This window comes from Haemaphysalis longicornis, unplaced genomic scaffold (assembly GCF_048455015.1).
Source record: "Haemaphysalis longicornis isolate Haplotype H1 unplaced genomic scaffold, Haemaphysalis longicornis Haplotype H1 scaffold_12, whole genome shotgun sequence".
NCBI lineage: Eukaryota > Metazoa > Arthropoda > Arachnida > Ixodida > Ixodidae > Haemaphysalis > Haemaphysalis longicornis.
Window position 1 is genome coordinate 49,783,299 of NW_027526225.1, and position 144,179 is coordinate 49,927,477.

At 47.2% G+C, this 144,179-nt stretch overlaps 1 long non-coding RNA gene across 1 annotated transcript; it reads right to left on the bottom strand.

Annotated features, from left to right (window-relative positions):
• Positions 1-11,529: 11,529 nt before the first annotated feature.
• LOC144161957 (uncharacterized) lies at positions 11,530-87,235 on the bottom strand. Its single transcript, XR_013320547.1, has 6 exons — positions 87,121-87,235; positions 79,021-79,166; positions 63,643-63,776; positions 50,767-50,879; positions 21,817-21,897; positions 11,530-11,711 (listed from the first exon to the last, which is right to left on the bottom strand). It is a non-coding gene; the product is annotated as an uncharacterized LOC144161957 (long non-coding RNA).
• Between the last annotated feature and the right edge of the window lie 56,944 nt (positions 87,236-144,179).

Sequence of the window (144,179 nt, forward strand, 5' to 3'; positions counted from 1 at the left end):
TTACGAGGGCTGGTATAAGCCGTTTTTTAACCTCCCTTTCACCAAATATTGGAAATATTGCAACGCTCTGCTGCTTTCTTTTTGTTCAGTTCCTTTGCAACAGGCAGCACTGTGTTTAGACTACTCCTCATTAGGTTTTATTACAGTTTTTCTTGCTCTCAATATCTCTGTGTGCGATTACGTTATTATATTTTCCAACTTCAAAATATTTGAGTGGCAAAAGCTACAATATGGCGCAAAATTAGGGAATAATGTTTTATGGTAACACGAGCGCATAAACATGGCAGCACCAAACGATCCACGTAAAGGCCACCAGTGCCGAAGCAGATGCAACGTTGAAGTGCATGCAGCTGGGAGAATACAACGAGGTGTGTTCGGTTGTATCAGTCGTGTCGTAAAAAGCCATGAAGACCCAGAGAATTCGGACGGGAGTTCTGCCACAGATCGTTACGCGGTAGGCGCTGTGCATGTGTTCGCATATTTTGAAATTCTATCGGAAGCAGATGTTTTTGGTTGTGACCGCATGTGTTCTTCCCGCTGTTATTCTGCTTAGCGATGCCGAATCTTTCTTGCAGAGAGCAGAATCAGCTAAACTCAATAACAACAAACATACGTTCAAACACTGCAAACAATTGGAGTTGATCACATAAATCTCTTGGTAAGACGTTTCTAAGGAAGTCAATAGCGCCTAGTTCGCTATATATACGCGCTATTTTGTACATGTTATTTTTGTTTTGGCATTCGTTATTTGGATTAGTGTGTTTTGTGCGGTATTTACGCCAAAAAAGGTTATGTCAGCTTTATGCAAAGAAGGTTATGTCAACGAGTAATACGTACGTAGCTCGTGGGGGACGTCCGCAGTGCCCACGTGTGCCCACGTTCTGTGGCTGTGCCATGTCGTCCCCCTCCAGTGTCGAGAGATTTGAAGGTCTTCAGGGGCTTGGTATGTCCGTTGATTATGGCGTTCACGCCAGGCAAAGGTTCCCGCTGGGCCTGCAGATGGCGGCACCGCCTCGTACAGCAGTCCAGCCAGCTCAGCTCGTTCGTATCCGGCAACCCGTCTAAACGCATTGACCATCGCGATCGCTGCACCGCCTTCCGCCGCTTCTCCGCGGTGTTCACGGAATGGGCACTACGTCGATAATAGAGGATCATACATTGTTCTGGTTCTTTTGGGTTCTTTTTTCCTTTCCGCGCCCTAAACAACGTGTTATGGTAGCTTCTCTGAGCAAATAGTACATTTAGGGCACTCTAAATAACCGGTTCATCTTACAGAGTCCTACAGAGCTATCCGAGGACGTAGTTACACGCAATTCTCTGCCGCTCTTACAGGAGTGGGCGATGGCAGCAGCATATCACCAACGTCACGTCACCTCCGAGTACATCAGACACAAGCCGATTCTATTGTCGCCTCGTTTAGACCTGGCCCTGGCACAGTGAAAGTTTAGTTTCGTTGTGCAGCGCGGACAACGAATATGGCTTTGTTTCGAAACTAGTATACGTCATAGAAATATATGCTTAGGGAATGATTGCCCAATACCGGACAATAACTTGTGCCTTTTACGGGAACATATTCCACGCGAAATTGGTAAATATATTCCAAGTCTGTGCGTGCTGAGTTATGTGCCTTCTCACGCTGTATAGTAAGAACCAGGGAAAGTTAATGAAACCACGAAAACATTAATGGTGCCCTAGTCCGAAAGAGACAGGATAGCTTGTACGAGAATACAAAAGCCTAGTGCAGCTTCGGAAATGCTAAAGACATTTATCTAAACGTAAAGCCAACAAAATTCGAAATGCAGTAGTATTTCCAAAGACATCGTTGTGTACAAACGTTGAGCGAAATCAAGGGATGAGCATTTTAGAAACCCAACACACCAGCGGTGTGTTCACTTTCATTTTGTTTTTCGACTTAAGCTACCAGCTGATCACTCGGCAAATGCATTTTTTTAATTATACAGGGTAGGCCCACACAGGAGATAAACGAAGTTTAAAGGCGGGTATGTGGTGAGGCCCTCTACTTCAGAGTGTAAATTCTACAGGCTCCCTGTGTCATACGACGATGTTTCGACGAGGCGTTTAGTCACGGACGCGAATCACTATATAAGCCCGTATCCGCGCTACTCCTGGAGGCAATATGTAGCAGATATATCCTGCTACATAACTGGGTCGTCTTGTCGCAGGCGCTCACCGCGCTAAAACCCCGTATAATTTTTTAAAGCGAAGCTTTTTCCCTCTACCCCCAATGTTTCTGTCGCGACAGTGGGTGCCCAAAGAAAACTTCAGTGAACAAAAAAAAAAGTTACTTGCACTGCCTGGAATTAAACCTGGAACGAAAACCGCAACGGAGCCAGAGCCCGCTGTCGAACCGATTGACTTCGAAACCATGCGGAGACGGGGGAGACAGACGGTACCCTCACCAAGCACATCGGTGGTTTACCCCATGCGGTATCGATGAATGCCACGTGATAGCATCATGCGACCTGTCGCGCCGCTGTGCGCTCAGCCCACGGCGCGTGTAGCGGCCCTGTGCGTGTCTACCGCATGCCCCAGGAGTCAGTAAAAATTAAATGCAGCTCACATTATTGCATACACTCAGTTCTCCGTCATTGAAGGGGACTCCCATCTCACTTCTTCCCTTACCCGCGTCTCGGGCTCAATAAAGTTATGCACTCACTCACTCATCGCCTCCGTCGGCTGTGGTAGTGACGGAGGAGAAAGAAAATCGTCTAACACCGGGTTTGAGGTTGCTTTCATTTTATAAAAAAAGGGTTAACACTCACACGCTGCAACCATACAACTCAACTAACCGCAATTCATAGGCCATGCATAGATATAACATTACCGAAAAATATCTTTTTTGAAGTAATAAAAGGTGTGGTTAGGTGAAGTTCTCTTGTCTGTGGTTTCACCTTTTGTAGAGACACGTGTGTGAATTGAAGTGACGTCACATGGGGTATCGTTGTGGCCGTCATCCGCAGGTTCGCTTTCCAACCACCTGCGCAGGGTGGATTGGCGCGCATTCCTTTTGTCGTGTGCTGATTCTAGAATATAATTTTGCAATATCATTCCTACTTCTTTCGTAGAATGTTCGGGATGTATACGCCACATTGGCTCGTCCAGGGAAGTGGTCAATATCTGAGGTATGATACTGACAAGCGTAACTTGCGTGCAGTCAGGGATGAGTACTCTGTAAGCGAACAAAACCGATTTACAGCGTAGTGACCATCTCAGGAAAAGCTTCTTTAGTTAGTAAATTTCACAGCAGTCGAATTACATCACCTCCGTGCATATGCCGGTTCCGCGACCCAAGCCTGGCGCTTATACAAACAAAATGTACCACACTAAGATCACGTCACACAAATTTACACCATCATAAAAACGTCTTTGTGCACTGAGTGAATGCTGCATATAAGTATGTATTTCGAACGAATACAAACGGTAAAATTCAGTCCTGAACTTGCCGTAAAAGCAGAGGCGACAGTGAAAGAGGGTCAGGGCCGCCCGGGGCTGCTTGAAAAACGGGCCGCAAGGGGGATTTCAGTGGCGCCCCTAGAGGCAGCGCACGAGGCATATGCACCCATCGATAAACGACCAGAAATCCGTGGGATGGCTTTAAATGCGTACAAAGCGCAGCGAGTGGCGTGGTGAGCAGCCGCGGGCACTGCGGGGGAAGGCCGCCAGCGTGCCGTAGCCAACATGTTCCACTGAAATAGGCAAACTAATATTGCCGTACACGATCGTGAGGGCCCGTACTCCTTCGGCCGTACTCCCCCGCCGCCGGCCTTTCACTTTCAGAGGCTTACCGCGGGCCTAGAAGTGCTCCTGAGGCGATGCAACGGCCATCAAGTGCGCGACTTCGGCTCGTACTCCAGGGCACAGCGCACTGAAGCACGATCATACATGCACCGATAAACTACCGGGCATCTTTGGGTAAGCTGCCAGTACGCACTGCGGGGAGTGGCGTTGTCAGGTACTCCCACTTTTGCCGGCGCCGACCTTCTGATCTGCTGATTCAGCAGATTTCACAGGCGTAGAACCGGCTTTATTTTTTCAGTCAAGATGTTGCCTAGTTTGTGTTCCTTTGAAACACTAGATAACCCGTCTGCGACAACTGACATAAATATGCCCGCTTCATAAGGTTCATTCGCTGCTCAAAGGCCAACGAGCCCTATCGCAGAAAATGTTATCCAGGAGATTCTGTGCATTTGATTGGTAAAAACGTTCGATGAGGTAGAGCGACCGCAATGAATTTAGCGTAAGAGACGGAGTCGTGTGAGGGTACGTGTGTATTTTCACTACAAAATATGTCCATCCAAATGTGATGTGGTGCAACCGGTTTATTTCAGCATCAGGGTTTGAAAGTTGAATATTTCTTTGCCCGGTGTAGAAGATATTTTGTGTCAATATACTTGTTAAATGAAAACTTGATGCAGGTTGTATCTGGCTGACAAGAAAATATTTATGCAATTTAATGGCAGTGATGACTGAGGCCGTCTCGATTATTTCCCTTGTCATCTGGTTGGCGGGACGAGCGATGACGGCACAACTGTCAAAGAGGGGCGTACAACGGCAATCGCGGCAATGAATGCTCAAGCGGCCTTTGACAACCTTATGGGCATTGTAGTCATGCTCAGGCAGCCTGTCGTTAAAAAAAACAATTACAGCGTGGCTGCAGGACGAGAGGAAAGATACCAAAAGCCTTCCTTCAGATTCACAAGTGAATGCTGCGGTCGCGTTTTACCACAAACTGCCAACTACGCTTGGGTAATCATGCACTCATCCCCATAACGGTGACTATGGTTTATCGCAAAAAGCTTTTCGTGAGGGAACATGGCTTGCGTTTTGCGTTTAAACTTTGACGAGATGAACTTGAATTTAACCAGCACGCAATGTGGTCTTTTGGTCGCAACGTCGTTGACTTTGACCCTCGCCCATTTTATTTCGTCCCACGAAAGCCTCGCGTTCCACCATCGCCGTTGTTGTACGGAAGGCTGGATAATTGTTCGGTTTATTTTTCACGTACTTCAACCCCTTTCCAAATGCTAACTGCTTCCAGCACGTCGGAAGTGGGTCTGCGCCGGATGACTCTGGCTGATACACTCATTTGAGGGAACTAGTGAGCGGTTTTAGTTTTTTCACAAGGCGTTACATGATTTCTTAGATGCTCTGCAAAAATGTGTAATTATTAAAACACAGGCTGACGTTAAAACTCTGCCGCATTTTTAAACTATCGGTGCCAGCCTTTATTTCACGCAGGTGGTAAAATGAGGATAGAAGGAGAGAAGAGTTTTAGCTGGGGCTGTCGGGCGGTTGAATTACTTTGGCTCTTGATAATGTAACCACTACAAACGCGGGAGTTCCGCTTCGGCTCTTGGGCTCCCGCACGGTCACAGACAAAAACAGATGGATCAGAGCTCACGGTTACACAAACTGTAAACTGCAGCTACGTTTCCACGGCAACACGGTAATCGAACTCGCACGTTATTGCTTTTCTCTTCAAAGCACTGGTATCGAGGTATCCCACCCATTAAGGCTGCTGTGGAAACCGTAGTCATCGAAACGAGTAACGATAATTTAAAGTGGCAGAAATGAATCGATTAGGTCTACTCAGATCTGGCGGAGCCAGACGGAGAGCGCAGCAGAAAGCGCTGATGTCAATGCAGCCCGTATACCCAACCTTTGGAGCATGCAACAAGTTTGCGAAGCCGTTATAGAATTTAAGAAAAAATATTATTAATACTAATAGTGATTAAAATAATGCTAATACTAATATTACTAATTAATTCGCACTCAGATCGGGCGGAGGCAAACGTAGATCACTCCGAAAGCGCTCATGTTAATGTAACCTATACCCAAACTTAGAATCGCCCGACAAGTTTACGTAGCCGTTAGTGCATCTTAGAACCCAACACATCTGTCTAGACTTCGTTTTACCACACATATCCGCTCAAAACAGAACCTAAAAATTCAAACAGACGAAGCAAACACGGCAAAAACAACGAAATGCGGTGTAGTTCAATGCACCGGCTCATTCCACTAACGAGGGGAGCACCGAGTGGTGGCGCCACCCGTTCAACTGCCCGGTCCCTGTGGTTTCATCTCCCTCACTACCTCCTCGTCACACTTTCGTTATGCGTCGCCGCTGAGGAGCTCCCTCCCTCTCACCCTCCAACCAGGCGCCGATACTCCGTTCGTGGCTCATCCAAAAAACGTAGCTTTTGCGCGGGAGGTTCAAGCAGAATTTGGAACAATATGCTCGGCGGCCGCGGCAACGCACTGCTAGATAACTGCGGAGTAGCGCACACCATTTTGTACCCGCTGATCAAGCGATCAGTTCCTGAGGGGCCACAGATATGCACAGTGACCGAGAAGACTGAACTTCGCGCGGCGCACAAATATCGCATTAGCGAGTATAGTAACAGTATGTGCTTTTTTTTGCCAGAGAGGCCACAACACTGCTGCGAATATTGAAAGTAGCTTTGATTTGATTTTGTGACTGGTGAGATAAGACAATTTGTCACGCGGCTGAAAGACTACACTGCATATATTACTGATCGATTGAAGATTCAGTTTGATCAGATTCATGTTTTAAGTAACAGCTTTTTGTCCTGTGCAAACATTCCACGTAATAAAATAATTACGACTGTTTTTTATTAGGTAACAGTAATCCTACCCTGGGCGTGCCAGTCGATATTCACTTGAAAGCGCCTTTAAGTGTTATACAATTGATATCGTGGCTAATGTGAAGCGACGGATCCCCAAGGAAATCATTTTCTCCCGTTACAGGAGCAGCAAAACTCCGATGACAGTAATGTGGCAGTAGCAAGGTAAAAGAGAAAAAGAACAAAATCATTTATTGTGGGGCTTAACGCACAGACTATTCACAGCGGGTGAGGCGCGAAGTAGTGGAGGTCTCCGGGTTAATTTTGACTACCTGGGCATCTTTAATGTCCTTCAAAATATCGTACAAACGGGCGTTTTCGCTTTCCACCTCCATCAGAAAAGCGAGAAAAGAAGCAGGGCTAGTGGGACGATAAACAACGATTAGCTTCGAAAGACGGCACGTGTGTTCTGCCGGGCTGGCTCATTCGTATTCATCGATTGTGATGCTTAGCGCGCCGACGCTACACAGGGGATGAGGCGCGCAATAGTGGAGGGTTCCGGCTTAATTTTGACCACCTGGTGATGTTCAACCTGTGCCTAAATCTCAAAAGCGGGGGCGTTTTTGCTCTTAGCCTCCCACAGAAAAGCGGCCGTCGCGGCTGGGAATTGCACCCGCGTCGATGGGCTCAGCAACACAACGTCAGCGCTCCTAGCTCTGCACCACTCCAGAAACTCTTTTTGTGTGCAATGAATTGTCTAACCGTTACAATACCAGCAGTGACCCGAAGCCTCAACCCCGAGCCGTTGGTCGCCTGATGTGTGCCACATCTATTCGTGTTTCGAGCAGATTGTCACTTCCGACATCACGAAGCAATGTCTGACGCTCACTGGCCTCTTAGCCCTCGGGCCTGGCTAGGGCCTAAGATAAGGGGGTGGCAGGCGGTCCAGCGGCTAACATAGAATTACGTCCTGACCAGGGGCGGGCCTACGGCCCGCTATGAAACTGTTCGTAGGGGTCGGGTGGGAAGCGCGACTCTAAAAGCGCCGGGCCCAAATTGATAATACTAACTTGTTCAGTCCTCTAAACGGAGGTATATTTTGCGCTCAGAAAATAAATACCACACGGAGCGCATGATATTCCAGTTCTGGTCTTAAACGCAATTATAAAGGATGCTCTAGGGTAGCGGCCTAGTTTATTTTTAATATTCTAGTTTATTTTTAATTTAATGATAGGTTTGCCCTATCATTGCGAATAACCTATTATTTTTATTGCACCCGCATCTCAATTTCTACAATGGCCTAGTTTCTGCAGAGTGCTTCCTGCAACACTTTTCTCACGAGATCCCCGTCATGCTGGGACACGGCTTTCCTGTTTTAAGAATTTTATTCACATACGAGCACCATGCCATTCTTTACGGACACAGTGCCACACTGTAGTCAGGCTTTGCAAACATTCATGAACGCTCGTTTTTCCACAATAGTTCCACTTTACCATATGTTTCAAGAGGCCATTTTCTCTCAGTATCCAACTAATCACTTGGCCAGGAAATAAAACAAACAGCCTGCTGCCTAGTCGCAGAAAAAGCTATTTTGAAATTTTGTTTAACAGTTATTGAGTAATCAGCTCTGGAATAATCTGGAAGCACCTAACGTCTTTGCTCAGTGGGCAAACCACCCAAAATTAGCGCTAGTTTACCAAATGGGACCATGAAAAATAGTACAAAACGGCAAAACAGTACCCAGGACGAACTTTCTAACCATGGCATTACCGCCCTAGTTAGCGAACCCGACAGGATCCACAATCGTGCCGTAAGGTTTAAATTATCTGATTATCGCCGAGCCGCTCGCGTTACAAACATGACATCGATTCTTGCCATTCCACTGCTCGCTGCTCGCCGTAAAGTATCGCGCCTGGTACGTTTCCACAAAATTTATCATAACAACTCCCTTCTTCGTCCACTTCTGATAACAGCACCATCTTATGTTTCAAATCGTACTGACAACGCCTAGAAAGTTGCCGTACGTCGCAGCCGGATCTCAACCTATTTTCACTTATTCTTGCCTAACACGTGTCAGGAACGGAATCACCTCCCACAATCACTTGCATCGAATGCCGACCTTTGCAGTTTTAAAAGAGCGCTTGATAATCTATTTTGCATTGACAGTGTAACAGGCTGATTTTTGTTACTTGCTTTTTATTGAGTTATGATACTTTGAAGAGTTGTATTTTGGTGTTAGTTGCCTCTTGTTTGAAAATGTTGCTGTGCCTTATTCATGTGTTTTTGTATCTTGTACACTGTTCGTCAGTGCCCGCTAACCTCTGCAATGCTGTAAAGCCCTGATGGTACAATAAATGAAATGAAATGAGAAAAAAATATTGAATATTTTGTTTCCAGTACAAGAAGTCATCATGACCCCACCTGTACACGCATCCTTAATTTTAGGCCTAGGTTACGAAAAAGTGCCTTTTTATACCCATCCACAGCCGTAGAAATTTGAGAAACAACGCTGTCCTTAAAAATAGTAACATTTGCGACATTGAGGGCTTACAAAATAAACCAATTAAAATGTCATTAATAATATAGTTGATGTTCTTGAGTACATAATAAATTAAACGTTCTCACAAAGAATTTCCCAAAATAAACTAGTCAGCAAAAGTATCCCTAATTTTTAATGACGGTGACGGTAACAGTATGTCAAACTATAGGTTATATTTATAGTACCGGTATTTTCGGAACGTATTGAAAATACGATACACAAACGAATAAAAGCTTTAATGGCCACTCAAACCGTTATGACACCTTGCCAGTTCAGGGTCGCAAAAAATCGTTCCAATGACACGCATTATTGCTTCAAAAGGAACTCATTTTGGACTCCTTCGAGCAGGAATCTTACATGCTGGGAATCTTTGTAGACCATTCGAAAGCTTTCGATAGAATAAATTATAAACCCTCGCCATAAACTTACCACACTATGGTTTTCGTGGATGATTTCTTCGGCTCTTAGACAGCTATCTGAATTGCAGCAAGCAGCAAGTAATAATAGATAATTCCAAGTCCAAGCTTCCCTCAATATGTGGTGGTATAACACGAACTATCCTTAGACGGCTGTTATTTAATGTCTATATAAATGATGTTGCTTATGTTGACAAGAGTTGTCGATTTGTAATGTACGCTGATGATATGAGTGTATAGTTTTCTGAGAACACAATACTGAGATTTGAAACACAAGCAAATTATGTACTACATTGATTGAATTGATGGAGTTCAGCAAATTCTCTAGCATAAATGCATCTAGAACAAACGCAGTCCTGTTTTGTCCAAGAAATAAAAAAAGTTGACTTATCTTAATCTCTAACCCTCGGTACCAGCAACATCGAAGTATTGTCAACGGTAAAAACTCGAGGTGGAAGTTTTAATAAATTCATGTCATGTGACTAGCATGTTGAAAGTCTGTGCTGCAGGCTTGCCCTATTGTTGGTTCATTGTCCCGTTTGCGTAGTGTCCTACCGCAAAATAAAAAAAAATGATTGATAAGTCGCTTTTTGTGCCCAAATACGCTACTGATTTTTGTATGGGGCACCACGACAGCGACCACTACAAACAAAATTCATATTCTTGAAAGAAAGGCCGTTAGAGATCTTGTAAAGCCGCTTATGACACACACACTGAGCCAGTTTTTCAGAACTTTAACTACTTCTGGTGCAGAAACTTTAGACTTTTTTGTTACTTGGACGTGACAATATTAGCGTTAAAAAGAATGAGTCACATCTGAGAGAGGTTGCTGGTTTGACTGCTCCGGTAAGCGCTCATGATACGAGCTGTAAGGAGACTTGGAAAACAGCCAATACACGAACCGACCACGGAAAGCAAATGCTTAAATTCAACTTACCTGTTTTGCTAAACTCTTTCCTTGCTTAACCATGCGTCTTATTTCCTATTTCTATGCATATTTTGTTACATTGGCTTCCTTTGGCTTCTGTGTGTGACATTATGATCTCGATGTGTTATTTTGCTTCTCTATGTTGGTTTACCTAAATTTGGGACACGTCGGCAGTCCCTAAACCTATTTAACAATTTTATTCCACATCATTGCTATGGCTGCATACGGGCCAGAGGCCTGTTCTCAAGGCCGAAAAAAGCTGTTTGCCTTTGCTCTCGACATAGCCCTTGCTATGTGGAAAATAAATTGACTCTGACTCTGACTCCGACGTACACGAGCCCTCCTTCCCGTGTTTGAGAGAGCCGGTGCTAGCAGCGCACGTTATGTCGTAGAGAGGGCGGTGAGATCTCGGCGAACGGCGTCCGCTGACAGCTTCAAGTCTGCCTGGCTCCGCTAGAACATCTTGTTGTGTATATTGTGTGTATTGCAACTGCTGCGGCTGAGACACCGCCGGTGTGGCGCCCGTGTAGCGTATACACTCCGGCTTGTCGTAATATGTTCTAAGAAGGCAGGCTCTGCCGTCAAGCAGAGAGAGAACTCCGCCGCACTACAGAAACTTTAGCGCATGCGCACATGGTAGCGGCGCGCTGAATCGTAGCACCGTTTGGAAATAGAGCGCACTGCGCCGTGACGACTATCTAAACACAACGCTTCTCCATTAACATTTGCGCCAGTCGTATTTGTCCTGCCACCGCGTCACATGTATTGGTGGGACTTGCAAAATTTATTGTCATCCTGTACCCCACCTTCACCTATCTCTGTCTCGAAGGATAACTGTACTTTTGATTATTCAGGTACTAACTCTACAAATCGACATTGTTAAGTTTAGTTCACCGATTGTGATTGTGAACATCGTAAAGTTTTGTTCACCGAACAGGTTTTCACGCTGTTTATACAACGCTGCGATTAACATTATGCATCAAACGAATGGGCCGACGATGCTACTTGAATAAGTATTTATTATTTCTGATGTACCACACGCGGATTGTGCTCGGGAACCAAAAAGTTGGAAAGTTTGACCTGTGGCAGCACTGTAAATAGACATTTAAAATAAGGGCCCTCAGAGCAAAACTTAGTAAACAATTCTTCGCATTCTTTCCAGTCTTCTTCAATTACCGACGATCCCCTTTTCTTGACGCGAAGTTCGCAAGATATTGGTCTGCCTAGAAAAGAATTGAAAACACGCCGTCAGCGATGTAATGCGTGTTGTGATTCCTGGTAAAAAGCAAATTGAGCGTCGTTTTAGGCAGCCGATTGTAGATAATGTCGGGAACTAGCTACGGTGTCTTGTTACGTCTGAAGTATTCTTGGTTTACCAAGCCGTAGCCGTAGTAAAAGTTGATATGGTTAACCGCATTAGCAAAAACGTTTGCACAGTTTTTTTTGTTCAGCAAGGTGAAAGAAACACTGGAGTCAATTATTCGGGGATGTTTATATATTAAATCGTACAGTAATGACAGGAGAAATACCTTGCAATTAAAATAAAAAACCTTCAGCGGCTCCACGGACACTTTGGCGTACAGGAATCTCAGCGAGCCGGTGGGGCTGCACGCAGGGTCATAGAAATACAAAGTGGTTCATGCTTCTTTCATAGGAATTGGTAAAACACGAATGCAAATTGTGCCTTCACAGGGGCAGTTGAATAGTTATTGTGCATGGACATGGACTTGCACATCGCTATTAGACGCATCAACCAGCAGCAACCGGCTTCGCGAACTCGGCGTCCGTAGCGCGAACTCGGCGTCTGTGCTCCTCACGTGAGGGACGAAGGCACGCGAACTGGCTGGGAGGACAGCCCGCGAGAGACCGCGCCACGAACGCAATCGCATTGAAGCCGGTTTGATAGCGCTGGTGACCCAGGTTAGATTCAGACCACGAGAAGAGTTTTTTCCGCGGTTCGTCTCTTTATCCTTCTTGTGGCGGCGGCCTTTTAATTGTTTTTGTTGTTCCCAGTATTGGGGTGATGTTATCACTTTTATCATTTTTTGTATTTATTTCGAACCTGCCAAACCCATCTGTGCTTTGCCTTCCCGTTTCTTAAGTAGTCGGCCTGGAAGGCGAGATGCAATGGCTTTTGCAGACTATGGGCGCCAGAATTGCTTTTAGGTTTATTTTTTATTCGCCTAAAAATGAACCCATTCGGCTCTAATACAAGTAAAATTTCCTATGTGGCCTTTTTTCCCTTTTAGGTGTTGCCCACTGCGCGCCAACACAAACTTTTTTTAATTTCTAAATGGACACAGATGTTCTCTTCCGCTGCTAAACCAGTACCCCTCGGGTACCGGGTGCGCCGTGTTTAGCGTGGCGGTTTCGCGGCGTAAAGGTCCTGGGACTCCCTATCCACATTTTGTCTTGGTGCGTGCATTCCCGGCACCGGCTCGTGGGCTCCCTGCCTCCTTGCCACGTTCCCTCACACTTCTTCGACTAATATGTTTACTCTCTCCACTTCGCCATGAGTTCCTGGTAACGCTCTACGGCTGAACTAAAAGGCGAAACAGCTCCTATGGTAAAATTGTGCAGAAAGGGCATGTATTATTTCTGAAAATGCAGCATGAAGAAATATCCCCTTAGCAAGATTTCTACAGATACGAGAGATTTGTATGCGTAGTAAATGATTCATCACGATAAACTATGGTTCGCTTCCTCACCATTATCGCTTGAGTGCGTGGGGTCGTGATTGTGTTTAGAACAGGGGGCTCCAAAAAGCATGCATTGTTAGGTCTGTAACAATCTGTCGACAGGGGTCATGATACTATTAGTCGTGCTTTTAGTTGCTTTTATTGGTAACTATCTCGGAAGTCGAATTGATGGAAGGCTATTTTTGTAATATATTGTTACGTGACAAAGACGTCACAATTTAATAAAGTTTGTTTCAGGCGAAACTGGCACAGATTCCACACGTAAAAAATCAGATGCATCACTACCATTTCCTTTGTGAATGGTTCTGATATAATGTTCGCGATGTTGCCGTAGATGCAGTAGCTTGTGCAAGTGTCTTGGAGGGGGCTAGTTTTTAGAAAAACCTTTCTCACAATACAGAGTAAGTGCTATAAACTGTGGTTATTCCTTTCAATTCATTCGTATGCGTCATACGTTTTCGATATTGTACTTCCGCAGCCGTAAAGCAAGATCAAGAAGACGAGAGGGCACCTGTGGCAGCTATTGTGAAGAAATTTGTATGCGGACTGCGACTCTCAGCTTTTTTCATGGAATGTCAGCAGAAAGATTTTGCATGAACTGCTATGGCGAACTAAATATATAAAAACGATTTTGTCTTCCCTTTTACTTTTCCAACACCATATGCTATTGACAGGGCAAAGGTTAACTGCCTGCAGAAGGGTATGCATGACAGCTGCGAAGCTTTCACTGTCCTGGTAGAATGACCTAAATCTGGCCAAAAGTCGTTGCCGAATGTAACTCCAATGCATTTGGTCTGTGCCCTTGGGTGGTAAGCCATACGTGTTTAGCCTGAATAGAATTACCTGAGTCTGGCGAAATGTCCTTTGCGAATGATCAATCAAACTTCATTGGCAAATGGTAGCCCATACCTGTTTCGAAAATTGTCGGGAAAATGTTTTAAACAGCCTAAGCGCAAAGCATGTCTTAGAGAGATTGGCCTTTGAATGATAGCCGCGCCTTAGCCTTACACGCCCAAGGAACATTGTGGACATAGGCCAAACATCTGTCCGGAGATTGCGCGGGCAAAAAGGACTGGCCAAAGTTTCTTGTGCAAAGATTGGCCTCACATGATCATGTTGCCTGGGTGGCCCCCTTCTGCCTAGACTTGAAGATGGAGTTCTAGGAGCGCTGCGCTGCGCTGCAACCAGCCCAAATGACCGCTCTTGTGCCTCTCGAGCTTCCATGGCGGTTTTTTCTTTGCTACGGCACGTTAAGCTGCCCGCTCATCCCGTTCCCTCTGGCGTTCCTGATGGATCTATTGTCTCCGGTCAGAGCCGCTCAGTACAAGCGGCCACCGAAGCGGGAGGAGCTTATCAATACTCATTGCGCCCCGTCACGCACTTTCAATGTTAGCCCCGCTAAGATGTTGTTGTATGGGTCTGATTCGAACGATTCCCAACACGCGGCTGCCGTTTAAGCGGGGCGGGCGTGGGATGAAGGAAAGAAACAAAGACAGCCGACGCCAACGCTCAAGGGGGTTTGTTGCCAAAACCCCTCTAGCGTTCCCGTCTTCTTTGCCGTCGACGGGTCCAGAATTGTTTAAGCTGCCGGAGTCCTTCGACTTCGCCGCTACGGTGGACAATGGTCGGTCCAGGATGGAGGGCAAGTCCGGGTGGCTCCGCCGCCGCACAGGATGATGTCTACGCTCAAAGCAGCCGGCCGCAGCCGCAAAGCGCCGCAGGAGAAGTGCCTCTCGCAGAGGCCGACCGGCCACGGACAGTTCCGCGCCTGAAGTCTACCCTCGCCGCAGCGGGCTCGCCTCCGAAGTGACTCTCGCGCTGCCCGCTGCCAAGAGCGTCGAAGCGGGGAAGCGGTAAGCCGCAGCCCAAGAATGCGGAGGTAAGTTGGTGACGCGACCTCCGCTCCCACCGAAAGGGGTGTTCTCCCCAATGGGTGTTCTCTAGCCGGCCTCCTGGGTTCCGTGTCTACTTCGGCGGCTGGGTCTCCCGAACGGCTTAATCATTGCCCCACAGGTCAATGTCCCGGTTGGGGATGGGAAGGGGGTGGCAGCAAAAGGCGGTACCTTCGCTAGCATGTGTAGCTGGGCGGTTCAGCTGGTCCGTCTTTGCTGTTCATGGCCGTTGCGATGGCCACTGGCGTGAATCCCTGCGCCGTCCGTGCGCGGAGGGCTCAACTTTCCTGATGGGTTAGAAATACCCATTCGAGTTTTCTTTGCTTGGGTGGGTTACTCGGAAAAGCTGCCTTAGCGTAAAGCAAGCAGGGTTCCTACAACTCACTCGCAGTGACACCAGCTGAGGCGCCACCCGTAATACTAGCGGCTGTTGCGACGTTGCCATCCCACCGCTGGCACCCCGTCGTTGCGCTTGGGGAGGCGTACCCGTGCCGAGCCTCGTCGTCTCCGTCAGGGGAGTGGTAGCGTGGGGAAGTGAGCGGCTAGCAAATGTTGAGGGGACGACGATAAAAACTCAAGGCAAACTTAACTGGTTTACTGCATGGCGAGAGATGAGCCGAAGCACGACAAGAACAATACTTTCCCAGGCGTGGTTACAGTGCAGGACTCGAGCAGACTGACATCATTGATTCGCTGCTCCGAACTCGAAAGCACTTCGGCGCCTGGGGGTTCTACTTATACCGAAATCGCTAATGGTCAAACAAGAATTCACCCTGGTGTCTGCACACGGCGCGACATGGTACAGACACACATAACGGTCTTTCTAAAGTGTGTGACGAGGCGGTAGCAGAGGAGCACGCAATGTTTGGGGGAGAGCTGGAGGGGGGGAGGTTCTCCACAGCAGCGTCCGCTCCCTTCGGCCGCCGCCGAAGTTTGAATCACACAGACCGATAGGCCTGCTATCTGGCCGCTAACAGTCCCGTTGCCGCGTGTTGGGATCCGTTCGCTGTCGCTGCTAGCTTGAGTCACCTAGAGTTCCTGTATATAGCTACCCTAGGGGAGCAGAGTTGCGCGTCCATCCGTCATCTTGAGTTCCAGGTCGTCCGGGAAAGCCACCCTTCTCGCATGAAAAAGCTGCCGCTGGGCCAGCGGCAGCGGCGAGGAGTAGTGGCGAGGAGCGGCCGGGCAAAAACTGGCGCACGATATTGGACCGCTTATCAGATAAGCGGCCGCCGCCGCCGCCGCCGCTTCCACAACCGCGGATGCCCAGTTGAGTAGAACTGGCTGTGCGCAGCACTGAAAGCGGGCTTTCTGTCGAAATGGAACCCGCGGCATGTGGCAATCAGACGCGCAACTCTTGCGCTAAGCGATATACAGGAACTCTAGAGTCACCGACAGAGAGGCGCCCACGCGGTGGCCGCAGGACGTGGTGGTTCTGCCATAAAGCACAAATGCAGTGCACGAAGCCTGCAGCACAGCAGCGCGCTGATTCGCACCCTGATTTACAGGCGCGCACACGCGCACACGCTCTCAAACACTTTCGGTCGCAGCATTACCAGCTGCACTACACCCAGCGCGCGGCGCAATATGAGCGGCTTACGGGCACGCGGATGTAAACACAGTCTTAGAGTCACGCTCACCCACAGACAGATCCCCGATCGCAGCATACAGTCTGCCGTGAAGCCAGCGCCCACCAAGTTACAAGCGGCGTTCGGACGGCTTTTCAGTGATGGTCGCCTGCGGTCCCTCTCCTACGCGGACTGGCGATCGCATCACGGCAGAACTAGCCCCTGCTAGTTATTGATGTGAAGTTCTTACTGCCTGAATGCATTCGTGAACGGAAACCTCTCCACCCTTTCGACATCAAGATGCACGCACTCAATAGCATGGTGACGATAACGTCTCCCATCGCACCACGCGAAGTCTTCCTCGCTCTTTGTCAGACGTCAGATCGGCCATGGCTGCGCATTGAAATCGAAGCACTCTAGTGACGGTCTTATAGTGCGCGTTTGCATAGTCGCAACTAGGGAGCCTATAGGGACCGGGCAGCTGGACGGGTGGCGCCACCACTCGGCGCTCCCCTCGTCAGTGGAATGAGCCGGTGCATTGGACTACACAGCCTCCCGTTGTTTTTGTCGTGTTTGCTTCGGTGCTTTGTATGTTTTGGTGGCGTTTTGAGCAGACATGTGAGATGAAACGAAGTCTAAACAGATATGTTGGGTTCTTAGATGCAGTAATGACTACGTAAACTTGTCGGGCGCGTCTAAAGTTGGGTATCGGCTGCAATGGCATGAGCGCTTTTTGCAGCGATCTGCGCTTGGCTCCACCCGTTCTGAGTACGTATAAAACTACTATTATTATTATTATTTTCTTCTTAAATGCACTCACGGCTACGCAAACTTATTGGATGCTTGTAAGGTTGGGAAAGGGCTACATTGACACGAGCGCTTTTTGCAGCGCTCTGCGCCTGGCTCCGCGCGATCTGAGTAGGAATAAAACTATTAAAGGAGCACTGATACGAAAATTTCATGTTCCACTTTTATTGTTTTTATCGATGCTTAATGGTCTGGCGAACCCGAAACAGCCCTTCAAATACTTCAGCGCGCGATAGTTACTTACATTGAACGGCCTGAAAATCGTTTGTTTCAAATTCCCGCGCTTTCATCCCGAACGGCGCATATGACAGACTCCCGGACAGACGTCACCGCTTTGTGCGGACGTCACCGGCGCCTGCTTGAGAGGGTGTTGCGCCCGCTCGCCGTTCGTGGGGTCGCGCGCGTGAAGGGACGTCACGAGTTTTTGACGAGCGCTGTCGCGTCACTTCTTTTCCGCTCTTCAATTGACGTCACGCTGATGTCCATTTGCTGAGTGACGCTCCGCGCGCTGCTCCGTGGGCGCGATAAATGAGATCCAATTGAACTACGTTCTTCGCGTCGCAGGCCGCTCATATTTCAGCAAGGGTATTATGTTGAGTGAAGGAAGCGAACTGTGCAATAATATTAACGCCGAAAATTGGTGTCAGTGCTCCTTTAACAATATTAGAATTCATTTCTACCACTTTAAATGATCTTCACTGGTTTCAATGACTACGGTTTCCACGCCAGCCTTAGCGCTGGTAAACCTTGATACGTTTGCTTTAAATAGAAAGGCACCTGCATACGAGATGGATTACCGTGTAGCCGTAGAAATGTTGCGGTAGTTTACACTTTCTGTAACCGTGAGCTTTGTACCTTCGGTTTTGGTGAGCGACACGTGAGCTTTGGAAGCCTGAAAGCCGAAGTGGAAATATCCCACGTTTGTGGTGGTCATTTTATCTAGAGCCAAAGTTATTCAACTCAACAGCCCGAGCTACAAACCATCCCTCCTCCCCTCCCTGTTTTACCACCTGCGTAGAATAAAGGCTGGCACCGATAGTTAAAAAATGTGGCAGTGTTCACGTAGCCGGTGGTTTTTAATGCTTAAGTATTCTTTACAGATTACCTAAAAAAATCGTGTAATGCCTGGTGAAGAACCAAAAACGCTCGATTAGTTGCCTCAAATATGGGTGCATGAGCCCGAGTCGTCCACCACAGACACATTTCCGACACGCTGGAAAAAGTTTGGATTTGGAGAGGGGGCATGGAAGTTCAAAATTAAACAGCAAAATAATCTAGCCCTCCGTCTAATGATTATGATGGTTGAACACAAAGCTTTCTTCGTGCGAAATCGAATGGGAAATGGTCAAAGTCAAAGACGCTGCGATCAAAAGACCAAAGTGCGTGCTGGTCAAATTCGATGCTTAACTTGTCAAAATTTAAATCCAGAAGGCAACCAAGGAAACCCATACGATAGAGCTTTGCGATAAACCACCATCGCCGTTAGAAGGAGGTGTGCATGATTTTTCAAGCGTAGGTGGCAGCTTGTAAACCGACCGCAGCAATCATGCAGTTGTCAAGCTGAGTACAGGGTTCGGGCACCCTCCTGTCTTGCGTCCTTCAGCCACGCAGGAATTGGTTTTTGAAAAACCATTTACCAACTAGCCAGCAACAATTGCAATTCTTGTAAAGCAATGCTTCTCCACGACAAGCAATAACGTTCTACTATCATGCGGTATTTATTCTATCAACGATTCCCGATGACTGTAGTAAGAGCCTTTCTGTGAAATTAAACACGTTTCAGCCGTAGGTAACGAAGATACGGAATCGTCGTCCGTCACAATTTGTTTTGAGGTAAATTTTCGAAGACACCCTCCAACTTTGTCTTTCGCTTGTGCACGACGTCGGCGCCGTTTCGTCATCAACTGCCAAAGGCCAGCGCCGCAGCATTCCTAGATCGATTGCACACACCGGCTTTGTGGCCGCATTTAGCGGCAATATACTCCTCGATTCGCGAAACTACATGCAGGCATGAAAAAATTGCATGAAGCAACGAACTTTCACTTCCAGCTTTACTTTCAGCTTGGCGCATTGAGCGTCGTCTGCTATTTGTAAATACTGAGTATGGGCGTAAATAACACACATGGCATGCCTCGTAAACGTCACATCCACACTTAAGATTTACCGATCTGAAAAATGCACGTGGGGTTACGTTCGCTTTGCAAGCCGCACAGCAGAAAAACGACAGAAAGCCATGCACAACTACGCTGCGTTGACCGCCACCGGCATTCCACTGACGAGCGGTTCGCCACGGGCGGCGCTGTTCGCTGAAACGACGGTGGTGCCATACAACGGCCGCCCGGTCCCTATATGCGCCGCGCCTTCGACGACGAAGGCGCGGCGCATGTAGGCTCTCTAGTCGCAACTGCTGCAGCCTCGTAGACAGAGTTCGCCGGACTGTGCGGTGCTTGGGGTACAATTAATCCGTGCTGCGGGCGCGTGTGCGTGGGTACGGTTTGGCTAGGAAGCTGGCAGGCCGCCAGGTTGAAAATAGGCCTACGCGCCTCAATCCTCCTCCGGTTGTTCTATTCATTGGCGCTGCTTCCCAAATTGCCCTTATTTGCGTCAACTGCGCTTGCAGTCAAGAGCCCAGATTAGTGGCGCCAAAATGTGGTGTGGATCTGACTCGGACGATCCTCCACACACGGCTGCCGCCGGCGTGGGATGCGGACAAGAAAAAAAAGGCAACGGACGGCAACCTGCAAGGGTGAATATCCCCGTGCCGAATCTCCCCGAGCGCTCCTGTCTTATTCGTCGTCGACGGGCCCCGCGTTGCCTTAATGGTCGGAGTCGTTCGACTACAGCACTACCGGTGGACGATGGTTGGTCCCGGAGTGGCTGGCCGTCGCCCCGCCCAACTCCGCATCAGAAGTGCCTTTTGCCGAAGCCTACCAGCAGCGCCAGTGCCACTCCCTAAGTCTCTCATCGGCGCAGCCAGCGGCCGCCGAAGCAAATTTTGAGCTCCCCATTTCCAAGAGCGTAAACGCGGTGGCGCCACCTCGCAGGGCGCCAGCGCACCCTGTTTAGTTGCCATCCTATTGTCCAAGGGTGCTGCCGCTCCGTCGTAAAAGAGCCGCGCGAGTTTAGGAGCGCTTATCTCGCACCGAGTCGGTATCGCGTGTTAGCACAATTCCCGCAACGTTAAAATCAACGCAGCAACATTCCTCCAGCCTAAGTAATTTCTGAAAGCACAATTGATTTGTTTTCCTCTCGTACGGATGAAATTTCCCAAATATAGCAGTGAGACGCACGCCGTGGTACAAGTGTGCTACCAAGACGTGAAGACTCTTGGTTCCGGAGTATTATCTGATAGTAAAATAATCAGTCTGATGGCCGGTTGAACAGTGGGACAGTTTTTGTACCACCTGCCGACATTGTTAAAGCCAACATTGCCAAGGTCCTTACAGGTATTATTTATAGTGCTCTTAAGTGCTTTTAGATATCTCGGTTATTTTTCACCCATTGGAGCGCCGAGCATCTTTAGGGTGTGGAATAATTAAGTTATGCATTCACACGTACTTGCAGTGGCCATATCTTCGGCCAAAATTCACGTCGCGAAGTTCCAGCCCGTCGACTGCAAATGGAATATAAAATTCAGGATGTAGGCGCACTCATAAAACCGATTGTGATAGGCATGCGCATAGGAAACAGATCTGGTATTCGTTTAGCTACATTCCCCCTTTCATGTATTTAAACTTTACTACGAGTTGTAGGTTATTCCCGTATATCATGGTCAAAGAACCGCTTCTTTGTTCAGGTAACCATGATACTGGAAGTAGCACAATTTTTTGCTTTCTTTTTGAAATGCAAGCGTGATTGTTTGGGTTATTTTAACATCAGGCCGTCAGAACGTTTTTAAAGATTGGGAGTCATTGAGGCTTTAAAATCAGCATGAATTGGCCAATACATCCATCCACCATGAATCAAAACTGGCGATAACTCCCCTCGAATTTCAATAGATGTGTTTATTTATTCATTGTTATTTATGCATTTCTCTAGATTATCTATTTACCAATCTATTTATTTGCGTATCAGGGGTAGCCAAATGCATTGTCTGTGAAACACTGGGGCCCAATAGAGTGCACCGAGGCTGGTTTATGGTCCATTTATAAAAGAAACGCAAGCACGAACTCTTTTGCAAGGATTTACGAGTATATACGCAGCAAAGCTCCGGCAATACAACATTTTGTACGCAGTGAAAAGCCAAACCATGGCCAGCACTCTGAGAATACGTAATGTTTATCATAAATATAAAGTATACGTTTCTTTTTTTGTTTACGGAATTTTTTAAAAATATATTACAGGTAAAAAAATTAAACATACCTTCTCGCCTTTCGATGTTAAATATGCCGCACTTTTTCTTATGATTCACCGTTACCAAGCTGTCAGTCTCTAGATAATCCCCTAAATAATAGAAAGAAAAGTCAGTAAATATGGTATGCAACGCTATTTACGAACCCCCAGTATATCGTGCTATGTATTCATTTGCCAAGAAAACGGAACGCCGCATGGAACAATTCAACAGTTCAGTTGTCTTAAGTTAAGCCTGTCATACTTGTTTTGAAGTCCTCAGGAAAAGACTTGTCACTGGTCGGCATTTAATCGAAAGAATATTCCGAGTGATGAGGCGTGAGGTTCAAATTAAAATGAGGCTAATAAAGGTATACGAAGAAAAACGGCTTTATGTTCCTTGGGGATAAAGTGTTAACAGATATTACAGTGCTGGAGGACACATATTTGTTTTATATACTCCCGTATTTTTTAAACTTTGACTGAACACAAAGAATGCCTAAACGTGATACAGTATGACCCATGGAAACATTGTTCATTGCATGATTAGCCACATTCTCAAAATGGGAGTTCCCTGTAACAATAATTTAGTGTCTACAAGGGACGTGAAATAGACGGGCAATGCAACGATATTCTGTGCCGTTAAATAGTAACAGAATATTTATTTTCTTTCCTGGCTCAGATACTGGAGCAAAGTCTCATATCAGGAAGGGGCGACTTATAGTTTGCGAAGTTGCCGATGAAAGACTATTTCTCCTCCCACGGGCCGCCTTGAGTAATGTTGGTGACGGCATTGGCGATGCCGCTGACCCCAAGCCCCCGCGCGCATGCTGTAATCAATCGTGGTAATAAGTTTTAAGGTGAAGGGCAGAAGCCTTTACAGGTGGCCGTCGGAGCCGCGGTCAAGCTCCAGGAGATGGGCTGCCTGTTTGTTTCCCAGGCAGCGAGCTCCGGCACCTCTACAGCTCCAAGGGAAAGCTCGAGGAGAAAGAACACTGTCCCCTGCTTTAATTACGTGCCATATGGTATTTGTTAAATAACCCCCAAACTTTAATGGTTCCCGCCAAAAGAGCGCCCCAAAGTTACTTTCCCCCCTTGCCTGTAATATCACTCCCAAAGCCGGACAATATCTCGCCCTTTATGAGTATAGAATCCCAATAAATCTACGATAATCACAGCCCAGTATGTGTTTGTGATTATCAAGTTTCTCAAAAGCCTTAGCGGCAAGTCATATAAAGCTAAAACTCAAAATTGGAGATGTCATGAGGGAAGTCAACAGCAAACGGCACTCCAGTAACTTATTCGCACAAACGCGCATGGTGAATGTGGACATCGAGATCACTCTCTTTTGCAGCCTTAGCAGATGCCAGGGTGCGATTTCTGATCTGGATTTCATAAATGAGGCCCGAAGCCGATCTGCTTGAGGGCCCAGGGAAAAGGGCGTGCCGACGCTGATTACCATACTTCAAAACGACGAAGAAATACTCACCACAAACTTAATGCTGACGTTTTTCCGCTTCCTGAGTAAGTCAACACAGGCTTCATTAGATGTCCGGTCCCACCCAACATTCTGAATTACGTCTGCTGCTTCAGGTGTAAGCGGTTTGGACACGGCACAAACTCTTGCCGCGGCAGACTGACGTGCGCGAAATGTTCGGCACTAGACCACCCTACCGAAAATTCGCAGATCACAAGCTTCCCGTGCGCAAAGGGCCAGGGACCGCACAAGGCCTATTCCGAGAGTTCCGAAAAGGTCAACCAAGAAAAACAAATAATTACCATAAAAGTCATCGAGAACATCAACTTCCAAGAGGTGCGGGTGCGGTTCGTTTTTTCACCCTGGAGAGATACGACAACATAGCTTTCCCCGCGGCAGAGCGGCGTCTTGTTCCGCAAGCGAACCAGGTCAGTAAAAGTGATCTGGTCCCGTCTCCGTCCTCCGCTGGGTTCCCTCCAAACGTGTTACCACAATCACTGCCGAGTCCGGAGCGGTTGTGGTGGCAACCACCTATGTTAAGAGCAATGCCCCTCCTACCTTGCGCACTCCGCGGCCGCCAAAATCTCCGAGAGCTGCGAGGAGACGGACACGGGGTACCCCGCACCAGCTCCCATCCTCCCCCACCAGCTTCCCTGCCCGTGGCGCTCCCAACGCCCTCGGCGGTGAGGGATGATTCGTAGGGCACTAGAAAGGGCGGTAAGTCCAAGGGACCCGGTCCGCCCCCCCCCTCCGCCTCCCCACCTCCCCCCCCCCAGACAAATCTGGAGATAAGGACGTCGGACGTTTCCTGTATGCGTCGCAGGGGAAGGAATGGTTCATTCAATACAAACTCCAGGGCAGCCAAAAAACCCTTCCCAGGATTACAGCCGCGAAAGACCTCACATAAACAATCGCGCTCCAGTTGCTCTTAACACTACATAATAGGAAGAGATAATATTGCTCTCGGCCTTATTAAATATTTTGACGATGTGTACGAGGTACTGCATTCTAATCAGCCAAACATTTCGTCTCTACAAGACACTTACCTTAATAGTAAAGCGGCAAGCTTTCTTTATATCTCTATAGTATTCTAAAAGTTCAGATATGGCTACACACTCTTCCGGCTGTGTGGCCCTCATCTCTGAAAATCCCTAGCATGCCACCCTATCAATTTGAACACTGTCGTTGAGGGTGTAGCGATTCGCACAATATCATTCCTTAGGTTAATAACAGTATGCCGCCTTTACATTTCTCCTTATTTTCAGCGTACAATCTGAATGAACTGCCCGGACAGTACATCTCAAGAGGTGAACTGAACGCGCACAGTTTTTTTGGGGGCTCTTTCCGCAGGAATGCGTGAGGTCGCGTAATCGAGCAGGGGCTTACATATTCGGGAGCATGCCTATGCAACAAAAGCAGCCCACCTACCATACCATATGGCACAACACATACGCACATCATGACTTCAACAATGCCCGTTCTGTTCTCTTCCAATCTCTTAAGGAGCACGTGGGCACTAACTCTTATGGTACTGACCACTTCCAAACAAAAGTAACATACATAGGTAAATGCCCTAATAGTTCACCTTCCCATAGCAAGCCTAACGAAGCAAGAGCAAACTGTACAATATTCACAGAAACATGTAAACTACACAACACATCCATAACACAGCTACATGTGGACGAAGCAACTATACTCATTATGGCGCAAATCCTCGACCCCGTCGAAAAATTCATTCCCGAGTCCTCCGATGCCGTGCGCAATACAAGGAGGCCCAGTGCAAGGTGAACTGCATGAGAGCACGAGAGGCCTAGAACAGGTCCCAGAACACGAACCCACGTCTGAAAACCTCCGGTCTTTCAAACGAGCAAACACTTTTGGGAAGCGTCTGCAGCGTAAGACGAATAAGGTGAGTTGGCGTGGCTTGCTTTCTCATATTCGTAAGCTCACACACAGGCACACACAAGGTATGCACAAGAATACCTAATCTCAAAGGACAACAGATAGGCAGCCTGTGACCAGCCAGCACTACGCGGGACACATTCGACGACCAAACTAACGCTCGAACAACACTTCATACACGTGTCCAGTTCTGTACACTACACACTTTCGTAAAACTCAAAACATCTACAGAACAGAAGCCCTTACGTGTCAATTAGTCAAAATTTACACCTCATTTGTTAGGTACTGTCCTGAGGACATGTAAGCCTTCAGCTCCGCATAGACGCAACATTACATACAGAATGATATAACACCTACACGCAGACACCTTTCAATACTTCTGCAACAAAATGTGGCTTTCGGGGCGTCTTTCGAGTATGGGAGGGAAGCGATATCTTGGATGGGATCCCGCAGACGAATTATGTTTCTTTGATCCTGCCAGCATCATAGGAGTGGTGTGACCGGATCTTAATAATCTTTATTGCTTTTAGAAATTTCATTTAGGTTATTTTATGTGCAGAAGGAATGTACATTTTTTGTGAAGTTCTATGCCCAAAAACGTCGGTTCCCTTTGTGCCCGAAGGCTGGAAAGCCCCCAACATAATTCTGATTCACAAGAAATGAGATAACAAATTCCTATAAAAATGCAGACCCATCAGCCTACTCTCCAATGTATGAAACCTGCTTACAAGAGTAATGGTAACCGCATACGTGACAGCTTATCTTCCCAACAACAAAACGAGCAGGCTGGCGTTATGAAACCATACTAAGACGAGGTAGAAGTGGTTCAGCCACGGTCATTAAAAGAAATCCCCGTGATGAGTATTGGAACAAACATGCAGGACAAAGACGATTGGTGTGGTGCCTGCCAGAAGCTGAAACGGTCATCTGTTGAGTCTCTGCTTCTCCTTAATTGTAAATACTGTAAATGAAGCTGATTATAACTGCGTTTCTGTACAGAGCAGCACAATGGAGGGCTGCTCCGAAACGTCACCGCCTGCGGCGGAAGAGCCGTCACTGTGTTTTCTATTCGGGACCCGATAGAGTAGAGATGCACGGTTTCAGCTGAGCGACATGCGCAATGTCTGTCGGAGCGACGGAAGAGGAAGAATGAATGAGGTGATCTCGTACGTCACTTTGGTTACCTGGCGTAAGTAGGGAATACAGCAGATCTACCCAAGCATTGTAGAAAGACATATATGAGGAATGCACAGGCACGATAGCCCTCCACAAGCAAAGCGAAAAGTTTCCGATCCGAAAGGGAGTCAGAAAGGGAGGTACCACCTCGCCAAAACTACTGGCAGCATTTTCTGGGAGATATTTACTAAGCTTCACCAAGAAAACTTATGAATAATGACAGAGAGGGCATACCTGAGCTGTTTGATGTTTGCTTTAGACATTCTTGCTCAGTGATAGTGTAGAACACATGAAGACAATGCTTAAAAAAGAAAATATAATGAGAACCCACGGTCGTGGGGCTACAAATAAATGTGAATAAATCGAAAGTAATGGGGAAAAACCTGCTGACAGCGCCCCGTCCGGCATATGTAACGAAGCGCTAAAACAAGTAGAAGATTATAACTATCTCGGACGAATCCTCTGTGCTGCCTATAATCACCAGAAAGAAAATCCGGCGCAGAATAGTAATGGGTTGCGTTGCATTCGGAGAACAGTCCCATATAATGATAAGCAGGCTACCTTTATCTCTGAAAGTGACACGATACAACCAACGCGTCTTTGAGGTGATGACATATGGAGTGGAAACTTAGCCACTTACTAAACAACTCGAAAACTAAGGTCAGCTCAGCGGGCCCTGCAACGAATAATGATCGCAATTACACTTAGGGATAGAAACCTAGCTTCCTGGGTTAGTGAGAAAACCTATGTAGTGTGAAAAATTCCGACCGGGGAACCACAATGGTAAAAGAGTGGATACCGAGACATGGGACTAGAAGGGGAAGGTCAGTAACTCGATGGAGGGAAGAAAAAAGAAAATTCGGTGCTATAGGTAGGACTCGACCAGCACAGGGCATGACCGGTGAGTTGTAATTTGGAGAGGCCTTCGCCCTGCAGTCGACCTGAGTTGGTATTGATGATGATGGTGAGGGTGATACCGCATTTTGTTTCATGTCTGGTTCTACCCATATCCCCCACCATAAGTAGCACAGTAATTTTATTTCTTTATTTTCAAGGTACAAGCTACCTCCAATACGGTTTCCTGGGTTCATTTAAAACGCGTTCTTATCGGCCCAGCGAGCAAGATTTCTGGCATCACACTGGACTTGGCGCGCGCATATTGACATGTCAGATGGCTTAGATATAATTGGACGTCATCCAAGCAGATACAATGAGATACCGAGCCCCGCAACGCTTTAGCCAATGGGTTACATTTCACGAAAAATAACGTGCAGCGAAGACCCCCGCTCTTGGCTACTCTGTTGTCCGCCGGCACGTAAACACTTGAAAGAGGTGCACATACTCTTACACAATATTTTCGCCCGGTCCAGGGTATATTCCATGTCCTCTGAAAATTTGAAGGACATCACGTAGGACTTCACGGCGCCACAAGCCTTCTTGAGGTCAAGAAACACTGTTACGCAAGGTGTTTGATGGTGGATGGCCTCATTGCGGTACGATCCCAAGCCCACAAGTTAAGCGTTGCTGGATCACACCACCGTGAACCCAGCTCAAATGATCTACAGAATACCATTGTACTTTAAATATACACAAGTATCTTGTTAATCATTTTCTCAAACCGCTGGCAGAGGCAGCTTGTCAGGAAATGGGACGGCTACTTGATGGGGTAGGCGGGTGGTCTGCTCCAGGAAATAAACTCTGAGCGACATTTGGTTCTATAGGTTGGTGAGTGTTTCTACAATGTGTACCAGTATTTGCTGTATTGTGGCGCATGTAATCATGTCTTGGCATTGAGGCAAATGCGTACGAGTGCTCAGAACAGCTACCAGCTCATTTATCGCAAATGGGGAAGTGAGCGAGTCTAGTTTCACGCTGGCATTGCTTTTCGCAAGACATTTTACGTTGCATGAAAGCGTCTGCGTAGGTGCAGAAGTGGATACGTGTTGGATGTTCTGTTCAAGCATGTTAGTCTGATCTTCAAGTGTGTCCCGTTTTGTACTAGGCAAGCGTAGGCTCTGTGTCTGTGGTTTTATGTGTTTTCGTGTTTGTGTCACTATCTTGCCTGTGTCTGTATATAAATTTTTGGACAATCGCAAGCTATACCAACGTTTTAGTTTTGCCTCACGGCGCACAAGCTTACCCATAACTTTGTTCTTTTGAATGATATGAGCTCATCCGACGTAGAGTACCAAGGACGGATACAGCACGCCCTGTTCTGGATTTCTGGGAGCTGGGGAATGGACATTTGGGCAGCGTCAAGGATGTGCACCGTGACAAATTAGGCTGCCTCTTCCACCTATAGGTGTGTGATGCAGATGTACTGCCCTTTAGGTGTCTCCGTGAATGTATTCCCGTTTGCTCATGTTTCTTTGAACTTGATATGGGAAGGAGAACTGTTGGGGTTTTTACCTATGTATGCTAGTGTGGTGGAGAAGTGGCCACTAACAAATGGGTTTGTGCCTACGCCCTATTGAAGATATGGAAACAGAACGGCACAACCAAAACTGAAGTTAAGGGATGTGTAACTCTCGTGTCATATGCATAATATTAGGCTGTTGTTGAGTATGCATGCTCCCAAGGATGTTAGAACCTTATCGATAAGGCGAAATCAGGCACCCGGGCAGGAAGTTCCCCACAGAGAATTAAATCGCTATGAGAATTAAAGTTGATACAACTGATCTTCCAGTACCTCAAAATCAGATCTAGATGGCAGGAAATCAGGAGGGTTGTAAAGTGACCAAACCATTACTAACTTATTAAATAATATTGTACGGATTGCAGCAGCTTAAAGGAAGTATTTAAATTCGTGGTGTTACATCCTATGAATTTCCTGGCGACAATAGCCGCACCATCCAAGGAGAATTGGCAACCGTCTTTGTCCTTTCTAAATACATATAACTAATGAGGAAATTAGGTGTGTTTCCCGGGGACCCATTACACTTGGTTCAGTAACATATAATATCTGATATACATCATCAAGAATTTTGAGTGGGTCGCTAAATATTCAATGTAATAAGTATTCTGTATCTATTTTATGGTTTATTAGGTTAATGAAATATCTGTTCATGATGGTGTTTAGTGGCATTGACTCTTTCTTTTTTGGCCTTTCTTAAGGCTTGAACTATAGAACACGTTCCTTGCAGGGCGAAGCAGGCATGAACGGTCCGACCCTCACGTTCATGTCATCATCGGACGTCTTCAGAGTACGATGGTTCGGGCTCCTCGGACGGCACAGCCTTAAGGGTGCTCTGTGCTACAATCGTTACCACCGAAGGCGTAGGGAGCGCCACGGGAGCCACAGGTGGTGCGCTGAAGTTGCGATCCGCTGCGAGTCTCTCACTTCCATCTCCTCGGCGTCATCAGGTGTACTAGGCTGCCAGGGAACCAACAATAGGAGACGCATTGCCCGCGTTGGTGCTTGTTGGCAGAGCAACAGCTGCTCACTTGCCTTGTAGTGTGACCACAAGTTGGGCTGCCAGAGGCAACCCCGGGATAGTTGCATGGCGTTCACCTCCCTTGGGTAAGAGGAAAACCTGTTTCGGGCCTCTGGGAAGCTGGTGTTCTCTGCCACATTTTTATTTTTGATATACTTTTCTATTTCGAATTTCTCGCATGCCTATGAGTATGCAGGGTGGGCCCTCTGGCATCTGCTGCACGTGAAATTCTCTGTGTTGCCGTTTTCGGATGGGTGTTTGTGTTGCCAGCACTTCACACAGGCAAGTCGACCACGGCAGGAGTTAGTAGCATGCCCGAACTGTTGGGTATTGAAACAGCGCTGCGAGTTAGGTATGTATTACTGAACTGGCTATCAAATAAATCCTGCACTTATAAATTTGGGCGTGGACTGGTCAAAGGTTAAGATTAGACATTTTGTAGGGATTTCGTTGTTTTGTCTACGTATGGTCATGGGCCTTGCTTCGGTTAAGCCCGGACCGCGAAGTCTCTTTAGAAGGGCGACTTCAGCTGCGATCACTATCTGCGATCGGGCCTGACCTGGATGTAAGGATCAGTGATGTGGGTGTGGCTCACGAGTTTTTCAGTGTGCCGCTGGGTTGTGACTCCCACCAACATTCCTCAATTCTCCATACTTTTTTTGTTGACGTTGTAAGGCCAATCAGTAATGCTTCCCAGGAAATGTGAGACTACGAACAAGAACTATGAGACACAGGGTTATTTTTTTTTCAGTAGATTGAGTTATCGAGAAGTGGGGGTAGTTATCAGGCTTTAAGAAAGTGAATATAAAGTGGATGGAAAGGAGATATCGCTGCGGACCACGTTCAGGATCAGATCGTCTCTGGCGGCGGCGTGTTATGGTTTTACCGTTCGGCATGTAATAAAATCAGGAAACAGCGGTTCTTTATCTACTTCACCCTGATGGAAAATGAGGCCCAGGGGCTTTTTGCCTGGCAGACAGACATGAACGTCATCGTTTGGAACTTAACCAGGGCTCCGAAGGCTTCTACTCTCAAACTCAGCTTGTAGTCATGGTTGGTTGCAGCTTTTCTATGGCGGAGCTTGGTCGGCGGTGTCACCAGTACAGCTAGCTTAAAAACACAAGGTGTATTGTGCGGAGTTTTGAGGGATCAGCGGTGCTTGTGCGCGGGAGGACGTCATAGGTAGGTAAGCTTGGTTGCGCTTATGTGCCGCTCGAAAGGTCGTTCCGGGTGCCTCGTGTAGGAGGAGTAGTTTTTGGTATTTTTTGCCATCGCCAGCAGACCATGCTCAGCCGTTAACAGCTCTGCTGTTAAACCAATTTGACACCCAAGGACGATGCTGTGTGAAAAGAGCCCTGGACTCATTGCAGCAGATGCAGTTTCCTATATTTATTGATCCGAAGGCCCTCCCGGAATTGCGACTAGCAAAGACCAGCAACCGCCCAGGTGTCGTGTTTCCAAACGTTAAGCTGCACAGCGCCAGACATGATATGCGTGATGTCCCTGCGCCCGCTATTCTATTTGACTCCTGTTGAAAGGTGCCTGAAGTACGGGGTCTGTGGCCTCGAGGTAGAGTTTTGGGTGCTGGCGCTGGCGGCCTGTGTTCGAGCCCCAGCGGGGCTACCTTTCCATTTTTATTGTAATATTTTTTTTCTGATACACTCAGTGCTTTTTGGTTTTTAATAATAATGGTGATTGGTATGTTTTAGGTAACTTTAGGCTCGGGCAACAGCCTATGAGCACGTTAATTGAGTGGTCCGCATTCCGCAAAGACGCATGTCACGTGGGATGGCTGTACAGGGCAGCGTTCCGAAATACGCGCCCAGGGGTGTAAGCACGTTCCTTTGATGCGGCCAAAGCTCATTTGCCAGTCCAGTCTTCTAATGGTGATGATGACGCTGATAAAGCCGATGACGATGGTGTCGCTACACGGCTGCCCTCTAGCGCGTACCGTGTTTGAGTAAGAAATATTGTTACGTGGCGACGTGCTGTAGCGTGGCATAGGACACATGGTTTGGGTGGCTCTGTACAGGGCTGACGACACCGGTGTCTATACTATACTATACTATACTATACTAAAGGACGATTAATCTTGGTGACGGTGTTGGCGACACCGCGGACCCCGGGCCCCCATCATCATCATCATCATCATCATCATCATCATCACCAGCCTGTCTACGCCCACTGCAGGGCAAAGGCCTCTCCCATTATTCTCCAATTACCTCGGTCCTGTGCCAACTGTGACCAATTTATCCCCGCAAACTTCTTGATCTCATCTGCCCATCTAACTTTCTGCCGCCCCCTGCAGCGCTTGCCTTCTCTAGGGATCCACTCTGTTACCCTTAATGACCAGCGGCTATCTTGCCTTCGCATTACATGCCCTGCCCAAGTCCATTTCTTCTTCTTATTTTCTACTAATATGTCTTTAACACCAGTTTGCTCCCTGACCCACTCCGCTCTCTTCTTGTCCCTTAATGTTACACCTATCATTTTCCGCTCCATTGCCCGCTGAGTCGTTCTCAATTTAAGTTGAACCCTCTTAGTGAGCCTCCAAGTTTCTGCCCCGTAGGTGAGTACCGGTAAGATGCAGCTGTCATACACCTTCTTCTTCAACGACAATGGTAGGCTGCTATTCATTATCTGATAATGTCTGCCATATGCACCCCACCCCATTCTGATCCTTCTAATTATCTCTGCCTAATGGTTGGGATCTGGGGTCACAACTTGGCCTAAGTATATATATTCGCTTACCACTTCCACTGCCTCGCCATCTATCTCAAGCTGCTGTGCTGTCCCGAGGTTATTGATCATTACTTTAGTTTTCTGCATATTAATTTTCAGGCCCACGGTTCTACTCTGTTCGCCCAGTGCGGAAAGCATGCTTTGCAATTCGTCCCCCGAGTTACTTAGCAAGGCAACGTCATCAGCAAATCTGAGGTTACTGAGGTATTCTCCATTAACCCTTACTCCCACCTGTTCCCAATCCAACGTTCTGAATACTTCTTGTAAGCATGCTGTGAATAACATTGGAGAGATTGTGTCTCCTTGTCTGACACCCTTCCTTATAGGTATTTTACTGCTCTCCTTATGGAGGATGATGGTAGCTGTAGACCCATTATAGATATCCTCTAGTATTCTTACATAATGCTCATCTACCCCCTGGTTCCGTAATGCCTGAATGACTGCTAGGGTTTCGACCGAGTCAAATGCTTTCTCATAATCTATGAAGGCTATATATAGGGGCTGAGTATACTCAGCGCACTTCTCTATCACCTGATTGACCGGGCCCCCATACTCACGCTGTAACCGACCGTGGTAATGAGTTTTAAGGTGAAGGGTAGAAACCTCAGACGGTGGCCGTCGGAGCCCAGGTCAAGCTCCAGCGGATGGGCTCCCTGTCTGTTTACCAGGCAGGGAGCTCCGGGATCTCTCAAGCTATTAGGGTAAGGTTTGAGAATAAAGTACCCCCGTCCCCTACTTTTTTCCAATGCCACATGGATAAATCAAAACCCCCCCGTAAACCTGATCGGTCCCTGAAAAGGGACCGCACCGTACCCACCCCTTCCAACTTTCACTCTCCCGAAACCTGATAATTATCCCCGATTCCTGATCATCGAATCCCTTAAAAAAGACAAGCCTGTTGCTTCAATGTCCGTGTTTGTGATTTCGAAGTTCATACAAGGAATAATAGGACAAAACTACAAAGCCAAAAAGCAAAAAAACTGGAGAGCTGCTGGTAGAAGTCACCACCCACCAACAGGCCACCAATCTCCTGAGCCAGACCCGTATTGCCGATCTGGGCATCAAGGTAACGCCCCACCGCAGCCTCAATAGCTCGCAGGGCGTCATCTCTGAGGCAGATCTGGCAAACGAGACGGAAGCCGATCTTCTAGAAGGCCTGAGAAATCAGGGTGTGACGGCAGTCAGGCGGATATCTATAATACGAGATAATAAGGAAATACCTACCAGACACATCATCCCCCCATTCGACCGTTAAACACTTCCGGACCATGTCAATGCAGGATTCATCCGGTGCTCAGTCCGAGCGTACATTCCGAATCCGCGGCGCTGTTACAACTGCCAGCGGTTCGGGCGTGGTACCAACTCGTGTCGGGGCCAACTAAGATGCGCCAAGTGCGCGCAACAAGGTCATTCCGCTGATAATTGTCCCTCCAATCAATTGCTTTGCTTGAACTGCCAAGGACTGCACGGCGCGTATTCGCGAGCCTGCGAGACATTCAAACTGGAAAAGCAAACCATCAACATCAAAGTCACAGAAAACATCACTTTCCCGGAGGCGCGGAAGTGGTTCGCCTTTTTTCCCCTGGGGAGGTACGCCGACGCAGCTCGCCGGGGGGCGGAGCGGCGTCTGGCCTCGGGGGAGACCCAGTACCACGAGTCGGACCTCATCCCGCCGCCGCCCCCCCTCGGGTTGCCTCCGGCAGCCCAACCCGTCACCGCACCGCCTGCTCAGTCAGCAGTGGCTGTGGTGGCATCCACGTCCGTTGGGGATGCTGCTGCATCCACTGTTTCCTTCTCTCCACCGGCCCGAAGCACACGCGAGGGCACGGAGGAGATAGAGACGGAGGAATCCGCAGCAGTTCCCACCCCCGCCGCACCGCCTGTGCCACCCGGGGCGCTCCTGACGCCCTTGGCCGTAGCGGCCAAAACAAAGGGCATCGGAAAGGGTGCCAAGTCCGGGGTGCTCGGTACGCCGGGTACCCCTTCCAAATCTGATGACGAGATGGATGTAGGACCTTTCCTGTCTGCTTCGCAGCGGAACGAGCGGGTCCCTCCATCTAAACCTCCAGAGAAGGTAAAAAAACCCCTTCCAAGAGTGCAAGCCCCGAAAGACCCTACATAAACAGTCACACTCCAGCAGCTCTAACAAATCATAATGGGAAGAGAAAACATAGTTCCATGGAAATGCAGAAGCCTTCTGAATATTCTTGACGACGTGCATGAGATTCTGCATGCCAATCAGCCAAGTTTAATGTGTGTCCAGTAAACACATCTGAATTCCAAGCACACAAATTTCTTGAATAGTTACTTGGTATACAGAAAGGACAGGGACGGCTGCACACACTCTTCTGGCGTTGTGGCCATAATCGTCCGGAAATCCTTAGCATGCCACCCTGTAACTTTAAACACTATTCTTGAGGCTGTAGCAATACGCTTAATAATAATAATAATAGGTTGATAACGGTATGCTCAATATGCGTTCCTCCTGATGTTGCACTTTTGAGCTCTTACTTCGAGGCGCTGGTTGACCAGCCGCCCGAACCATACATTCTAACAGGCGACCTTAATGCTCACAATTCTCTTTGGGGCTCTTCGCGTACGGATGCCCGGGGTCGCCTGATAGAGAGGTTTCTTACATCCTCTGGAGCATGCCTTTTCAACAATAAACAGCCTACATAACATAACATAGGCCACAACACATACTCATGTCTTGACTTGGATATTGGCTCCGCAGTTCTCTTTCCTCTTCTCGAGTGTGGTGTGGGAACCGACCCGTATGGCAGTGACCACTTCCCCACCTCACTTACATATATAGGTAAAGGCCCAAGCAGTTCATCTTCCCATAATAGATTCAATGAAGCACGAGCTAACTGGAACACATTTACAGAGACATCGAAACTACACTACACAACTATGAGACACCCACACGTATATGAAGCCGCACAACTCCTCACGGCGCACATCCTCGACGCTGCCGAAAAGTCCATTCCCCACACCTCTGGTGCCCCGCGCAACCAGCGGAGGCCGTGGTGGAATGAGGACTGTAGGCGGGCGCGAGAGGCCCAGAACAAGGCGTGGGTATCCTCCGTTGGTACCCCACGTTGGGAAACCTCCTCTTGTTCAAACGGGCCAAGGCATTCGGAAAACGTGCGCGCCGTGAGGCAAAAAGAGATAGTTGGCGCTCATTCATAACATCTACAATCTCATACACAGACACACGCAAGGTATGGACACGTATAAGCAAACTCAAAGGACAACAGACACACAGCCTGCCCCTGGTTAGCACAACAGGGGACACACTTGAAGACCAGGCTAACACACTTGCACAACACTTCCAACACATGTCCAGCTCTGCACACTACACAAACAATTTCTTGAGACATAAAACCGCTTGTGAAAAGAAGTCCTTACATGATAATAACTGGTCAAAATCTGGTTACAATTCTGAATTTACACTCTATGAGCTGAGGGCTGCCCTGAGCGCATGTAAACCTTCAGCTCCAGGCGCAGATCGAATTACATACACCATGATACAACACCTACACCCAGATACTCTTGAAACACTCCTACACCTATACAACAACATATGGCTTTCGGGGCACATTCCAAAATCTTGGAGGGAGGCTATCGTAGTGGCGTTCCTGAAGGAGGGTAAGGACCCTTCTTTTCCCGCCAGTTATCGATCCATTGCCCTGACAAGCTACCTGTGCAAGCGCCTCGAGAAGATGATAAACAGAAGACTCGTGTACTTTCTTGAGTACAACGGCCTTCTCGAGGGCTGCCAGGCAGGCTTCAGGGCGGGGCGATCTACAAATGACAAACTTGTCGCCCTTGAATCATACATCAAGGACGCTTTCATTACAAACAGTTTTGCGCAACGGTGTTTTTTGACCTTGAGAAGGCCTATGACACCGCTTGGCGTTACGTGATCCTCAGCGACCTGAAGTCTTTCGGTGTTTCGGCCCATATGCTCAACACCCTAGCTAGTTATTTGTCTGAAAGAACGTTTCGCGTGAGAGTTGGTAATGCACTGTCAAGGATTCATCTGCAAGAAAATGGCGTGCCGCAAGGTGGAGTTCTAAGCTGTACTTTTTTTATAATTAAAATGAACTCTCTTGGTAAGGCATTGCCACCTACCATTTCTTACTCTATGTATGTAGACGAGGTGCAGAGTTCTTTTAAATCTTGTAATATGTCAATCTGTGAACGTCAGGTCCAGCTTGGTGTTAAAAAACTTGCCAGCTGTGCGGACAAGATTGGTTTTAAACTAAACCCATAAAAAAGTCCTTGTGTTGTGTTCTCCAGGAAGCGCGGGATCCATCCGGACCCAGATATTACTCTTAATGGCGTTTCAATTCCTGTTAAAAAGGAGCACAAGGTTTTAGGCATAATATTCGATAAGCAGCTAACGTTTGTTCCACACTTGAAACATCTTAAGCAAAAATGCCTAAAAACTATAAATATCCTCAAAGTTCTCTCCCATCAGTCGTATGGTGCAGACAAGCAGCTCCTTCTGCGTGTTTATAGCGCCCTAGTGGGATCCCGTTTGGACTACGGCAGTGTCGCATATGGGTGCGCAACAAAACCGGCACTCAGAATGCTGGACCCGGTGCTGCATTTAGGTCTACACCTCGCATGTGGTGGTTTTCGAACTAGCCCTGTCCAAAGTCTGTATGTAGAATGTAATAAATGGTCCCTAAATCACCAGAGGGTGTACCTGAACATTTTATATGCCTCAAAAATCATGTCTATGACAAATCATCCTTTTACTCCGACCATTAGTGATGCATCCTCACAGCAACTCTTTTTAAATCGTCCATCAGTCTCCATGCCCTTTCCTCTAAGAGTGTGAGAAGAAGCTTCTGAGCTAGGAGTCTCGTTTTCTAGCATCCACAAGACACCTATCATTGATTCCATTGCCCCATAAAATTTCTGCCCTGTGTCATACGACCTGTCTTTTATGCAATTTAGTAAGAACAGGTCACCAAGGATTGCGATTTTGCAGCATTTCTTGTTTGTGCAGCATAAGTACCGAGTGAAGAGTTTTGCAGTGGTGCGTCCAAGAATGGAACTGCTATGGCTTGTGCTGCGCATGGGCCAAACTTTCACGCCAGCAAAACAATGAACCTTTGTAGCAGTATATTCACACCGGAAGCATACGGTATTTTATTGGTAATAAATCTCAGAGTCCAACATCAAATCTTAAACTCCATCATGTACATGGACTCTCTTGCATCAGGAAAGCATTCCAAAAACTTTGTCATCAATCATGTTTTAAAGGCTATCATGTCTGCATATTCATCAAACCTTCAAATAACTTTCTGTTGGGTTCCAGGGCACTGTCAAATTGCCGGGAACGAAACCGCAGATCGAATGGCCGCTGCAGCTACACTTTTGAATACAATGGACATAGCAACAGTGCCATACACAGACATGAAGCCGCACATCAGACACCAACTTCGCAACAGATGGCAAACACACTGGAGTGAACAAACAGAAAACAAGTTACACATTATAAAACCACGCTTGGGACCATACACTACTGACACACGCAACAGATACACAGAAGTTGCCCTTGCTAGGTTACGGATAGGGCACACAAATGCCACACACTGGTATCTCCTCACGGGGTCTTCAAGGCCCCAGTGTGGCAGGTGGCGAGAGGCCCTATCAGTAGTTCACATACTCTTTCAATGCAAAACAGTTTACACAAGACGACGCAAACAATTCCCGCAGCTATACAGACTACACGTCCCACTGCACCCAGCGTTTTTCCTGTCTGACGATCCTATGTTTTCTATCAAGTGCGTTTTTAAATATCTAGAAGAAGTTAAATTTTTAGACCTCATTTCATACCACATGTGATCACTCCCTGGCCCTGTACACCAGCCCTGCTCATTGTTGTTTTGTGATATTACTTTTGTTTTTGCTGAGTTATCTTAGTGTTTACGGTTTCACCTCTCATATATGACTATCATTGTGGCGCTCTTTGCCCCAGTTGGCCTTGCGCCATAAACATCCAATCATCATCATCACTAAACGACGATTATGAAAGGTGCTCAAAAGATGGCGAAGTGCGGCAGCTTTGCCTACGGGAAGGTCGGAGGAGATCATTTTGGCCGAAATCTCGACATCAGGAATTGAAGTGGTTTGGGTATCAGAAATTTATGGCGGGTCCGCACACAAAGCTAATATTTGGTGGTCACCTATCAGCCGCAGTGTAGCCAGAGAAATACCCTTCGGTAGAACTTCAGCGGATGTTCCAAAGTTGAGGATTGGTAGGTGAATGTTGCTGTCCACAACTGTCACAAAAGTATATCGTACGCCACTTCGCGCAACAGGAACACTTCCAGAACAGGCTAAAGCACGTAGTCGGCATCAGAAAACGGAGGGCTCGCCGACAGGTGAGTGGAGATTGCGGCTTGTGGCCGTAAACATACCTTATGCGTGGAAACAATAAGGCATAACGGTTCTGGATGCATCTAAAAGGGTTCTTCAGGGCTCGAATTGGGAGAAGACAAGTGAAGACGGAGGACGCATGTGGATCAATCGTTAAGAGCCGAACGCTCCCACAGGAAATCTTGGCCTCAGGCCGTGAGGCATCATCGGGTTGTGAGGTCATCGCTCCAATACAGCAAACAGAACGACAGTTTTGTTGTCAGCTATACGAATACGTGGAGCACACATTCCTGCGATGGCAAACGTCCCTCCATCAGTGATCTGTGCGACACTGGGCATCGCCGGAGTGAGAACTTTAAGAAGGCGGCGGCGTAGGTCTGAGCCCATAACCCAAGTATGGGCCCCGGTGTCAATGAGAGCACTTACTGGAACACGATCGACGTGAACGTCTAGTAAATTTCGTCCGTTGGGAAAAGTTTGTGGGTTATTTGGTGGCCGGTTCATAGATGAAGCATCACCTCCGGTAGGTGCACATCTTAGTTTCCCGGAGAGGAGCGGTCATACGAGGTCGGGGACAGGATGCGGCGAAGCTGCGCCGAACGGGACTGGCAGCCTTGCGGTGACGGCGACCCGTAGTTTCAGCGTGCTCGGGTGTCGTCGTCTCGGGAGGGTGGCTGAGAACGGGGAGAAAAACGAGCCGGGCCTTCTTTTGGGTTGTTATAGGTAGTAAATCATGGTCGGGGAGGCACGACTCTGGCAGCATCGCGCCACGTGGCCAACCCGACGACATTGGAAGCATACGGGTCGATGGTCACGCGTTCTCTATACTTCAAGGTTTGTGTTCGGGTAGTTGAAAATAGAATGGCGGGCTCGCCCATCACTGGTAGGCGGAATGGGGCTAGATGGGAAGTTTGGTTTGTTAACGGTGCAGACGGATCGAGCGCCCACCTTGGCAAGTTATAGGTGGCCTGCCGTTTTCGGCAACGCATTGGGGAAGAACAGCTGGGGCCACGGCGTCGAGCTCTCTACGTACTATTCTCGTCAAACCTTCGGGTGGAGCCGAGGTCACGCAAGATGACATTGGAGGTGAAATAGCTTGTTATGAAATGTCTTCGCAAGATGATGTGGCGGCAGTATTTGGGAGCCGGATGAACTGCGATGCAATTCGGCGGGTCATCGCCTGCTCGAACGGGCGGCACTCGGCGATGATAGCCTCGACGGTAGCACATTCTTTGCAGATGAGCAGGTGGAAAGCGTCGTCAGCTATCCCTTTGAGTACATGTCACACCTTGTCAGACACAGTCATATGTGCGCTAGCTTTTTGCAAAGGAATAGGACGCCCTGAATGAAGTTCGAATTAAAGGTAAGACACTAAGCATTCTTGGTCATTCCGGTGAGAGATCTCTAGGGCATATAGCCCTCACGTGGTCTTGCCTGGGAGGGGCGCAGCAATCGCAGGCGGCAATCAACGGACTGCAGTGCGGCAGCTGATAGGGGCGCGCAGAGGCAAGAGTGATTTGCGCGAATGCTAAAATGCGCTTTCCAGTGTGCAAGGTGAGCCAGAGACCCTGGTGAAAACGCCTTGCGGCAGTTAGGAGGCTCCGTCAGGCTCCGTCAGGCTTCTGCTTTTGCACGGAGTGGCCTCAAGTGTACTGCGTAAGCGAAGCAGTCGACCCCGCTTTTGTATAAGGGTAGCCGATTGAAATGCCTTGGACCATCGTGGTGGCTTCAAGTGACGCTTCTGATGACGTTTGAAGGCTGGAGATGCGGCGCTCAGAAGCTAACCAGATCTTTTGAGCCGCTTTTTTAAAGTAAGGAGTGATCTGCGGCTCAGTAATAGTGAGCGGCAGCTCTTTGGGCGAGAAGGAGCTGCTGCTCGCCCCGTCAGTGATTCGTGTCGAATCAGGTCACACCGAGTGAGCCACATCAGAACCACTGAGTGACGTAGCCCCCTGAGCCAACTAAGCCGATGAACCGGCTAACCTAATGAGCCGGGTCTTTGGTGCGAGTTTCGCGCCACCTATTATAAGTGCGAAAAAGCATCTGCGTGCCCACAGCGCTTTCCCGCGGTCGTGTTTTTTGAGCATACAGTCCGTGTTAGGAATGAGACGGATCTTTTGAGCCGCTCTTTGACTGGCGGTTCTTTGGGACAGCCGCTCTTAGCGGAGCCGGATATTCTCAGCCGCAGTTTAAAAGGGGGGGGGGGGGTCTCGGACTTCGGCGGTTCTTTCGAAGAGCTACTCCAGGTGGCTGTGCATACATGTCCGCACGTTCCGGTACAGCCAGTGGAGTTGTATCGGCGGACTCAGCCGGGTCCTTTGCGGTCGTTTCGCCTCATATTATAGTTGTGAAAAAGCAGAACCAAAGTGTTGTTCATGAACCACAATCTACACGCCATGCAGTAAAATTGCATTCTCCTACCGTGTTTCCCTGAATACTTTTTGTCGCGTCACTGCTCAACAGTAAAAGCGTGTTTGTAAGCTAAAGACACATGAACACTTTTGTAATGACGATGAAGCGAATTCTTCTCGGTACGAATAAACCGGACGCTTTAACAAAATAAAGGCCTCCATAAAAACAAATGGTTCCCGTACTTCAATTAGGTATAACTTAAGTTATGCCAGTTACATGTTCCAGAATTAAATTAACCGCTGAGCCGTTCAAAGAAACCGGTTTACTTCGGCGAAGAAAGCCGTTCTGAGTTGCTCAATTAAGTGAGCCGTTTTTCCCAGCCTGCGAGTCATGTAGAAGGGTGCTGAATGCCCGGCGAACTCCAACGAATCATTGTTGATGGCGGCGGGTGGAAAGGCACCTCCGCGTAGCTTGTGACGTCCGCACTGTCGTGGAAAAGTCGGGTTAATGTTCAGCGACGACTTCGGCAGCATGTATACAGCATTGGTATGGTTGCTTGTAGCTGCGAGCAGAGTTACCTTATATAGGAGCTGCTAAACTCTCCATAAAACCCATGCACCAAAAAACGGCCCGAGAATTGGTCCACTTCTTTGGATTCCATACAGCGGCGCACTCTGTTGGTGACAAATTAAGCTATACATCGTGATTTGCCACTAGACGACCTCTGCGGAAAATGGTGTTTCGGTGCTGACGGAAATTTGTGGCCCCGAAGGAATGCAATCGTTCAACCATGCATGTGTTTTACGAGCATTCGAAGCAAAAGCATCGAAAAAAATGCGACTGTGTGTCATTGAGACGCGTCGTCGCTTGTGCATTGTCGTCTGCGACGCGTAATGTGCGGCCTTCCGGCGGAAAAATGGCTTAATATTTTCCTTCGATGGCTTTACGCAAGCTTGAAAGGAACATTTAGAGCCATTTGATCAGCTACTATATTATCTTTTGCAAGCAGTGTGCTGTAGCCCGAACGACAACTGCAAATTTAGTACTTTCTCGGATAACTCAAAGGACACCAAGGTATTTGTGCTTCAGGCCGTATCGCGGGTCTACGATTTGTAAGGGTTTCTCGCAGTATGTAGTACAAAGAACACTGCTGTTTCAGGAGTTCTGGGTTATGAAGGTGGAGTTGGACGAGGAGCTTCCGGTCGATGTTGCAGATAAGTGGTGTGACTGGAGAAACAAATTGATACACATGCCAAAGATACAAGTTTCCCGAAACATCAAGCCCGGAGTTGCGGAACCACGTGACAAACAGCTACACATTTTTGTCGATGCGAGCCTGAACGCTTCCAGAGCTTGTGGGTACCTGCGGGTAAAAATGCAAGTGGCAAAGTGACTAGCGCTTTAATAGTACCCAAGTGAAGCATAGCCCCTATGAAAGCTCTGTCATTGCCACGACTACATCTAATGGACGCATTGATAGGAATTAGCTTGCTAAACTAGATCGCAGAATCGTGGAGCTACCTAATTACAAGAGCGCAAGATTTCATATGGCCGGACTCAACCGTATAGCTTGGCTGGTTACAACGAGCAACTTCAACCCCAGACGGCCTTGTGAAGAACCATGTCAAGGAAATCCTGTCCCACACATCAGACTGTAGCTGGCGACATTGTCCAGGGGAACCAACCATGCAGATCTACTGACCCGAGGGGCTCCTTAGATGCACTGGCTACCGACGCAAACTGGTGGCAGGGACCAGCTTGTCTGAGCAAGAACTCATCATAATGGCCAGACGTCATATGCATCTACAAGCCCAAAGTAACGAGATTTATTTCTTGAAAGCTGCAATCCCAACAACGGTTCACGCTATGGGAAGCCCAACGCCTTTCGCCCCACTTATGGACCCCGCTAGGTTTGGCTCGCTGCGCAAACGTCTCCTAGTTACCCCATGGATATTGCGCTTTGTTTCCAACGTTAACTGCCAGACGAAGCAAGCAGCAGTCCTCCCTGGAGAAGAAATATTGGCAGCTGAGAGATAATGAATCCCCCAAGTTCAAGGGAAATCGTTTCCTAAAAGAAAGAGGTTGGCTGCAAGAAGGTCAAGGTTCGCCTTTTGTTTGTAAGTCATGAATAGCCACACTATACCCATTTTTGGTGACAATGGTATACTCAGCGTCGGGGGAAGGCTACAAAACCTCACCGGCAGCCTGGATGTGAAGCATTCAATAGTACTCCCAAGTAGACATCGCTTTACCGAACTACTGTTTGCGGATGCCCATCGTCTAGTGGTACACGCAGGAGTGACGGCAATGATAAACAACGTACGAGAGCAATTTTGGGGCCCAAGAACAGGACTAGCGGCAAAGAAAGTAATCAGTCGATGCGTGATATCCCCCCCCCCGTTTCGCATTAAATCCATCGTGACGCTGTATCCACCACTTCCCACGCGCACGGTGGAGAAGACGAAGCCATTCGACACTACAGGACTTGATTTCGCCAGACTGTTGTATGGGAGGTCATCAGAGGGATCCTACAAAAAAGTTAACATCGCACTTTTGACGTGTGCCCTAACAAGAGAATTGCACTTGGAACTGGTCTCGGATATGTCCTCACCTGCATTACTGTTAAATTTCCTGTTCTTCATTGCAAGAAGGGGACTCCCAAGTACAATTTATTTGGATAATGCCCTAACCTTCTAGAGAACGTCTCTGGCGCTACAAAAAATGGGGAAAGTAATAAAACTAGACGACTTATAGGAATTCATTGTAAATCAGAGAATTAGTTGGAAGTTCATAGTTGAAGCGGCCCCCTGGTGGGGAGGCTGGCGGGAACAATTAATCGGAATCGAGAAAACCGCGCTCCGCAATGTTTTATGATGAAGCTGCCTGTGCTGAGAGTGAAGCGGTACCTAATTTACGGCCGCTCACATGCAGTGAAAATGACGCAAGTGATCCTGTAGCCATCACGCCGGCACACTTCTTTGTTGGTAAGCAACTAACTACGTTACCTGAAGTATTGAAGGAGTCAAACGAGATGAGTACGCACGATGGAAATCACTATCGCCGGCGCTTCAACATCGACAGAAAATAATGGAAGTTTTTTGAAGCGATAGAAACATGAACATTTCTTGCGACTACCATCAGCGCATCGCTGGGCCACGCATCACTGAACAAATTTAAAGATAGGCGACATTGTACTAGTGGACAATCCTAAGCCGCCAAAGTTATTCCGGCCACTAGCCCGGTATCAAAAAGTGTACCCAGACACTTCCGGATTGTTTTGAGCCTGTTCAGTGTGGTTGCCAGAAGACAAGATCATCAAGAGGCCAGTACAGAAGCTATGTCTTGTAAATCTGGATTCCGCCACACTTAAAGGCCAACTGCACTCAAAATTTTTTTTTGTCCAAATAAGTAGTTTATGCTCTTAAAATCACCATGGCGAAATCCTTAGCTTCGTAATCACAGAGAGCGCTAGGTACCGCCGTTCAAAGTACCTCCGAGCAGACGACGTTTGCACCTGGCGGAGAGTCGCCGTAACAAGTTCCGAGCGGCCTGTGACGGAGGTTGGGGAACCTGTACCGTGAAGCTCGCGCTTCTCCGGCGACTTGCAGGGCGCTCCGCCGGGCGCAGGGATGCGTTCGCCCGGGGTTTCTCTGCTACACCAGCGCGCTGTACCGGCGTCGCCATCAAGTGTTTAAACTAACCGCATAGGCAGTAATATCCCCCATTTTTCTCAATGCCAAAAAAAAATAAATAAAATGATTAGAAGCCTCAACCCATTCAGGCGCTTGCGAACGTGTTGGAGTTAGCAAAACTCTTTTTACTTGAAAATAATATTTTTACTCAAAGAAAAAAATAGCGCGAAAGGAGCACTTGCCTTACATTTGTGATTCCTATTGCATTTACCACAGAAAAAAATATATATTATAAATTATTGACCACTTGCACTTCCGCGTCCAATATTGGCCTCATTTAAGCTGGCCCAACGCCACCTCTATCCTTTAGACATTTCCAAAAGTTTTACGACCCAAATAGAGTTCTTGTACACGCGGCTATAAACATTTGTGCGACTTTTGTCTACCTAGCTAAGTGAACCAAAATCAGCCTTTCTCGTAGTAACAAATACACCCGCACAAATATTGGCCGTCGTATTTGGGAAGTGCAAAAACTAAACTGCTCCTCTCCTAAACAATAGAATATATTTTTGTTCGATTCCCAAGAGAAGTATTTACTTTGAGCGTTAGATTTAGTTTATTTGAAAGTAAAACGTTTTCAACAGTACCTGTCTCTGGTTAAAGTAGAAAGCAGCGGTAGATAGGAAGTGTTTTCGTGTTTTAGTGCGTCATTTAGCTCTTGAGGCGGGCTTATAGTTTCAGATCCCTTTTATAATTCGATTCTCGATGTGCACACAGGGGAAAAAAATACCGGGCCGATATTCACGAAGCTGTTTGCATGTAATGTATAGTAGAAATAGTGATTTATCTCCGCCCGCGTGCGATTTATTCCCTTCAGAGAGGGCGACGTGATAGCCGAGGGGTCGGCTATAATAAAAGCTGCTTTTCTATATCGTATACGAGGAAATAGATTTGTAAATCAGGGTCTGTTTTTTACTTGCAATACCGAAAATTGCTATCCGGCAGTTATTATGATGGAAAAAATTACTGTCGGGTGGTCTACTTCATCTCGATTGATAGCAACGGGATGCCGGAATTGCGCCCAACTCCATTGTCATGGGCAAACGTTAGTGGAAGTTCTTCTGTGGAAATAAAAAAGCGAAACGCGGCGCTACCACGCGCATTTGAAGGCGGCTCTGAGCGACCGCCGGCTCTGGCGCGGTCGCTTCCGTTCCCTCACGTACGTCACGTCCGACCGCCGCAATGGCCGCCTTTTCTATTCAGTTTCGGTTCCGAAAACGCGAATGTCGCGAGCCGTTTGCGTCGCGCGCGTTGATGTTTGAAGCGCAGTATTTTGCATTTCGCACCCTTTTTATATGAACTGTTAGGTGACATTATTTTTACGTTGTCGAAAATTTTAGTGCAGTTGGCCTTTAAGGCATTGAAGGATGTTTGAGACTAGCAGGCGGCGAAGAAGAGGAGGTCGTGCGCTTGTGCATCCGCAGATCGTGCCCAGCGAAGCGTGCGCTACTATCGTTGTCATTGTTACTCTGTCATCGTCATTAAAGCATTCCATCAGATCTCACGGCTTCGTTTCATGGTAGCTAGACCGCAACGACGTTGTCGCTCCACAACAGGTCGGACCCATGTTGTGCGCGAGCGCCCGCACAAGTGGCAGTTGGTCGAGGCAGTTGCGCAGACGCAAAAACAATCGCAAAATAATAACCGGAGTTAAAAAAGCAATGGACAACTTATAAAAATCCAAAACTAAAAATATTCACCTTTAAAAGAAAGCTCTAACGTTATATTGTTAGGTTGAATAATTTGTGTGCTTTGGATCGTGCACGTGGTGGCCACGGTGGCGCGAGGGTGCACGCGATCCAAAGTTGGGGAGGTATAGCTGCGGGTCGTTGTTTTTGAGGTGGAGCATCGTAACTAACTAGACCGAAGAGCTCTGGCTGACATGGGTTGTACCAGAAGACGAAGTGTCGTTTGATGAAATATCTGGGGACACTGCATGCGATATATAGCGAACACAAGGGCGAATGGAGTATTCCAGGTACTGATTTACGGTAGCCGTAATAAACTACGGGAGGAAATAATTTGGTGACGTCCATCTTCGCCCGTTCAGTACGTTATAGACTACATTACCTGTGGTTGACGAACACGTTCGTTGGGCGTACGACCATGTTGTTGTTGCGGTTGCACGAGTCATGCGCCTCTACCTAGACGGGAGACAAAACACCATTGCGCGAGATGGTGGGTGCGTTTGATATTTGTCTCATCGGTGGTCCACAGTGTCTGCTGTGTAAGCGGGCATTGAGGGGACAACGTTTCAGGGGAAAGGTTTTGGGGTGGTGTCGGGGAAAGGCTCGTCGTGGGTGTAGGTGGCGGTGGTGTTGTCAACCGAGGATGAAGTGAAGTCGCCGCCTCGGTGTTGCTTGGCTCGCCGGTGCCTTCGCGTTGCATGGGGGAAGCGGGCTGGGAAGGTGCGCGATGTAGTCGGTTCTCATTCCTGTCGGTGAGGGTGCGGCTTCCGCGCTTGGGTTCGAGATCAGGGTGTGGGCATCAGTTGGAGGGGCATCGGCGTGCAGGATGGCACGGAGGGTACCATGTGTGGTGGCGTAGCGTGCGCAAGGCGTGCGGGTACTTCGCGTGCTGCAGTCGGCGGCGGGTCATCCTTATGAACATAGTGCGCAAGCATGGCAGCTCAGCGGTGATCGTAGGGGGTTGCGCTGGGCGGTTTTACGGCGATAACACATCGAAGATCAATAGGCTTCGCTTCCCAGAGGATAAAATGTTGCAGCAGCTGTACTCGATCTCGCAAAACCGACCTCTGGGTGTAGTACAGCTGGAACTCTGGTGTGGGTGGGTCCCACGGCTCCATACTCGTGTGGCTGGTCGGCTCGCAAACGCGAAATGCCCTTGTCTTCACTTGTAGGAGGGAAGACGTGGACACGAGGTAGCGGAAGCGGCCTCTACATTTATTGATGCGCAGGCCCGGCCTGAATGGGGAGTGGGGAAGAACAGCAACCACAGAGGTGTGTAGTCATGTGCTATCTGATGCGTAGCAAAGGTCACGTGCCAGTCCTGCACGCTGATGGTGATGATGGGGCTGCTGAAGACAGTGACAATGTCGTCGCTACATTGTAAAAGATATGACACCATTTACCTGGTAGAAGCTCAAAGGTAACAGCAAACATTCATTGTGCTTGTGTTTGATACACTTGCTTACCCAGCTTCCATCGTGATTAAAAGTAGATGGCTGTGATTTAAAATGACATCAATAAAATGGCAGTCATTAAAAAATCGTAGTCATTAAAAATTGATGCTGGAAGCGTTTGTGATCGCGAGTGCCGTGATCTTCACCTCAGGACCGACCGGCCGTTCGTTCAGTCGCTGTTAATTTATAAGTTCTATGAATCTAAAATTATCTTTCACACAATAAAAATATGCAGGGACTACAAAATGGTCTGTCGCACGGCAGATAATAATAGTAATTACGAAATGCTAGATGTAGTGGCTGAAGGACAGTTTATGGTGCAACAGGTAATTTGTGTATTGTCTACAGGGTGTTGCAAAACAGAAAGTTCTGTAGTACAACAGAAATGTCGCATGCGATAGACATTTTGTAATTTTACTACAAAGGTTTTTGTAGTGGGACTACAGAATGTCTGTCGCATGATAGATATGTGTGTTGTACTGCATTAATTTCTGTCGTACGACAGACATTCTGTCGTCATACTACAGAGATTCCAGTCTCACAACAGACCATCCTGCATTCCCAACAGAAATATCAGTTGTGCGACGGAAATGCCTGTCGTACGACAGATTTTCTGTAGTTGTACTACAGAAGTTCCTGTCGCACGACAGACCATCCTGTAGTCTCAACAGAAATCCCTGTCGTGCGACAGAAATGCCTGTCGTACGACAGAATTTCTGTAGTTGTACTACAGAAATTCCTGTCGCACGACAGACCATCCTGCAGTCCCAACAGAAATCCCTGTCGTGCGACAGAAATCCCTGTCGTGCGACAGAAATCCCTGTCGTGTGACAGAAATTCCTGTTGTGTTTTTCGACTGGGCCCTGTAAGTCAAAGAGTTCTCCCCAGCGCCGGAGCTCAGAGACGGTGAAAACTTGCATGACTACATGGGTCATGTTTGTTTGCATTATTCTACTACCCGTCTCCGACATGCCCATCGTGCATGATGCTGCTCGGTTTCCCTGGCTGTGTGGAAGTAAAGTTACGTTCCACTGGATACACTCTTCGTAGTCCTCTACTTCGCTGGAGCCAGAAATACGGAAGCCAAGTGTCACTTGCAGAAGTAGAAATATGCGCACCAGGATGCTCCGTTATGCACATAAAACATGCGGTGACGAAACGTTACTCATGTGATGCTAACCAACAGTTGTTGATTCCATGAATTGTATCGTGAAAGAAGTCCGTTTTTGTTTAGGACAGTTTCTCTTTTGAGGCGGAATGCAACGCGCACACAAATTTGAAGACTACTTATAGGAAAAAAAGAAGTTCGCTGGAATCATGCATTTACGGTTTACGACTTGGAAATTTTCTTCCGCGGTGCCGTACTTCTACGCTGCCTTTTATGTACGTCTCTTCCTGTACGGCTTTCAAGAGAACTGGCGCCAGATGAGGGACGAACATTTCTGGAGATGGTTTGAACTTATATTTCGCCAGCGGGTATAACCCTTCTTTCAGTCGCGTATGGCACGTGCGCGTTATGTTATAGTCTACCCCATTTATCCCCGATGAAGTTTGTAAACTTGTATTTGGACATGATTTTTAGGGGAAGCTTCCGGGTGAACGGAGTTCTCGCTGCATTTACTTGTTGTTTCCCGCAGTTAAAATAACATAAACAATGTTTTTGGAGCCGCCAACTGCCTCATCACAGATGATTGATTTTGATTGTAGGGTTTAACGCACCGAAGCAACGCAGGCGATGAGTCGCGCCGTAGTGGAGGGCTGCGGATTAATTTTGACCACCTAGGGATCTTTAACGGGTGCCGAAATCTCGAACACGGGCGTTTTTGCTTTTCGCCTCCATCAGACACCACAGATGACTTTGTGGTGTCTGGTGTATCTGGTGTATCTGGTGTGGTGTCTGGTGTACAGATGACTATCTGGTGTATAGCATTCTAGCATTTAAACGTTTGCTTGTACTAAGGCGGTTCCATTGTGGTTTATTTACGGCAAAGGTATTCCTTGAGCCGGCGCTTTTAACTGACACCAAGTGCTTATTTAAACCTGAAATAGAAGCTCTGGTTTTATATTTACTGACTTAAAATAAAATATTTTGTGTACTTCCACTCACGTCCTTTCTATTAAAAATTCATTCAGAAAACTGAAAGCGACTGGAACCACTTTCCAGCCTCTGTTGCCGCTATCACTGACGTCTAATTGTTTAAAAATGTCTTGCTAACCATTTGATGTAAGCTCACCAATATAACTACACTGTATTTTCTGTTTTTGTTCGGTTATTTTGTACGTGTAATTCATTGACGCAACCATGATGAGTATTCATATTTTTGGTGGATCTGCCGTTGTAACTTCCCGGTATCTTGCCTATTTTTGCCGTCTTGTTATAGTTCTTTTACTTGTCAGACTGCCATTGTATGTTTGTATATGCTGCTTTTTTGGTTTCCCCAAACACTGTGCACCCGCTCCTCTCTGCAATGCTCGTGCCCTGAGGGTATAGAAATAAATAAATTAAAAAATAAATAAACATTCTAATGCAAGGTTTAAAAACATACAGGGGTATAAATTATTTTAAGATTTAATAGGGTGCACAAACAGAAAAACTAATGGCACTGTTTGAAGGGAAGTTATAAAAAAGAAGCACAACACTTCTCAACATTAAAAATATACCCATACATTTCTTCCAACGCATGGCGCTGCCTTCCGATTTCGCTGGTATACCTTCTCTGTACACGTGCATGTTGTCCTTTCTTTCGATGTAAAATTTCCCTTCTAATAATTCTTGGGAGCTGCGTATAGGCAGGTTATTTATTAGGTGACATGAGCTGGGTACCAGGGAAGGATACACTATGTTGTTAACACTACTGTTTCTGGCAAAAAATGGAATAGCCGCAATACTAATATAACTGCTTATCATTAGTACATTTCGGGGATTCAGCATAAATAAAAACTACATAAACTACATAAATAAAAACTACATAAAAATAAAAGCTACACAGTCGACCCTATAAAATAGGGTCGACTGTGAAGTTTTGAGGAGCACAAGTGACCATAAAGATTTCATCAAAATTATGCGGAGTGGTGTTAGAATGACAGGGTTTTATACATCGTCCTTAATTCGACATTGGACGTCTTTGCGACAATCATCGTATAAAAATAGTATCGTTTACAAGAAAAACTGTTACATACCACACGACATTTCATTGTGGGAGAATAAACTCGGGAGTAGCGAGATTTAAAGTTCACTCCAGTAGACCGCAAGTGAAAGCAGTGAAACCTAACCGAAGGAGCGAATATACAAACAGCGAAACTAATCTTTCTACGCTCACTGATTAAAGTGGACGAGTGTGGACTGCAAAACCACGTGTGAGCATGCCAAAACAATGGCTTTTGGCAAAAGAGCCTCCGTGAAAAAAAGATGTGTACATGGTGTGCGTGAATATTGACAAAGAGAACCTAAAACAAAGCAAATCATACGTGTGTTGAAAGCACCTCCAGTGAGGATTCAACCTTGAAGTTGTCTTCCTGACACGGAGTGTCAACTCACACACCGACGTATAGTGCCGAGTACACACTCGCAGGGAATTTACAAGCATTTCCGACAAAAAAAGAGGTAAAAGTTTTGTCCCTAAAGGCTGAGTAATAAATGTTGTGAGCCACAGAAGTTACTGAAATAAAGCTGCCCTTGATGAATCGACACAATACTTCCGGAAAGCAAGATGGCTGTGCAAGTATTAGTCGTACTCCCTGTCTGGTCGACATCATCATGATAGACCTGGCCAACTAACCCAAATAATTGTTGGTATCAGTCTCAGTGTTTATGGTGTTATAATTTACCCTCAAGTCTTCGCTGCACGGAAACGCAAGGAAGGTTGGGGCTGCTTTTGCGGATTAGGTTTCGAAGGTGCATTTTCAAGTAAGCCTTGGTTGTAGGAAACCCTTACCCACCTGCCCTTACCACCGGACGACCCTTACCAGCGGCGACGATAGTGCGTATCGTCACGGCTGGTGATATGATTCAAGCTCGCAGACCTGTTTCGTCTACAGTTCATCGCCGCCAGGTATTGTGATGACACCTTCAGCCGTTTTAATCCACCTCTTCTCATAGCGCAACACAAGGCTGAACTTCAGCATGGAAGCATTGCTCTAACACTTGTGAAGTGCTTCGCGAAGGCTTGTTCGGAGTTGACAGCTTTGTTTTTCCCATTTGAAGGATTGTTACCAGCGCTGACAAGTATTTTCTTCTGGGGCAGAGCCTTTTTGTATTGGTTGCGAGAGACAATTTACTATTTTTCAGACCAAAATAGGCCAAGTGAAAACGATTACATGAGTGCAGAATTTAGGGAGGTCGCGTAAAGTATATGTTTAAATAGCAAATGTTTCACAACTTTAAGCAGGAGCCGAGCGATATTGCAAAAAAATGAGAAACTGAGGAATAAAAATGAATGCTCCGACAACAATGCGCTTAGACCACCCAGCTTGATAAAGACCGGGACAGAAGGCTTACGCAACAGGACCAGCATTCGCAAGTATGTCACCGAAAAAAATTAGAAAACTTGGTGAAATGAAAATAAACGATGTCACAGAACTTGTTCAAAAAGCGTCTAGGGTCTTGAAAGAGCCCACATTCCCGTCGGAAAGACGCATGTCAGTGTGTAACGCGACCTGGGGATGCAAAAAAATTCATTTTGCATTTTAAGAGCCAACAACCGCGGGATCGTGTTCTTAAAAATACCGTAGCAGCATACCACAAATGGTTTTGTACCTGATTCGCGAACGGGGTAGCGGCGATAACGCTGACGGCGCTGCAGGTTACAGTAGTCTGGTCTTTATGAATAAGCCCTTGTCGCCAAGTTATAAGCGTCTGCCAGTGTGGGGCATAGCAAAGAACGGAGAGAACAACCGCCGCTTTCTCTAGACGCGCAAAAACAACATGTCTGCATCCAAGTACGAGGGCAGCACACTTCACCCATTGGTATGGTGGATGGTTTTTCCATAATGACGTAGCTAGTAACTAACAAGTATGACCAAATCTCTTTGTCAGGCAATTGAATTTGCATTTAGATTGATTGATTGATTGATTGATTGATTGATTGATTGATTGATTGATTGATTGATTGATTGATTGATTGATTGTGTGGTTTAACGCGCCGACGCAACGCAGGTGATGAGGCGCGCCGTAGTGGAGGGCTCCGGATTAATTTTTACCACCTGGGGATCTTTATCGTGCGCCGAAATCTCGTACACACGGGCGTTTTTCCTTTTCGCCTCCATCACAAAAGCGGCCGCCGCGGCCGGGAATTGAACCCGTGACCTCGTGCTCAACAGCGCAACGCCTTAGCCTCTGAGCCACCGCGGCCGGTGAATTTTCATTTAGTTGAGATGTTATAGTACTTGCGGAAACAGATAGTTCGCCTCATTCCATAATTGGCCATCGTTAACAGGCTATTTTAGTGAAAGGCACCGACAAGCACAGAAGCGGTGTGGCCATCTCAATTTCTCCTTGTAGCTGCTACGCGCAACTGCCGTAGCATACTATGGTATGAAGAGACCACGAGAGGCTTAGTGTAGAAGAACCTAGGAAACTAATATCTGTATTAAATCGCAAATCTAATGGTGATTCATATGGTTTCACACAAATGGTAGATTATATGCTTGAATACGCTTCACTTGAAAGGGTTTGACTAATGCTTGGTATTTATTTACATTAACCATCTTGCTAAGACCACCCAATAAATAAAACTATTTTCATGTCAGGTGGATGTCTTGTGACTACAACGCCAACTTGCGTCACGTTAAAGGGATGCTAAACGGTAAATCCAAGTTGGCCTGTATAGATCGATTACTGTTCCGGGCATCTAAGTACACCATTCACGAGAATAGCAACGGTTGAATAAGGTAGTCGTTTGCGAGAAACGTGAAAACGGGTGTCAAGGTCCCGTGCGCATTTAAGTACCACGGTTTGTGGCGGAACGGCAAGAGCTCATTTGATATTTAGCTATAAATGTTTTCCTCGCAAAAGCAGTTCTCAGCGGGTTCAGCACGTGAAATAATTGAAAATGAAAACTGCGCGGGCTCTTCTTTAAAAACGCAAAGTGCAGCTTTTACGCATGCCGAGATGCGCTGCTTTCATCACGCTCAGGCCGCCATGTTTTCATTTTCATTGTGGAAAATTGATCTCTACATTTGTGCAAAATTACGAAGTCAATAATCTATGCTTCGGCAAGCAATAACCGCGGCAGGAAGCGGCAAAAGAAATAGGCGATCCGCCTGAGCTTGTTATCATCTGTTCTCCGCGCGTGGATATCGCCATCTCAAACCATGCCCGCGCCAGGTTCGAAACTTATCGCCCGTGAAAGGTAAAGCGGTAAATACCTTGTGCTGTTTCGTTCAGCGCAAGCCGCTGTTGGAAATACGTAAGCGTCGCGTAGTTCTACTCTCGGGCCCAGGAAAGCCCGGCACGACTACTCAATCATAAATTTCTGTGTCAATAATATGTGGCCGGTGTTTTATTCAATGAGCTTACAAAAAGGCGTCTTCACTGTAAGGTTATCAAGTTCGACTGCTCAACTTGGGATGTGTCGTCGCAGCTGATCGGCTTTCACTGACGCACTGTTCATCACACTAGTGTAGTAGCGGAAGCTTCTTTGCACCACCGAATTCCTTTCTCCCATCTGCAGCCGGCCGTCGACAGCGCGCCTTTGTGAAACACTGGTATTCGCGGCTCGGGCGCCTCTCCCTACCCGCTTCGGGGAACAACTTGTTGTCCGGCCGATTCCTGGGATTAGCCCTGGCGGAATGCTACGTCCGCTCGTGGCACCTAATAGTGGAGGAAGTGAAGCTAAAGCGATGTTAAAGAGTATGGGTGGCAAGATGGAGCCTTCAGGGGTACCAGCTGATAAATAATATGGGGGTAGGTAGAGCCCGGTACAGAAAAAGAAGCGTTACGGTTAAAGAGGAGGAGCGGATGTAGGTATACATGCGAGATCCCCAGTTAGCTTTGGCTACGTTGCAAGAATGGCAGTGTGCCGAACATAACCGAAGGGCTTATGAATGTCGAGAGCAAGGATGCCACGGAGCTGAGAGGAGCTACGAAAGCCGTAGACGTTGTGGGAAATACGGAGGAGGGTGTCCTGAGTGGATATGTAATGGCGGAATCCGGTTTGGGTAGAAGAGAGGGCAGAAGTGTGAGACAGGTTCCATTCAAGGCACGTCAATGTCATACGCTTGAGCAGTTTATCAACACAAGATGTAAGCGACATAGGGTGAAGATTTTGAATAGTGTGTGGTTTGACTGGTTTGAGAATCAAAATAGTTTTGGAATCTTTCCAGGACGCCGGCAGTTTGCCACTGAACCAGATGTGGTCATAAAGAGCCAGGAACTCAAAAAATGCGCTCGGGAAGGCTGCGGAGTAGTTTAAAAGTTATTCGACCTTCCCCGGGAATCGTGTTACGCCGAACGGTATTGAGCGTCGGGACAGTTCTGTTAGTGTAAAAGGCTGGTCGAGGGGGGACGGAGGGAAATCTTGGGATGGAAGTGAAGAAGAAGAATATGTGTGCAAGTGGGGTACATGAGTAAGCGCAGGTCCTCTGCTAGTGTTTTAGGATATTGCTTCGTTGAGAGGAGGATACGGGGAACAGGATGGACTGGTGAGGACAGTTGAATGAGCGAGCGAAGGAGGGACCTAGCTTGATTGGTGTTCATTGCTCGATGCAGAGAGTCACAGAAAGTCCACCAGTTCGAGCGAGCTAACTGATCTGCGTAGGTCTCAGCTTCTTGTGCGAGCAGGTTTAAACGGCGCAGGCGACGGTTGGCTTTGTTGCGCCGCCAGCAGCGAATGAGTGAGTGGCGCGAGTCCCGAAGGTGCACTAGATGGGGGTCGATAAATGAGGCATCGGCTGTAGGGGCGACATATTTGTGTGCCGAACGTGATTGTGGATGAGGATGATGATGATGATGATGATGATGATGGTTGGTGTTTCATGGCGCAAGGCCAACGAGGGCAAAGAGCGCCAGAAAATAAGTTATATAATGAAGCGAGGTGATTACCACAAAAAGGTAGGTATAAAAACATGTAAATCGGACATAGTAAAATCAATTAAAAGTAATGGTGATGGCTGGTGTATAGGGCCAGATTTGATTATGCGTGATATGAGATAAGGTTTAAAAACTTAACATCTGACAAATAATCAAAAACACGTTTCATAGAAACACTGGCATCGTCCCCTAGAAACAGCGATGGATGTAGTGGGATATGTTGTCTGTAGAGTTCTCTGAAGTGTTTGTGTCGTGTTGTGTGAAGTGCCTTGCATGTTATTAGTATGTGGACTACGGATAGGCCTTCCCCGCACCTGCTACACAGAGGTCTAGGAGATCCCGTGAGCAGGTGGGAATGTGTTGCATGCGTGTGGCCTATCCGTAATCGAGCCAGGGTAACTTCGTTGTGTCTGTTGTGAGTATCAGTAGTGTATGCTCCCAAGAGTGGCTTTATAATGTGTAGTTTGTTGTCAGTCTGTTGATTCCAGTGTGCTTGCCATGTTGTGCGAAGGTGTTGTCTGATGTGTGCTTTGAGGTCGGTGTAGGGTACTGTTGTTATGTCAACGGTAGTTGTAAGGGCAGCAGCGGCCGCCATAAGGTCTGCGGTCTCATTACCTGGAATTCCAGAGTGCCCTGGCACCCAGCACACGGTCACCTCAAGGTTTAACGCATGCACAGACATAAGAGTCCTAATGAGGGCATTGACCACATGGTTTTTAGACTTCTGTGAGGATAATGTACGCACAACAATTAAAGAATCAGTATAAATTACAGATTTCGTAATTCGACTTAGAACAATATGTTGAACTACAAGAAGTATGCCATAGGCCTCTGCCGTAAAGATACTTGTATTTCTATTCATAGTTCTACAGACATTAAAGGTGCCACCATGCGCAGCACAGGAAACAGTTGTGGCAGTTTTTGAAGCATCCGTGTAAAATTCAGCACACTTATATTTGTGCTGCAGGGACAAGAAATGTTGCACGATCGCGCTTCTAGGCACTCTGTTTTTCTCGACACTTACAAAAGATACATCGCATGATATCGGGCGAAGCTGCCACGGTACTAGAAGTTCAGTAGCGGAGGTTTTGATGGTGTCTGAGAACATGACATCAAGTTGCGACGCTTCTTCTCTTACTCTGAAAGCGAAGGGAGCAGAGACTGATGGACGATTAGTAAGAAGTTGAGATAAGGATGTGTCATAAAAAACTGATGTAAAAGGATGGTGAGGCATTGATGAGATTTTAAAAGCATAAAGCAAGTCTGTGTAGTTTCGCTGACGTTCTAGGCTCCATTTGTTGCCCTCTACCTACAGACTTTCGACTGGACTAGTCCGAAAGGCACCACATGACAGGCGGAGCCCTAGATGAAGCACAGGGTCCAGCATTCTGAGGGATGTTTTAGTGGCTGACCCATAAACAACGCTACCATAGTCCAGCCGTGAGCCTATCAAGCTGGTAAAAACACGTAAAAGAAGTTGTTTGTCAGCACCAAAAGAGATGTGCGACAGAACCTTCAGGATATTCATTGTTTTTAAGCATTTATGTTTTAGTTGTTTTATGTGGGGGTTGAATGTGAGCTTTTCGTCAAAGATTATACCTAAAAACTTGTGTTCCTTTTTGACAGGAATAGAGGCACCGTGGAGTCGAATGTCTGGATCCGGCCGAGTGCCACGCCTCTTAGAAAACAGAACACAAGCGCACTTTCCTGGATTAAATTTAAAACCATTGCTATCTGCCCAGCCGGCTAGCTTGTTCACACCAAGCTGCACTTGGCGCTCGCAGACAGACAAGTTACAAGACTTAAAAGATAATTGTACGTCGTCTACATAAATTGAACATGAAATCGACGGTGGCAATGCCTTCCGAAGAGAATTCATTTTCACAATAAACAAAGTGCAACTCAAAACTCCACATTGCGGTACACCGTTTTCCTGCACATCAACCCTAGAAAGTGCAGTTCCCACTCGCACACGAAACGTTCTTTCAGACAGGTAACTAACAAGCGTATTCACCATGTTACCCGACATACCAAAGGACTTCAAATCGCTGAGGATGCCGTACCGCCAAGCAGTATCGTACGCCTTTTCAAGATCAAAGAAGACCGTCATGCAGTACTGCTTGTGGAGGAAAGCATCTTTGATATAAGACTCTAACGCAACGAGTTGATCGTTGGTAGATCGCCCCGCCCTGAAGCCCGCCTGGCAGCTCTCGAGAAGACCATTGTACTCTAAGAAGTACACGAGTCTCCTGTTTATCATCTTCTCGAAGAGCTTACACAGGCAGCTTGTCAGGGCAATGGGGCGATAACTGGCGGGAGAGGAAGGGTCCTTCCCTTCCTTTAGGAAAGCCACTACTATGGCCTCCCTCCAAGAGCGTGGGAAGTGCCCCGAAAGAAATATTTTATTGTAGAGGTGAAGAAGTGTTTCAAGCGTGTCTGCACGTAAGTGTTGTATCATTGTGTATGAAATCCTGTCTGCACCTGGAGCTGAAGGTTTACAAGTACCGAGTGCGACCTTCAGCTCATGAGGTGAAAAGTGGGTGTTATAGGATGAGTTCGACTTATTAGTGTCTCGCAAGGACTTCTTCTCACATGATGCTTTGTGTTTAATGAAAGTGTTGGTGTAGTGTGCTGAACTGGACACGTGTTCGAAGTGTTGCGCAAGTGTGTTAGCCTGGTCTTCCAGTGTGTCCCCTGTTGTACTAACCAGGGGCAGGCTGTGTGTCTGTTGTCCTTTTAGTTTTCGTATTCGTGTCCAGACTTTGTGTGTGTCAGTGTATGAGTTGATGGAAGTGAGGAAGGTGCGCCAACTCTCCCTTTTCGCCTCACGACGCACTCGCTTCCCAAAAGCCTTTGCCCGTTTAAAAGAAATGAGGTTATGTGACGTGGGGTACCGGCGAAGGACACCCCACGCCTTGTTCTGGGCCTCTCGCGCCCGCCTGCAGTCCTCGTTCCACCAGGGCCTCCTTGGGGTGCGGGACCCACTGGAGGCCTGGGGAATGGACTTTTCGGCAGCGTCGAGGATGTGCGCCGTGACGAGTTGGGCGGCCTCCTCAACGTGTAGGTGTTTTATGGATGTGTGGTGTAGTTGAGATGTTTGTGTGAATGTGCTCCAGTTTGCTTGTGATCCATTAAACCTGTTATGGGAAGATGGACTGCTCGGGCCTGTACCTATATACGTTAATGAAGTGAGGAAAGGGTCACTACCATATGGGTCCGTGCCCACACCCCACTCAAGACATGGAAAGAGAACTGCGGAACCAATAGCCAAGTCAAGATGCGAGTATGTATTGTGTGCTAAGTTATGGTATGTAGGCTGTTTTTTGTTGAAAAGGCATGCTCCGGAGGATGTAAGAAACTTCTCTATCAGGCGACCCCGGGCATCCGTACGGGAAGAGCCCCAAAGAGAGTTGTGCGCATTAAGGTCGCCTGTTAGTATGTATGGTTCGGGCAGCTGGTCGACCAGCGCCTCGAAATCAGAGCTCAGAAGTGCATGATCAGGAGGAATGTAGATGGAGCATACCGTTATCAACCTATTAAATATTATGGTACGGATCGCTACAGCCTCGAGGACAGTGTTTAAAGAGAGAGGGTGGCATGCTAATGATTTCCGGGCGATAATGGCCACACCTCCTGAAGAGTGGGTGCAGCCAACCCTGTCCTTTCTGAATACCATGTACCTATTTAAGAAATTTGTTTGTTTAGAATTGAGGTGGCTTTCCTGCAGACACATAATACTTGGCTGACTGGCATGCAGAATCTCATACACATCGTCAAGATTTTTAAGGAGGCCTCTGCAGTTCCATTGAATAATGTTTTCTGTTCCCATTATTTAAATTTAAGAATGACTGGAGTGTGTGTGATCGTGTGTGTTCATGTGTCGTCTTTCGGGGCTGTTACTCTTGGATTAGGCTTTTTAGGTCTTTCTACTGGCTTGGCCGTCGGAGGCCGCTCCTTGCGCTGCGTTGCAGGCAGGAACGGCCCGACATCCATTTCGTCGTCGGATGTCCGAGGGGTGCCCGACGGACCGGGCCCCCCGGACTTGGCCCCCCTTCGGGAGCCCTTCGTTTGAGCCGCCACCGCCGCGGGCGTTGGGGACGCCAAAAGTGGCACGGGCGGTGCGGTGGCGGTGGGAGCCGATGCGGGGCCCGTGGTGTCCATCACCTCGGTACCCTCCAACGCACTGGAGGACGAGGAGACAGAGGCGGGAGCGGCCCCGGTCCCGACAGAAGTGGTTTGCGCCACAACCGCTGCTGCCTCAGCAAGCGGCGTGGTGCCGGGTTGGGCTGCGTGAGGCAACCCAGGGGGGGGGGGGGGGGGGGGGCGGGACCAGGTCAGACTCGCTGAACTGGGTCCCTGTGGACACCAGACGCCGCTCCGCCCCCCGGCGAGCCGCGTCGGCGTACCTCCCCAGAGGGAAAGAGGCGAACCTCTTTCTCGCCTCCGGGAAGGTGATGTTCTCAGTTACCTTGATGTTGATTATCTTTTTCTCAAGTTGGAACTTCTCACACTTGCGGGAGTACGCTGCATGCGGTCCGCCGCAGTTCACACAAGACAGGGTATCAGATGGACAATTATCGCTTGGATGATCGTGCGCCGCGCATTTCGCACACGTCGTTCGGCCACGGCAAGAGTTGGTACCATGCCCGAACCGCTGGCACTTAAAACAGCGGCGCGGGTTCGGGATGTACGGACGGATGGAGCAACGGATAAAACCTGCATATATATGTTGTGGGAGAACGGCGCGGTCAAAGGTCAAGATAATGTGCTTGGTGGGAATCTCCTTGTCGTCTCTACGGATGGTGATGCGTCTCACGGCAGTGACGCCCTGATCCTTCAAGCCGGCAAGGAGATCCGCATCGGTTTCGTTCAGGAGATCTGGCTCTGATATCACACCCTGCGAGCTGTTGAGGCTCCGGCGGGGTGTGACCCTGATGTCAAGATCAGCCAGTCTAGTCTGAGCTAGAAGCTTTGTGGACTGCTGCTTGTTATTTACCTCGATGAGGAGTTCACAAGTTCTTTGTTTTTCGGCCTGATATGATTTTCCTATTATGGCTTCAAGATACTTGGCGATCAAGAAGACTGACTGAGATGCAAGAGGGTGGATTGGATTCAGAGACTCCATGACAAGAAATCGAGTGTAATGATCTGGTTCAGGAAATGTCAAAGATGGCAATGGGGGAAACGATACTTCGGTGCGGCCCCTTTTAGGGGGCCGATCACGGTTGGGGGGGGGTTTTAGACAATACCATAAAGCATAGTATACAAGCAGGGAGACGGGGGTACTTTCTCCTTTGACCTTACCCTGGTAGTCAAAGAGGTCCCGGAGCTCCCTGCCTGGTAGACAGGCAGGGAGCCCATCGGCCGGAGCTTGACCAAGGCTCCGACGGCCACCGTTTACGGCTTCTACCCTTCACCTCTAACACCTCGCCACGGTTGGACACGGCTTATGTTGGGAGCTCGGGGTCCGCGGTGTCGCTGCTCACCGTCACCATGAATACTCAAGGTGCCCCGTGCGGGGATTGTGGATGAGGGCACGAGCCAGGCGTCGGGATTAGTTGGGTGAATGTGGGGACATCAGCTAGGCGGAAACGATGCCATTTGCCAAGGCGTGTTGGGATGGGGGTATCGTGCTGGAGACAAAAAAGTCCCTGAATCGTTGCTGTGGCCAAGGTTCAGCCCATTTGGCTTGCCTTAGTGTACCCCCAAAGGGGGTGGGGGCAATTAAAGTCCCCCAAAACCAACCTTGAATATTTTCATGGTATTGACAGAATTTGGGTCTGGGTAAATGAGGAAGCCATGGGGATGGCAATGTTGGGTAGTTAGGAAGTGAGGTGTAGCTCTGCTTCTGACGGCCCCTGTCGCCATGAATATCAATGAAAAGGCAGCAAACAAAAAAACCGAAGTGTTTTCTTCGCCATTTCCTTTCCGATTTATACTTAAGCTGTAGTTTGCACATTCACCCGACATTCATTCATCGGTCTATGGCGAAGTTATATTGCGGTCCAAACAGCGGTAATTAAAACTGTACGACTTTCTTGTAGCCATGGATCAGAGCAGCAGCAAGGTACTTGAACATCTTTGATGGCCTTGCTGCGCACGAGCACTGTCCTTTCAGAATTTCTAACTCGCTATAAAGGTAGCTCATCTAGAGCGAAATGCGATGCGGTTCGCCGTTTACCCAGACGTTTTCGCGCCGAGAGCAACGATCTAGGCGTTGTCATCACTCAGACGTTTCACCCCAATCAGCATCAGGTGGTTGGCTTTGATTATGGGCTCTCCCTCGCTAAAAAAATGCGAACCAAAGCTAAAATAGAAGAATCTGAGTACTGCAGCAATCAAAACTGCCGCGGGAGACCTGTTTATGACACTGTTTTGGGTGGTTTGAGTGAACACAGCAAGCATCACTGGGAGCGATGCCAAGTTATCTATGCGGAACTAACACATCAGACGCCCTTCAGTAGCAGCACTCTACATACTCCTGAGGGAAAAAACGCACAGACGAGGTTCACCACGCCGCAGTTACGTCACCCCCAGCAAAAGCGGTCCTAGAAGGCATTGAAAAACCCAGGACGATGCTCAGATGGTGCGACGGCAGGTCCTCTGCCAATGACGCCCAGAGTTTCTACAGCATAAAAAGACGGACTATGTCGATACGAAGAAATGTTCAAGCGCAAAACGGCTGTAAAAACATATCGTCCTGCAGATCACATGCTTGCAAAAGACAAGGATGCTACCTAAAGACACGTCCAAAGGGGCATCAACATAGACCCTTGCTTTACAGTAAACTTCTAACGAGGCCTAGTAGTAGCAAGGCCACAAATTGCTCCAACATGTCTACTCTAGCAAACATGGTATATATGCCCCTAGATACGGCCCCACGAGTTTCAGAATTAGAAGACGGCTCTATTGGCGGCTATATTGACGCCGATACTGTGCGACAGGGTGGGGCTGTGTAGAACAACAACGACCATGTGAAAGTTTTGACGAATTCATAGCGCAAAAAACGAGGACAAAAAAGAGGTCTTTCTTGTCCTCGTTCTGTTCGCTGTGAATTCGTCAAAATCGCCACACCAACTTGCCCAAGAATACGTACTGGTGAACTATGTGAGGGACCATGAAATGCTGGCCGTCGTGTTTTAATTTATAGGGCATCTAAAGAACCACTCTTGCGCAGAAGAAACTCTTCTCCTGCGTATCCCCCTATGGCACTCATCATAAAACACGGGGTGGCGATGACAAAATGCCTTATTACTCCCTAAAAGCAAATTCCTCGTACGTGCTGCCGATATCACAGGAAAGCACGTGTTTGGCTTTCATCACCGCTGTGCATGCAATGGCGTCCGCTAGCACCAAGGTACTCTCACCCAATTGCCGTTTCACTTATTAAGGCTTACATTAGTTTTGTTTCAAAATCTTGCCAGTGATGCTTTTAGATTATATATTACTAATACATAAAGAAAGGGTGGGATGCGCAGGCGAAAGTCGCCAACAGATAATAAAAGATTGCTTACATTGCTTGAGTGCCTAGGGTAATCCTAAGAAACCAGACTGTCGTATCCAGCACGGATTTGACATAATTAATATTGCACGTGCTGCTGTTCGTTGAGAGGTAGGTCACCTTGAATGGATCTGTGGTATCCATAAACTGAAAGCATGAGGACATAAGCACAAATTTATTGCGGTGCACAAAAATTAGTCCCAAAAATCTTCAGACATTCAATTAACAGTCTACTAATCCGCAGGATCTTAAATGCAGAGCATTTTTTAACTCACGATGTCACCCGTTGTAGTTGTCCGTAGTAGTCCGCACCCCGCCCCCTACACTATATAAAAAATAATACTTACCGGCGCCTGGTTTCGATACCACGACCCTGCGGGCGGAACGCGAGGTACATGGTGCTCTACCCACTGCGCCACAAAGCCGACACAGAATGGAGGGCTACGAACGCGCCTTATATCCTTGACTCATTCAAACTACGTCAAGAAGCTGCTGATACAGCAGCAGCAAGAACAAGAACAACTTCAACAATGACGTCTCCCATCGACTCCCTTGAACGGCGGGACTAACTCAACCAGAGGCATCTAGAGGTCGACGACGCAACAGCCAGAGAAGAAAAGAGAGAGAAGAGAAGAATAATAATCATACCCACCTGCTAATAAATGATGTCACGTGACCACGTAATTACGTCTCCTCATTTAATTACAATACACTCAACGTCGTGCGCCCCCGGAAATGCTCTGCATTTGATCGTGCCCCTCGCGAGGGGGATGTTTTTTGGTGCTTGCTTTTCCTCCCGCACGTGCCGGCGTTGCACTGCCACTTTTTTATGCCGGTTGTCTCAAGGGTGAGTTGTTTACAGCCACACGTTTCCGTTTTCCTTAATCAGGTCCGACGAATTACCCTCTTTTACTCTACTATAAAGACTACAGCTGTTAGTTGCGGCAAATCGGCTTTTTTTTTAAAATAAAGGGCTTTACACATTTTTCGTAATTTCCGTATTTTTCGTTGTTAGGTATTTCCCGTTTTCTATGTTCCATTTTTTATTCGCCATTTCTTGTATTGTTTACATTTCTCTTTTTTTTAATTCTGTGCAACCGATTTCTTCTATGTAAAGTACTATAATGATTGCAGGTGGAACTTCCACGAAATCTGCATCATTGTTGACATTGAGTGCGTCAACCGCTTCGCTATTTCTATTTTTTTAATTCTGTTCGACCAATTATCTTTATTCGCGCTATTTTAACGAACCGGTGGAACTTCCGCGAAATCTGAAATATAGTGTGAATTCGGGGCTTAGATGGTTCACAATTTTCCGTATTCTTTTATATTTTCCTTATTTTATAGTTTTTCAAATTTGCTTCGACCAGCTGCGGTGCTAACATGCAGAGCTTCCGTAAACTCTCCATTATTCTGCTATTGCTTTACATTTTTCTTATTGTTTAATGTTTCAATATTTTGTTCCACCAATTATCGTTATTTACGGCGTTGTAACAATTACAGGAGAAACTTCCGCACAAACTGTGCTTTTGTGGGAATTTATGGAGTTATACAATTCGGGAGTTTTTCGTAATTTCTTCATGTTTTTCGCAATTTTTGTTTTTAAAACCTTGTTCGACCGATTATCTCGATTTACGTTATTACAGAAATTGCAGCTAGAACGTCCGCAAAATACGGATAATTGTGTAAATGTGGAACAACGTGGAAAAGTGGAACAACGACAAGGGAGGGAGAGACACAGCCCCGAGCATGAGATGCTTGGCATCTAAAACGCCCCCTGTGAACGAGATTTAGGAGCATGTTAAAGATCCCCGGGTGATCAAAATTAATACGGAGCCCTCCACAACGGCGAGCCTCCTCGCCTGAGTTGCGTCAGCACGTTAAACCCTACAATCAATCAATCAATTTATGCACCTAAAGACTTTTTTTGGCGAAGGAGTAATAGCCCTGTTAAATTTAAATGAAGCGTCTGTAGCCGCTCGACACAGCCGCGCATTCCTTTCTCTCAGGTCTGCCGCCGACGGGGACGACTGACGCCCGTGCGGTGACTACAGAGCCTTGGACGAATCGACAACTCCGGACCAATACACTCTGCCACACATTCACGATTTTAGTGCGCAGCTGGCAGGTACAAAAATATACAGAAAGATGGAACTCGTAGCGGCATACCACAAAATCCCCGCCGAATCAGAGGACATACTAAAAACCGCTATAACAACTCCATTCGGCCTGTTTGAGTTTGTCCGTATGCCCTACGGCTTGCAAAATGCAGCAAAGACCTTTCAAACGTTCATGGATGAGGTCACCCGGAGACTTCCTTTCGTCTTTATCTACATGGTTGACATTTTGGTGGCCAGCAGAACTCCTACACAGCCCGAACAGCACCTCAGCCAGTTATTTCACCGTCTCGAGGAGCACGGTGTGGTGTTCAAACCTCAAAAGTTCGTGTTTGGTGTCGAGGCTCTGAACTTCCTCTGCCACCACATCACTGCTGAAGGCATTATGCAATTGGAATCGAGAGTGGAAGCCGTCAAGACGTTTCCTGCCCCTACATCTTTCAGCAGGCTGAGAGAGTTCCTCGCGCTCTTAAATTTCCACCGGCGGTTCGTTCCGTCTTGTGCTCGAATACTCCAGCCAGTGACTGACCTGCTGCACCGAGACGACCAAAAGGCACCAAGAATTTGTTGGTCGGACGAACAGCAGAACGCATTTCAGAAAGCTAAGGACCAGCTAGCAGCGGCTACCCTCCTCATTCAACCACTGTCTGACGCTCGTACACGCCTCATGGCCGACGCCTCCTCCACATTGGTCGGAGCAGTGCTGAGCAACAGGAGGGTGCCCAGTGGAAGCCAGTGGTCTTTTTTTTGAAACACCTGAAGCCTGCAGAAGTACGGTAGAGCACTTCTGGAAGGATGATGCCCGCAATCTATTGTTCCAGTATGCATGTCTGCTGCTTCCTCAAAGGTCGTGAGTTCTACTTTATGACTAGACCACAAGCCCCTCACCTACGTGTTCAACAACAACAGTTCCACCTACTCAGCAGGGAAACTTCGTCAGCTCTCATTCGTCTCTGAGTTTTCTACACATCCGCCATGTTTCCGGGGTCGAAAACGAAGCAGCCGACGCCTTGTCTCGCGTCAACGCTTCCGCCGCAAAAGTCCTGGACTTCGACATGGTAAAAACGCGCACTAAAACGAGGACACAAGAAAAAGGCGGTGACACGGGACGAGCGCTAGCCCGTGTCACCGCCTAGCGCTCGTCCAGTGTCACCGCCTTTTTCTTGTGTCCTCGTTTTAGTGCGCTTTTTTACCATGTCGAAGTCCCATCACCAACTAGCCCAAATTTTTCCCTGAAAAGTCCTGGACTTCGAGGTGATGGCCGCGCCTCAGCGGGAGGACACTGAGTAGACGAGACTGAAAGGTGGGGGATTTCACTCGTGCTTTTGGAGGTTGCACTTCCCTACGTCCAGGGGACGATAACCTACGATACCTCCCAGGCAACCTCAAGACCTTTCGTCCCACTGAATTTTCGCCGAGTAGTATTCAACACTTCCCACTCTATCAGCCGCCCAGGTGTCCTCGCTTCCTAGCGGCTGATAACAGAATGCTGCGTTTGGCTCGGCGTCAACGTGGACGTGCGACGTTGGGCCGGGACATGTGAAACGTGTCAGCAAGTGAAGGTGACTCGCCACACTCGGGCTGCACTACAGGAATATGGGGTCTCCTGAGTCGCGGTTTGACCACGTTTGACCACGCGGTTTGACCAGCAACGGAATGGTTGAGCGCTTGCACAGGCAACTCAAAGCTGCGCTTACACCGAAACTCGATCGCCAGCACTGGGTGGAAAAGCTCCCGCTCGTTCTTCTTGGCCTACGCTCAACGGTGAAGGAAGACCTCGACAACAGCGGAGGGAAGTAGTGTACGGCTCAACAGTGCACCTTCCGGAAAAATTCGTTTCCGACCAGACACGTTCCGCCCCAGAATCCTCCGACAACATCGAGAATATGCGGGCATGGCTTGCGCAACTCAGGCCAACAGTGCCTCGCCTCGCCCGCAACAGAAAGGTTTTCACTTTTGCCGACACGGACTCAGCTAAACATCTGTTTGTGCGACACGACGCAACAAAGCCGCCCTTACACCGCCGTACGATGTACCTTTCAAAGTTTTGGGACGTAATAACAAGACCATCACAATCGACGTACGGCGCAAACGAAAAGTCGTCGCCGTGGACCGCGCTAAGCCTGCTCATATTGAGGGTTCTGTTCGTGCAGCCTGTCACGTACGTTTTCAGTGATAACCAGTGGACTCAGACCTTTTGCCATTCAGCCAATAACTGCGGCCTTTCTTTAAAAGTTCCGCAATTTATGGGGGAGCGTCTGCAGCGGAAGCCGCTCGGCACAGCCGGGCATTCCTTTCTCTCCGGTCTACCACCAGCTTGATGACAGTGCGCCTTTGTGGAGGAAGCGCATTGGCGACGCCGCCACCTGCTTACTAGGCGGCTCATTCCCCCGCCCCTTCAAGGGCACATTTCGGTGGATAGCTTGACTTGTTGTCCAGCTGAGTCCTGGCATAAGTCCTGGCGCCGTTGCCGTATGCTCGCTCGGGGGGCCTTTTTCCTCTGTCTTTTGAAGGAAGCGGGGGTTCCCCTTTTTTCCCTCGTTTGGGGTAGCTGCTTGGCGCACGCATCTTTTGAAAATAAACTGTCTTGTCTTGAAAATAAAAACCAGCTCCACGTCCGCTTTCTTGCCTCCTTCAGACGCCGACATTCCGGGCTGATATATCCCTAGCGTCAGTGTCACCTAATTATGATTTAAAGAAGGGCGAACACAGAATAAAAAAAAATCAAGTGATTTTTAATTCAATGCCGCCTCCTTGATAATCGGAAGTGTTCGGCGTTTTCGCCCGAACCAATGCCGAGGATGTTTCTTAGATTGACATTTTTATTATTTAGTAACACAATGGTGAAGGGTCATTTAAAAAGAAGGGCATCAATAGAGGTAAACCTTGGCTGCCGCCACAAATTGGAAATCCAGACACGCGAGTCCAGGAAGCGCAGCATCTCCGGTGTGTCACTTTGACCCACATAATGATGATGATGATGGTTGCATTTTAGTGGCGCATGGCCAACTAGGGCAAAGAGCGCCAAAAACAGATGGTTAGTTACCACAGAATAAAAGTGAACACTAAAATCGAATAGCAACACAGGTAAAAAGAAAAAAGACAATGGAGATGGCTGGCGTAGAGGGCCAGGTTGTGATTATGCATGATACGATATGAGATTCAGAAATTTAACTTCCGATAAATACTTAAAAACTCGCTTTGACAGAAAACATTGGTTCATCGCCTAAGTGCGATGGGTGGAGTAGGATTTGTCGTCTGTAGATTTTTGGAAAGTGTTTGCATCGTGTGGTGTGAAGTGCCTTGCACGTGATTCGTTTGTGAACAACGGATAGGGCCTCTCCGCACGTGTTGCACTGGCGTCGTCAAGATCCTGTCAGCAGATACGAGTGCGTTGCATGGGTGTTCCCCATGCGTAGCCTACCCAAGGCGACTTCCGTGTGTCTGTTGTGCGAGTCAGCTGTCTACCGTTCCAAGTGTGGCTTTTTTGCATGTAGCTTGTTGTTTGTTCACTCTAGTGTGTTTGCCATGTTCTACGAAAGTGTTGTTTTATGTGTGGCTTGAGGTCTGTATATGGTATGGTTATTATGTCTACAGTGTTTCTGATTGCAGCAGCAGTGGCCCTCTCATCTGCCAACTCGTTCCCAGCGATCTCAGCGTGTCCTGGGACCCAGCAGAGGAGCAGCTCATGCGTTTGTGCATCCGCAGACATGATTGTGTTGAATACAAGATTAACTATGTGGTTTTTGGAGGGCTTGTGCGATGATAGTACACGAACAACACTCAAGGAATCTATATAAATGATAGAATTGGAAATTTGATTTTCAAGAATGTGTCCTACAATCAGTAAAATTCCATATGCTTCTGCTGAAAAAAAGTTGTGTGCACGCTCATGGTTCTGGCTGTATTGATTGTCGCACCATGAGCAGCGCACGACACCCTAGTGGCGGTTTAAGAAGCGTCACTGTAAAATTCTGTGCATGTGTATTTAAACTGTACAGACAGAATGTGCTGCAGTATTGCAGCTCGTGGTACACGATTTTTGTCACGTTTCATAAAAGAAAGTTTCATAAAAGGACGAAAGGTCAAGTTTCATAAAAGGACGAACTTTCCAAGGAGGTAAAATGTCTGAAAAGGATGATCTGTATACATCTAAAAACGAAGCGCTGAGATCCGAGGCTCGCTCTCGGATCTCGGAACAGCAGAGATATAAATGTATTGTTAAAGACAGGATAAAAAGGATGGTTATTCAGCGATAAAATTTTTAAAGCATAAAGCAAGTTCATGTATGTTCGTTGGTTCTCAAGGCTCCACGTATTACACTCGACACACAGACTCTCCACAGGGCTAGTGCGAAAAGCACCCGATGCGAGACGAAGCCCCAAGTGTAGCACTGGGTCAAGCATTCGCAATGCCGTCTTAATCGCCTACCCATGCACCACACTGGCATAGTTCAAACTAGACCCAACCAAAGCAGTATACAAGCGCAGCAGTAGTTCTTTGTCAGAACCAAAGGATCGGTGGGAGAGGACCTCAAGGATATAACTGTTTTGAGACATTTATGCTTAAGTTCCTTGATGTGGGGAATGAATGTGAGTTTGTGGTCAAACACAGCACCTAAGAACTTGTGCTCCTCGTTCACAGGAACCGACCCGCCATGATGAGTAATGTCTGCATCCAGATGGACCCCGCGCTTCCTGGAGAACACAACGCAGGAACGTTTTGTGGGATTCAATTTAAAACCATTCTTGTCTGCACAGCCTGCAGGTTTGTTGACACCAAGGTGGACTTGACGTTCGCAGATTGACATATTACATGATTTATATGATATCTGGACGTCATCTACATACATAGAATAAGAAATTGTAGGTGACAATGCCTTTCCAAGAGAGTTTATCTTAATTATGAAGAGAGTGCAGCTCAACACTCCACCTTGCGGCACGCCATTTTCTTGCACGTGAACCATGGAGAGTGCACAACCAACGCTTACTTGAAACGTTCTGTCTGATAAGTAACGAACAAAAGTGTTTAATATGTTACCAGAAACCCTGAATGACTTGAGGTGACTAAGGATCCCGTAACGCCAAGTGGTGCCGTAGGCCTTCTCTAGGTCGAAACACAGAAACAATACTGCTTATGCAAGAAGGCCTCCTTGATGTACGAGTCAAGAGCGACAAGGTGATCGTTTGTCGATCGCCCCACCCTGAAGCCTGCCTGGCAGCTCTCGAGAAGACTGTTGTACTCTAAGAAGTACACTAGTCTTCTGTTGATCATCTTGAGAAGCTCGCACAGACAGCTCGTCAGGGCTGTAGTACGGTAACGTGAGGGAGACGATTGGTCCTTCCCCTCTTTTAAGAAAGCCGCTACTATGGCCTCCCTCCAAGAGTGTGGAGTGTGCCCTGAAAGCCATATTTTTTATACAGGGTGTTCCAGCTATCATGCACCAAGAGTTAAAAAAATAGCAATGGCCTAACTCGAAGAAAACCTAGTGCATAATGTTTGCAGTACTGTGAAGAAGCGGGAAGTAATTTGTTCGTTAGTAAGACTTAACTAATTATTGTAAATAATGATGTAACTCGAGAATTACTGTCCTAATCACTGAAGTGTCAATATGACATTTGTATGTACCCACGATGGGCATCTAACTGCGGTATTTTCAGCGACGAACTAATGGCGTACTCATTTATTCTGACTGATAAAGAAAACCCGCAAAATATGAAACATACCGCGTGACGGAGCTAAAGCGCGCTTTGTAAAGCAGCGTCCTCAAATAAGCTGATGGAAAGCAACTGCTTCGCGTGCTACTCTCCTGCAAAGACGGCGCTTCGCCTTGATAATGGCAGGCATGGAAGGAGCAGCATTAGCAGATTTCCGGGGCGCGTTGCAGATAAGGCCGCGATTTCTTCTTCCTTTCTTTTGTTTATTTTATTCCTGCTAACTCAGAGGCAGCCTGTTTGAGGGCGTTGCTTTACGGTGCGCGCGGAGGCGCCGTCACGTGTTATTTTTCATATTTCGCGGGTTCTCTGTATCAGTCAAAATAAATGTGTACGCAATTATTCCGCCGCTGAACGTACCGCAGTTGGATGCCCCTCGTGGGTACCTACAAGTGCCTCATTGACACTGTAGTGATTAGGACAGTACTTCTCGAGTTGGATAATAATTACATATATTTAAGTAAGTCTTATTAACCAAAAAATACTGTCGGCTTCTTCACAGTACTGCAAACATTATGCATTAGTTTTTCGTCGAGTTACGCCATGACTCTTTTTTTAAAATCTTGGTGCATGATAGCTGGGACACCCTGTATAGATGTAGGCGTGTTCCGAGTGCGTCTGCGTGTAGGCGTTGTACCATTGTGTATGTGATGTTGTTTGGGCCTGGAGCTGAGCGCTTACACGTGCTCAAAGCAGCGCTAAGCTCATGCAGTGAAAACCGTTAAGTTATCTATTGTTATCACTTAGGTCACTTATTAACTCACTTATTGTTATCTAGTATAGCCTTCTTTTCGGCCGATTGTTTGTGTTTTATAAAAGTGTTTGCGTAATATGCTGAACTGGACACGGGTAGGAAGTGTTGTGCGAGGGTGTCAGCCTTCTGGAACAAACTCTAAGGTATTACAGGGAGGCCATTTTATTCGATTTTCTAAAAGGACTAAAGAAGCCAGCTTCGTACGGAAGACATCATACTGTAGACCCAACATGCCTGACGAGAAGAGGATAAATAGGATACTTGTGTACTTTTTAGGAGTACACTCGTCTTCTCGAGAGCTGCCAGGCAAGCTTCAGGGCAGGGTGATCCACCAACGATCAACTTTTTGCATTGCGATTCTATTTAAAAGATGCCTTCAACCGTAAAAAATTCTGCATAGCAGTCTTTTTGATATGGAAAACGCCTGTGATACCGCTTCGTTATATGACATCGTCAGTGAGCTGAAGTTTTTCGGTGTTTCGGGCCACATGCTCAACACCACTGTAAGTTACACGCCGGAAAAATCCTTTCGTGTGAGAGCTAGAAGTAAACTATCGGGTGTGCTTGCGCCGAACATACGCGTGCCTCAGCGCGGCATTTTCAAGTACAGACTGTTTTCAGTTATGATGAACTCGCTGCAGAAGGCACTGGCTCAATCATTTTTGTTCTGTGCTTATAGATGAGGTCCAAACTGGTTTTGATTTGAGTGACTTCCTTATTTGTCAACGACAATTTCACCTTGACGTGAACAAATTTCCTGGCTGGAAGACCACAAATGGCTTTAAGGTGAGCCCCCGGAAAAGAGTACTTTTGATCTAGTGTTCTGGAAGCAGGGGATTTATGCTTACACTCATATCATTCTTAGTAGCGTAATAATATACCGCTGAAAACGAAACACATTTTCGGCATATTCCCATAATACACTTAGCTTCAGTCCACCCAGAGAAACCCCCTTACCAAAAAAACCTAAAAGCACTAGACATTCTTAAGGTCTTCTCATACCAATCGAATGGTTCCGACAATAACCTTCTGCCTTTAAGCTGCCTTGGTATGGCCCCGTTTGGACTACGGCAGTGTCGTGTATAAGGCGGTAACAAAAACCGCACTAAAATGCTCGACCTAGACTGCTTTTGGGATTTCGCCTTGCGTGTGGCGCTTTCCGTACTATCATAGTCAAGAGCCTTCATGTCGAGTGTGATAAATGGTTCACATAACGAGGATATGCGTGAACGTCCTGTATGCCGCAGAAATCGTGGCTATAACTAACTGTAGAGTATTTCGAATGAATTAATTCGCTATGTGTATTTAATACTGGAAATGCCAATGTGCCGATTATATTGCCATCTCGCCCAGTTTGTTCACGCGCAAGAACAGTCTCGTAATCCTCACGAACCATGTGCGTGCCGACAACATGGCGCCACCCATTGTCGCACTGTGGAACTTCCACAAACTAATATTACGCGGCGGCCCCTGTTCACGTTATCAAATCACGAGCACACATTTCCTTCCTTCGAACAACACCTTGTACCATGTAGGCGGTTGTCGGATCCAGAATGGACATTTCGGTAGGATTGGTTTCGGTGGACGTGATGACAGCTTTGCTTGTGTGCTTTCTGTTGGATTAGTGTCCATGCCCCATGTGAGTGTCGCTGATGCGTGACCGCCCTGTATCACTTCACAAGTATGCTTTCTGCGCTATTTCACAGGCATCTGACTATTCCAGCACACGTAAGTCACGACAGGTAACCAATTATATGAAGCAGAATTCCTTCAGTCTAGTGGGGCTCATCATGACGTTACTGGACCACTTGACCCATTCTGCTGCTCCTTTAACCAGCGTAGAGCTTTCCGTTAGCTCAGTTTGTGTCATCTCTTGTCCTTTAGATGCGTTGATTTGGTCCAACTGGATGGGGATCTCCCTCCCTAACATGACTTTTGAAGGTGTTACTGCGTGGATTTACGTGTCGTGTTAGGGTGAGACAAGTGAACGTGCGGCGAACCGGACGGTTCTCTTGCGAGCAACCTCGTCAGTTCCCCTACATCAGAGTCTGCAGGACCATTTGCAGCAAGGTATTATGGGGCTGATGTTGCGCTCCGTATTCTGTTTCTCTGGTAACGTCATATCTCAGAAGACACAAACGCCGTTCCGTTTTCCGGTCAACGTTATGGGGTATGGTATGACGAATTTGGCAAACTGAGACCGCTGCACACTGATGACAGCTGTCGATGTCAGGCTGTTGATTGGTGGCACGTCCGATCACTTGGTGAAAGATTCGACAACAACCGACAAGGTATGTCGAGCACACGACCAGCAAGTACACACTCAAGGTGTGCAATGGTGTCGTGAGCGGCGTCCATGTTCGAACTGGAACCTTCATTGGATAGCTCTGGGTGCACCGGCACTACTCGCATGAGTTGACATTTCATGACAAGAACCAGGAAAACAGGAGGTGGGACATGATAAGAAGAGCACGAAAATGCCCCTGGACTAACTGATTTATTTAGGTAAAAAGAAGACACTTGCACACGATTCCCGCGCATTCGCACACTCTGGCCAACGTTAAGAAACATAATGACGTAGATAAAAACTGATATTCCTTATCTGCTAAGACAACCGAGGGATCACTGACACCAGTTTTTTCATTTTTTTCTTATTAAAACACCTCGAATAGCTCGCGATCACATCTCGCGTATCTCCGACCTACAGGGCTCGCGACGTGGAACTGGGGAGAACAATCCTGGCAGTTTTTTGCGTGTAAAGCTAAAATTCTACCCCTTTCTTAGTTTAAAGTTGGTTCAGTTTCGGTGTCCAAGCCAGGCCACAAAACATAACTACGCAGACAAGCCTTCAGGATAAAATTTTCACGATGTCCTGCGTTAACGAAGGACAGGGCCTTTTTGGTGATGCTACAGGTATGACAACTTTTGAGTCCCTGCTGATCCATGCTGTATAAATATCAAGATCGGTAGCTCTTCATAGGTATGGAGTGTAATTGACCACATGCAGTCGATGCCCGGTGCCCTTCTGTACTGCTTAAAATATTTCCGTAAAAATGAAGTCCTGTTGCGTGAGTGTTGCCGCAACCTCAGCTGTCAATATTTGTCACAGTAATGCCTCTAACAATAGGACACCTCTACGTGGGTGAGGTTCTTGGGTGAGGTTTGCAAGTGGCAGTCTGTTGATCGCGTTCCCATTCTGATGAAGCGTTCCGGCCCGACCGTGAAAGTTATTGTTGTACGCTGAGAGCTTGAAGCGTCCCGTTTTCATCCTGGGCGAAAGCATTTCAGCTAGTTTTGTGTGGTGCGAGATACCCGAGTAACGCCTGGTGATCCCTCAAAAAGCGACTCCTCCGCTCACAATGTGTGGCTACAAAGACTACAGGAAGTCCTTCAAGGCCGAGTTGTGCATAATTACGCTCGGCAGCACCAAATATCTGGGACAAACGCAATTGGTGTCCCTCTGGCTTGACTGTCCAGCTATGCAAGCACTCTGGCTTGACTGTCCAGCTATGTGATGCCTCGTAAAGCGAAGCATCACATAGTATGAAAGGGGGCTTGCTTTCATTCTGGTGTGAAAGCCAGTGTCGCTGAGGTACGAAAACAGAACTTTTAGCGCTAGGCGTTGCTGAGAAGAAGACGGCCAGGGCCCTAAAATGGTTTTTAAGGTCACTGGTCATTGCGTATAACCTATGCGTGCAATGTTCTGTAGCAAAGTAGATCTAGAGTCCTTGTAGGCAGGACAGTAGAGTAAAAGATGCTCAATTGTGTCTTCCGATGCACAGTTGTTGCACCTGGAGGCGGTAGATAGTCCAATGCGGAAACGGTAGCTGTTGGTGTAAGCTGCATTAAGTCAAAAACTTTAGATTTCTTCACTCTGAGACTTTCGCTCTTGCCCTTTTACTTAATTTCGTTGGTCCCTCTCTCAGCTTGCATCTCTTTTCTGCCCTCCTCTCTCTTGGGCCTTTGTTCCTTTTCCCCCTCCCCTAACAGAGTAGCATGAAGGCGATTTTGTACGTCGGCTAAACACTCTGTTTTCTAATAAAGAGCTTCTCACTCTCTCTGGTGTGAAAGGGCAGTCCTCGACAAAAGGCACTGCTTCAGCTCATCAAAAGCGTTGTGATGCCGCTGCTCCCATTTCCAAGCTTTCCCCCTTCGCGAGCAGTTCATACAGGCTGGACGCTATTTTATCGCGGAGGTCTACAAAGCTATCATAGAAGGACAGCATGCCCAAAAATGACTGTAGTGTCTGCTTACTTGTGGGTGCAGATGTCATAGAGGAGGCCTCCCCGTTGTGATTCAACATGCGAATCCCTGCTGCATCAATCTCGTGTCGAAAAACTGAAGTTCGCCTTCACCAAACTGACGCGTTGATTTGGGCAGTCAATGGTTTGCAGGGTCAACTGCTCGAGATCTGACGTTAAACGGCCCTTGTGCTGTTTTGCTATCGCTCTACTCTCTATGATATCGTTTAGGTAAACAAACAATGATTTCAAGCCATTCAAAGTCGTCTCCATGAACCACTGGAAAATTCTGGTGTAGCTGAAACACCAAAATGAAAGCCTGTTATCTTTGTACAGCCCCTTCGTGGTGCTTAGTGTTATGATCTGTGCTGTCTCTGGGGCCACGTGAAGTTGTTTGTATGCTTGAGCTAAGTCCAAGGTATTGAAAACATGGCCTCTCGTCAAAGTGCTCTACAGACTCGCTGCTGTGGGCAAGGGGTATTGGGCTGTTTTCGCAGCCTCGATTACTGTACAACGGTAGTCACCAGAGGCGCGCCAGCTGCCATATTATTCTGCATTCCTACGAGCCGTGTAGCACATTTTATGTTTTGGACCACCACCCAAGTACCGTCTTCTGTGGCGAAGGAAACGAGAGGACCAGGTGTCGGGCTGTCGCGAGGCTAGCAAACCCACTGCAGCCCAAGCCGCGCTCGTGGGGCGTGCATGATCCCGCTGGCTGCTCTCGTGGCGCGCTGCTCTCTCTATTAAGAAGGCACTCCAGCGGCCTTGAAATTCATCAGTAGCTTGCCTCAAGGAAACACAGGCATTGCGCTGGACCAAGTATTTGCCGTTGGCGTCCCTATGACAGGTGGAGTAAACACAATCGTCCAACTGAATGACATCACTGAAACAGGTGAAGAAAGCACCCAAGTTAGTAGAAAGCAAGCAGCACATTGCACTTCATAAGCACTACGTCCACTACTTTGAGCTTGGGTGAAGGCTGCATTTTCGCTTTGAGACTGTTCTCCGGCTTGGCTCCCGTCTTAGTATCAGGCGGGCAATGCTTAATGCCAGTTGGTACAAAAAGAGTAAATAAAGTACAACAGTGCAATACTGATGAAACACAAGAAGAAGAAAGTGACAACCACGAGAATTTTATTTTTCGGCTTTTGACGTATATACGCTGGCAGTAAAATATACAAGAAAAGAAGAAATAAGATTAATTCTGGCGATAACCCATGCGGTCGTCACGCTGCACCGAATCCATGTGCCACCAAACATGTTTCCAATTATCTGTGGTACAGAACAGTCATCTATTTTTGCTAAAGGGACAAGGAGGGTGCGCTCAGACATTTTTGTTTTCGCCGCTCCATTTCTGCGGCTTCAATAATTACTCTAGTTATTTTATCTTTGTGGTTTGAAATGACTGGTGACACCAGGACAGCCAAGCAGCCAAATTTACTGTGTAGTGTTTTCGTGTTAGAGGGGCCGTGGGGGCAAAATCGAAGCTTGATTCATTTCAATTGTCAGATTGTTGAGATAACAAAGACATTGTTTATTTGCGTTGTATAATGAGTTCTCTAGTGATTAAAACAGAGAATAGCCATGCGACTCACCAGTTATTTTTCCGCACTGAACTCGTCACGCATTGTCAACCGCTGCTTGGTATTGCTCAAAAAACAAGGGCTTACAAACTTGCCGCACGAGGTATTTTTGCTCACATTTGCCGTAAGAATAACGGGGTACGCAATGAGAGTTTCGAAGGAACTCGTAAGCATTACGCCCCAGGTCTTGTTTGACACATCACTGGCCAAGTGACATAAATCATGCTGCCATTTACGTGGCCTTGCTTGTGGAGAATGCCCAGTATTTTACGAAACGATTGGTATTGACCGTAGCAAAAACAGGCCAGGTACAATTCCAACCAAATGCAGAGCAATTGCGAAGACTCATCGTGCTACTGACTGACTGAATGATTGAAAAAATAACATTGACAAAAAGAAAAAGAAGAAGAAAGCGTTAAGCGTCGTAGTCCCGCAATCTATAAAGGCAGAGAGTAAACAAGGCAATACCTTTTATATTTCCGCGTTTTCAGTAGCCTTTGCAAACCTAGTAAGGTTCGCTGTTGGGGACATTTCCTTATACGTCATTGCTTACGCCATGCAACACGCGATTTAGCGGGAAAAAGACTGAATTCGGCTTGACGCTTTATTTCTCACTGTTTGAAGCATCGTTTGCTGCCGGTCAAGCAAAGTGGACACTAGAAGGCATAAAAGTTCTTGAATAACCTAAATGAAAACTCTTTTTCTCCAATCGTGCCTTTCAAGATATTTTTGTGCGGATTCAGCGGCAGAGAACATGTCCTGTGGTACAAAATTGTCCCAATTCTTACCTGTGTAGGACTTATAAATTATAGTTCAATAGAAATGTTGAACAGCAGCCAGAAAATTCTTCGGTGTAGTGAACGTCACTCAACTACTTACAAAAGCAGTCTTTCATAAACTTTGTTAGGATCTCTTGAGATCTCAAAGAAAAACAAGACGTCATTTAGGCGGAAGGTGGCAGAAACAAATGTGTCAAAGTTACCTCTTTTATCGAATCCATGTGGTATCTTTCCTCACTCCAAGCTGGAGCAACAAGGCAGACGAACACGACGAAGTGCGAGATATGCACCATCAGTATTTCTAATCCGCCGCTTCAACGAACTCTCCAAAGGCTGTATTTGATCAGAACTGTAAAAATAATAACAGAAAGATTTCTTGGAAGTCTGTATGCTCGCTTACAATACCAAAGGTGTCTTTCCTTGTCGGAGACACCAGCCTTTTTACAGGCGAATTTAATGTTCATAGAGATAATGTGAAGACGCGATATTGAGACGTGTTGCGTACCTCCCACCAATTGCATATCCTTGTAAACCTTGTCAATTACAAAGAACACTCTTTGCTTTTTTCTGAAGGGGTAAGCGAAGCATGTGGTATATCTACCTCCCAAGTAAGAAATGTTAAGTCTGGGATCAAGATTTTGTTCCTCGCACTATAAAAAATATTCGCCCTAGATGCTCACAATAAATTCTGCGAAAAACAGTAGCTTTGGCATCATTCTGCGAACACCCCACAGCTTAATCGAGTACGGGGTTGAGGTGGTTGTTGGCTATTATCCATGGCTTTGTATAGCCAAAACTCGACACAACTTCAGCTACACGTGACTGGCAGAAGCACTAACTTCCATATGGACTTCATTTTTTATTTTTTGATAGGAAGCAATATTCTCAGTACAGTATTTTTGTTGGAGGTGAAAGCTGTGCGACAGCAAGCCGGTGACTCACTTGCTAAAACGAGAATGGCAAAGCTGTGCCTGAAACGTGCGCTGTAATTGTCCTCCCACCACAAGGCTTAGGTGACCTTCTAGACACAGGTGGCTGTAAAAATCGAGAAGCATGGATCCCACGAAGCGTCTGATGTATGTTTCCGAATTTCTGCTCAGCACCATTGTATGCACCAGCCCATATACCTAGAATCAATGGTGAATAGGCGCCGAGGGAGAAAAACAAAAGACGGTTTGCAGCAGTGTTGCTAGTCGTAATCCCGCATTTTCACCGCCGGTCCCACAGACTGTAGGAGATGCAAAAAATAAGTGAAATTTGTATTTCATGTGAACATTTTACGGTCTTTTTTAGGTCGCCATCACTGTTGCTGCTGGCATCGTTCGCCGAAGCTACCTCAACTCCCCGTACATGGCATCCTCATCAGCATATTGGGGGTAAAAAGAACCGCCGCATAATGGCTTACTTCAGGCCTATCGCACTCCCATCCTACTTTAGGAGAAGAGAAAGGGAAGCTAGCTCGTTCAAGACCAGAAGCACCATGCGTACGCCACAAAATGTCCACTCCACCGAAGAGTATGCAGCCCTCAAAGAACGGCAAGAGGAGCATGCCTCTGAACACGCGCGTGTTTGTTTCGGTAATCTATACTTTCCATCCAAAGCCCAGGCGAAATGACAGTGCCGCACCGCTGAACGGGATAGGCAAGCAGGGATACCGGGAGACAGAACATTATCTGAGGTGGCGACCGATGTATTATCTAATAATTTAGCAAGGTCTGTTCCGCAGAGGTGATTAAGGCGTGGAACGCCGGAAGTTACCGGAGACGATGATGACAGAAATCCCATCATAAAATAATTTCATTAGCACATGCCGACAACATTGCGAACTGAATATAATAAAGAACTGCAGTGATGAGAACACATGCATTGCAATGTGTGCGACGTTCAATCATGGCTCCGTTAGTCATGATTCATTCATGGCTTCGTTAAACACGTTATATTCGACCGACATATTCAGTTCTCCTCTTTCAGAGCCTAAAACACAAATCAGCGGGTAAAATGGGGGCGGGAAGACCTGAAAATTTTGTGAGCGATGCAGCCGCTTCAAAATGTGCTCCTTCTAGTTTTCCGGATGCTTTTCTCGGGGAAGAAAACCCGGGTCAAAGGGGACTGTTTATATAAGGCGCGGGGAAAACTAACGGAGTCTTGAAGGGGTTAAGTTGAGGTATTGATTCAAGGAGAGCAGCGGCGGGGTGAACAAATGGCGTGGAGATAGAAGGGCTGCTTGTTAACATAGTAAAATTGGCATCCACCAGTACAAAAAAATCGGGAAGGCTCGCCATTCATATCCTGTTGACATTTCTGGACATTCGTGACACGTGATTTTGCATGCTAGAATACTAACATGTGGCACGAGGCTGACGACAGCCCGAGTAATAGAGGGGGCGGTAAGGGGCCGTAGGCAGTCACAATGGAGCCAGATTGGAATGGCTGGGATGCTGTAAGGATGTAGCAAGACGAACTACAAAACCACCAGGAGCACATGGCGACGTCCGAGGAATTAGCGTCGACTTGGGCGGTCAATAGACAGTTTAAGCTTTACGTACGTACAGAGTTAACGTACGCAAACGTGAAACGTATACGTAGCCAACGAGCATGTATTTGGAAACCTTTATAGTTAAACGTAGGCGACGCATCTTGCGCGTAGGGCGCTCTCTCTCCGTTCATCATAGAGTTAATACTACTGATTCTTAGAGGAAAACCTGCCCTTCCAGCCCGTGTAATGAAGCGCGTTAAACTTGAACGCAGCCATGATCCCACTCTCACAGCGTCGCCAGCTGTCTTTTGCCTACTGAAGTTGGCGGCAATAATAGGTATTCACATGGCAACCTAAGAATTCCATTAGGGCAGCCTCCATTACAGTATAAATGCGCAAATTCGGAAAGACAACTTTAGCGTGTTGAAACGTTTTGTTTACTATTTCCTTTGGTAGGTAGTCAACTTTTGCGGCATGTTAGCACGTTAATGGCAGTGTTGAATTCTCCGCAACTCAGAAGGGTAGCGCGTAGAGTAGCGGGTACTTCGTACGCTAGTTTTTGTAGTTTTTGTGGATGTAGTTTTTGTAGTCAGTCACTTTTGTAGTGTAGTCACTTTTGTGGATGTGGATGTAGTCAAAGGTAGTTTTTGTGGATGCGTCAGGGGAGTTCAGTCGTCGCTTCAGAGCTGAGGCAACGTTTTTCACGTTCCTCCGCTTCGGAGGGACTTCGTTTCAGTGCCGTTGCACTGGATGTCGATGTACCCGTTTTCGCTCTGCTGGTGTGACCCGTCTGTCGGCCACGCTCTAATGCAGAAAATTCCGAAGTCGTCGAAACCGCCGCAGACTTCGCTCTTTGTCACAGCATGCTCGCCTCTGCGCCTCGCCGTTCCGTTCGAGACTTCTGGTCTCCTGGACCCAGCATGACGCCAGACAGCAGTTTTCGAGGTGTGTTGTGGGGGACGCGATCAACCCCAGTGGAACCACTGTTCTTTACTCTCTCCTGGACTTGTAATGTTTACTTTTCTCTATTGTATCCTATTTCCGCCACTGTGCCCACCCCCGGACTGGGTTGAGTGGAAGTGATTGATAGATAGATTGATTGATTGTGTTGTTTAGCGGGCCGACGCTACATAGGTGATGAGGCGCGCCGTAATGGAGTGCGCCGGATTAATTTTGACCACAGGATTGAATGCAGGTGAGCTCTTATAAGAGCTCAATAATATCCCCAGCCGCGTTCCTTTCGTTCTTCCATTAAACACGAGTCACTTCTCCCTGATTGCTTTTTTTCCAGATTGCTTCAGCCATGTTGGCGCATGCGCTGTTTCTGTATATCTTCTTTTGTTTGTGCTAAAAATGTAGTTGGTGTCCAGGACTAGTACTGTGTCCCGTCTCTACAGGGCTATTTTATTGTCTCACACCCCTCCCCCAGTCGGCGGAAGCGTCAGGTGATAATCTCGTTGCACGCCGTTGATGTGGTCTTTGAAACCGCTTGTTTTGCTTTTCTGGTGAATAGAAGTTTGACCTGGACAAAGGTAATAAGAAATGGTTGTGCGAGCTTATATATCAGTCGCGTTGCTCCCCGTAGAATCGTTATCCCTATCACATGGTTCTAAAAGCTAGAAGGTCGCCGGTAGCCACAAAGATCCGTGTTGCTCAAAACAGCCCGAATTTCATCGGACTCATATCGAGCAGTACACGTATGTATGTACAAGGCTTCGATTCAATGGGCTGGGAGGATTGGAACTGAGTCTTTTTAAATACCACTCCAAAAGAAGTGTTGCGATATACTGAAACAAGTACCATATATAGTAGAAGTCGCGGGGGTCTTTTAAACTTACACCCGTTCTATTCCCGGCATGCATCTTTAAAAAGACAAGCCAATGAGCTGAATACAGACATGACGCAAGTTTTTTGGGAGTGGTTTTGAAACTAAAATCGCAGCAAACAAACAATCGTTCAACCAAAAAAATGTCGATTTTGTGTGGAATGCAAGAGCGGTGACGTCAATACTTCTCCGATATTTGTTCTTTTGCTGACAATACAACAAAGAACAAAAAAACTTCTTGTTTCTTCTTTTTGTTTTGCGAACTTAGGAATGTAGTTAACATTATTGCACTTTATGCTAGGCGAACAAGTCTTTTCAGATACTGTAAATACCTCTCTACGATGCGCCTGCAATACGCGTGTTAACGTTTTCGTCACCAGTGTAGTTGCTTTTAAATAGTGGCCCTTGGATTACCTGACATTAAATAGCCAAAAAATAACCACGCCTAATGTTAGCACATAATACGTATCAATAAATTCACTCAAGAAAGTTTTCCTCTTTCTAAGTAAGTCGAGGAGATTCGGCATTGGTTTCATGCTTGGGAGACATCACAAAAGGCATGTTATGACTGTTGCTGGGTTGCGTTAGGTCGAAATTAATGCATTTCATAGCAACAACCCAAAATCTAAACAAAAGCTAACCAGAGATTACAAGTGTAACCAGTGTATCATGCAAATCTTGTAGTGCCATAAAGGGCAGGTGGTAACTATAGCTTTCAGTACTTCCAAACATACAAAAAGAAGTGGAAGTTTTGATTAGCATCACTGGAGGGCTCTTTACTTTTAACAGTCCATGTTCCCCCTCTCCCGGAATAAAGGAACAGAAAATAATGTAGGAAACTAACCTGCTTCAGAAAAGCTATGGCAGGTTTAAATCAAATAAATACACGGTGCCAAAAGCGAAGAAACATTTTAGAAGAAAAACCAATTTGAAGATAGAAAACTAAAAGGCTAAGTTGGGCGAGTGGGTTACTACGTGAGGAATTCATCGTAATAGCGAACATTAAGACAGGGATAAAACTAAAGAGGAGAATAAACCCACACTACATATCAACTCAGTTTATGCCACCGAAGCAGGGAAACACCAGAATGTACGCGACATTTGCAAGCGTTATCAGAAAAATGCCGCGAAAACAAAATAAACAGTATTGCCATATCACAGGCCACATTACAGCATCGGCTCGTATCACGTAGTGCAGAATCAAACCCAAATGTGTGTACAACATTCATCCATCGCTCATGTGCGACCACCTTCCCCTCTCCAAAAATTGAATTCCTTTGCGGACAGTGCCAAGGACGGTGCGCTGACACACTTTTCCCCTTCTCTGTCTATCAAGAAATCCTCAAAAATATCTCGGCCTGTTTGTGAGGAAGACTTGTACACGACGCGTGTCTGGCAGAAATCTGGAAAGCAACCCGTGCACCCACGGCAATAATCAGCCAGGCGGCCAGTCCCATCTCTACATTCACACCTGGATGATGCTCTCTAAGCCTTACAATAAGGAACCTGCCTGTTTGACCAAAGTAGCACTTTTTGCACGACAGGGGGATTCTGTAGACCACCCGCGTCGCACAATCCACAAACAGATTTGTGTGCGTTACGATACAGCCGGGCTTGGTGCAAAGAACATTTTCCGTGCTCACCATCTTTGACAGCATTTCAGGTGCCGAGAACACCACCAGCACACCACACTTCCCACCAGCCCTTTTTAGTTGGTGGGAAACTTGGCGCTCGTGAGGCAGAGCCATAAGATGAACTTTCTGCCTTTGCCATTTTGAACCGTGCACGGATTTTGTTTTGAGATCGTTCACAAGGCTCGCAGCCACAGGCGCCACCATTTAAGGTAGAAAATCGGCCGCTGTCTGTCTGTCAGCTTGCTCAAACAAGCTCGCCTCCATTTCATGCTGGCAGCATCAGGTAACCTCCGTCTTTAGAATGTTCTTCGCCATGCCTCACTTTACAAACGTTAAATGGGCTCACTGGTAGGGTAGGATGACTTTTTGGCTGATCACCCCCAGGTGCAGGCGCACATCCAAAAAGTGCAAAACACCCATCTCAGGGAGCTCATACGTGAACTTCAGACTGTCACCGAAATTGTGTCACCGGGCACAACTTTATCCAAAAAGAAAAGGAAATCATCCACATATCGGCAGATCTTCACAATCAAGCTGCCCTAAAGGCGACAAGCAATTAGCCGGTCCAACTTGGCCAAGAACCACTCACGCAGGACTGGGAAATACAAGAACCTATACTAACGCGTACCTACGCGAACCTATGCATTTCTTCTCCTCTTTAGCTTTCTCCCTGTCCTAATGCTCGCTAGTAAGATGAATTCTTTAGCTAAAAAACCTTATGCGCCGCGTATCCGCTGTAGGAACTATTTACGAAATATCGTGGCCAAACTTGATATTCACTTAGTAGCGTCTTTCCATTATATTTTGAGCGCTCAACAGGAAATAATGAAAAAACGAATTAGTCCTTTCCACTCTGTGACCATGGATCACCTGCGAAGCGAGACGCAGACCACGGAGGGAACGGAAGAAAACGCGTTTTGGAAGTTTGCGATTGAGCAACTTCCTAGCCAATTAGCTCAACTAAACGCGAAATGACCCCAGGTTTAGTCTCATGGACAAACATGGAGATGTCTGATTTACTGCCACGTCCTAGGCATCTTACTCTTTGTGTGCCACACCAACCCAATCCGTGCGAACACTGAGAGGCACGGGACCAAAGCAATACCTGCTATTTCATTTCCGCTTGTGAAAGCAAAATTGCGGACACAATTTTTGTGCTTTATCTGTGACGTTGATGCCGTAAACATGTTTTCTTTCGCTGCCACGCCATTTCAAAGCACGTCTCGTGCGAATCTGCGCCTAATGCAAATTCACTGGAAGGTCGCTGCGTTGAAGATCGTTGAAATGTTTCCCTTGTTTTAAGGTGATGGCCCCCACCATTTGCAAGGGGTTCCGTAAAATCATGCGAATTTATCGGAGACTGCGGTTGTCAGTGTCTCAAGTATACTTTCTCGCCAACATTTGTTTGGGGAAGAACAACTGCAATCGTTTAGAAGAAAGCGAAACCTCCAATGCACAACAGCAGCAAGCAATATTTAAGATACTGACCATACAAACACAGTTTCTGTATAATAACACGCGCGCGACCTTTCCCTCTTTTTTGCCCTCTGGCTCCCAGCTACATGTAAATAGTTCTTCGCTACATGTAAATATATCGTTTTATAACGGCATGGCTTGTGTCATCTGCCACCACATTACACTTGGTGGAGTTGGCGGGTTCGTCATTGCCTTCCGGGTCCAATCATCGCATCACATCAGCGTGGACAGTGCCGCCAAGGATAACGAAGCCGCGCCGGCCAGCCAGGCCCCACCCGAGACAAGAACACGACGATGTCCCGAGCCTCGTTTCAGCAGCCCGAAAGAACCAAGGGAAGTGGAACCGGCGGAGTAATGGCGGTGCCGCTGACGCAAATTCTGCTGCTGTTACAGATGACCTGCTCTTTCCCTTCGTGTGAAATCTTGGCCTGCTGTGACGCACTCGGGAACGGTGCAGATCCACGACGCAAGAAAACCTTGTGATTGAACGTTACCGCAGTCAACTATGCGTGTCAACGCTGAAGATTGAAATTCGAGGTGCACTGTAAACAACTTCGGGCAATGCTCCCCAGCAGTCTACGAACCCTTGGATATCGGCAGTAGATTAGGGCTACGAAAAGCGGAATTTCCAGTGCTCTGTTGGGGTGTAGAACCGGCGCAGCCATGGCGGTGTCGCTCACGCAATTTCTATTGCTGTTACAAAGGACCTGCTCATTCCCATCGTGTGAAAGACGGCAGCGCAATAAACAGGACAAAGCGCAGAAGAGATATACACGAACGCTTGTGTTTGTCTCGCCTTCGCTTCGTCCCGTTCATTGCGCTGGCCTCTACTCTGAAGTTATTTACCAACCGGCGCAAGCTTCAATTGTTCTGAGATTAACCATGCACTCACCGTATTTTTTGGCGTAGGGGAAACGACGCTGAGCAGTGACGAGCGCATGTATTGCTCTGGCAACGTGAAATGTAATTTGACGGTTATCACACAAAAATCACAGCCGAACTATTACATAGGGCGCATAAGGCATATATAAATGCTTCGCACGTATTTAAAAATAAGACAGGCAAGAAACACATTTGAAAGGCTAAAATGCTACACAGGTGCATGTGTCAATCTAAAGAAGGCCACACATATTTTTTTTCTGCATCTATTTATTTCTTTGACTCGCTTTTAGTCACATAATTGGGGTTTTTGCTGCAATGTCAACTTCCACGCTCTTCCTTGCGTTATCGCCTTTTCTCGGCCGTCACCCCTCCATGGTGTCGTCTGCTGCTATCCTACAAGTTTATAATGCCGCGAAACATTCATTCTGTTTGTGTACTTCTGTTTTCTTTTAAATCCGGCGGCGCCCGGCGGTCTTATCAGTGTTTCAAGCGAAGTATCCTTTTTTTTCTTTTGAATGCCATACGGGCTATCTTAATTTGATAGGGAGAGAGTATGGGAAATATAATTCCAGAGTAGCTGCCGCGGCATTCCATTAACCGACACTCGCCTGCGCACGTCAATTTGTTGACTGCAACTTCATCGCCTGTGTATTCTTTAGGTTGTTCGGGGAGCAAAACGTCCCTGCAATAAAATCGGTTTTCCTGCAAGTCAACTTCGTCGTCTTTCACTTCGGGGTATCTGTCCGAGGTTCAGGGTACGCACCCTTTATGCTCCGTACGCAATCTTGAAGCCACACAGTCAGCTCAAGCCGAGCTCTCCGCTGACCGCAAGGTTTGCCGGCCAAGCTTGGCCTTCTACCACAACTAACCAAGAGAAAGACCGCTACAACCAACAACATGGCGCAAGAAGCCGCTACTTCCATCGTAATGCAACAGCCCCGGAACCACCATCGTTACGCGGATTTCCCCGGGGAATGACTGGTTGGAGAAGGGGAGCGCGTTCGGATCTTTGTGGTGAAGTGATGAACGTTCCGCCATGTTTTCTTTTATTAAAAGATGCAGCTCAAACATGGCTGCGGGACCACGAGAGCTCCATGAACGACTGGACTCGGTTCAAAAACGGGTTCCTTAAAACCATCGCAACCGTCGTGTGAAAAGAATGAGCCGCACTTTCGCTGGAAACCCGCACGCAACACCCCAACGATGGGGCCTGGTTCTTTCTTGGGGAGACGAAGAGATCATTTCACAGTGCGAACCTCGAAATGACTGAAGAAACGAAACTTAGGTTTTCGATGCGAAGGGTGAAGCTACAACGTTTTGTCTGCCTTGTCCGCAACCCACTCCTCCAAAGACTGTTAGCGAATTCGCGTCTGACGCTGTCGCGATGAAGCAGATGCTCGAACGTCGAACAAGGCACAGCATTTATTCTGTTGGTGCCGCTGTTCTCACTTCCGATTCACTGCGCAAAACCATCCGCGCAGTAGTCAAGGATGAGCTCCGAAAACGTTTCCCAACTGAGATCGCGCCGACACGTTTCGTTATCCAGCGGACAAGAAAACGCTAGCGCGCAAAAGAAGTGCGCGCTGTGCCACAAATTGACCACATCTTTCCGCGGGGGGGGGGGGGGGGGGGGGGGAGTGAACCATGGGGCGATGCGACGCATCTGGGTGGTGCTTGTTACGGTTGCGCCGACCATCGCGGTAGCAGACCTGTTAGTCTCCATTCAAATCATCGGTGGTCATCGGATGTCATCGGAGCGGCGGCGGTGGAGCGACTGAGCGGAGCGGCGCAGTTATCGCGTTTATATGTACCGCGCGTTAACGGTGAGGGGAATGAGAGAGAGTAGCGCATGCGCATGTGTTAACCGAGCGCTGACACGCGCTGACGCACAGCTGGCATGGCGAAGGGAGCGAGCGCTAACGCAAGATGGCGCTGCGGTGAGAGCAACGTTAGAGTTCCTGTATATGCTCCCGTAGGGGGCATATACAGGAACTCTAAGCGGCGTTACCGCGCAGCTGGCGTGGCGAGGAGAATGGGGGAGAGGCGTGCGGATGGACGCGGAGGCATGCATGGAGGGACAAGGTGAGTTAAAGAGGTCCGTCGCATCTAATAAACCAGTTCTTGCTCGTGAGCTGGGTGCTGCCCACTTGCTCGTCACGGTGCGCGCCTGCACTCGACTCTCCCCGCACGGAACACGACAACTGGCGACGGGATAGGATCAGCGCTGGAGGCTTTCCTAGCCAGCGTCCTCTCGTGGAAACAAGCGTAGAAGGCAAGCTGGGCAGGACAGTGAACTTCGAGGGAATGGCGTGGCCAAGATGTCCAAGGTGAGAAGAATTGATTCTTTTGACGTGAAGGCCTAAAGTTTTGACTCGTACGTGGAAAGATTCGAGCTGTACGTGCTGGCGAATGAAGTGGCTGCTGGGAAAAAGTTCGCCGTATTCTTGACCGTTGTAGGGCCAACAACGTACGAAATACTGAAAAACCTGCTTGTACCCCAGACGCCATCAAGTAAAACGTACGAGGAGGTGAACGCGGTACTGGAGAGTCACTACAGCCCGCTGAAAGCAGTCATAGCGGAAAGATGCCGGTTCAACCGTCGTGAGCAGGGAGAACAAGAAAGCGTGCCAGAATTCCTGCTCCACCTGAAGAATCAAGCAAGAAACTGCGAATTTGGTGATTTTCTCGACGAAGCCTTGAGGGACAGGCTCGTGGCGCGGCTTCGATATGAGGAGACGTAGCGGGAGCGATGCGCCGCAGACGCGGAGACCCTGACGCTTGACTGGCCTTGCAAAATTGCCCTAACCCGGGAACTTGCTTCAAATCAGTCGAACCAGATTAACGAACTGAACAAGTAAACTGAGACGGGCTAGTGGTGCATGATGCCACTTAGAAAAAACAGCGCCAAAAACGATACGACAGGGATACGTCTTTACTCCCTGTCGTATCGTTTTTGGCGCTGTTTTTTCTATGCAGCACCAGATTAAGTTCCATGAAGACAGTCGTCAGACGAACCTCGTAACTGAAGACCCGCAACTTAACAAACTCTCCTTCGAAGCACAACGCAACGTCGCGTCCAAGCACCGGAGAGGAGTCATGGCGGAACAGATAGTGTTTCCGATGCGGCAACATTCATTCAGAAAGAACGTGCCGCTACCGCAGGTACAAGTGCCTCAACTGTGTCAAGCAAGGGCATCTCAGGAGGATGTTCAAGCAGGGAGCAAAACCAGGCAGAGCATTAAATTGCCAGGACGACTCCGGAGAAGGATTTCAGAGAGATTTTCAAATATGTAAAGTGGCTCGGGTCTGTGCTAGTTGGTACATCTTCGGTGGGAATCAGCTTGAATAAAACGAACACAAAAAGAAGAGGGAGTAACACGACACACTGCTGTCTATCAACTGGAATTTTACTGATGGAAACACAGATATATACATACGAAAAAAACACGAAAATTATAAAAAGCTTGTTCACGTCAGCCAGTTAAATGATTAGCGAAGATTACTGCGCAGAAACTATTTTTCGGTACGTGACAGTGCCACAGACGGCACACTGACGCAGCTATCTCCAGCTCCGTCTATCGCCAATGCTTCAACTATCTCTCGTCCGATTCTACTTCTCTTCCGCCCGATAACTGCGATTTTGTTCACGTAGGCTTCGCAGGGGCAGTCCCGAACGTGGGTGGCAAGGTGGCCGGAAGGGGTTCCTTGGAGCGAAGCAGCATGCTCTCGGGCCCTGTCGTTCAGGCATCGGCCGGTTTGTCCGACGTAAACGGACCGGCACTTCAGGGGAATTTTGTAGACGACATTTTTGCTGCAATCTGCGTACCTTGTCTGGTGTTTTTTGTCACAAACTGGCAACGGTGCGCACCTGTTAACCTGACGGCACATGCCGTAGGCCTTATTGGGGGCGGAGAATACGACCTTGATGCCATGTTTCTTTCTCACTTTTTTCATGGCATAAGAAATATGTAGCGTCGCCAGCACCAAGGCGGCGTATTACGTTACCGCGGAAGAAGAGCGTCACAACGTGAATATGCAAATAGACACCGGCGCCTCCGTGACAGTGGTGCCAAAGGCGGTTTATCAGTAGAAGTGGGCGCACCTGCCTTTGGAAGCAGTGACGGGGCCATTAGGGACGTACACGGGCGAGCTAGTTCCAGTTCTTGAATCGGTCGACGTGCAAGTTGGAGATAATAAGCAGGCTTGGGTTGTTCCTCACATAGCCGTCGATGATGCAGGCAAAAAACTGTCGTGCCTATTAGGAAGAAGCTCGCTGAGTCGGATAAAGTTGAATTGGCCGGAAATCGCTGTCATCGGGAAAGTAGACATGGTAACCGAGCTGAAACAGAAATTTGTGCCTGTTTTTTCAAAGCAGGTGGGACCGATTTCGGGGTTCACAGCTCAAATACCGAGAAAACCGGACAGCACACCAGTTTTCTGCAAAGCACGCAAAGTTCCTTTCGCGCTGATGGAACCAGTGAGCAAGAAGTTGGATACATGGGAAGAAACCGCCGTCGTGAAGCGAGTCACAAGTAGCGATTGGGCCACGCTGTTACTAGCGGTGCCAAAAGACGGACGGGCAGACGTGCGGCTGTGGGGGGATTTTAAGCTCACTGTGAAGCCCATGCTGAAAACGGAGCATTACCCGCTCCCATTACCAGAAAACGTGTTCGCAATCTTACAGGGCAAGAGCGTTTTTTGTGTTTTAGATCTAGGTTCTGCATATCAGCAAGTAGAACTATGTGGAGATTCTAAGGCCCTCTTAACCATGAATACGCATAAGGGGCTTCTTCAGTACCAACGGTTGCCCTTCGGCATTGCAGGTGGACCGGCAGTGTTTTAGTCCCTCATGGACAGAATTCTCAGTGGCATTCTTCACGTCAGATCCCACATTAACTACGTAAATAGTCGAGGCAGCACCCTGTTAGACTGTAAAGAGTGGCTGGAACAAGTACTTCAGCGTCTTCAGACCTACAATGTTACGCTTAAGGATGAAAAATGCAAGTTTTTAAACGTGAAGTTCGGTACCTGGGCCACCGAACATCAGCGGCCGGAATCCATCCCTCGGATTCAAAGATAAGAGCAATCACGGCTGCTCCCGAATCCACAAATGCAACAGAACTGAAATCGTTCCTGGGGATGGTGCCATTATACTCCAAGTTTCAGGCGAGCTTTGCCACCATGGCAGCTTCGCGTTACGCACTTTTAATGAAAAATGTGCGGTAGAACTGACTCGAAGAATGCACTGCGGCTCTCCGCAAAAGAAGAAAGCTGCTTTCGTCGAGCTCAGTTTTGTGCTTCTACAACCGAAAACTGCCCTTAGTGCTCAGTTGTGACGTATCCCAGTACGGACTCGGCGCAGTGATTTCGCATGTGCAACCCAACGTGGATTAGCGGCCCATTGCAGTTGGCTCTCGAAAATTATCGGCCGCAGAACGTGTTTACTTGCAAATTGAAAAAGAAGCACTCGCCCTAATCTACGGGTAAAGAAGTTTCACCGCTATCTGTACGGCCACATTTTTGCGCTGTTCACGGATCATCAGCCACTGTTGGGTATTCTTGGTGCCTGCAAGCCGATACCCCCGATGGCCGCAGCGCGCATGCAGCGGTGGGCTCTTTAATCTTGGCAGTATAAGGCTACGAGCTGCGGTACCAAAAAGGCACGCAAATGCAACGACCCGAGGCGTTATACAGATTACCACTGCCGAGTGAGACAACGGCTGATGAAGCGGATTTTTTGGCTGTTTTTGAAAATACGCCGCTTTCGCCAGCGACGTCGCCAAGGCTACCAGGCAGGAGGAAGCGCTCAGCAAGGTTGCGGAATTTACCCTCATTGGATGGCCACAGCAGGTGGATTCGGAGTTAAGGCCCTACCACACCCGCCGAATGGAAGTATCGTTAGAGCAAGGCTGCCTAACGTGGAGAAGCAGGGTAGCTATTCCGCACGAATTGCAAGGATATGTCCTGGCTTTGCTTCATGCAGAGCACCCTGGTATAGACCGAATGAAGATGTTGGCACGTTGCCTGGTATGGTGACCTGGGCTTCACGAAGACATTGAAAACGTGGTGAAGAATTGCGATATCTTCCAAGCGATGCAGAGTTCCACGCCGTGGGCTCCCTTCGAACCATGGCCGTTTCCTGCGCGCTGCTGTGTCGACGCCTACTCTAAGTGGATCGACGTGGTTCACATAATATCAACTCCCTTCAACACCATTGAACATATTCGCTTTGTGTTCGTGGTGTATGGGTTGCCTGAACAACTGGTATCGGATAATGGCCCCCAGTTTGCGGTGCGGGAGTTCAACGACTTCCTTGAGTCATGGGAAGCGCGACACATGTACAACCTACCGTATCACCCGCTATAAAATGGAGGAGCGGAAAGGTGCGCGCGCACCGTGAAAAGAACCTTGCGCAAGCATCTACCTCAAAACGGCCCTTCCGGTACCCATAGGACGTTACGAGAACGCCTGGACCACTTTCTACTTGCCTATCGCAGATCTCCGTGCACCGTGACAGGCCGTTCACCAGCCGAACTGTTTCCGAAAAGGGCACCACATACTAAGCTGTCCTTGTTAAAGCCGTGTCTTGCGGGATCGACGATCTTGTGACATCACTTTAGCGATTTCATTATTCAGGTCGCTTAACTTTCGCAGATCTGCAAAAGGGCCGGTGTAGGCTGATAAAAACTTCTGGCACAAACCACGTTTGCGTAGCGGCGTCCAGAGCCAGACAAGGTCACTGATAAAGTACGAAGCTGGTGGTTGTCGTCGGCCATACCGCGCCTTAATCTTCGCCTGGGACGTCAAGGTCCGTATTCGGGAAAGGCGGCGCGCCTCTTCAAAACGACAGAGAGTCTGCGCTATAGAAACATCTTCATGGTGAGAAAATGGCAGGATAGTGTCGAGGAAGCTGCTTGGCAGTTGCAGGTATAAAAGAAAAAAAAGGTGCGTATCCTGTGACCTCGTGCTTAGTGGTATTGTGAGCGTATGTGATAAAAGGTTACACATCGTTCCAGTTTTTGTTATTTAAGGATATGTACGTGGCAGACATGTTTGTCAGCGTACGATTTGTTCGCTCAGTCAGGCCATTGGTCTCTGGGTGATTTGGCGTGCTGTGTCGGTACTGTGACCCACGGAGACGAAGAAGCTCTTCGACGATATCCGCTGTGAATTGCAACTTATAACTTATAACCCGACGGGGTGCACGTGGTGCAGTATGATGAAGTGCACGAAAAATGTGTGCGACTTCAGAAGCTGTGCGATGGCAGAGCAGTCGTTTCTACATATCTTTTCAGGTAATCGACACACACAATTATCCATCGATTCTCGGCTACCGACTTCGGAAACGGCCCAAGCAAGTCAACTTCTACCCTTTCAAATTGTGACAGTGATAGACGCACCGGATGCAAAGGCCCTGAAGGAGGAACTCTAGGATGCTTGTAGCGCTGGCACACCTGACATCCGGCGATGTACTGCTTCGTAGTCTGCCGGAGGCAAGGACAGTAGAAACGTTGGCGGAGTCGGCAAAGCATACAGGCAAAGTCAAGATGTGCAGGACGACAGGCCGGAGGCTCGCAGGAAGGACAACAGAAAACTAGCACCATCGGACGAATAATTCCGTCTCCAGAGCAAGCCATCTCGGACGACGAACGGTGAAGTCGACGAAAGAGACGCCTGTGCGGAGACAAAAAATGGCTGTAAGCTGCTATCTTTTTGTTGCTCTTCCTGAAACACTAGTGCATCGGGGAGCGTGGTCGAGAGGAAAGCTAAGGAATCGACATGGTGTTCTTCCTCAAATAGCTGCGCTTGTTGAGGCAGGCGGGACAAACAGTCAGCGTCGGTGTGGCGGCGCCCACTCTTGTAGACAACAGCGAAATCAAATTCCTGAAGTCGTAAAGATCAGTTAGCAAGGCGACCAGAGGCGTCGCCTAGTCCGACAAGCCAGCACAGGGAGTCATGGTCGGTTACAATGGTAAAATGACGTCCACAAATGTAGGGTCTGAACTTTTGAATGGCAAAAATCATCGCAAGGCATTCTAGTTGTGTCACAGTGTAGTTACGCTCTGCTTTCGTGAGAGTACGACTTACGTAGGCGACAGCGCTATGCGCACCTCCATGCAGTTGGACCAGCACAGCCCCAACCTTGATGATGCTGGCGTCTGAGTGGACCTCAGTGGGGGCCGAGGGGTCGAAGTGGCGCAACACAGGACCGGATGGTAACAAATGTTTCAACTCTGTGAAATTCGAGTCACCTTCGGGAGTCCACACAAAGGGCGCGTCTTTAGAAGAAGAGCTGTGAAATGACAGGCGATCTTGGTGATTGCTTTGATGAACCGCCGAATGTAGGAGCGCAGTCCAGGGAATCTCTGCAGGGCCTTAAGTTCTCGGGGTTTTTTAATATTTCTAACCGCAGCAATCTTTTGCGGATCAGGCCTGATTACATCGTGGTCATCAAGGAAGCCAAGTACAAGAGCCTGGCACTCTCCGAAAGGGCACTTCGAGTTCAGACCCAGGCCATCCTGTGCGATGCGCTGGGGAACAACATTAGGCAGCTGGTTGTGCTCGACAAACGTCCTACCAAAAATTATTACGTCGTCTAAATAACACACGCAGATTTCCCACTTGAGGCCACGGACAACTGAGGCAACGAATTTTTCAAATGTTGCAGCCGCGTTGCACAGGCCGAACTGAATCACATTAAATACGAACGAGCCATCTGGTGTTGCAAATGCTGTCTTCTCTTTGTCATCTGGGTGCAACGGAATCTGCCTGTAGCCCGATCGAAGATCAACCGAAGAAAAGTAGGATGCAGAACGCAGACAATCGATGGCGTCATCAATTCGCGAAAGTGGGTAGACGTCCTTAGTCGATAGTCAACGCAAAATCGCCAAGTGTTGTCCTTCTCTCTGACCAGTATTACAGGGGCGGCCCATGGGCTGGTATATTCCTGAATTACACCTTTCCGGAGCATTTCCTCCGTTTGCTCACTTATAGCGCTGCGCTCAGCAGGGGACACGCGTTAAGCTTTCTGCCGGATGGGCGGTGCATCGCCGGTGTGAATTCAATCCTGCGTCCGAGGCTTGTCGGCGGAGGAGGGTATTTACCCTGCGCAAAATTGAACACTGAAGCATTACGAGCCAGCAATTGTTGTAATACATGTCGTTGCTCAGACGACGACGATTTGTTAATCATCTTTATAAAATTGGCTGTATTGTTCGGTTCCACATTATTCATAGGTTTAGACAGGGTAATAGCGTTTACTGAAGTGCATAAATTTTCGGCATAAGTGGCGAGCATGAGGCCATGAGGCAGAAGTACTGGTTTTGAAATTGCATTCACTGTCCACACGTGGGAAAAGCCACCCTCCTGATGAACCAAAGCCCGAGGCACGAAAACATTTTTCTTCATCGTAGTCTTCAGTTCTGGCACAACTAACGCCACACTGGAGCTGCCCGTGCTCATTCGGCTGGCCTTCAGGGACACGAACATGGCTGACAAAGGAAGTAAAAGCGTGTCATCGGCAACAGCGAAGACTCCTTTGCGGGTTTCGGTGGCGTGCTCCATACAGACAGGCAATACACTTCGCAATGAAATCTCACCAGCACCGCAATCTAGCTTTGCCCTACATTCTTTCGAAGAGTCGATACCGAGAATGACTTAGTGCGTTGCGTACTCCAAAGCAGTAAACTCAGTTCTGATGGTGTCTCCGCCAAGAACAATGCCTGCCGAGATAATTCCCACTACCCGCAAAGGCCCTCCGCCAACACCATGGAAGTGTCTAGTTCCCTTGCACTCACACGTAAATTTATGACCAAGGCGATCTTTAAATGACAAGCTCATCATTGACACACTAGCACCTGTATTCACCAAAGCAGTTGCCTTCACGCAGTCAACAAAAACACACACCTTGTTCGCTGCCATCACTACGGACAGGGGATTTGGTAGAACCGACCGTTCCGCAATCTAAAACCCTGTCGGCCGCACCAGCTAGTTTCCCAGCGGCGGAGGCACGGACCGGTGGTGAGGCGACGGCGACCGGCTCTGGCGGCGAGGCGGTTGGCTGATGCTACGGTCAGAGACGGCGGGAGGCGCGTTGCGGTGGGTGGACGGAGTCGGGTGGTTGACAAGTCGATCCTGCCGGACTGATACAAGTGCGTTGATGAGATATATTTGGTGTGCGTACCAGATGGCGCATACGTTTTGATTTTTGGAAAGAACAAGGGATTTCTATGCGAGTTGCTGGACATGTGGTGGAGCATGGCGCAGATGACGTTTGAGAAAACCAAGCGTTCTAATTGCTGAGGCCATAATGTTCGTTACGTGAGCCTTCCACGTAAGATCATGTGACAAAATAACACCGAGGTATTTGAACGAAGGTACTGGGTTTATCGAACCGTTAGAAATGCTGTACAGAAAAGTTGAAGCATTATGCCGGCGGGTAAACGATATAATTTAACATTTGGAAGGATTGAGTGTCATCACCCACATATCGCACCATCCTTGAATATGAAGAAGGTCTTGTTGTAAGGCTAGCTGATGGGATGTGTTGGTGACGGGCCGGTATATGACGCAGTCATCACCGTACAGACGGATATGACTTGAAATATGCAATGGAAGGTCATTGATGTATACGAGAAACAGGAGGGCGGAGAGAAGAAACCCTTGTGGGACGCCGGGCGTTACTGGATGCGAAGCTGAAGACTGGTTGTTTACTGTTACAAATTGCGAGCGGTTGCTTAGAAATTCTCTTATCCAGTTAAGAATGTTTCGGTCTAAGTTGAGCTGAGAAAGTTTTAGTAACAGACGTTGGTGGGGAATCTTGTCAAAGGCCTTAGCCAAGTCGAGAAATATGACATCTGTTCGCAGGTTAGCATGAAGGTTAGAATGGAGGTCATCAATAGAGATGGCCAGTTGGGTTTCGCAAGAAAACTATCTACGGAAACAATGCTGGGAAGGGGGAAAGAAGTTGTCGGAATGTAAGAAATTCATGATTTCGGAATAAATGACTTGTTCTATGAGTTTGCAGGGAATGCTACTGAGAGAGATGGGACGAGAATTCAGTGCTGAGTTCATATTACCTGATTTAAAGATGGGAAAGACCTTCCCCACCTTCCCGTCGTATGGTATATAGCCTGTAGAGAGGGACTGTGAGAAAATTAAACACAAATACATGGCAGAAATATGCAAAGTGTTTTTAGCAGTTTCATGTTAATGTCATCAATACCAGAAGATAATGTTGCTTTCCTGTTTTGGATTAGTTACACAATGCCTCTATATAAAAATTAAGACGGGGCATACAAGAAGCAGTGATCTGAGCTAAGGGAAGACAGGGCACATCGCTCTCCTCAGTGAAGACCGAAGAAAAAGCAGAGTTAAAAAATCTCCCACCTCCTCTCGCGGGAACCCCTGTGTAGATGCGACGCATAGGGGGTTCCGTTGTTGTTTCCGTTAGGTTGATTCTCCCATCGCGTGAAACGTGCCGTGAACCCCCTGCCGCGGCTATGACGCAACGTGGCGCGGCTATGACGCAACACAATCCAAAACAATCCACTTTAATCCAATCCAATCGAAATCCAATCCAAGCCAATCCAATCCAATTCAAGCCAAGCCAAGCCAAGCCAAGCCAAGCCAAGCCAATCGAATCCTATCCAATGCCCCTCGCGAGAGAGTGTTCGCTATCGGAGAGGAGAGGGGGTGAGCGGCGGAGAGCGCAGCTCGCGCGGCGAGGAGAATGGGGGAGGGGTGTGGAAGGACAACGACAATGCCGTATGGAGGAACAAGGCGAGTGAATGAGACGCCGTCGCATCTAAAATATCCGCAGAATCAGCATCGGCAAAAACTTCTCCAGTATCACATGCGAGTGCGATCATGCGCAGTTCGTCAGGGTGTATTACCTACCAGAAACGCCTCGAATTATGGTTTAGTATGCTGGCCAGATAACTAGTGAAGAACTTGTATCTCGCGCCTTTGATGGCGACAAGATAGTCGCTCTCCGCGGCATAGTATTTCTGCGATGCGCTAGTGGTGTTCTTTTCTTTGTTTCTTTGGCTGCGCGAAAAAGACGCTTCTTTTTATTGGCCTGTTTTTTGAATGAGTTGGTAAATCAGGGTTTTCAGCAGGTGACAAGAATGATTTTTTTAGTTATGTACTTATACGGCAGAGCGGTTACTTTTTCTTTAAAATCAGCCAGTTTCAGTTTGTGGATCATTGGTCAAGATTAAATTCAATGTCCGGAAGAGAAGCAGCAAGTCCGTCATTAATACCCTGATGGTTACCCTTATCGTATAACGTGATGGTTTCCTTGCGGGGAGTGCTGGAGGGTAGCGTGAAGGCAAAATCTGCATGTATGACTTTATGGTCGCTTATCTGGCGCAGGTAACCTATTGATGACAAGCTCTGAGGCTGGTTAGTTAGGATCAAATCTAAGATATTAGCGGAATTGCGTTCAATGCGTGTTGGTTCTGAGACTAGTTGGGTGAGATTATAATTCAGACATAATTCTACAAATTCCTTGGCGTCCGCGGGAGAAAGAACTGCAAGTTTTTCGCTGGTCCAATCGATAATAGAGAAATTAAAATGACCAAATATGAGAACATGAGCATTGGGTTGTGCGGAAGTAGGCAGATTTAGCATGCTATTAAGTTCCTGGGAGAAGTTTGGGTTGCTATGCGGCGGACTGTAGCAAACACCTAGAAAGACGGACTGAGGTGAGGCATGCACAAGTAGACATAGTACCTCGAGACTGGAGGTAATGTTCGCGACAGAACAAATTAACTGGTCACTTATAGCGATTAAGGCAGCGCCACCGCGTGACCCAGTGCGATCCTTCGGGTACACATGGAAATTTGGCAAGTCATTCAGTAGTTCTTCATCTAATATGTCATTAGAGAGCCAGGTTTCCAGGAGGATCGTTAGGTCACTATTGGATGACAAGACAAAGTTAGATACGAGTTCACGCTTGGGGAGAAACCACCTCCGTATATTGGTGAACACTGCAGAAAGAGATAGCTGAGTTTTGATGGAGAGGGCAGTTCTGGGAACAGTTTGGGGGCGGCACCTTTTTTTATTGCGATGTGGTTGCTACGACAGTGCTCTCACTTTCTCAGAAGCTTCGTTAAAACATACCGCTTTGAATCTATGAACAATGTTTTTTAGCGTAAACATAAGGGCACAGCTTTAGCTTTGGCGTAACTGACCAGTTTTTTGCGGGCGTGTTGAACGCGACGGGAGAAATCTTCACCTACGCTATACTTGGTTCCTTTAAATTTAGGACCTTGTGAAAGAATTGCGTCTTTCGTTTAGAAGCTTGAAAACTTTACTATTATTGGGCGGGGGCGGTTGGGATCGTGGCGACCGAGTCGGTGCGCACGTTCTACTTCTTTTGGGTCAACGGCAATCTCAAGGTTATCACGACAGTGAATGTTAACAAGTTTTTTCGATTCCGCGTACGTTTCGTTCGAAGATGGGTCTGCAAGACCATAAAAGATTAGGTTATTTCGGCGGGATCGATTTTCTGCGCCGTCCAAACGTAGCTCGCGTTGGTTGATCACATGTGCACACCTTATTGTTCTCAATTTTTAACGCTTCTAGTTCGGCTTTTAGTGGCAAAAGGTTCTCATAATGTTTTTCGAGATAACTTATTCTGTCGCTTAACTGAGAGATGTTGTTGTTCGTAGAAACCAGTTCTTTCTTAATTTCTTGAACATATGCGATAAGTTTAGATTGCTTAATTTCTTGAACATATGCAATAAGTTTAGATTGACCTGCGGAGATCTTCACTAACTCGGCAAAAATGTCATCAAGATCGAGGCCGGGATTGGTCTCGATATTACAGGAGAGCAGCAGTAAAACGAAGATACACGCATGGAGGCAATCAACACCTATAACACTGCAACAATGCGGGCAAGGAAGCTGTACCAGACAGTAGTTGCTAGATCTCTTAGCAAGAAGTTTACATGCTTTATTTACCTGCATTGAAAAGGTCAGCGGGTTAGTGGATGCTGTTGTGGCACAGCCACCTAGCCTACAAAGCGGTGGTGACGGGTGTCAGTCTTTTATACGCGTTGATGATGTCAGCGATGATGCAGCCTTCATAACGTGGTCGAGTTCTGGGCTGCTGTTCCACGGTGCTGCCATCAGCAGTGCCACGGGGGTGGTTGACGTTTCTCTGGCACCGCAGTCCATTGGGGTAATGAGGGCCGCGGTTGCGCAGATCGACGAAGCATTCCAGGGAGCAGTTATCACGGCCGGTAGCGCAAGACGGGCGATAACTGATACCAGTGCCTGCACTGCAAAGGCCAGTAGGTTAGTGGACGGTGTTGTGGCCCAGCCACCTAGCCCTCTTGAAGGGAACTCTCTTGAAGAGGATTTTACGCCGAAGAATCCAAGTTGCTGCTTGTTCCATTGAGTACTACTCCTCAAGGCCTCTCGCCAAGTTGTGGCTGCGTATTATATCGCTCCCCGCTTGTATTGTTCAGCCGCAGCTCATGAGCTCTCATGCTAAGACGCCTTTTTTAGAGTAGCGTACACTATTGAGCTGCTGTGGCTAGTTCCGGTTTCGGATATTGTGTCACTCATGCCATTACGCCGAAGTTGGGCGCTTATTTCGAGTTCTTCAAGATTTATCTCTGCACTTCCTAATAGCTTTCAGGGTAAGCGAAACCGCAACAAACGAGACAACGAAGAGACGAGACAAACTGGTGCTCTTACTATCTACCAAATTATTTATTGAATCGGGGCGCCGTCTTTATACATGCTGTTCGATCACCAAAACAACAGGCAAAAGAAGGGAGTATACATCGGGTCATGCATGGCGTCAGAATTAATCGATTTGTTGTTACCTAGATTTGACAGCATCCTGTGGCGAACCTTGCCAAAACGTAGATGTGGGAAGTTTTTAAAGGCATTGATGATTTTGTTGTTTTTATCAACAGGACAAAACCAGAAAAGCGAACACGGGAAAAAATGTTCAATGTCTTCGGGATTGAGGTGAAGCCCTTACAGCCGCGTAAGAAACTCCCATAGACTGCAAATTAAAATTTTTCGGTGTCGAACTAACATTCAAGAACTGTCATGCGTGTTAGACATACGCCCATCACTCTCAAGAGCACCAGCTCTCTTTCTACTCATAGCACTCGAAACCTGAGAAAACGGGCATAGCAAAAGCTTGCCTGGAGGCTGCCATTAGACCATCATGTGAGCATTCAGTGGAGGCAAGTTTCACATCGGCGGTATGTAGGCTGGCGTAGCCGGGCTTCCCAAGCCAAATTTTAAAAAGCGCGGTAGAATGAGTGCTGTGTTAGATCACTACTGCAACAAGGCCAGTCGGGAACTGACATGTGGTCGGAGATAGCAATGGTGCGATTTCGTATGTAAATAAGATATCACACAAAATTAAAAAGTTGTTTGAAAAGCTAGCGTTTGCGCCGTCTTCCCGGTGCAGATAAAACTTTCACGCTCATGCAAGAAAGTTATTTCCAAGCACAGTGCAGCCGACACCTGCGAAAAAAGGCATGCTCGGCATTTTGGGTGCAAAGCTCAAGTTGTGAACAGCAACCTCCGAAGTACAAAAGAATTGTTGCATAGGCCAGAAGGGCCGTTGTATCAGGGACCATTTGCGCTAACACGCCAATGCTCTTATTTAGCCTGTTGGCGGTCACCTTGCTGCCCATTTCAAAATCTGTGGCTGCAGGCAGTTTGAAAAATGTAGAATCTTATGCCGATATCGGCAGCACAAAGCAGGCAAGATTTTCGATCCATCTTGTATTGTGCAGTAAGCGCAAGATTGTTTTAGTATACCGCGTGCCTTGCTCATCGAGGGAGTAACTATCTGTAACGTTGACAGCTTCGTCAGGTCATCATTGCTGTGCGTTTTTAGGGATGAAGTTTGTGCTGCTTATGCCTCATCCACCACCCCTCGTTCTGTTTTTGTGTTGTTTCGGGGATAGACCAGCATGTATAAAGCTAGCATCCCGATTTTATAAATAATTTGGCTTTTATTAAGCGCACCTGTTCTTCTCGTCTCTCTGTCGCCCCGTTTGTTGCGCTGTCCCTGACACTCAAACATTTGTACCAACCGTATTAACGTTCAACTCTTCGGAGGTTCTTGAGGCCACCGGATGTTTGTTTAAGGAGTATTGCGCGAGGCCTCTCGAAAACACATTGCCTCTCACGCTTGAACGTACAGTCTTTGTCAAACTTTTCTAGACCAAACCGTAAGTGCACTGCCCGCAAATAATTAAATCTACAAGATCACGTCCCGAGCTAGGGTGAATATTTTATGCCGTAAAGCTAGCGAAAACGCCTTTCCTCCTTACTGTCATCAAACAATTTTGTCATATTTAAAAGGAAAGATGACTCCTTGATTTCTTCGTGGTCCCATAGACCTAGGTTTGGCCTACAAACTTTTCACAAAGGCTGTACTTAAGCAGAAAAAAATCACAAGATACGCAATGGGCGGCTCCGCAGGGGCACCAGGTGTATTGAAGGTGACGCTACTGGCGACACCGTGGGCTGCGAGCCTTCTGACATAAGCTGGACCAACCGTGGTGAGGTGTTTAATTGTGATGGGTAAAAAAAAGGTAAGATCCCTGGAGGATAAGAGCTTTGAGGGGTTCTTGACCAGGCTCACATCTGAAAGGTAATAGCCCTGGTCAAGCTCCGGCCGATGAGCTCCCTGTTTGTTTAGCAGGCAGCGAGCTCCGGGACCTCTCTAGGCTGCACGGTAAGACTGGAGAAGACACAACCCCGTTCCCTGCTTTCTCTCCATGCCAATAGGTATTTTCTAAAACTCTCTGGAAGCATGATCAGTCCCTAAAAGGGTACGCACCGAAGCTTCATTTCCACCCCTTCGTGCCGAAACTATTGCATAACAGGAAACTACCCCCTTTTGTTTATCGAATCTGCTGAGAAATGAAACCCTGTTTTTTCGCAGTGCGTATTGGTGATCAGTAATTTTTAGAGGCATCCTACGAAAGTCATTCGATGCTACGAAACTCAGAACTGGAGAAGTACTGGTTGAATTTGGCACTTAGCAACAGGCCACTAGCCTCCTGACTCGAACCCGCATGGCAGATCTGGACATCAGAGTCATACCCAACTTCAGCCTCATTAGGTCTCACGGTGTGAATTCTGACACAGATTTGATGAAGAAGACGGAAGCCGACCTGCTCGAAGGCCAGATAGATTAAGGCGTAACGGCCGTTAGACGTATTACCAGCAGGCGAAATATTAGGTGAAGAATAAGTCCCCCCAAAGCGTATATTCCTGACGTCTAACCACTCCACACATCAGGAATCCATTGAAGCAGGCTGCATCCGGTGCTCTGTCTGAGCATACATGCAAAATCCACAGCACTGATTGAAGTGCAGACGGTTAGGGCACAGTACCAACTCGTCTACGGGCCCACTAACACGTGCCAGGTTCGCCAAACATAACCACCCCATGAATAATTGCTAGCCAGAACATTCCTGTGAATAAACTGCAAGGGTCCACAAGGAGCCTACTCCACGATCCGCACACAGCTTGGCGTCAAAAATAAAAAAAATACTGAACATCGAGATGACTGAAAGAATCTCTTTCCCCAAAGCGCGGAAGAGGTGCGTCTCTTTCCCCCAGGGTCTGTACGGCAGCGCTGCTCACCGCGAGGCGGAGCAGCGTCTGGTTATGACGGCGAGTCAGGTCAGCGAGAGAAAGAGAGAGAGAGAATCAACTTTTATTGAGCCCATTGAGGTATTGGCTAGTGCACGCAGGCACCGGATGGACTGGAACCCTCTTCTCGGGTCGCATATGCGTCTAGCAGCTCCTGGCCCCTGGCTGCCAGCGCGAGCTGGATCGTCAGGTCGGGGCTAGACAACAAGGTCTCCCATCGCTTTTGGGGATCGGGTGTGGGAATAGGGGTGGGGGGCGGGCGGATCTCAAGTGACTCGCACTTGGCTAGGACGTGTGCCAGAGTGCCTTGTCTCTCCTTGCAGAACGGGCAAGTACTCTCGTACCTGTCCGGGTACGTCTTGTTTAGAAGAGGGGGATGCGCTAGCGACCCCGCCTGTATTCTTCGGATTACGGTCTCCTGTTTTCGGCTCAATTGCAGGGGAGGCCAGGGAAATCTGCATCTACGCTCTCTGTACATTTCAGTAATTTCTGTATAGCTCATGACGGGGCGCAGCTGCGCCGGCTCGTCCTCGGCTCGGACGGATAACTCTCGGGCGTGGTGGACGGCGAGTTCGTTTCCTTCCACCTTCGAGTGAGCCGGCGAGAGAGATGTGTTCTTGCTCCTCCCCCCCCCCCCCCCCCCCCCCCGGTGCGTTGTCTCCTCCGGCAGCCCCGCCTGCAGAGGCTCCAGTGGTTGTAATTGCCGCAAATGCTACTGGGAGTTAGGCCACTCTTTCCGCTGCCACTCCACTAGCCCACGGCACATTGAGGCCAATGAGCAGATGGACACACGGGAGCCAGCAGCACCTTCCATCCTCCCCCCCCACCCCCCCGCAGCCTGTCATGCCCGCGGCGCTCCCAACATAAATGGTGGGGTGGCTGCTATGAAGGGTTGCCGACAGGATTATAAGTGGGCATCCCCAGGACGTCTGATGATATGGCTGTCAGACGTTTCTGTTTGCGTCCCCGCGAAAGAAACTCGTCTCTTCATTCAAATCTCTAGAGAAGCCGATGAAGCCTTGATATCTGTGGCTGTAGGGTAAAAGCACGAGGGCTGGTTTTATAAGGCAAAATCTTTGTGAGGGTTCTCACAGCGCAGCAGGAATTCTTCTGGTGGCAAAAGGAATTCACCGCTACAGGGTCAAACGTACAAATCAGCGATGTGTCTGAAACGTGCGGTGTTTCTGTGGCGGGCATGACTACGGCCGACTAAACTACGCGGCAGACTACTGCTTCTGCCAGAAGATTTTGAATGGCTTTCCATTTAGAAAGTGAGAGGACAGAATGCGGAAAGTTAAGGTTTCTTGACCTACAACTGACTCTGGGCATGCACCAAGGGTGTGGGGGATACGCTTGTAGAACGCACAAAACGTCTTGTATAACGTGGCAGTGCTGCTGCAGCTATACACAACTCAATATTTAGGTCTTGTGACCACGCAATGAAAAAGAAACAGTCTCATTATTTCTGGGGTCGGCGATTGCTATGGAACTCATCACTCTTCCGTACTTTTTTCTGGGCAACTCATTTTTATCAATTTTACCATTCTGTGTCTTCCCTGGAAACTTCTGTTTAACGTAGTCGGGTTCAACGCTCTTCAAACTGCGCTTATGGTCTTGTCTCGACGTCGAATCGTCGGGAACTTTAATCGTGGAGGCTGTGCTTTACTTCTACCTTTTCGCAACAAACTTTCTGTCTTATGTGTTTGCGGCATTTTTAGTAAGTGCATGGCGCCCAATGTAAGAGAATGATGCGTTTAACAAACATCCCGTATTTAGTCACACCCTTAATGTTGCCCCCAAACGACGCATATGCCTTGCTCTAACAGACATTGCAGTGTGTAGATCATCGGGCTAAATATGAGGCGGATGACATATATTGTGTGTCTGCATAAAAAACGTGAAAGCTGTCGGAAGTACAGAGCACTAATTCGCCATGATGGGTTGTACCGCTGTTATCCGCTAACTGCTCCCACCCTATTCAATTCAAATTTCCCGCCTTCGCAATGCTCGCGCGCCCCCTGCCTGAAACTGTGCCAGCGGGAGATCTGCTCTCTTTGTGCTTTTCTCCCCCCACGTGCCGGCGTTTCACTGCCACATTTTGCGTGTATTCCATCGTAAATCAAACCCCCACGCCGGAACGCACGCCGATCAACGAACGCCCGCGCAGCTCCCCTGCCGTGGTTTGAACCGTGGCGACACCGACCGGAGCGGGTGGAAACTATAATGGCAAACTGTTCGCATTGCGACGCAGTGAAACATCCCCCTCGCGAGGGGCACGATCAAATGCAGAGCATTTCTGGTGGTGCACGACGCTAAGTAGTTTGCGTTACGTTAATGTTGTTGCACTTGTGGCAACTGCTGACGAGAGAGCGCTCGTCAGCAGTAATTTGAATGAGTCAAGGATACAAGGCGCGTTCGTAGCCTCCCATTCTGTGTCGGCTTTGTGGCGCAGTGGGTAGAGCACCATGTACATTGCGATCCGCCCACAGGGTCGAGGGATCGAAACCAGGCGCCGGATAGTATTTTTTTTATATAGTGTAGGGGGAGGGGTGCGGACTACGACTACGGACGCCTACGGACGTCAACGCGGGTGACATCGTGAGTTACTGAAATGCTCTGCATTTAAAACGACCTCCAGTTTTACATACACAGACGCAGAGCGCAGGATACCCTGTTACTTTGCTCTGCAGCTCCTCTGAGAACATCTGAAAAGTCCAATGCTGACATTGAAACGACACAGGCGCAAAAAATAAATTCCACGATTCGCCTAAACGTCGTACTCTAACTGAATCGGGTGTGACACATTGGAAGATCGGCGATAAGGCTGGTGTTCGAATTGTTTTTTCTGCGCCCAACAAAGGGGCGTCTTTGAGTGCCGAGGTAAGTATTAAGAGGGCCCAAGAGCCATTTGATGTAAATGCATGACACCCAGTATGCGATATATGCTGACTAGGTTGTGTAGGAAATCCCTTTTTATGGGGACAACTTTATGCATGGCCAGAGCAAAGTGGTAGCCACCCAAAGCTAAATAAAACGCGCAGTTTGAGTTGACAGCAATGTGCTTGTTCCCAGGAAATATTTAACGCCTCAGTTATTGGAGTTCGGCGTGAACAATGTGTGAGCATGCCATCCACTGCACATTTAGAACGAGAAATCCTATATCTGGCTAGTCGAATCTGTGATGTACTAGATAGTAGCCATGAGAACCTCTATTTTGTTATCTCACTCATGTAAGCGTTATTGCATTTCTTAAGTTTTATAGTTTCCCTGAACGGGCGCACGCTTGCGTATTGCCTTCTTTTGTGTACTTATTGTCTTTTAATCAAATGTTCCCCATTTGTTCGTTGACGTTCTAGTTTACCACTTCTCCCGTATTTGTCTCTGCGCTATTCTTTGAAAGAATAAACTCGCCCTTTATTATTGTAGTTGACATTTCGACATGTATTTTTTGGCGTTTTTCAGAGACGCGTTGTCTCTAGGTGCGTGCTTTTTTTTTCTAGCGGGTAACGCTTTCATTTTACCGGGAATTTTCTGCCTAATGAATCGCTGGAAATATACCTAGTAACTACTTGCCCCGGCATGTGTTAGAAAATACAAAATGCCAATGACTCTAACGCACCACCAAGCCATGTCAACAACAGAAAACAGAAACGCGGAAAGCACCACGCCAGAATACAGTCGTAAATGTCACCGTCACTACCGAGAGCTCTCGCCCGAGAGCAGCGATAATGAGGCAGCAAGGAGAAAGAGCAGTGTGAGAGGTTCGGGGAACACGTTCTTCTCATTGGTCAAAGAACACTTCCATTCCTCCGCTTCCGGTGAATATTTGGCGGTGGCAGTGTGGCCTAGTTGCCAAGCCACATATCGCATTGGAACTGTGCGTACTTTTTACGAAGAAGTTACGTGAAACTGTTTCGCGAAACGGGCATGAAGCGGCTCCGAGAAGTGTCCACAGCAGTATGTGAAGTTACGGATGCTGTGACAAACGGAAGAACAGTAGCCCTAATTCCAAGAAATTTTAAGGGAGGTCTCCTTCAGCAGCGACAAACAGCGGTGCGTTGAATTATTTGTACTTCGATATGAGTGAACACGACGAATCTCACAGTAAGCGTGGGTTGGAATACGTGCGATTGGGTACGACAAAAGGCTGCATATGGAATAACCCCTGCTTTATCTCGGCAGGTACCCCGCATCCACGCTCTTCTAGACAGTGATACGCCACAGAGACGTGCGCTGTTCAGCGATAGCATACCTTTCCAGATCTGGCTTGGTGGATGTGTTGTCAACGGATCCAAGTTCACCAATGCAAAGTTGGAAGCTATAAGAACTGACTTTCTGTTTGACGTCTCACGTTCTGTTTTTGAATAAAACAGGCTGAATAAGTATTTCTCCCCTTGCGTTTAATACTCCTGAAGAATAAAAACAAACCAATGTTCGAAATTCTGCGTATCAATGCTGGTTCAATGCTGTTTTTATGTCCACGATAATAAATCCACGATAATGTGAGAACCCCGATCTCACATAAAATGAGATCGGGGTTCATTGACGGAGTGAAATGATGCAACAGTGTCATCAGCCGTGCGAAATGAGTTGAATAGTGCCCCATGGATTCTAGCGAATTTTTTTAGAGCTGCTTACGGCCTTCTGAAGGAAGCCGGTCGGTGTTTTCGGTGAAAAGCTGTTCGGTTTCTTAATTATATAGCTATAACAAAAACAAAACCCACCTTGAGCATCGGCCAAGCTATCCTCCAGAGACGACGTTGTCTCCGCGTGTTCCACCGAATTGAAGCGTCGAGGTCACCGCGAGTTCTAGCGCGCGCTGGATTCCAGCGTTTCCGCATCGGCGTGTTTCTGCGCCCAGGCTCCCGCGTGATTCAGGCCGCTCTGCAATACAGCGCTTTTGTGTGCAGCGTGTTTGAGCGTAGGGGAAACGATGTACTTGGTGCTCTAGCACGACGACATGTCCCTTCAGAGGTGGTTCTATAATCAATAATAATTAATCATCAATCTCGCCGATGTCCATTGGGCAGCGGACAAAGAATAAGGGAAGCGCTGTCACTACTGAGGCGCATCCGGAAAATTTTTGTTTCCAATAAGAACAAACTTTACCCCTTCCCTTGATGGGCGCAATCTTGTTAGATACGCATTAAGGGGAAGCGTGCTGATTTCGCATGTAACGTTATCTGCCGTTAGCACACCCATATTGTCAGAAAATGAGTGACCCTCAAAATGGCCCCAAGCGATCCGACTCAGAGGGCTGAAACACAGACTAGCTTGCATGAGGCAACCAAAGAGGTGCAAAACAAGCTAATAGTAGGCGGTTCAGAAAAAGGCTGAGGCTGTACCCAAAGTGACAGCGGAAGCAGTAGGAGCACGTGAACATCAGTGTGAATACGTCTGGCCGCGACCTACGTATTGACATGGTGGCCACCTCTTCAGGAGCATTAACGACGCTGAATGATGATGATAAGGATGATGTTTGGCTTTGAATTGCGCTAGGCCAACTAAGGGCAAAAAGCGCCAAACAAAAGTGATTTCATGAGTGACATGAAAGTAAAAGTCGTGCATTCCAGTAAAAATAAGCAAAGCAGACCACAACTTAATGAAGATGAGTTGTGTAAAAGGCCAGGTTGTCAAGATGCATGATAAGAAAATGAGATGTAAAAATTTTACATCGGTAAGAAACTCGATGACGAGTGTTGTGGAATATGTGGCGTGTATATTCGTGGGAAGTGTTTGCGTCGTGTTATGTCAAGTGTCTTGCATTGAATGAGTATGCGAATTATGGATAGGCCCTCTCCACACCAGCTGCACATGAGTCGTATGGTTGTGGTGAGCAGGTGGGAGTGTGTTACATGTGTTTAGTCTATCCGAAACCTTGCCAAGGGAACTTCTGCGTGTCTGTTGTGTGAATCGGTTGTGTATCGTCCCAGGGGGGGTTTTACATATATGGAGTTTGTTGCCTGTCGGTTCACTCCAATGTTTTTTTTCGTGTTTTACGTAGGTTGTGTTTTTTGTGTGGTTTCAAGTCAGTAAGGGTACTGTTGTGATGTGCAACGTGTTTGTGAGTGCAGCAGCGGCCATTTCAGCTGCCGTGTCATTTTCAGCGATCGCGGAGTGGCCTGGGACCCAACAAACATCCACCTCAAAGTTTGCGCCACTTGCCGACATAATTGTCTTAAGAGCAAGATTTATGACGTAATTTCTGGACTTCTTTCGGGATGATAACACCCGTACAACACTTGGTGAATTAGTGTAAAAAAGGGATTTTGGGATTTGACATTTCTAATGTGATTCACAGCAAGAACGTTTCCATAAGCCTCTGCTGTGAAGTTGCGACATCCTGAGGCTTGACGTTAAGCTTGTTGGGTACACATTACTCAAACTAAAAAACAGCCCAGGGACGAGGACGGAAGAATTGACAAACTAGAGAGCTGTGAAGTTGCTACATACTAAAGCTTGACGTTGGGCTAGTTGGGTGCACATTACTCTAACTTAAAAACAGCGCAGGGACGAGGACGGAAAAATTGACAAACTAGACAGCTGTAAAGTTGCTACATCCTAAGGCTTGACGTTGGGCTAGTTGGGTACACATTACTCTAACTAACAAACACCGCAGGGACGAGGACGGACGAATTGACAAACTAGCGAGCTGTGAAGTTGCTACATCCTAAGGGTTGACGTTGGGCTAGTTGGGTACACATTACTCAAACTAAAAAACAGCGCAGGAACGAGGACAGAAGATTTGAAAAACTAGAGCGCTCTGAAGATGCTACATGCTAAGGCTTGACGTTGGGCTAGTTGGGCACACGTTACTGAAACTAAAAAACAGCGCAGGGACGAGGACGGAAGAATTGAAAAACTAGAGAGCTGTGAAGTTGCTACATCCTAAGGATTGAGGTTGGGCTAGTTGGGTACACATTACTCAAACTAACAGCGCAGAGACGAAGACAGAAGAATTGACAACAAACTAGAGCACTGTGAAGTTGCTACATGCTAAGGCTTGACGTTGGGCTAGTTGGGCACACGTTACTGAAACTAAAAAACAGCGCAGGGACAAGGACGGAAGAATTGACAAACTAGAGAGCTATGAAGTTGCTACATCCTAAGCATTGACGTTGGGCTAGTTGGGTACACATTACTCAAACTAAAATACAGCACAGGAACGAGGACGGAAGAATTGACAAACTAGAGAGCTGTGAAGTTGCTACATCCTAAGGATTGACGTGGGCTAGTTGGGTACACCCCAATTTAACTAAAAAACAGCGCAGGGACGAGGACGGAAGAATTGACAAACTACCCAGGCAGCACAGAACTGTTCGGCCTTAAACAGGCCGGTGTACTTTGGCCGGTGATTTTCTGTCCGGACGTTTTCCGGCAGCCATGTTCGGCCCATGTCCAAATGTGGGCCTTTGGCTGTATACGGCCGTACTCCCATGGCTGTCCAACGGCCAGTGTCCGTCGGCCAGTCGACCGGCTTACGGTCATACGGCCAGATTCCAGCCGAAGGGCTCCGGCCATTCCAAAGCCACCCGTGTACGGCCGAAGTACGGCCGCCGGAGGACAGCCGAGATGCGGTCGTTGAACTCCAGCCGGACTAAAGCTACAGGAAATACGGCCGTGCTACGGGCATTGGAGTTCAGCCACAGTGCGTTAACTGTACTGAGGCCAGTCACTGCATGTCGCGCAAGCAGATGACTCATTCGCGCAGTGCAGAAGCAGCCAAACCCAGCATTTTGGGTCCAATGCAGCCACATCAAAGTAAGCTCGCGCGCAACCACCAGCCTTCAAGCTTTCAGTGCAGCCTTGCTTAATTACCAGACTCAGTTGACAGCAAAATTCATTTATTAAACAGTGCTCAGAAATTGTCGTTCCTTTAATTGCTGTGCCTCTTTTACTGCCGAACACAGTAAATATTCAGTTCTTTGTAGAGCTTGAATAGATGTCTTGTCCAGGTCCTGATATCCTCTGTGGGGCGGCTTACCTGTAATAAACGGGGAAAAAGGAGTGGGGGGGGGGAGGCGGCGGAGGGCGCACACTTTAGGGGGTTGAGTTTCAGAGAGATCAATTGCGCCGCTTTTAGCCAATTTCTTTTAGGGCAATATTCCGGAACACTTTCATGCTATGACTACATAAACTATTTTTATAACAGTTGCTTCACCAATTTTGATGTATATAAAACCGGTGTTATTGCTTTTACGAAGCGTTTTGGTACTCAACAAAATACTCAGGAGCATTTAATATAACTCCGTCAAAAAAGTATGTCCAGTTTTTGCCCATTTTTCTTGCAAAGACATTTTCTACTCGATCAACTTTTCTGATGATCTTGCGCAGGGCTGATCCTACAAAGGAGCGAACAGGTACTTTCATTTTCAATCTATTTTAATGTTGTTTTCATGAGAATACGTCTACACCACTTAATAGTCCAAAAGAACTTAGTTTTCTTCTAATGTCATACTACGTTAAAAAAATTCTAGACGCGTTCCGAATGACGCCCTGCTTCAGGTGGCTGCAGTTGTATTCCTCTGTGTCCACGCAAGGAATGGAGTAAAATTAGAGTTACATAATTTGTTTCAAACAAATAACATAACAATAGTAGCATGCATACAGGAAACCTTGCATACTGCAACGAATAGGGCAATAAATATTTTATTGGTCAAGGTTGAATGCGTAGGATTCTCAACCCGTCGGAGGCAAACTTGAGCCTCTGGATGTTTATTTATTTATTTATTTATTTATTGCTTTATTTAATGTTTTATTTATTTATTTATTTACTTGACGCCTGCTTGCTTTTGCATGCATTACAGAAGGGAGATATATAACACTAAGCATTAACGATGAGACAAAATAACAAAATAATTGTACAAAGCGCGCTGAAAATCGTCAATATAAACAGTTAATGCAATCATACGTGGAAGATAATTACACTGCAGTATTGATGTAAAATAAAATGAATCGCGCAAGGCGTCACCTTTAAAGGAAAGTTAATAATTTGCTTTGAGCTAGTGGTCCCACTTTGCGATATGTATGATGGCGCTTGAACATACTTCTCCCCTTCTACTCCAGTTTTCGAATGATAGATATTACGAAAAAAGTTCAACCTGTGGTTTCGTCTGTGATCTTTCACGTCCTGCTGTTTCAGTTTACTTTTACTTTCTCTCATGCTAAGTTGAGCGTGCCAATTACCTAATACGAATCGCACTGACATATTCAGTATGGTTTTGAGCGTATCAACCAGCTCTTTGGTGTAGGGATCCACGAAAACACATGCGTACTCCAAGATTGAGCGCACATGAGTGAAATACGGTGGTTCTTTTCAGTTAGATGGAGGTTCACTGAAATTTGGTCTCAGAAGGCCAAAAACATCAACAGCCATAACTTTTATAGTGTGAACCTGCCGATTTAACCTCTAACCACTCACGAAATAAACTACTAGGTATTTATATTCCTCGGCCGTTGTCACAGCAGCATAATTTACGGTATACGCATTCAATTGGAATGAAGGTTTTCTTGTAAAGGTGCCGTTAACACACTGTTTAACCTCCAAAAACTTTTCTGAATTAGCACACCAGGATGTTATTAAATTCGAATAAAGCTGCAGGTATATGAAATCACGTTCATTCGCTATAGTCCGGTAAACTACACAGTACTTTTGAACACAGCTATAGGGCCAATAGTAATAACAATGCAAAAACCGATTCATTCAGTTCATAGGATGAAATGTACTACGCAGAAGGTAGTATGGAACACCATCATTTGCTTTTTTGCAGTCCAAGAATGTGCAGTCAACCACTTTAAGCTTATCTATTGCAAGAGCCAAATCGTGCGTGAACTCAACAATCTGCGTTGAGCAAGAAAATCCAGACAAAATCTGTGTTTGTTAGGATGCTGGCGATTATGTTTAACCAAATGAGTAATATCCCAAGAGTAGCTAAGCTCACCTTCAAACATGGGAACTAAATTAACAGCTAGGCGTCGTCAGTGACAAAGCTCTGTTGTTATCCAAATTTAAAATAATTATTTTTCTAAATAGGCAGTCCTAAAATCCCATGAAGTAACATAGTGCAGGGCATGAAGCTGATCCTACCAATGCACGAGCGAGTCTCTTCTATGTTTATCACCAACAACATAGTGCAACATTGCTTGTCGCAGTTTAATTGTAAGCAGAATAACTTGCGCTCTTGCTCGCACTTGCCTTTCTTTGGTGGGGAGTCCTTGACATGGTGGCGGTTTAGCTCCTGCGTGGTGGCCGCTGGCTCGACGCCCTTGAAGGCCAGTTATTTTGGTGAAACATCTCCATCTCGGATCGGACATCTCTGCCGAGTCGATGTCTCCAATGCTCTCCATTCCTTGAGGGGGCGAATAGCCTCGAGCTGATGCAACGACGAAGCCGGCGGCAGAGGCGTGGTAGCGGCGATGACTGGCAAGGCTTAGCTCACCCGTCGGTGTGGCACAGTCTTCTTGTGGCAATAAATGACATTTCGATGGCCTAAAAGGTTCCCTGCTAATGTCCAGTGAGTCCTTGCACCTTGCCCGTTCACCGAGAACACTGATTACTGTTTGACAAACGATGTTCGTTCATTTAAAACGTAGAAACACGGAGCAAATGAAAAACCCCAGCAAACCACTAACATTTCTGCGACGTCCCAAAAAGATCCGAACGTCTATGTCCCAGCAGTATCTCTATTAGACATCCGTACAACGTGCAATATTTTAATGAAAATTTTTGGATGTTGACATAACGTTGCTGGTACCTTAATGTCGGACGTTCTTTCAACTTTGCTAAAGACGTACTCTCGATGTTGCTGCTGCTCCATTTCGGGACGGTATTTAGACATATTTTGCTGACGTTGTTCAGATGTTTCTGGTATGTCCGTTTTTTACTTCGAACATGTCTATCGCAGTTAAATTATTTTAGCTACATCTGCTACACTTTATTTTCAAACTTTCCGCAGCCGTACTGTACTGAAGTTACCGAGGGGTTTTGAATGTGTTTTGTAAGGGTTTTGTACCGAGGGGTTTTGTGCAAGTAATGTAATCCACCACTATTGCTTTTAACCTTTGACCTTCAAAACATTTGCCCAATACCGAACCTCACGGAGAGAGGCAGGGACTTAGTGCAGAATTCGTTTAGAAGCGACGTTGCCAACGAGCCTTGTAAGGTTTTTTTCGATGGGTGGAGGGGGGGGGGGAGAAGGGGCGGGGGTCATTGCCGTCAAATATGAACAAAATAAGATAGGATGATGAACGAAGACTCAATTAGCACAACTTTACTTGCTACTTGATTTAACCTTGATGTTACGTACCGACTGCAGCTTCATGCATTCAAAGTGTGAGCAAAGCAGATTTCGGGGCTGCCTTGATACTGAGCTTACCGTCAAACGTCACTTGTAGGTTAAACGGCAAGGTACTCTGCCTTTTTTTGCCTTAAAAAAAAGTCGATGACACCCTCATTGCAAAAAAAAAAAAAACTAAAAAAATTCGTGAGACTCCGCTAAGATTCGAACCATAGACTTTCAAAACAACACAAGCACCTAAGCTCCAATCCACTCGACCACGCCAGGAAACAATGCGTGTACCCAAGAATATGGTACCTTAACAGAGGCTGCCAACGAATATTGTCGGGTGATTCGTTTTGGTCGTATTTGACAAATTTCGGCAGTGCTAACGCTTGTTTCTTCCGCACCGATCTTGGAGGCGAGGTCAATTATGCTAATACTGCAAGTGATGTAACCAAAGCTCCCTTATTTAAGCCAAGAAAAGCTATCGCGCTTCATCGTTCCCCCTATGCAAGCTACGGTAGCCGCGAATGAAATTGAATGCACCACTAGATTTCTGGCGTTGATAAACTTTGTTTGTTACGCACCGATCTTGCAGACAAGCCCTCCATGCTAACACTACAAGCGATGTAGCCAGAGCTCCCGTATGTAACTGGCAAAAAGCTGTCTCAATCCCCCGATCTCCCCGATTAAAGCCAAGCTAGCCACGGAGGATTGCGCAGTTTCGACCAGAAATAGCTTGTAATTTGCCTGAAGGCACCAAATTACCGCACGTTAAAAAAATGATTGTTTTCTGCGAACGTAATGACCCCAAACCAGGAGATGAACATGGAATACGGACGATGTCGCGTGCTTTCGGATGCTTTCTGGCGCTGCGTCGACGCTGATATCTGGCGAGCAGCATAGACATCGGCGTAGCTACATAGGAGCAGTCGGAGAGTGAACTTGCCAGCTCGGACCTAAGTAAGCAGCTTTAACTCGCTGAAAGGGCGAAGACGGCAGGCCGCACCAACGGAGTGCTGGACTGAGGACCCCACCCACTTCTAAGCGGGATCTACCTGTTGGTTCAGTTTTCTTCCCCTCCTCCTCCTCCCGCGTCAGCTCACGGCGCCGTGCATTTTGCCGACGCCGTCAACGCGGGGCGATGTCGACGCGCGAAAGCGCAGAAAATACTCTGCAAGTGGTTGTAGCCTCAGAACGAACCGTAAAATTACGGCGCCCACAACCACAGGGCAGCTGCATTTCCACCGCATACCCTGAAATTGCCTTAAATGCCGTAATCTAGATTGTAGGTACAATTACTATTTTCTTTAAAACATTCTCACGCCCAAGCTTTTCTTGTACATAAATGGCAACTAATATCTTTATTTACCAATAACTTGGCCATATATTTCGCAACGCGTTTTTATCAAGGTGGGTGTCTTTCAGGAACTAGTTTTTCCCTCATACGAACACAGACAGGAAGTCGCTGCGCGCAAAGTCCGATCGTCCGACAGTGTATTAACTGCACTCCGTATCGATATGCGTGCTACAGGCCGGTGACGGCACGGGCGTGCACGCCTTCAACTTTCGTTATTTCGGTGACTTGACTACCATGGATTTATTCACCGGACGAAGAAATACTGCCAAGTAGTGGAGGTAAGCGAGTACTAGTGAACCTTGTTTTCTTGTCATATGTATTTACCGTAGCAGAGTTGCTCTCGAACTTCGGTACGCGTAAGCGGTTAGCCCTAACGATTTGAGGGACTCGCTTTGTGCGTTGCGGAGATTTGTCGGTAGACCTTTGTACCTGGCTGCTGCGTTTGTAAACAGAATCAGTTCTCGCGCAGTTTCTAGCCCTGTGTTTGGTGAAGTGTTAGTGTTCTGTCCTGTTTTGATATGAAATGAAATAAGGGAAGCCGGAGAGTGCGAATATAAGTGGGTGTGCGAATGCGTTACACGTACATCGTGTATTTTTAGCGTGATGTTGGTTTTTGTTTCGTTTCTGCAGATGCCGTTTTTTTTTCGTCATAATAGTTTTCGGTTAAAACACGTGCACAATACTTTGAATGATTGCCGTTCGTGTAGCATTAAAATAAAATATTAATCCAGGGAATTCAAAAAGTACAGCATTAGATTAAAATGTAATCTTGATGCTGTTTTCGCAGTTTCTATTGAGTGTTCAATATTTTCGAACGCTCAGTTTGGTCGTGAAATGTCGGAATGAACAACGTGTATGCAACCCGAATCTATTTGTAACGTCAGAACTACACGCATGTCGTAACTGGTACAGTAGTATGAGCAGCGCTGTTTGTGCTTCGTACTCTTACTGCAGCATCGCAAACGTAAATTAACCTTTCAGAACCCAGTAAAAATATTCAAAAATGGCTGTTAAATTTCTGTCACTTATGGAATTTTCAGCTTAATGAATTTAGTGTGTAACACACCTTGGTGATCAGAGTAACACAGCATTCGGGATTTCGCAGGTTTAAGGCAGAGTATGATTCTGGTGTCTGGCCTGTCGTTTGCAAATACCTTAGATGTTGCAGGCTGCTGTCTGGTGCAACTTAGACTGTGTGAATGTGATTGTGCTGTAAAAATTTCTTGCACTACTTTGATGCTTCCCGCTGTACAACGTATTTCAACTAAAAATGTACGCCTAGCAGGACAGGCGAACAGGACAACATGACGAGTGTTTCAGTGATGTGCTTTTTGAAGGTTTAGTTATGCATATATACCAACTAGCCCACCTCGCCATTCTGCTGCACGCAGTATACGTCCATGGCACTGACGCTGTCCGGGTTTGTTCATGTTTCCTTTTGCCACATTTTGTGGACATGGCTTCATCCGTGTATATATTGTCACTTCAATCCACCAAGCGGTTTGGATAGACACAGAAAAATATTTTGCAAGTTCAGATGGGACCTGTAGCTGGGCTAAAATGTCCTCAAAATCCCCATAAACGAAATGTAGTTCTTATATTTAGTGGTACCTCACATTAGCTGTCATAGTGTTAAGGTTGCCTTACTAGTGCCAATGCTGGCATTAAAGTATATCCACTCCGCTCTCTTCCTGTCCCTTAATGTTACACCCATCCTCTAGCGTTCCATTGCCTGCTAAGTCGTCCTTAATTTATGTTAGACCCTTTTAGTTAGACTGGAAGTTTCTGCCCCGTAGGCGAGTACCGGTAGCATGCAGCTGTCATGCACTCTCTTTTTCAGGGACAATGTAAGCGGCCATTCCGTATTATACGAGTCTTAAAAATCTGTATTACAACACAGATTTTCCTGTACCCACGCCTAGATTGATGAACTGGCTTGCAAGGGAGGTGCTACTGCAACTGTCTGCACAATGCGCCTGCTCAAGCTACTGTTGACGGTCAACTTGGCGCAGGACTTCACCTGGTTTGGAAAACAGGGAACACGCTTTTTTCCACCTGCGAGTGGCATCCTGCATTGTGTGTAACTAGATATCTTTGTGTTGTTACAGACATCAAATTCTTTCACCAGACAATGTATACGGCCCAGATTTTTATTTTCAATCCATCCTGCGCAAATATCAGCTTTGTCGACAACCTGCGGCTTCTTAGTTTTCATTGCTAGAAGCGGTATTAAATTTCTTTCAGCCTTTGGACCATGAAATTTTTACTCACTTTGCCAGCAATCCGGGCTGCTGAAACTATTTTGGCAGTTTCTGGAGCACCACAACGAAGAACGCAAACTGTTCAAGACTCCCTACCATAACTGATGATGGAGGCATGCACCATTGAACCACTATTGTATCGTTTCCGTGCTTCCGTGCGTTTTTATTTTGTGTGATTGTTCTTTGAGCGTATCACTTGGTGTGAATCACGTAGTCAAGTAAATCTGGCTTCTTGTAACTAATATTCAATCATTTCCGTGTTCCCCGTTTTTTCGTTTGTTCCCAAATCATATCACTTTGTGGAAAATATTGAAATAGTGTAACGTTTTGTTTTCCTAACCAGAATTGAATAAGTTGTTTCTAAAGTTTTTTGTTGTTTTATTGTTGTCCTGCCATTTCGCTAAGTGTGAATTATTTCATCAGGTAAATTTCTACTGCTCTTGTAACCGCCGTACAGTCATTTATTTATACACACCTTTTCTATAGATCATAACCATTTCCCTAGATGTTGGTTGGTTTAAAGTAGCTTTTAAATTTGTATGGCACTCACAACCACCACTCAACAACACCACTTCTGTGTTTCCGAGGTGCTTTTGTTTTATTGTTCCACAAACTTTTCACTAGATGTGAACTATTTAGTTCCGTAAATTTGCTGTGTTTTTATAACCACCATTCAATAATTTCTTTGTTTTCACACTTTTCTTGCGTTGTTTCTCACCCAATTATTTTAATGTGCGATATTTCAAGTTGGATAGCTATCTTGTGCTTGTACCCTGGGTTTACATGTTTGCTTTTTTCCCTATTTTTTATCAACCTTTCTGTGTGTGACTTGTTTATTGTCATGAATATCTGTTCTATTCTTGTAATTGTACACTGTGTACCCTGTGGTCCAAGGCAGATAGGAATGAAAATTAAAGTGGTTGTGTTGCGAAAGCATGTTATATAATTTGGAAGTCAATATAAACTTTTTTACCCCAACTCTTTTGTGTTTTATGTGTGCTTTGAAAGCGTTCTTACTACCCAGCTGCAGGTACTTACAGATAGGATGGGAGACTGTCATTTTAATTAGATTAATTTTTGAATTGTTTCTTTGATAGTTTATTTGCAGAAGGTCTGTACAGCCGTGCTGTATGGTACAATTCGATGACGCCACTGTGGTTGCCTTAGTGTCCAGGGCGCTTGTGCTGATCAGGACTGGTTTGCTGTTACTTACTGCCTCTTGTTTTCGATGCGACATTTCTTGTTTAGAGCTGTGCTTCGTGTGCTTCTGCGAGAGTGTGTGGTCAGCTTGGCACTTCACATATGAGACTTCATGCAGTATGCAGCACTTCAAAAGTGGAAACACATTAATCTAGAAACCAGGTGACAAGTAACAGCAAACAGTGCTGAATAGTATAGTAAGACATGTATTTGAGGTATAAATGCCCACAACACGCAGGCAGCCTTGGAAAGGGGGCTGGCCAAACTTCGAAATAATGTATAAAGAATGTAAATTTCAGGCATACAGGTTCATCTCAACAATATCATACTAACGTACACAAGTCATGAATATCAAAAACTAATGCTTGTGCCAAAGACAGACAACCAATGTAGAACAGACATCTATATACGTCTTGCATGCGTACCACGACAACATCCATAAGACGTACCACTAAAGTAACATCCCGTAAACAGCGTATAAAAGTACCAGGAGACGTCTACTAAACGTTATCCTTCGCGTTATTTGGATGGGTTTTTTGCGGTTGTAGCAACGTTGAGTATATGTAACTCCGACCCCAACGGTACGTCTCCTGGACATCTGCAATGTCGATTGCTGACGTCTCCGGGATATCTGCACGACGTAACGTGGTTTGCTGGGACGCGTCCCCGTCATTCGGCTCACTAACGGCTTTTCCTCCCCCCAGTAAAAAACCGGTCGGCCTCCTTCCAAACACGTCTGTGCATGAATTTTTGGCGCCCAGGCGCGTGCCGTTGTTCGGCTGTATGCCGTTTGTCGAAAAAATGACGTATAACCAGATACCTTACGTAGGCCGGTCTCCTCTTGAACAAATATTCTGTGCGCATTCGCTTGCCGTAATTCGGCCGAGGACAGCTAACCGAATGAAAAACGTATATTCTGGGGCCGTACGTCGGCCCGTATCCTTCATAACACTGGTTGCCCGAACAAAACAAATATTCTACCGCCGGACGCGCGGTTCACCATTGAAACAACGAATGCACGGCAGCCGCACTCCGGCCGGTCTCCTTTAGAACACCAAGTGCCGCAAGAATACCCATATTCTGTGGCCGGTCGCTTGCCGTGCTTCGGCCGATTACCGCTTCCCGAAGAAAAAACGGATGCCTTAAGGCCGTACTTCGGCCGTTCTCTTTCTCAACATCGGCAGCCGTAGGAGAACTGGATATTTGGCAGCCGCTTAGCTGCCGTTGTGCGTCCGGACACGGGCGGACGGAAAAATACCGAAGCGCTGGTTGCCAAATGTTGGCCGTTCAACGCATGATCAGTGGCTGCCAGAACCTGGATGCTGGCCGGACATGCCAGAAAGCAGCCATAGACGGGCCGGTTTTGGGGCACACTTTCTGTGCCGCCTGGGTAGAGAGCTGTGAAGTTGCTACATGTTAAGTCTTGACGTTGGGCTAGTTGGGCACACGTTACTGAAACTAAAAAAACAGCGCAGGGACGAGGACGGAAGAATTGACAAACGAGAGAGCTGTGAAGTTGCTACATCCTAAGGATTGATGTTGTGCTAGTTGGGTACACATTACTCAAACTAAAAAACAGCGCAGGGACGAGGACGGAAGAATTGACAAACTAGAGAGCTGTGAAGTTGCTACATCCTAAGAATTGACGTTGGGCTAGTTCGGTACTTATTACTCAAACTAAAAAACAGCGCAGAGACGAAGACGGAAGGACTGACAAACTAGAGAGCTGTGAAGTTGCTACATCCTAAGGATTGACGTTGGGCTAGTTGCGTATACATTACTCAAACTAAAAAACAGCGCTGGGACGAGGACGGAAGATTTGACAAACTAGAGCGCTGTGAAGTTGCTACATGCTTGACGTTGGGCTAGTTGGGCACACGTTACTGAAACTAAAAAACAGCGCAGGGACGAGGACGGAAGAATTGACAAACTAGAGAGCTGTGAAGTTGCTACATCCTAAGGATTGACGTTGGGCTAGTTGGGCACACGTTACTGAAACTAAAAAACAGCGCAGGGACGAGGACGGAAGAATCGACAGACTAGAGAGCTGTTAAGTTCCTACATCCTAAGGATTGACGTTGGGCTAGTTGGGTACACATTACTCAAACTAAAAAACAGCGCAGGGACGAGGACGGAATAATTGACAAACTAGTGAGCTGTGAAGTTGCTACATCCTAAGGGTTGACGTTGGGCTAGTTGGGTACACATTACTCAAACTAAAAAACAGCGCAGGGACGAGGAGGGAAGAATTGACAAACTAGAGCGCTGTGAAGTTGCTACATCCTAAGGCTTGACGTTGGGCTAGTTGGGTACACATTACTCAGACTAAAAAACAGCGCAGGGACGAGGAAGGAAGAATTGACAAACTGGAGAGCTGTGAAGTTGCTACATCCTAAGGATTGACGTTGGGGTAGTTGGGTACACATTACTCAAACTAAAAAACAGCGCATGGACGAAGACGGAAGAATTGACAAACTAGTGAGCTGTGAAGTTGCTACATCCTAAGGGTTGACGTTGGGCTAGTTGGGTACACATTACTCAAACTAAAAACAGCGCAGGGACGAGGAGGGAAGAATTGACAAACTAGAGAGCTGTGAAGTTGCTACATCCTAAGGCTTGACGTTGGGCTAGTTGGGTACACATTACTCAGACTAAAAAACAGCGCAGGGACGAGGACGGAAGATTTGACAAACTAGAGCGCTGTGAAGTTGCTACACGCTAAGGCTTGACGTTGGGCTAGTTGGGCACACGTTACTGAAACTAAAAAACAGCGCAGGGACGAGGACGGAAGAATTGACAAACTGGAGAGCTGTGAAGTTGCTACATCCTAAGGATTGACGTTGGGGTAGTTGGGTACACATTACTCAAACCAGAGTCCTTCAATGCTTTTCTGGTCACGAAACTTCTCCGTAACGCTATGGGAGAGCTTCATATGGGGACCAAAGCTCCCGCGCGGTGGCGCTACGAGTCCGGTGAAGGCGGCTTGGACGGCGGCGGCCGCATTTGCAGTGCGTTGGAGCGCGACCTTGCTGGTGTTTGTTGTGTGATATAGCTTTCTACACTCATCACGAAGGGCAAACTATGTGAACTACCATGCATCTGACGTGCTGTGTACCTGCAGTTGCCGCTCTGGCTATCGGAGCACAACGGAAAAGGCTTCGCTGTTCTGCCTCCCAAGCGACCGCGATTAACGCGACAGGTGGAAGCGAGCCATTCCACGACAGGAGACGGACGCTTTCAGCTTCGAGTCGAAGGCCGTCCGTGTGTGCGGGAAACGTTTCGACCCTACAGACATTATTCGAGCCGATGAGTTCAAAATAAGTGGGCAATCTGTGCTTCTGCAGCGCGAGAAGCTCAAGCTCCGCGTCGATGCCATACCCCGGATATTTGAAAACCTGCCGGCGTATTTTACGAAGCCCAAGCCACGGTCGCGCTCGCAACAAGAAAATCCGTCTGAAAATGTCGTCGCGTTTAGGCGCTGAACAACGATGGGACTGCAGCTACTATGATTTCGGTTATACAATCAGACATTTTGAATTTGGAAAGCGGAGCATGGCTATCTTTGCCTGCATATATTTTTTTTTGAACTTGACCGCCGTGATTGCCCAGGGGCTAAGGCGTTGTGCTTATTGATAAGCCCAAGGACGCGGGTTCCCAGCCGCTTTTCTGATGGAGGCGAAAAGAGAAAACGCTTGTGTGTTCGAGATTTCGGCGCAAGTTTAAGATACCTGAGTGGTTAAAATTAATCCGGAGCGCTAAACTACGGCGCACGCCCCATTTCCGGTGTAGCGTCGGCACGTTAAACCTCATAATCAATCAATCAATGTTTTTTAACTTGCCGTTTGGGTGGCAGGGGTGTGACAGGCACTGAGCGGGTGAGTTTTTATTTATTTATTTAGAAATACTGCAGGCAGCATCGCTGCCCAAGCAGGAGAGGGTTACAAAAAGTGATTATACAATGCATGTTCAAATGCACCAACACTTGTACATTCCATAATCGATAGGGGCAAACAGTTCCATTGTTCTATGGTGTTAGGAAAAAAAGACTTCTGAAATATTTTAGTGCGGGCGAAGTACGGACGTATGGTCTTGCTGTGATTGATCCTCGATGACCTTTATGGTGCGGGAAGCAGGTAATCTTCGCGTAACAGGCCGGTTTTATTGTCGTACAGTAGATAAAAAAATTTGAGGCGGGCGACCTGGCGGCGGAGTTGAAGTGGCGGCAAGGCGAGCTTCCTTATCATATTTGTTTTTATCTGTTGACACCATATGCCTATGAGGACAGCCAAGAAAGTCGCTCAAGGCTGTAGCATTTACTCCTACCCTGGACCCTCGGTGCGCCCATTATGCTGTTTCCATTTTGTGAGCGTTTTTTTTTCCCTTCTGTCCACGCTCACTTTCCGAATCTCGAATAATTTTCTACATTATTAGCGCGCTATAAAATAGCGCAAACACAGCGCTAACCCAACGTGATGTATGTTTGCACACCTATTTGCTCAGCGCAGCATGTCTCCCAGGGCTGAATACACATTTAATTCTGGCGCTAGTTAACTCAAATCATGCAGGCGGCTGCAAAGTCTAGTCAAAAATTGAAAACGTCAGATGTCCGCCTTCTCAAAGCGGGAACGCAGCGGTGCCTGCCGCAACGAACGAACACTGCAACATTTACGCCTCAGTAACACCCGTGGTGTTGCCTCAATTTCACAGCTGAGCTACGCGACAACAACTGAGTCAAAAACATGCACACTTCGCTCGCGTTTTTAAAGGTGGAAATGAAGAGCAGATGAAAGTAGGCGCGTTGCCGACGGAGAAACAGCCGGCCCGCAAGCGTCGTCGCCCGCCGGCGAAGCCTTCACGTTAACAGGGGCGATCCTAGCGGCAGCTTTTGTCCCTGAATGAAACTTCGGCCGGAGTTTCGTGACCAGAAAAACATTGAAGGACTCTGCTCAAACTAAAAAACAGCGCATGGACGAAGACGGAAGAATTGACAAACTAGAGCGCTGAGCGAATTTGCCACTGACCCTCCGAGCGAAGGATGCGGCATATCCTGGCACTGTGGCTCGCCGAGGGCGGCAGTAGTCCGGTCATCGCTGTGACTTCAGGAGGGACGTAGGAGTTTCTGATTGCGAAGGCGAACATGCGTGCCCGGCACGTAAGTTGGACGATGAGGGTGACACACCAAGAAGGATTTTGTATGATCAAAGCAGAGACACAAGGAGACAGGCCCGTTGTACTAGAAATACAACTCACTAAAGCTTGAAGTTGGCTAGTTGGGTACACAGTACTCAAACTAAAAAACTGTGCAGGTACAGCGTTCTAGTTTGTCACTCCTTCCGTCCTCCTACCTGCGCTGTTTTTTAGTTTGAGTAAGTTGCTTCAAGTTACATTCATGGATTCGAAAACTTTAAAATCGGGTCCATCCGCAGCCCATGACACACCGGAGACAGGTTTGGAGGCGTCAATATAAAATTCTGTACACTGGTACACCTTCAGCGAAAGAAAGTGCCGCAGAATCGCATTTCTGGGTAATCTATTTTAGTCGAGTTTAATGAAAGACATGTCACACGACAAGCAAGAAGCTGCCATGGATATAAATTCAATTCATGATGATTTGAAAGTGTTTAAAAAGGAGACGCTAAGTAAAGCGGCCTCCTCTCTCACTCTTTGTGAGAACGTAACAGAAATGGATGGGCGATTTCAAAAGAGCTGTGATGTGGATGTATCCATAAAAACAGGTTTAAAAGGATGGTTATCGATTCATGATATTTAGGGAGCATATAAAAGATCAACATAAATTTGCTGGTGCTCTGGGCACTATTTGTCGCATTCCACATACTGGCTTTGGACAGGGCTTGTATGGGAAACACCACACGAAAGGCGAAGCTTCAAGTGGAGCACAGGGTCGAGCATTTTTAGCGCTGTTTTGGTGGCTGACCCATTGACAACACTTCCGTAATCCAAGCGAGACCCTACCAAAGCGGTACAGAGGTGCAGCAGTTATTTGTCAGTACCATTTCATTGGTGAGATAGAAGTTTTGGTATATTCATTGTTTGTATGGATTTTTTCTTGAGCTGTTTGATGTGGAAGTTGAATGCGAGTTTTTCGTCCATCACCACACCCAAAAACTTTGAACTTTTGAACAGGTATTGGGTCACCACTAAAAGTTATTTGAGGTTCAGGCCTTACTCCGCGTCTCTTTGAGAATGCGACACAGGTACATTTCGCGGGATTAAGTTCGAAACCATTTTCGTCTGCCCAACGAGAAAGTTTGTTTGCCCCAAGCTGGACCTGACGTTCACATATGGATGTGTTACAAGATTTAAAAGATATTTCTACATCATCCACATACACTAAACCGGCGATCGATGGAGGCAATGCTTTCTGAAGAGAGTTTATCTCGACAATGAAGAGGGTGCAGCTCAAAACTCCGCCCTAAGGCACGCGATTTTCTTGAATATGAACTCTTGACAGTGCCGACCCAACTCTGATAGGAAACCTTCGTTTGGACAAGTAAATATCAAGAGTGTTCAATAGGCTACCTGTTATGCCATACGATTTTTGGTTTGCAAGAATGGCGTAACGCCATACGCTTTTTCTATGCCAAAAAATACGGTTATGCAGTGCTGTATGTGTATTGAGGCAGCTTTAATGTATGATTGTAATGACACTAGTTGATCATTTGTCGAACGCCCTGCCCGGAAGCCTGCCTGCCATCTCTCGAGAAGACCAATCTACTCAAGAAAGTAAACAACCCTCCGGTTAATCATCTTCTCTAGAAGCTTACGCAGGCAGCTGGTAAGGGCAATAGGCCTATAGCTGGCAGGAGAGGAAGGATCCTTTCCCTCCTTCAGAAAAGCCACTACTGTGGCCACCCTTTAAGAGCGTGGAATGTGCCCCGAAAGTCATATTTTATTGTATAGGTGTAGGAGTGTTTCAAGGGTGTCTGGTTGCAGTTGTTCTATCATGGTATCTGTAATTTTACCTGCACGTGGAGCTGAAGCTTTACATGTGGTAAGACCAGCCTTCAACACATGAATTGAAACAGGAGAAATGTAGAAAGTGTGCGACTTGTTGCTATCACACAGGGACTTCTCTTCAGCAGACGTTTTGTGTTTATTAAAAGTGTTTTTGTAGTGTGCTGAACTGGACACGTGTTCGAAGGGTTGTGCAAGTGTGTTAGCCTCGTCTTCGAGTGTGTCCCCTGTTTTGCTAACCAGAGGCAGGCTGTGTGTATGTTGTACTTTCAGCTTAGTAAATGTGTCCAGACTTTGTGTCTGTGTATGAATTAATGGATGTCAAGAAGGTATGCCAACTCACTCGTTTTGCCTCAAGGTGCACACGTTCTCCAAACGCCTTTTCCCGTTTAAACAAAAGGAGGTTACTCGACGTGGGTTACCGACGAAGGATCCCCTACCCCTTGTTCTGGACCTCCCTCGCCCGGCTACAGTCCTCATTCTACAACTGCCTCCCCTGGTTGCGCGGGGCACCCGAGGCGTGGGTAATACACTTATCAGCAGCGTCAACGATGTGCGCCGTGAGGAGTTGGGGAGCTTTTTCAATGGGTAGGTGTCTCATGGTTGTGCAGTGTAGTTTGGATGTTTCTGTAAATGTATTCCAGTTAGCTCATTCTTAATCGAACCTGTTCTGGGAAGATGGACTGCATGGGCATTTACCCATATAAGATATTGAACGGGGGAAGTAATCACTACCATATCGGTGAGTGCCCACACTCCACTCGAGAAGAGGAAAGATAACTGCGGAGCCAATAGCCAAGTCAAGATATGAATGTGTATTGTATCCTATATTAACGTATGTGGGCTTATTTGGGTTGAAGAGGCATTCTCCTGAAGATGTAAGGAATTTCTGTATCAAGCGACCTCGGGCATCCGTGCGAGAAGAGCCCCAGAGAATTGTATGCAATTAGGTCGCCTGTGAGGATGTATCGTTCGGGCAGCTGGTCAACCAGCGCCTCGAAGTCAGAGCTCGAAAGTGCATGATCAAGAGTAATGTATATGGAGCATGCCGCTATCAACCTATTATATATTATTGTTCGAATTGCTAGAGACTCATGGACAGTGTTGAGAGTGACAGGGTGGGATATTAAGGATTTCCGGGTGACTATGGCCACACCGCCAGAAGAGTGTGTGCAGCCGTCCCTGTCCTTTCTGTACACCATGTAACTATTGAAGAAATTTGTGTGATTGGAAGTCAAATGTGTTTCCTGTACGCACTTTACACTTGGCTGATTAGCATCTGCAGTTCCATTGAATATTGTTTTCTCTTCCCATTATGTTGTGTTAGAGCTACTGGAGTGACTAATTACGTAAGGTCTTTCGGAGCTTGCACTCTTGGCAGGGTTTTTTTAACCCTTTCTGTAGGTTTAATTGGAAGGACCCGGTCCTTCCGCTGCGAAGCAGACAGGAAACGTCCCACATCAAAGTCATTACCAGATTTGGAAGGGATACCCGGCGGACCGGACCCGCCGGACTTGGCACCCTTTCCGGTGCCCTTCGTTCGCGCCGCGACCGCCGAGGGCGTCAGGAGCGCCCCGGGTGGCACAGGTGGTGCGGCGGGGGTGGGAACTGCCACCTGTGCCTCCATCTTCAACTCTTCCATGCCCTCGCGTGTGCTTTGCGCCGGTGGAGAGGAAGCAGTGGATGCAGCGGCATCTCCAACGACGCAGTTTCCACCACAGAGCGCTGCTGGCTGAGCGAGCGGTGCGGAGGCGGGTTGGATTGCCCGGGGCAACCCCGTGGGGGGGGGGGGCGGTGGAGGGTAGGGGGATAGGGGCGGGACCAAGTCTGACTCGCGGTACTGGGTCCCGGCCGAAACCAGATGCCGCTCCGCCCCCGGCGAGCTGCGTCGGCGTACCTCCCCAGGGGGACAGAGGCGAACCTCTTTCGCGCCTCTGGGAAGGTGCTGTTGCCTGTGACCTTCACATTTGTGATCTCCTCCTCCTGCTTAAACTTCTCGCATTTTCGAGAGTAGGCGGCGTGGGGTCCCTGGCAGTTGGCGCAGGTGAGGGCTTGTTATGGACAATTATCAGATGGGTAATCATGCTTGGGCACACTTTCCGCAAGTCAGACGACCACAGCAGGAGTTGGTTCTTCACTTCATTTCACTTCCCTTTATTTTCTTAAAGACCCCTAGGGGGTATTACATAAGGGGTGGGTCAAAAAATAAAGTTTTTTTTTATTGGCACTGGTTTTCATTGCGAAAGATGTGCAGACAGTTGGTCGAAAATGTTGATGGACAGGAAATGGCCACGACGACGTGGGGAAGATCATTCCAGTCGTTTTCAGTCCGTAAAAAAGGACATAGAAAAAGTGGTCATTCTAAGACGTGGACGGGCAACTTGTAGTGGGTGACTAGTGCGGTGAGATATGCGGGCTGGTGGAATAATGTAAGAATGACAGAATGGGCTGTGAAAATTTTTCTGAAATAGGCAGAGGCCAGAAATGCGACGCCGGACGTCAAGGTTTAAAATAGCAGATTCTTTTTTGAGGAATGATACAGTAATATATACAAATACGAAAAATGAATGAACTAAGTAACACGGTTTTGAACTGCCTCAAGTGAGTCCATGAGATATTCTTGGTGTGGGTTCCAGATTGCCGACGCATATTTCAATTTAGAGCGGATAAGGGATTTGTGGGCCTGTAGCTTAACATTCTGGGGTCCCCAACCGCTGGCACCTAAAGCAGCGCCGCGGGTTTTGAATGTAGCGCCGGACATTACAATGTACAAAACTTGCGTTTGCGTGCTCTGGGAGTGTGGACCGGTCGTATGTAAGGATAATGTGCTTGGTCGGGACTACTTTGTCATCACTCCTCATTGCACGCCCTGATTTCTCAGGCCTTCCAGCAGGTCAGCATCTATCTCATTCTTGAGGTCTAGTTCCGAAAGGACACCTTGAGTACTGTTCAGTCTCCGGTGGGGTGCCACCCTGATTTCAAGATTGGCTATGCGAGTTTGTTTAAGGATGATCTTGTCGTGCTGTTGGTTGCGTAGTTCAACTAGGACTTCTCCAGTATTTGTGTTTTGGCCTTATAGTTGTCACCAATGATTTCCTCCAGAAATTTTGATATAAGAAACACGGACTGTGATGCAAGAGGCTTTTCTTGTTCAGTGGATTCCAGCACCAACCAACGGGGGTAGTGGGCTGGGAGTGGCGGAAATGAGGGCTGGGAGTGGCGGAAATGAACCTTCGGTGCGGCCTCTTTTCACGGGCTGATCATGTTTGGGGGGGAAGGGGATTACGATTTACCATATGGCATGTAAAGAAGCAGGGGACGGGGGCACTTTCTTCGTCAGCCTTACCCTGATAGCTGAAGAGGTCCCGGAGCTCCATGCCGGGTAAACAGACAGGGAGCCCATCCGCGGAGCTTGACCTGGGCTCCGAATGCCACCGTTTGAGCTTTCTACCCTTCACCTTAAAACTCATCATCATGGTTGGTCACAACTTATGTGTGGTGGCTCGGGGTCCGCGGTGTCACTAATACTGTCACCAAAATTGCTCATAGTGCCCCGTGCGGGAAACGACGCTGAATGGTCTACAGCTTCGCGAATGTAATGAGTGGCATTCTGTCGTCTCAGTCGGGTCAGTAAAACGCATGTGGAGCTACGGAGCATTCAGACTGGAGTTCTACCGCGGAATATTACAAGAGGTGGGCTGGGCATGTTTTCAGATTTTTTGAAAATTTATTCAAAGCAGCTGTTCTTGTCTATGATGGCATGTGTTTTCTGCCGCTGTTATTTTGATTACGAGTATATAAAACGTTTCTTGTGCAGAACGGTGCTTGCGAAGCTCCTTAACGACTACGCACAATAGAAGGTCACATATAATGTCGAGTGTCTCATAGATTTTTTTGTAACAGGTTTCCAGCGGCGTTTACAAATCACGGCGCTGTGTTCACTGTAACTTATACACTGTTTCGGGAGCGTTTGTTTCTTGGTATTCGTTTTTAATAGCGTTGCTCTTTAGCAAACCGTTATTTTTTGTGTCCGCAGTTTAAAATACCAAGAAATTGCTGAACGGGTACACGTGAGCGCGGGCCTAGCGGTGACCATGACGAAGTTTACAAAACCAAGAAAATGCCTAGCGTTCGTGTATGCGTGGCTCGCGACGACCACCCAGCGTCACCCTTGCTCGCTTGTTTAGCCAAGCGTGCGAGCTAAAAAAATCCTCGGCAGTTAAAAAAAACCTCAACAATGCGGAGTGCTCATGTGTGCGTGCCTCGCGGCGACCGCTCAGCATCCGCGGTGCACTTTTGTTAAGCCAAGCAGAGCCACTTAGGGAGATTGGCCAAGATTTACAAAATCACCAGCGTTCGCCGTAATCTTGGCAACATTTTCTCGGAACAATAAATATTCCAGCGTTCGCCTTAATTGTTGCAATACTTTCTCAGAATGGGAAAGACATGTTCGTGCGTAAGTATCTCCAAGGTTATTTCTATTGATTATCACTTCCAAAAAATGAAAGAGTCTCACGCTTAAAGCTACAGTGATGGAGTAAAGGTCATTGAGGCTGCGATGAAGAAGCAAATCAGCTGCAATTGTGGACCATCGTGCTGGTCGGGAAGGTTGTGTACAGCTTCGCTACTGTCAAGTCATACGCGTTAGTGTGATTTTACTTCACTGATTTTTTTATTTAGTGTTTTGTGTAGTATTCACGCCAAAAAGGAGGAAGTTGACTGGCCCCTCCAGTCACTGGTACGTTGCGCCTATGGGGGTTCTTGCGGTATTCCTTGCACGGAACGTGTTAGGTAAGGTTGACCACACTGGCGGCGATGTTTCCACGGCGTAGTCAATTACGCGCAATAAACGGGCGAGTGCGCGCGTGACCCGGTAGCTGTTACAAAAAAGGGGAAAAGAAAAAAGGGTATGTTCAGAGGAATATCAATTAGTGGCAGGACTATTCGTTATGCCCGCGGGAGAAAAAAAACCCTGGTAACGCACGGGTTTCCTGAGTTTTTGGTAGTAATGAAGTTGAAAAAAAAACCTGCGGAGGAAGCTTCGCTACTTGACAACTCTCGCCATTTTAAAGGAATCCGTTAGTAGCAAGACGTCGGTGATGCGTGAGGCGATGGCATGAAATTCAAAAAATCTAAGCCCCTTTCTCGAGATAAATATGTCTACAACTCTAAGCTTTCTTCCAGGCAACCTGATTCCAAGTCCGCATTCCGAACTGCTTTGACCATGTATTGCAGTAATCTTTGAAGACTTATCGATCACGGTCTTGAGGCATGGGTGCGAAAAAGGTTGTAGATTGCAGTTTACGCATTTTTAGCGAGCATGTGGCGCTCGTCGGGACAGAATCTGTACCACTGATAATCGCTTTTCTAATGTTTGCAATTGTATGACAAAGCCCATTTTATGAGTAATCACTGCATGGTCTGTGCGTCTATCGGGTAATCGAAAAAATTTGCTACCATTTCAGTGGAATTCATGCCAGAAGCTTTCTGACGGAAAGTTTCAACCCAGCATTTCTGTCTGCCAGCGAAGTACCGTGGAACGCACTCATTTGTCGGTTATTTAAAAGTGTAATCTCTTCAAGCAAGAAGACAAAAACTTGGCGGTAGATCCTTCGGCTCGTATGGCGTTTTTAACGCGTCAACATATTGAGGAACTGGGAAGAATTATTCCAAGGTTGCATGAATTTGAAAGGAGTGAGCCTGTGGTGCATATCTATGGCATCAGCAATGTGATAGGCCAATGTAGCTGTATATTGCAGAAAAACACCTTGGGTATTTGTTCCGGTCGCGTAAACGACGGCATTGTGAGGACCAACCAACAAATTTTATTGAGTGATAAGCGGTATTCTGCGGACACACACTTGCGAAAATACGTCTGCAATGTGCACAAAATAAAAATAAACATTCTTCATTAGTTTTATGACCAATTTAAAAAACGTTTGGTTTTCAGCTCTGAAGAGAGCAAGATTATCATGTCCTTTCTTGACCGCTCACGCCATCTTTGTGACGAGGGGTGGTCTTTTGTTGGAGCCCTTAACCGTAAGCGAACTAAAGGCCGCTTCAAAGGAATAGCAGACCGATAAATATTTACGTTTCCACGGCCTTAGTGCTTAATATTATCAAACGTTTTGTGCGCCTTTTGCGCCTGTTTGCTGACAGTCGTTACAAAGGCATACGATTTGATTGCCCTCCATCCCATGTTTTACGCTGCCCATACGGTTCTAGTACCAAAAATCCCTTAAGAAAACTGCTTGAAAACTCAAAGGATACTATCCAATCTCCCTGCTTTATGTTGACTACAAAAGGTTGGCTGAACTTTTGTCACTTAAGCTGCAGCGTGTCATTAATAGCCTAAGTGGAGCCTTTCAAAGATGATAAATTCCAGGCGGAAGTATTGACACAAACGTAGATATTGCTCGTTGAGTATAAGAGTGTTTCTGGCGAAATGGGACACGTTTCACTTCTACAAATTAATTTTGAAAAAGCGATTCATAGAGTCTGATATCACTTGTTTGTTTTCTGTGCTGGAGCAAAGAAGCATTGGGGATACATTACTCGAGGAAATAAAGTTGCGTTATAGCAACTAAAACCACAAAGATGATCACGAGTAGGGTGCTTTGTGCTCCTGTTCATATTCAATGCTCCGCTCCGCAAGGATGTCCATTGCCTCCATTGTTCTTCAGCTTACACGTTGAACCGCTATGTCTTAGTAGGATTCGCAATTGAAACGTTACAGGCTTCTCAGTGGCTCATTGTGAGGCCAAGGTCCTAGGTAATGCTGACGTCATCGCCCACTTTTATAAGGGCAAGGAAATGTTTTGGAAGCCCTCATGGTTACCAGCACGTGTTGTGAAGTGTATGGCACTGCCTTAAACTCAGTCAGAGCACATTTGCCTCGATATGGGCTACTGGAACAAAGATTTCTGGCGGAATTACGTGGGGTTGTGAAGAACCGCAGTACCTCGGGGTTTTTCTTAGCCATACACGAAACCGTGGACCTCACTTGGAGGCAACGCTTTTGATAATTACGTATAAGATTTCTGGCGGAATTACGTGGGGTTGTGAAGAACCGCAGTACCTCGGGGTTTTTCTTAGCCATACACGAAACCGTGGACCTCACTTGGAGGCAACGCTTTTGATAATTACGTATAAGACGCACTTACAAATGGGGATAGGATTATCAATATTTGCCCGTGCTCAAGTTTGCAACGTTGTATTTCGCAAAGCTTGCCTGTACGTGCTGCACGTCGTCCACTGCTCTACGAATAAAGTCAGAGCCCTCCATAGAGGGCTTGCTACCTTTGTGAGGACTTCACCCTTTTGAGACAATCCCTTGGGATAATCTTTTCCTTTCCTTAGAATCTGATATTTTTAAACATGTCTACATGTTTATACACCAACTGGTTTTCTTCTTTCTTTTTCTTACAAATGTGACCGACCCTGTCCTACGAGTAGTGCATTAAATTCGGTTGGGCGGATATTTCCCATATCTATTTGTTCTTGTAAAACCATGGAGGACCTGTGCTGAGTGGTGATTTCCTAAAAGAGTAGTGGAGACATTGAGTTTTTCAAACTGCGTTTCTGACAGGAATACTTGCTTTATCTGTCCAAGAGGCAAATAACCCATGTAATAAGGAAAAACGTGTTCGTTGTAGCAGAGTCCTTCAATGCTTTTCAGAGTCCTTGTTGTAGCTAGCTTCCATGAATCATTCTTCAGTGTTAGGGAGGACACTGTTTTATCACTGGTCAGACAAATATGGATTCAGCCGGCTGCAGAGACGTAGTGTTTCGAAGTGCATCCGTCAGTACTTTCTGTTAAACCATGGCTATAATTTAAAGGATTGTTCTGTGTAGTCTGTGAACCTTCGGTTGTGTTATCATACTAAAACTCTGTGCCATTGTTCTGGAGGTGTAGGTATGCAATGTTCTGGGACCGTTTACAATGGCCAGAGAAGAATTACACAGATATCAACCCTTGTGTTGTATTCAATTTCTTCCGGTGGACAGCGGCAATGGAGTTCCACATGGTATCTTCCTACATAAGGGGCTGCTCACTGTGGAAGTGGAGCCAGATTGATCGTTGTGTAGACCCTAGCGCATGTGGTAGCGCATGCGGGGTGTTTATCAGGCTGAGCGAGAACGAGATACTCCTATTGTTTTAAAGTTCCTATTTTTATGTCTTTGCTTGGCAAAGCGTTCCTGCTTTCTTTTGCTAAGACAGAAAGGCAATCAGTGAAAATTTTTCTAGAGAAAGAAATAATTGGGGCTCACGAAAAGGGGGTGAGCAGATGGTAGGGAGCTCAAACGCAGAACCTGAAGTCTAGGGTACCAAACAAAACCAGTGTTCCTCTTGCCCTCCCAATGAAATAGCGCCGATCTAGACGTAACTAACTCCTCAGGGCTTCGTACTTTCTTTTAAAGGAAGAGTAATATGTATTGTTTGAGGGGTTCTGCAATATGCGTATCTTGGACCCAGCTTGGTTGCGTGGAAGAGGGTTTACGTTTTGCCGAATTTACCGCAGTTTAATTTAATGTGTGATTTTTTCTATCAAACATCTTCGCCGACATAGATTTGTACGTACTTGTGCTGTTACTCCTCCACTAACTTGACATTTCTTTGGCCAGTTCCAGAGCCCTTGTGATACGGGAATGATTAGGTTCCCAGTCGTAAGGTGAGCAAACCTTTGTAACGTTTTTTATGGGAGAGGAGTTTGGTTGTCGTGGTTGCGAATGCACGGTATTGTAGTTCGTGTGTGTGTTGGTCTGTGCCTCGTTGTGTCCTAGCCCTTAGTTCCGGTTGTGCAGGTGACGTTAACTTTCCTAATGCTGGATGACAATATATTAATGGAAGCACTTAGGCAATCTGCCCGGAGCCAACAGCCTAATACCTTTCGAGAGTCTGTAACGATGTTCATTCTTCTAAACTATACTACCACTATGCGGATTGCCAAGAGGATGGCTTTATTTCCTGCAGATGGGAGGGTCATGGAGTCCCAAAGATGGCCAGAGCAGTACATTGCTGTTGTAAACTTTAATAAATCCTGTAGTAGGTTTACGCAATTTTTTAATGATTCTACAACTTGCCTTCAATGAAATTTCTTCTGCCTGTCCTTGTTATGGAATTTGCCCATGTTTTCGCTAGGGGAGAGTTTTTAGGCGGAGTTGCTGGATCGGTGATAGGTTCATCATAGGGTATTGTCGTTTCTTTTCTGGGTGTCCTGCCTTCTATACAATGACCCGTCCCGATTTGATTTTCCCAGCCGGATCGGGAAGGGTCAGCGTGAGTGTTTGCTTCTGATTGCTTCAAATTCCTATCGCAAAAACCAGGGCCTTTTCAGCACTGGGAGGCACTAGATAAACTGGCAATGACACTAGAAGCGCTGGAACTAAGCTCAAGCGCACTGGCAGAGGCACTAGAAACGCTGACGCTAGGCTGAGAGCTACTGGTCGTGGCACTAGAGACACCTGAAACCAGGTTAAGCGCCGCTGGTGGTGGCAGCTGAAACGCTCGTATCACTAGGGACACTAAAATTCACCGCAGGGTATGCCCAGTGGCGAATTGCCACTGGCTATACGGAGTGGCACTGTGCCTAGCGACTATTTCACTCTTTTGCGGCATGGGATGGTGCTAAAACCAGTGGCCGAAGGCTCGAGTAATTAAGTTTTCTTTTGTCTCTGATGCCTGAACGTTCGCTTACTCGTGTGCATAGCCTGCTGTGCTCGGCGGAATGCTTAAGGCACGACGCTGGGGCCCGTGGGAACATTGTGAGCAGGCCTGAACAGCTATTTTTTTCTCATTTCTTGCCGCGCACATGTCGGCCGAGGGAAATATGTAACCGCGTTTGAATGCAGGCATTATATTACTATATATTACGCGCCACGACCTACAGCTGGCAGAGCTGTACGTGGTGAATAGGAATGTAAGTACCTAACTTCATGTACACAAAAAATTTGTCAGAACCCATGCCGACGAGCGACGGCAACAGCGCACGATTTTCTGTACTCAGAAAAGGCAAGTCGCTTTTCGGGGTTTGTTTTTTCTGCTGAACTTCATTAAGTGGTTTAAACATTCACTCAACCCCTCCATTCCCTCCCTCCCTGTTTTCTGTATTACTCAAAATGTTTTTGAATAAATACCCATAGCGTGCCGCTAGCGCTAACGTCACGCAGTGCTAACAGAGTTTTAGTACAGCGGAAAGCATCACTTTAGCGCCATCATAGCGTTAGCGGGCAAGCTAACTGTCGCGTAGCTATCCGTTTGCCATTGCCGCGCGCAAACGTTGCAAATACCCGTGCTATATATTTGCACTAGATTGTATTTATCTCAATCGCTCAGCGGAGGTACATGCTCGGTCTTCGAATTTGCTGCCGATCGTCGCCTGCGCGAGCGGCACTGAGGCCACCGAGAAATTAATACTATTCTGGGGCCGCTGGGGCCGCTGTCATGGCAGCCACGTTATCGGCGTTGTGTTGTTGTCGGTTGATCGGCCCGTCCGCTTTATGATGCAAGGTTGTCTCAGCGTGTGGAGGCGGCGTCCCACCGTTCTCGGCACTCACAGAGTAACCCTTTACAAGGTATGTACTTGTTGTGATACTTCTTGCCATAGTGTCGCCCTGACAAGTGCAGTCCTCACCGCTGCTTCGCTAGTCAAGCATGTAACTTGTACGAGATAAAGGGGTCTTAAAATACCTTCCGCCGATGCATGGAGGTACATGTAACCAAATAAATCAATGTATTAGCAATCTCCTCCTGCGAGAGTTCTGTTAAAGCGATGAGTATTAGCTGAGCAATTGTAAATCAAAAACCTCCCATTATCGTCGCGCCGTATTGCCTCCTCCTTTCAACTTTTTATTCGCTCTTATAGGGGCGCGAGCCTTCCCTCCCATAATGCTGCTCTCCTCAACGGTGACGTACTTCCGCTATTGCGCTCCTCAGACTGCCGTCTGCTACGGGCAATCTCTTTCGGCCTTTTCATCTTTGTTGACACCATGGACATGGATCCCGCACTCCGTTCAAGGCTGGAAAAGTGAACGAAAGACCTGGCAACATGTGTGCGGCCTGGCCTTGCCATTTCGCGGTGTACATTGCTGCAGTTGCTATCGGCGGTACGTGACTTTTTTTCAGCGGCGAACTCGCAGCCACACGGGGAGAATCGTGCGCTCATTCCTTTGCTGCACCGCGCACTGTTTATCCAAAAAGCCACCTCAAATAGGGCCCCGCATGTGCCGGGTCTTATTTTGTGGCGGTGGTAATTGCTACCGGCGGCATGTGAAAGAGACATTTTAATCCGACACAGTAACCGTGCGCAACACGCGCCGGATCGGATTGCTTTATCAGTGGCCATGAACGGGAAGACGTAGAGCAAACCAGCGCCGCACTCAAGGAGCGAGCACCGGTGTTCGGACAGGCTGCACCCATGTGTTGCATTCAACATCGACGGGAAAGCGTTTGGTTGCACTTGTTTGGATATTCGTAAAATGTCCAAGCACTCCGGCACTCCGCTAGCAGATCAGGCGGCAAGTCATTTCGCAAAACATTCGGCAGATGGGCCGTATGCATTAGTGTGTCGCTACGCAAAACTGATGAGACGCTCTACTATAACTCTCCTCACGGTGTTCATGTAGCGGGACCGATGCATGGACCGATGCATGGAGGTACATGTAACCAAATAAATCAATGTATTAGCAATCTCCTCCTGCGAGAGTTCTGTTAAAGCGATGAGTATTAGCTGAGCAATTGTAAATCAAAAACCTCCCATTATCGTCGCGCCATATTGCCTCCTCCTTTCAACTTTTTATTCGCTCTTATCGGCGTGCGAGCCTTCCCTTCCATAATGCTGCTCTCCTCAACGGTGACGTACTTCCGCTATTGCGCTCCTCAGACTGCCGTCTGCTACGGGCAATCTCTTTCGGCCTTTTCATCTATGTTGACACCATGGAAATGGATCCCGCACTCCGTTCAAGGCTGGAAAAGTGAACGAAAGACCTGGCCACATGTGTGCGGCCTGGCCTTGCAATTTCGCGGTGTACATTGCTGCAGTTGCTATCGGCGGTACGTGACTTTTTATCAGCGGCGAACTCGCAGCCACACGGGGAGAATCGTGCGCTCATTGCTTTGCTGCACCGCGCACTGTTTATCCAAAAAGCCACCTCAAATAGGGCCCCGCAGGTGCCGGGTCTTATTTTGTGGCGGTGGTAATTGCTACCGGCGGCATGTGAAAGAGACATTTTAATCCGACACAGTAACCGTGCGCAACACGCGCCGGATCGGATTGCTTTATCAGTGGCCATGAACGGGAAGACGTAGAGCAAACCAGCGCCGCACTCAAGGAGCGAGCACCGGTGTTCGGACAGGCTGCACCCATGTGTTGCATTCAACATCGACGGGAAAGCGTTTGGTTGCACTTGTTTGGATATTCGTAAAATGTCCAAGCACTCCGGCACTCCGCTAGCAGATCAGGCGGCAAGTCATTTCGCAAAACATTCGACAGATGGGCCGTATGCATTAGTGTGTCGCTACGCAAAACTGATGAGACGCTCTACTATAACTCTCCTCACGGTGTTCATGTAGCGGGACGCAAAAAATTAGCGTTTAGCCTATGCAAAGGCAACAAAAGCTGTACCTTAACTCTCTATTAGCAGCAAAATAGCGTGCGTACGTGAGGCCGCAACATGGCGGAAAGGAGCGCGAGGTGGAGGAACGATTTTTTGCTTCCGATAAACCAAGTTTTTTGCCCCTGTGTTTTTAAATACGTCCAGTTGTTAGCACTTCGCCCTCATACAGCTCTGTATTGTCGTAACATCGCTGACTGTCCGAACTAAGCTTGCAGCTAAGCCAAGGCAGCGACCGAAGCTGTGTGTGTATGTGCATCGCCTCCTGTGTTGTGGACGCGTTCGTTTCGCGATGAAATGCGACGTTGTAGTTCTGCGGGTGCATAGTGCTTCCCATGGTCTGGATTATCTTTCTCAAGCGACGTACGACTCAGCCTCGCATGGGGTATGTGCAGTGTGCCTGGCTAAAAGCCTTCTCGGCTTGCGCAATAGAGTTAAGTGACTTGCTGTTCATCCCCGCAAACCGGTCCCGAGGTGAGTGCCGAATTTACGACGGACAAGAGGAAGCAACCGATCGTCTGTCAATCGCGGTTCAGACTTGTAACGCACGTTGTGACGTTGCGTTCGTTCGAAACGCATCTCTGGATTGGTTTGAAGTTGAATAAAATGTATGCGACAAACCCGGGCATTCGGCTCAGGGCGTTCTCCGCGATTGCACGAAAGAATTGCCACGGGGCTTCGAGGCTTTCTCAATGGTACGTACTCACGTAAGAGAACATCGATGTCGTGTAATGGCCGTCATAAATACAAACGGTTAAGCGTTTGTTTACATTTGTTTCGTTTGTCGTAGAATGTCCAAGCACTCCGGCACTCCGCTGACACATCAGCCAGCGAGCCGACGCTGAGCAGACGACATATCTGTTTGCCTGAAGTGCGTGGAAAAGCCGCCCAATCGCTGGATGTCTACCTCATTACGAACATCTGGGAATCAAGGACGTAGACATGTGAAGATGGCGGCGTCCAAAAACACGCAGGAAAGGGTGAGAAAAGGACGACAAACTTTGCAACGAAAGTGTGAGCTTTCCGCTGCACGTAAACGAGTAATACTTGGCACAGCTGACGTTTACGACCCAATCTAACGATTGCGCTAGTTTGTTTAGTCTGCTCAAAACGCCTTCCAGTGCCCCTTTAAGACTCGTTGAGGTTGTCTGGGGAAGCAAACGTACTACGTACAGTACAAAAGAAAACTATCATTGGTTGGTGGGTGAAAAGATCGAGGTGTAAAACTGAAAGAACTGTTTACTGTTACCATTACTGTTTACTGTTTACTGTTTACTGGTGCATTGCTCCCATAGTGGAATACGACTGAAGTGCTGCTTCAGTGCCGCAATGTTTTTTTTTTTACCGAGTGGAAATTGCCGTCCGGGATCGCTATTTTTGCTTGCGGAGTGCAGCGTTCATGATAATTACCCTTTGAGGTTTGCCCGGACACTGACACATCTTAATACTGCATTTACGGAAACTGTACAACTGGCATCGGCGATGTTGTGTACGAGTCGGCGTTATGAATACGTGCTCGCTTTTTCAAGTCGTGACTGCGATTCCTCTATGCGCTGTATTGCCTTTTTTTGTTGTTTCCCAGGAGTGATGCAGCTTACATTATGAATGTTTCTATCCTAATTGTGCGTCGTTGTTTTCTCTCTAAAGGTTTCATTGCATTTTTTTTAATTATTTCGGGCCATCTGAATGGTGCAACCCTGGTTGGGCCGCGGATGGGGTCCTCTAGCGCTGTTGTTAAGTTCACGTGACTAGAGCATATGCATTATATTTGTACGTGCCGGAATGCTTTCAAACCAAAGATCGTTTTAGAACGCGGCACCATTTTCTATGCACCAATAAAAACTGCATCGTGTGGCCAGATTGTCGTCGAGTAGTTTTGTGCTACGAACCTACCTTGTAAGCTAATTTGAAAATCCGTGGTTATTTGACCCTCGGTTTGTGAGTGTACGCAGGCGCTATAATTTATTGCCGTTTCCAGAGGCTTATTATGTTTGTCAAAAATAAGGTCGGCCTGCGCCTGGCTGCTTCATTTCATTTTACATGATTGCACTGAGTAGAATGCCCGAATGACAGAAGTAGCAAAGCAGAATGGTCGTGCCTCATTCTTTCAATTTTTTCTGTGCCTGCCAACACAAGTAGATTTATTTAAAAGGCTTCATAAGCAGCCTTTGCTAGAAACATATTTAAAACAAGCATGATATTCTTTTAGCTTGCAGCACAGTTTGGAGAATTACTGGTGCAGTGGAGGTGTAGACGGGGTGACATTTATCGATAAGAATTTGGTTAGAATGGTTCACAATTTGGTTAGGATGTCTGATGTTGAACTTATATGCATAAAAGTAAGATAATAATGGACAGCAAAGTCAATTTTATAGAAAATACTTTCCAAGCGTAATTTTGGCATTTGCACAATGATGCACAATGAAAGAATGTGGTGTTTTTCTGATTTTCATGCTCTTGTGGCATTTTTTTACTAAGGAGGGTTGTGGGCTTTCAACCATGTGTTGTCTGCACCATTTAGGACATTATACAGCTGGATTAACTTGAATGCTGCTACAAACAGCAAGCTCACTAATAGCCGTAGTTTGCTGATAAAAGCTGAATTTCCTGTTATAAGGCGGCAAACATGTTTCATAAGACAATCAGTTCCACAATTGGTAGCTTCCGCAGTGGACTGGCTAGTTTTCAGATCAGTGCCAAGGTCGTCTGACGTTTTCAGTTCCTGCAACAATGCTGCAGAATACCCTGGCGTGCTATCGACATTAAGCGATTGTCATTAACATCATGAAAAATGACTTTCGGGTGTGTGTCTCTTTTAAGGTTAGATACTTTTGCTTTGACTGATTCCTTTCGTGGTCCTGTAACCTACTAAAATGTGTTCACCTGGCATCAAATTGGAGCTTATACTGGGCCTAGGTTGTCTATATGAGTTGATGGCTATCATTCCACCTTCCCAAACGCTAATTGGAACTGTTTGTATATGAGGAGGTTCGGCTTTCTGACGAACAATATGTAGACACCCACTCCAGTCTCACCTCGACTTCAGCGTAGCTGTAAAAAAGTAACCACATGCACCGATGGTGACGAGTGACGCGAAAAACAGAACTCCATGGGTACAAAAAACAAATAGTGCGGGTGGCACCGACGACCGAAAAAAAGTACGCAATCCACTTGGGGCAGCCACAGCGACGTCGCCGTCGCTTGCTTTTTCGCTGGCTAGAAGCAGCCTACAAGCAAGACGAGTGATAGCGACGAAGGGCATTTTTGAGAGTGTATTAACTTTTTTCGCGGTGAATTGTAGAACAAAATGCTAACGGCTATGTAGCTGTTGTTGCTGTAATGGTAAAAAAAGCTTGGATGAAAACCAGGAGGTGAAGCAGCTGATGGTAGCTAACAGTGTAAAAAATTTCAAGAAGCTGTCACAGTTGCCGAAGTGACCTCAGTATAAGTTCACGGCTAATGTGGAAGCTTGGGCTAGTTAGTTAAGCATGATGGAATAAAAACGTCGTGAAAGAGGAGGATGAGAGCAGCAGACACAGCAGCACTCGGGTGTCTCCTCCCTGCCTTTTGCGCTGTTACCACAAATTCACAACGTAATCACCTCATTTTACAGATAAGTTGCAAACTTCTTTGTTTATTTCAGGTTTTTCTTGGAGTCGGAACTGAAGTCAAAATGCCTGAGCACCTTCTAGAAAGCCTTGTACAGCAGATGACCAACATTAGTAGCTCCCCA